The 132,110-nt window shown below is 47.4% G+C and overlaps 1 protein-coding gene across 3 annotated transcripts; it reads right to left on the reverse strand.

Moving 5' to 3' along the window:
- Positions 1-57,001: 57,001 nt before the first annotated feature.
- Positions 57,002-120,152, reverse strand: DYNC1H1 (dynein cytoplasmic 1 heavy chain 1). 3 transcript variants are annotated; one of them, XM_069738019.1, is made up of 77 exons: positions 119,830-120,152; positions 118,010-118,097; positions 117,736-117,909; positions 117,340-117,595; positions 116,685-116,871; positions 116,327-116,598; positions 115,072-115,299; positions 113,510-114,586; positions 113,252-113,431; positions 109,732-109,881; positions 109,506-109,652; positions 109,277-109,417; positions 108,659-108,946; positions 108,438-108,557; positions 108,082-108,321; positions 107,642-107,797; positions 107,421-107,534; positions 107,207-107,317; positions 106,914-107,123; positions 106,571-106,717; positions 106,245-106,411; positions 105,861-106,034; positions 105,397-105,562; positions 105,104-105,292; positions 103,404-103,601; positions 103,041-103,323; positions 102,851-102,951; positions 102,607-102,766; positions 102,291-102,531; positions 87,357-87,540; positions 87,057-87,269; positions 85,725-85,963; positions 85,469-85,625; positions 84,815-85,042; positions 84,329-84,559; positions 84,106-84,246; positions 83,792-84,025; positions 83,487-83,693; positions 83,245-83,366; positions 83,006-83,171; positions 82,763-82,926; positions 82,541-82,670; positions 82,311-82,444; positions 81,986-82,100; positions 81,519-81,680; positions 81,223-81,437; positions 80,926-81,130; positions 80,168-80,341; positions 79,902-80,021; positions 79,657-79,777; positions 77,951-78,146; positions 76,325-76,442; positions 75,982-76,197; positions 75,694-75,906; positions 75,486-75,613; positions 75,256-75,409; positions 75,023-75,169; positions 74,485-74,635; positions 74,145-74,398; positions 73,927-74,061; positions 73,679-73,773; positions 73,337-73,511; positions 73,178-73,253; positions 72,448-72,608; positions 72,248-72,359; positions 72,089-72,149; positions 61,583-61,706; positions 61,384-61,497; positions 61,126-61,296; positions 60,264-60,481; positions 60,030-60,133; positions 58,690-58,901; positions 58,449-58,602; positions 58,130-58,272; positions 57,885-58,053; positions 57,532-57,659; positions 57,002-57,405 (listed from the first exon to the last, which is right to left on the reverse strand). In XM_069738019.1, the coding sequence occupies exons 1-77, from the start codon at positions 120,080-120,082 to the stop codon at positions 57,277-57,279; spliced, it is 13,938 nt and encodes a 4,645-aa protein (XP_069594120.1). In that variant the 5' UTR covers positions 120,083-120,152; the 3' UTR covers positions 57,002-57,276. The 3 variants fall into 3 exon arrangements, with proteins under 3 accessions (XP_069594120.1, XP_069594128.1, XP_069594111.1); XM_069738027.1 differs by lacking the exon at positions 77,951-78,146 and adding an exon at positions 78,489-78,684 and having other exon boundaries at positions 73,178-73,250; XM_069738010.1 differs by lacking the exon at positions 77,951-78,146 and adding an exon at positions 78,489-78,684.
- Positions 120,153-132,110: the final 11,958 nt, after the last annotated feature.

Raw genomic sequence — 132,110 nt, forward strand, 5'->3', positions numbered from 1 at the left:
GCATTATAAACTTCTGTGAAGCCCTTGGTGGGTCAAAGTGCTCACCACACATCCAGATAAGTTCCTTAGGGGGTCTACTTTCCAAAATGGTGTCACTTGTGGGGGGTTTCAATGTTTAGGCACATCAGTGGCTCTCCAAACGCAACATGGCGTCCCATCTCAATTCCTGTCAATTTTGCATTGAAAAGTCAAACGGCGCTCCTTCCCTTCCGAGCTCTCCCATGCGCCCAAACAGTGGTTTACTGCCACATATGGGGTATCAGCGTACTCGGGACAAATTGGACAACAACTTTTGAGGTCCAATTTCTTCTCTTACCCTTGGAAAAATAAAAAATTGGGGGCAAAAATATAATTTTTGTGAAAAAATATGATTTTTTATTTTTACGGTTCTGCATTATAAACTTCTGTGAAGCACTTGGTGGGTCAAAGTGCTCACCACACCTCTAGATAAGTTCCTTAGGGGGTCTACTTTCCAAAATGGTGTCACTTGTGGGGGGTTTCAATGTTTAGGCACATCAGTGGCTCTCCAAACGCAACATGGCGTCCCATCTCAATTTCTGTCAATTTGGCATTGAAAAGTCAAACTGCGCTCCTTCCCTTCCGAGCTCTCCCATGCGCCCAAACAGTGGTTTACTGCCACATATGGGGTATCAGCGTACTCAGGACAAATTGGACAACAACTTTTTGGGTCCAATTTCTCCTGTTACCCTTGGTAAAATAAAACAAATTGGAGCTGAAGTAAATTTTTTGTGTAAAAAAGTTAAATGTTCATTTTTATTTAAACATTCCAAAAATTTCTATTAAACACCTGAAGGGTTAATAAACTTCTTGAATGTGGTTTTGAGCACCTTGAGGGGTGCAGTTTTTAGAATGGTGTCACACTTGGGCATTTTCTATTATATAGACCCCTCAAAATGACTTCAAATGAGACGTGGTCCCTAAAAAAAAAATGGTGTTGTAAAAATGAGAAATTGCTGGTCAACTTTTAACCCTTATAACTCCCTAACAAAAAAAAAAATTGGTTCCAAAATTATGCTGATGTAAAGGAGACATGTGGGAAATGTTACTTATTAAGTATTTTGTGTGACATATCTCTGTGATTTAATTGCATAAAAATTCAAAGTTTGAAAATTGCGAAATTTTCAAAATTTTCGCCAAATTTCCGTTTTTTTCACAAATAAACGCAGGTACTATCAAAGAAATTTTACCACTATCATGAAGTACAATATGTCACGAGAAAACAAAGTCAGAATCACCAGGATCCGTTGAAGCGTTTCGGAGTTATAACCTCATAAAGGGACAGTGGTCAGAATTGTAAAAATTGGCCTGGTCATTAACGTGCAAACCACCCTTGGGGGTAAAGGGGTTAAGCAATGTATCTAGTATTCAGTCCTTCTGGTTGGTCTGATGTCATATGATGGATCCTCCTTCCTCCACGTCACTTTAAGTTTCCATTTCTCCAGAAACGATACTTTAGCTTCAGAAACGAAAGTAGATTCTTGGCAAGAACAAAAACTAAGGCAAAGGTGAATACTGGCAGCCATCTTAAATACAATTACATATGCATTAGCAAGCATGAAGGAAAAACTTATTGTTTCACAGCATAAGAATATATAAAAGTACAAAAGTGTATAAAGAAAATATATTTTTACCTTGACAGTTTAACCCCTTAGCGACCGCCGATACGCCTTTTAACGGCGGCCGCTAAGGGTACTTAAACCACAGCGCCGTTAATTAACGGCGCTGTGGAAAAAGTGAATAGCGCCCCCCAGAGTCGGATTTTCTCCGGGGTCTCGGCTGCCAGGGGTAGCCGAGACCCCAGAGAACATGATTCGGGGGGGTTTTTACCGACCCCACATTTGCGATCGCCGGTAATTAACCGTTTACCGATCGCAAAAAAAAAAAAGCGATCTCTTTAATTTCTCTGTCCTCCGATGTGATCGCACATCAGAGGACAGAGAAAGGGGGTCCCAGATAGCCCCCCGATACTCACCTATCTCCCCCGGTGCTCCTCGTGGCTCCCGGTGGGCGCCGCCATCTTCAAAATGATCGCACATCAGAGGACAGAGAAATAGGGGGATTCGGGGACCCTATTATACTTACCGGTGTCCCTGGGTCCTCCTGCTGCTCCTCCTGGCCGCCGGCATCTTCTGGGCAAAAGAAAATGGCGGGCGCATGCGCAGTGCGCCCGCCATCTGTCTCCATCTGCCGGCCGGCAGGAGAAGAGCAGTTGGGGCTAAAATTAGGGTTAGGGCTAGGGCTAAATTTAGGGTTAGGGTTGGGGCTAAATTTAGGGTTAGGGTTGGGGCTAAATTTAGGGTTAGGCTTCTTTCACACTTACGTCGGTACAGGGCCGTCGCAATGCGTCGGCCTGACATACCGACGCACGTTGTGAAAATTATGCACAACGTGGGCAGCGGATGTAGTTTTTCAATGCATCCGCTGCCCAATCTATGTCCTGGGGAGGAGGGGGCGGAGTTACAGCCACGCATGCGCGGTCAGAAATGGCGGATGCGACGTACAAAAAAACGTTACATTGAACGTTTTGTGCTGACGGTCCGCCAAATCACTGATCCAGTGCACGACGGACGCGACGTGTGGCCATTCGTCACGATCCGTCGGCAATACAAGTCTATGGGCAAAAAACGCATCCCGCGGGCACATTTGCAGGATCCGTTTCTTGTCCAAAACGACGGATTGCGACGGATGCCAAACGACGCAAGTGTGAAAGTAGCCTTAGGGTTGGGGCTAAAGTTAGGGCTGGGGTTGGGGCTAAGGTTAGGGTTAGAGTTGGGGTTAGGGTTTGGATTAGGGTTGGTATTAGGGTTAGGTTTGGCATTAGGGTTACGCTTGGGATTAGGGTTAGGTTTGGGATTAGGGTTAAGGTTAGGGTTGGGATTAGGGGTGTATTGGGATTAGGGTTAGGTTTGATGTTAGGGTTGAGATTAGGATTAGGGGTGTGTTGGATTTAGGGTTTTGATTAGGGTTATGGTTAGGGTTGACATTAGGGTTGTTTTGGGGTAAGGGTTGTGATTATCATTAGGGTTAGTGATTAGGATTATGGATCGGGTTGGGATTAGGGTTAGGGGTGTGTTGGGGTTAGGGTTGGAGCTAGAATTGGGGGGTTTCCACTGTTTAGGTACATCAGGGGGTCTCCAAACACGACAGCCAATTTTGCGCTCAAAAAGTCAAATGGTGCTCCCTCCCTTCTGAGCTCTGCCGTGCGCCCAAACAGTGGGTTACCCCCACATATGGGGCATCAGCGTACTCGGGATAAATTGGACAACAACTTCTGGGGTCCAATTTCTCCTGTTACCCTTGTGAAAATAAAAACTTGGGGGCTACAAAATCTTTTTTGTGGAAAAAAAAATATTTTTTATTTTTATGACTCTGCATTATAAACTTCTGTGAAGCACTTGGGCATTCAAAGTTCTCACCACACATCTATATAAGTTCCTTGGGTCTAGTTTCCAAAATGGGGTCACTTGTGGGGGGTTACTACTGTTTAGGTACATCAGGGGCTCTGCAAACGCAACATAACGCCCACAGGCCATTCTATCAAAGTCTGCATTCCAAAACGGCACTCCTTCCCTTCCGAGCTCTGCCGTGCGCCCAAACAGTGGTTTACCCCCACATATGGGGTACCAGCATACTCAGGACAAATTGGACAACCACTTTTGGGGTCCAATTTCTCTTGTTACCCTTGTGAAAATAAAAACTTGGGTGCTAAAAAATCTTTTTTGTGGAAAAAAAAAAGCACTTGGGCATTCAAAGTTCTCACCACACATCTAGATAAGTTCCATGGGGGGTCTAGTTTCCAAAATGGTGTCACTTGTGGGGGGGTTTCCACTGTTTAGGCACACCAGGGGCTCTGCAAACGCAACATGGCGTCCAATCTCAATTCCAGACAATTCTACATTGAAAAAGTAAAACGGCACTCCTTCCCTTCCAAGCTCTGCGGTGCGCCCAAACAGTGGTTTACCCTCACATATGGGGTATCGACGTATTCAGGAGAAATCGCACAACATCTTTTGTGGTCTAATTTCTCCTCTTACCCTTGTGAAAATAAGAATTTGTGGGCGAAAAGATCATTTTTGTGTAAACAAAAGCGATTTTTTATTTTCACGGCTCTACGTTATAAACTTCCGTGAAGCACTTGGGGGTTCAAAGTGCTCACCACACATCTATATAAGTTCCTTAAGGGGTCTAGTTTCCAAAATGGTGTCACTTGTGGGGAGTTTCCACTGTTTAGGTACATCAGGGGCTCTCTAAACGTGACATGGCGTCCAATCTCAATTCCAGCCAATTCTGCATTGAAAAAGTCAAACGGCGCTCCTTCACTTCCAAGTTCTGCGGTGCGCCCAAACAGTGGTTTACCCCCACATATGGGGTATTGGCGTATTCAGGAGAAATTGCATAACAAAATTTATGGTTACATTTCTGTTTTTACACATGTGAAAATAAAAAAAAGGTTCTGAATTAAGATGTTTGCAAAAAAAAGTTAAATGTTCATTTTTTCCTTCCACATTGTTTCAGTTCCTGTGAAGCACGTAAAGGGTTAATAAACTTCTTGAATGTGGTTTTGAGAACCTTGAGGGGTGTAGTTTTTAGAATTGTGTCACACTTCGTTATTTTCTATCATATAGACCCCTCAAAATGACTTCAAATGTGATGTGGTCCCTAAAAAAAAAAAATGGTTTTGTAAAAATGAGAAATTGCTGGTCAACTTTTAACCCTTATAACTCGCTAACAAAAAAAAATTTTGGTTCCAAAATTGTGCTGATGTAAAAGACATGTGGGAAATGTTATTTATTAACTATTTTTTGTGACATATCTCTCTGATTTAAGGGCATAAAAATACAAAGTTTGAAAATTGCAAAATTTTAATTTTCACCATATTTCCGTTTTTTTCATAAATAATCGCAAGTAATATCGAAGAAATGTTACCACTAACATGAAGTACAATATGTCACGAAAAAACAGTCTCAGAATCAGCGGGATCCGTTGAAGCGTTCCAGAGTTATAACCTCATAAAGTGACAGTGGTCAGAATTGTAAAAATTGGCTCGGTCATTAAGTACCAAATTGGCTCTGTCACTAAGGGGTTAAACACTTCTCAATAAAATAAAAGGAACACTTAAACAACAGAATATAACTTCAAGTAAATCAAACTTCTGTGAAATCACTGTCCACTTAGGAAGCAACACTGACAATCAATTTCACATGCTGTTCTACAAATGGAATAGACAACAGATGGAAATTATTGGCAGTTATCAAGACACACTCAATAAAGGAGTTGTTCTGCAGATGGGGACCACAGACCACATCTCAGTACCAATGCTTTCTGGCTGATGATTTGGTCACTTTTGAATGTTGGTTGTGCTTTCACACTGGTGGTAGCATGAGACGGACTCTACAAACCACACAAGTTGCTCAGGTAGTGCAGCTCATCCAGGATGGCACATCAATGCGAGCTGTGGCAAGAAGGTTCTCTGTGTTTGTCAGCGTAGTGTCCAGAGGCTGGAGGCGCAACCAGGAGACAGGCCAGTACACCAGGAGACGTGGAGGGGGCTGTAGGAGGGCAACAATCCAGCAGCAGAACCGCTGCCTCAGCCTTTGTGTGAGGAGCACTGCTAGAGCCCTGCAAAATGACCTCCAGCAGGCCACAAATGTGCATGTGTCTGCACAAATGGTTAGAAACCGACTCCATGAGGATGGTCTGAGTGCCTGACGTCCACAGATGGGGGTTGTGCTCACAGCCCAACACCGTGCAGGATGCTTGATGTTTGCCACAGAACACCAGCATTGGCAAATTCGCCACTGGCGCCTTGTGCTCTTCACAGGTGATCACATGTGACAGAGTCTAGAGACGCTGTGGAGAGCGATCTGCCTGCAACATCCTTTAGCATGACCGGTTTGGCAGTAGGTCCGTAGTGGTGTGGGGTTGCATTTCTTTGGAGGGCCACACAGCCCTCCATGTGCTTGCCAGACCAGAGGTAGCCTGATTGCCATTAGGTACCGAGTTGAGATCCTCAGACCCCTTGTGAGACCATATGCTGGTGCGTTTGGCCCTGGGTTACTCCTAATGCAGGACAATGCCAGACCTCATGTGGCTGGAGTGTGTCAGCAGTTCCTGCAAGTTGAAGGCATTGAAGCTATGGACTTGCCCGCCTGCTCCCCAGACCTGAATCTGATTGAACACATCTGTGATATCATGTTTCGCACCATCTACCAACATCACGTTGCACCACAGACTGTCCAGGAGTTGGCGGATGCTTTAGTCCAGGTCTGGGATGAGATCCCTCAGGAGACCATCTGCCGCCTCATCAGGAGCATGCTCAGGCGTTGTAGGGAGGTCATCCCTTTGCCCTTCCCCAGTTTATCTCCCGGAAAGGTCTCTCCACAAACTTGATCTTATCAGAGTTCTTCATTACTTATTTCCGGGACTCGTCGCCTGTGATTCGGTGAGGCGGCAGCGAGTATGAGTGGGTGTGTGGCCTGGGTCGGTGTGTGATTTATGCTCCCATTACAGCATAGGACAGAGGTTGAATGCTGGACTGAGAGTGGAGAGATGGATTAACCCTTGCAGGCGCAACCCCAAGTCACGTGCTGAGAGCGGGTACGTGATGAATTAGTGACAGCGCGGAGAGGGATCCGTGACAATTTGTGGCAGAGTGGTGGGATAGAATTATTTCTATTACAGCATTACTGCATGGTTTAAGCAATTATTCCCTGTACTAAAGAATTGGTATCCTTGCGGTTACAGTTTCCCCTCCCTTTTTTATTTTCTATCTTTTATTTGGCAAAGGATATTCATGTTAATGGATATGGTAGCCCAGTACAAGAAGCAGAGCAAAGAGGCTCTGACCGACCTCTGTGAGCAGAGAGGAATAGAGACGGCCGACAGATCCAGGGAGCTGCTGATACGCGCCTTGGTCGAGCAGGACATAGAACAAAGTGGTGAAGCATCTGGCCAAGGAGAGAGTCCACCTCAGAGAGACCCAGCAATGCCAGCTCTTGCACCGGAGATACCTGATGGAAATGCCAGTGCTGAGGAGCCTATGGACTGTACTTTACAAATGGACTTGCGCAGATTGGGATCACTTGTTCCCAGCCGTTGTATGTAGCTTATTCTACAGTACCGACAGGCTGAGAGAGAGGCTGCAGAATGCTGGGAGGACAGAGCTTTCCAGCTTCAGATGGCTCAAATAGAGAGGGGTATCAGTCCTCAGTTAACCCCCTCCCAGGACATAAATCCAAGGAGACCACGTCTGGAAAACTTCCCTGTGATGGAGAAGGATATGGACTTAGATACTTTCCTTCGGGGGTTTGAAAAAAAAAAACTGCAGGCAATACCATCTACCCCATGAGCAGTGGGCCCAGTATCTAACCCCAGGGTTGAGAGGCAAAGCCCTGGAAGTTTTTGCTGGCCTCCCACCAGAACTAGATGGGGACTATGAGGCCATAAAAGAGGGCCCAGATCAGGAAATACAACCTAACACCAGAAGTGTATCGGAGAAAGTTCCTGAACCTACAACGTGGATCAACTGACAGCTATGCGGATGTTGTGAGCACCTTGAGGACCACGTTCCACCAGTGGATCAGGGGATTTTCTGTTAACAGTTTTGAGGACTTAACGGATCTTATGGTCAAGGATCAATTTCTTCACATGTGCCCCACGCATGTAAGACAATTTGTGTGATCGGGAGCCACAAACTGCGGATCAGGCTGCAAAGATTGCGGACTGCTATGTGGCTAACAGGATGCCTGAGGTGCGGAAGCCATTGGGATTCAGCTGGAAGGGAGGTAAGCCAAACGGGAACCCTTCTCCCTCTGCCGGCCGATCACCAGTGCTGTCCAAGCCCACCTCCTATAAGATCCGGGGAGTAGACATTCTTTAGGTGATGCACGCCGGTGGTTCTCCTGCAACAAAGTGGGACATGTTAGCGTTGTCTGCCCTGATAGGGAGAAACGCCCAACTACAACCACAAAGCTGTCTGTGTCCCCGCCGTCTGTCCTCTTTGTGGCAGAATTTGATGCGAGGGCTAATGAGAACTGTCAATCTGTCACTGTTGGCAATAAAGTCACCATTGGTCTCAGAGACACTGGGGCAGAGGTGACCCTGGTGCATCCAGCCATGATAACCCCTGCTGATATCATACCAGGAAAGACTATGTCTATAACCGGGATTGGAGGTGTCAGCCCTGCCGTGCCCATGGCCCGTGTGTACCTGGACTGGGGAGCAGGGAAAGGATTGAGAGAAGTGGGAGTATCAGAGGCTATTCCCACCAATGTGTTGCTAGGCATGGACCTGGGGAGGATGGCGTCCCACTGTGTTCCTCCCTTGCAAGTTAATGTTACAGAGAAGGTGGAAGCAAGTGACCCACCTGAGATCCCATGCGAGGAGGGAAAATGTCCCAATGCACAGGACTGTACATATGTGGCAGCTGTGACCCGGAGTTAGGCTGTGACTCAGGCCCAGAGATTAGAGGATGAGTCTCAGACAGAACTGCCAGAACAGGAGGCCCATACTGTGGCACCGGAGCCTCCTCACATGGCAGACCCAACAAGGTCCCTGATAAGACACTGAAGACTCCGCTTCAGACCAGGGTCTGGCAGTCACACTAGGCTAGGGCCTGCAGACTGACAGAGCTTACAGGAGGCCCTGCGGACAGATGTCAGTCTTGGGGAGATCAGATGTCTTGCAGACGGACCCCCTGCTGCTTCTGACAAAGAGAGAGTATACTGGGACCAGGGCAGACTGTATAAAGAGAAAAGAGACACTCCCCACAGATACTACAGAATCTTGGGACTGAAAAACGGCTGGTCGGACACATTGGAATGCAAAAGACTAAAGCTCGCCTGACATAACTTCTATTGGCCCAAGATGGGGACAGATATTGCCAATTACTGTCGATCATGTGTAGTTTGTCAGAGAGTTGGAAAGTCCGGGAATATACAGAAACCTCCATTGATACCACTGTCTGTGATCGATGAGCCTTTCCAGCGAGTGGCTGTGGATATCATAGGGCCACTTGCAATCCCTAGCAGCTCTGGTAAAAAGTACATCCTCACAGTGGTGGACTATGCTACACGATACCCGGAAGCTGTGGCACTGTCCTCCATCCGAGCAGACAAAGTGGCGGATGCTTTACGGACTGTGTTCTCTCATGTGGGTTTCCCCAGGGAAATGTTGACCGATCAGGGAGCCCAGTTCATGTCCGATCTGATGGAAAGCCTCTGCGAGAAAATACAAGTGCAGCATGATGTGGCTAGCGCCTATCATCCCCAAACCAACGGACTCCACGAGCGTTTTAACGGAACATTAAAACAAATGCTGAAAATGCTGGTAGAGACTGAAGGGAGAGACTTTGAGCGGTACCTCCCCCATCTGTTGTTTGCCTACTGAGAGGTACCAGAGGCGTCTACAGGAGTCTACTCCTTTGAACTGGTTAATGGGAGGAGGGTCAGAGGGCCACTTGATTTGATTAAGGACTGTTGTGAGGACGACCCCAAAACTACGGGAGTCTCCGTGGTTGAATATGTACTGCGGCTCAGGGAGAGAATGCAAAAACTGAGCAACTGGCCCATGAGAACGTGACGCAGGCCCAAATCAACCAGAAGGTCTGGTATGACCGTAATGCCAGACTGAGGGCCTACAAGAAGGGACACAAGGTGTCACGATTCCCCTGACCGCTGTCACCAATTGGTCAGGATTCACACCGTGACCGTCACCCCTACGTCACGGATTGAGGTGACTTTAGGCCAACAGACGGCTATCACATGTGCAGGGGGCTTATCTTAGTTATCCCTCCACTCCACGATGTGATGGTTACAGCAGGGGCTTATTCTAGGTATCCCACTGCTTTTCTATATACCACGAACTGCAGGGATTTATGTATATCCCGCTTACAGTTCCACTTAACACTTGCAGCTCTCTGGCGCCCCCTTACTCTCAGGTCAGATTAGGTACTGCACCCTGGGTAATTAGTCGCCAGACAGACTGCCTGCTATGTACTGGCTATTGGGCACGCTGCAGCGACGCGATAACTACTCCCACTCAGTCAGGAACAATAATTATTAACGCCGCAGTCACTACAGCATCCCTCAACAGTCGGCACACATATCGCTGCCACCAGCTTCGATTAAATGGGTCCGAAGCTAACCCAACACAACAGTAACAGTAGCGTATTTCCCTTCAGAAGACAGGGTAAGGTTTAGAACAGGAGAACGGACTAATATATAATAGTATATCCCATTGAAATTAATTAGGCAGTGCTTTATCAAAAATATTTTATAAAGAAGTTACAAATGAGACAATTGCAAATATGTACATGGGTAATTATAACATAAAGGGAATAAAAGAGAAAAGATAACACTCACATGTTAAAAGCATTGCAGGCAATCAGGCTAGTGCAGTTTCCATATATCCCAGTCCATGGGATGCTGCTGGCTTCAGGAGAAGACAAGAAGTCAGGAAGAAATCTAGCAGAGACTCAGCTGGGGATGTGTGCAGCCAGTTATACTTTCAAGGCTGTGACATCACAGAAAGGCTGGCTTATCCAGACCCTCCTCTCTCTACATTCTGAGTACTTCAATCTTAAATTTATCTACTTGCTATAACTTTGCTACAAAACATGACAGAGTCAGACTCAACCTATCATTCATCTCGGATTAACGTGAGCATTCTAATGAGATCAAATATGTCCTATCTGGGATACATATTTACAGAGAAATCCCTACTTCTTTACCAGATGGAGTTAGAAGCCCAAGTCTCATGGGATGTGTAGATACACCGAGTGAGACTAAGAATATATATTTTCGTATTTCTAGCTTAAATCGTTTGCCTAATATCTAACAAAAACTAAACAAAGAATCTTTCATGAATTTTTGGAGCCACTTTTCCTTATAGCTGAACAAGAGCTTACACAGGAAATGCCAGTCGTAAATTCCATTCGGCAATAAAACCTCTCTTCCCCCATACTCTCAGAGAAGGAAAGCCAGGAATTTGCAGCTACAAACTGTTACTCCAAGAAGGGGGGGCTTAGCCCACGCAGGCTAGCAAGCGAACTAGTTATGATATTTCATACCATATCGTGACAGAAGGTTTGGGTGTTGGTCCCTGTGTTACAGAACAAATTATATGCCTTGTGGGAGGGACCATACTCTGTACACAAGCGGCTAAATGATGTTAATCATGTGGTGACACTAGATGAGCATGCAAAGCGACAAAGTATTTCATGTGAATATGATGAAGGCTCATCATATATTCAACTAATCCCACGTAAATCCACATGGGAAGAACGAAGAGATCCCAAAATAAAAACCAAATGTTTATTAATACAATAATTAAAAAATACAATAAAAAAGCAAAATAACCGTAGGGGACCCCACAGGACAAGGTACAAAATCAGAAAACCATACTCAAAAGTATTTAAATATAGGTGGTAGCTGTAAGATTACGAGTAAATATTAAGGCATACATGCTAAGTGTGTCTAATATAGATTAGTTACAGAAGCTCCAAATATCTACTAAAGAGACATAATACTGATAACCGGCACAGTGGCTGGATATGAGCTAATTAGCCATAATAATATATGTAAAATTGGACATATTGGAGTATCCTATAATGATCTCAGATTCCCACTCCGCATAGAAGAGCTCAATACAAATCAAAGAGACCAATGGTAATATCCCAGGGAAGTAATAGTAATGGTAAAAATAGTGGGAATCCAGGATCACTCACACAAGCGCCCACCACAGACCACAGCCAAGAATAAGAAAGACGATGAAGAGATGGTATTACCTTGCACTCAGTGGCGTCCCCTCACCCCGACGCATGTTTCGCCTCCTGCTTTTTCCGGGGGCGTGCCGAGGTGAGGGGTGATCGTGCTTAAATGTGAGAGGTGATTGTCCGGAGAGCACCGGCAGCTGGCGGCGCATTGCGCGCGGCTCCGCCCCCTTGATGACGCGCTTCCCCTCGCCGCTCAGTGACACGCAAGCCACAGCTATGCGTGTCAGTGTCAGAGCGTCTAAGGGAGCGACGGAGGGCTAGAGTTACTGCGCATGCGCACCTGCCTGGTGTGAAGCGCTGAGAAGAGTCAATCAATCGGACCGGTGGAAAAAGAAGGAGGAGGGGACAAGAGGAAAAAATTGTGCGTTTACCGTGAAAATAAACGGGGGGGGGGGGGGGGAAGAATACTGGAAATAAAGTTGAAACAGAAAAGACCAGTGATGAATAAATAAAGAAATAATAAATACGAAAAAGTGCTAGTGACTGTGCAATAATGAGAAGTGAATAAAATATTCATTGAACTAAAGTATTTATTTAAATCATTTTAACACATGTAAATATATAAATGATTGAAAGTGAACCTTATGAAAACCTCTACCTTATTTCCTTTTATGGGGCAATATGGCCCTTATAACTACAGTATATCTAGAATTATTGAAAGGTGAACCGTGCGAGTGATGAGCAAAATAAAAAGTGCCTGAATATACTGCATGTAACCGGAGGGCAAAAACCAAACATCCAAAGGAAAAAAAGGGGGGGGGGGGGAGGGAAGGGAAGAAGGAGGGAACAAGAAGGGAGGGGAAGGAATATATACCTCCCACAGCCTATCCTATATATACAAAGGAATGAGTAAAACCCATACCCACAAAAGTAACCACAACACAACAGGAGGGTCCCTATCCCTATGGCACCAAACTGTCCAGGACCGTTAGTAAGTACTCCCTATATACAGACACCATACGAGATATCTCAAGACTATAGAAATATACATAAAAGATGCATATAATAATATATCAAACGGTTCTGTGTAGAATAAAATATTAATAGTATGATACATTGGGAAAATGTTGTGAACAATAAATACCCCTGAAAAATGGGGATACATAAAACTCCCACAGGACTGCCACATACAATAATACGAAATGCTGTGAAGAACCCCCCACATTAAAAATGTGTAGCGAGACATAACAAATAGAACACTAAAAGGGCCGATGAACGATTCTTCCTGAATATTCCCGAGATCTTTATCTTCTCTCCACTGGATATCCCAAACCGCTTACTCCATAAGGCCATGTTCACACAGTGCGTTTTTTACTGCGGAACCGCAGCGGTATTCCATGCAGGGTACATAACAATGTAACCCTATGGAAAACAGTCACTGCTGTGCACATGGTCCGTAAATTCGTTTAAAAAGCCGCGCAGAATAGCTGCGGCAAAAAAGAAGGAGCATGTCACTTCTTTTTCCTGAACCGCAGCGGTTCTGCACCCATAGACCTCCATTGTGAGGTCAAAATCGCAGTAAAACCCGCAGATCAAAAATATATCTGCGGGTTTTACTGCGATTTGATGTGCAGAACCGCTGCAGCAGGAAGTGCGGGGGAGCGGGCGGAAGTGCGTGGGCGGAGTGTGGCTGCCCCCCCGTGCTCCGATCCCGCCCCCCCGTGCTCCTAAACCCCCCCCCAGTGCTCCGATGCCCCCCCCGTGCCCTAATCTCCCCCCCTTATACTTACCCGGCGTCCCGGTGTCCGTCCGGCCGTCTTCTCCCTGGGCGCCGCCATCTTGCAAAATGGCGGGCGCATGCGCAGTGCGCCCGCCGAATCTGCCGGCCGGCAGATTCGCTCCAAAGTGCATTTTGATCACTGAGATATAACCTATCTCAGTGATCAAAATAAAAAAATAGTAAATGACACCCCCCCCACTTTGTCACCCCCATTGGTAGGGACAATAAAAAAAATTAAGAATTTATTTTTTTTTTTTTCACTAAGGTTAGAATAGGGGTAGGGTTAGGGGTAGGGTTAGGGTTAGGGGTAGGGTTAGGGTATTTTCAGCCATTTTAGCCCTAAAAAGCTTCCTAGGAAACACACAGTCTCTGCATAGAAAACTGCATAAAAAAAGGATAAAAAAACGCATCAAAAAACGCATCAAAAAAGGACCAAAAAAAGGACCTGCGTTTTCTGCCAAGAGTTGCAGTTTTTTAAAAAAAAACTGTCCTGAAAAAAAAAGGATGGAAATCCTGAACGTGTGAACATACCCTAAGAAAGAAAGATAGGTTTCATAGACATATCAACAAATAAAGGACCTCTCACATACTAAAAGAGACACAAAAAAGATAACAATTAGAAGTTAAAAAATGACAACACGTATATTGATAACAAACAATATAAAGCAACTCAACCCCTAAAAAGATGCCAATTACAGGAAAGCAGAGAATCCCATATTCTCATTCAGGCCTACAGGGCTCATAGCACTTAGACGAAAAATCCAGCGGCATTCCAATTGTGCCAACATCCTACTGGTATCGCCTTCTCTGACTCCTAAATCTAATTGATCAATGGCTTTAAATCTTAGGCCCCGAGATTTGCAGTTATGATATCTTCTGAAATGTCGTGGTAGCGTTTTCAGCAATGTGTCGTCCCCAACACTTGCCGCCTTCTCAATGTCCAGGATATGCTCTCTCACCCTTAACTTAAATTCTCTGGTGGTTAGGCCAATATATATTTTCCCACACGGGCACGTTGCCTGGTAGATAACTTCCATAGACGAGCAAGTGAGATGTTTACGAATATCGTATCTTCGTGTACCATCTGCATTAAAGAAGTGTTTAGATTTATCCAAGTTTAAACAGGCTTTGCATCGCCCACATGGAAAAAAGCCAGGGGATAAGTCACTGCCCGAAGTGGGTCGTTTTGGGTTATAGTGGCTGTGTACCAACAAATCCTTCACATTAGCCGAACGTCGGGCCACACATTGTGGGGCCTGAGGTAACACCTGTTTAAGGACAGGGTCTGTTAGCAGAACTTTCCAATGTTTGCAGATCAAATCCTTCAAATTGTTCCATTGTCCATTATACGTGGAAATGAAACGGACCTGATTCTCATCCTTCCTCTCTTTAATCTTATTGGTATACAGGAGCTCGTTCCTTGTGGTGGACTTGGCCCGTCTATAGCCTCTCCTAATCATTCGCCGACTATACCCTCTGTCCTCAAACCTTCTAGTCAGTTCCTCGCACTGTTTTTCAAACAAGATGTCATTAGAACATATCCGTTTGATGCGAAGGAACTGACCTATAGGGATGCCTCTGATTGTGCTCACTGGATGAGACAATCACCTCTCACATTTAAGCACGATCACCCCTCACCTCGGCACGCCCCCGGAAGAAGCAGGAGGCGAAACGCGCGTCGGGGTGAGGGGATGCCACTGAGTGCAAGGTAATACCATCTCTACATCGTCTTTCTTATTCTTGGCTGTGGTCTGTGGGTGGGTGCTTGTGTGAGTGATCCTGGATTCCCACTATTTTTACCATTACTATTACTTCCCTGGGATATTACCATTGGTCTCTTTGATTTGTATTGAGCTCTTATATGGGGAGTGGGAATCTGAGATCATTATAGGATACTCCAATATGTCCAATTTTACATATATTATTATGGCTAATTAGCTCATATCCAGCCACTGTGCCGGTTATTAGTATTATGTATCTTTAGTAGATATTTGGAGCTTCTGTAACTAATATATATTAGACACACTTAGCATGTATGCCTTAATATTTACTCGTAATCTTACAGCTACCACCTATATTTAAATACTTTTGAGTATGGTTTTCTGATTTTGTACCTTGTCCTGTGGGGTCCCCTATGGTTATTTTGCTTTTTTATTGTATTTTTTAATTATTGTATTAATAAACATTTGGTTTTTATTTTGGGATCTCTTCGTTCTTCCCATGTGGATTTACGTGGGATTAGTTGAATATAGTATTGTGAAGTGCCCTACTAGATAGTGTCTCAGACATAGGTTGTACTGAAGGCTCATCATGACAGGGAGACCTGTGTCTTACCTGTCTGTAGCCTGCCTGAAGAGGGGGAGGCTGATCTGTTGCTAGATCTGGGGGCTGGGACTCAGTACATGGAGTCAGCAGAGCTTAACCCTGAGCTATCCTACTCTGGTGGTGTGTGTATGTATGTGTGTATATATATATATATATAGAGAGAGAGAGAGACCTTATGTATAGGTATTGTGTGACTAGGAGCATCTGTCCTGAAGGCTGCAGGTTCGCACCCACGTGTTAATATGTATTTCCTGGGACAAGTAGAATTCTGTCTCCAATCTCACCAAGGGGGAAGCCAGGAAGAAAGGTAACATTTGACACCTCCTAGCTTTTGGAAGAGAGATGTTAATTACGGCCCGATGGTATCTCTGTGAGAACGTTTACACAAAGGATCACAAAAGAAAATAATATATTAATTGGGGGGCGCGGCCGTGGTCCAATCAAAAAACAAGTAATTATATTAACCTAAGGGGCTGGTCTAGAAACCTGACCTCCAGACCAAAGTTATAAATTAGACCTGTATACAGAGAAACGTGTTCACATAATGGGGGCGGCCGAGCTGGTGTGATCCAATCTACATTCAACCTACCCTTATGAAGCAGAAAGCAGACTGCCAAGTTAGATGATTTCTGTAAGTTTTTCTCCTGTTATTTTATACTGTTTTGCATAAGTTATATGTATTTTTATTATAACGTTTCTTACTGTAAGCACTGAACCTTTTTGTATTAAAGTATAAAACTTTAACAAGTTGAATCTTGAATGTTCTAAAAGAATCAGTAGCCTAAGGTGTGTGAGCCTTATAAGTGGTAGACATTATTAGTATTAATATTTCCGGGACTCGTCGCCCGTGTATTCGGTGAGTGGTGGCAGCGTGTATGTGCGGGTGTGTGGCCTGGGTCAGTGTGTGATTTATGCTCCCATTACAGCATAGGACAGAGGTTGAATGCTGGACTGAGAGAGGGGAGATAGATTTACCCTTGCAAGCACAACCCAAGTTACATGCTGAGAGCGGGTACATGATGAATTAGTTACACCACGGAGTAGGGATCCGTGACACCAACAGTCAGAGGTCTGAGCTGATGGGGTCGCTCAGCGAGTTCACCGAAGTCTTCACAGGGGAGCCTGGGAGGATGCACTTAGCTACTCACCATGTGGACAATGGTACTTATCCCCCAGTATGGCAGTCTGCATATCGGGTCGCAGCAGTGGTGAAGGCACACATGAGGGAACAGGTAGAGGAAATGCGGAATATGGTATATATATATTGGTATATTTGGACAGACATTTTTCTAATTTTGGTTATAGACATTACCACAATGAATTTTAAACAAAACAATTCAGATGCAGTTGAAGTTCAGACTTTCAGCTTTCATTTGAGGGTATCCACATTAAAATTGGATGAAGGGTTTAGTCTAAGAGGTTTCATAGGTACCCATTCAGATAAAGACGTTGATTCTCAGCGAGGAAAGGAAAGTTTGCCCTAATGTGGCTACCAGGTAAACATGAATTGGCCAATTTATGCGCTAAACGCTCTCTCATTTTTTCATATTTCTAGTGCAGTAATGCAGTTCAATTTTCATGTTTGCGTGTTTTAGCGCTGCAGTGTGCTGCCTTATTTATTTGACTGTATATGAGTTGGTGACTCTAGGTTCAGCACCTGTTCACACTTAGTCTATGTTTGGATGTGACGGTCAGTTTTTTTAAATTTGAGATCAGGGGACTCACCTGGCCATTCAAGAATATTCCACTTCTTTGCTTTAATAAACTCCTGGGTTGCTTTGGCTTTATGTTTTGGGTCATTGTCCATCTGTAGTATGAAATGACGACCAATCAGTTTGGCTGCACTTGGCTGGATCTGAGCACACAGTATGGCTCTGAATACCTCAGAATTCATTCGGCTGCTTCTGTCCTGTGTCACATCCATAAACACTAGTGACCCAGTGCCACTGGCAGCCATGCTTGCCCAAGCCATCACACTGCCTCCGCCGTGTTTTACGGATGATGTCGTATGCTTTGGATCATGAGTTGTACCACGCCTTTGCCATACTTTTCTCTTTCCATCATTCTGGTAGAGGTTGTCCTTGGTTTCATCTGTCCAAAGAATGTTCTTCCAGAACTGTGCTGGCTTTTTTAGATGTTTTTTAGCAAAGTCCAGTCTAGCCTTTTTATTCTTGATGCTTATGAGTGGCTTGCACCGTGCAGTGAACCCTCTGTATTTATTTACTTTCATGCAGTCTTCTCTTTATGGTAGATTTGGATATTGATACGCCTACCTCCTGGAGAGTGTTGTTCACTTGGTAGGCTGTTGTGAAGGGGTTTCTCTTCACCATGGAGATTATTCTGCAATCATCCACCACTGTTTGTTTTCCGTGGGCGCCCAGATCTTTTTGCATTGATGAGTTCACCAGTGCTCTCTTTCTTTCTCTGGATTTACCAAACTGTAGATTTTGCCACTCCTAATATTGTAGCAATTTCTCGGATGGGTTTTTTCTGTTTTCGCAGCTCAAGTATGGCTTGTTTCATCTGCATAGAAAGCTCCTTTGACCACATGTTTACTTCACAGCAAAACCTTCCAAATGCAAGCAGCACACCCCAAATCAACTCCAGGCCTTTTATATGCTTAATTGAGAATGATATAACGAAGGGATTGCCCACACCTGTCCATGAAATAGCCTCGGAGTTAATTGTCCAATTACTTGTGGTCCCTTTAAAAATAGGGTGGCACATGTTAAGGAGCTGAAACTTCTAAACCCTTCATCCAATTTTAATGTGGATACCCTCAAATGAAAGCTGAAAGTCTGAACTTCAACTGCATCTGAATTGTTTTGTTTAAAATTCATTGTGGTAATGTCTATAACCAAAATGAGAAAAAATGTCTCTGTCCAAATATATTTGGACCTAACTGTAACGCTATTCGGGCTGTTTGAGTTTCTGGTGATGCCATTTGGTATGAAGAATGCCCCTGCCACCTTCCAGAGGTTGGTCAATCACTTATTGGAAGGATGTGATGGTTTTGCCGTTGCTCATCTCGATGATATAGCCATTTTTAGTAATTCTTAGGAGAAACACCTCGTACTTGTTTTGCAGGTGTTGCAATGGCTTAAAAGTGCAGGTCTTACTGTTAAGCCAGGGAAGTGTCAGGTAGCCATGCGGGAAGTAGAGTACCTAGGACAGGGTGGGGGGAGGACTGCTAAAACCTGAGCAAGGGAAGGTAGAAGCCATTACGGCTTGGCACACCCCACGAACCATGAAGCAGGTACTGTCCTTCCTGGGTACGGCTGGCTACTATAGGAGGTTTGTAGCAAACTACAGTGCTCTGGCCAAACCATTAACTGATCTGACCAGGAAGAAACTTCCCAAAATTGTCTCCTGGAGTCCTCAGTGTGAGGAATCATTTTCTGCCTTAAAGTCGGCATTGGTTAGTTCACCCGCCAGCACCTATGGGCTCAGTGCGGTTCTCAGCCAGGTGAACCAACAAGGAGAGGAGCACCCAATTCTGTATCTAAGCAGGAAACTCCTGCCCAGAGAAATGGCTTATGCCACAATTGAGAAGGAATGTTTGGCAATTGTGTGGGCTCTGTAGAAGCTGCAACCATACCTCTATGGGTGCAACTTCACCTTAATCACAGATCATAACCCATTGAGTTGGCTCAACAGTTGCTGGGGACAACGGGAAATTGCTTAGATGGGGGTCGTGCTGGGAACCAAGAAGAAAGGGAATATTTGACACCTCCTAGCTCTTTGAAGAGAGATGTCAATTACAGCCTTACACTATCGATCTGTGGGAAGCTTTACACAAAGAATCTCGGAGAAAATAATATATTCATGGGGGGCACGGCTGTGGTCCAATCGAAACAATCAATTAGAATATCAACTTGAGGGGCAGGTCTTGAAATCTGACCTCCAGGGTGACTATAAATTTGGCTTGTATACATTCAAAATTGTTCACATGTGAGGGCAGCCTGGGAAGCTGATGTGTTCCAGTCTATATTCATCCTACCCTCAGGGAGCAGAAGCACACTACAAGTTAGCAGTTTCTGTAAGTTTTCTCTTGTTTATTTTATACTGTTTTGCATACCTGTGTCTTTTTATTACCTTATTTTTGTATCTTTCTTTACTGTAAGTACTGTACTTTTTGTATTAAAGCATAAACTTTAACAGTTGAACCTTTAATGTTCTAAAGAATCCATAGCTTAAGGTGTGTGAGCCTTATGAGTGGTAGACAGTATTAATAGTATTTCTGGGACTCATTGCCCGTGATTTGGTGAGTGGTGGAAGAGAGTATGAGCGGGTGTGTGGCCTGGGTTTGTGTTTTTGATTTATGCTCCCATTACAGCATAGGACAGAGGATGAATGCTGGACTGAGAGTGGGGAGATAGATTAACCCTTGCAGGTGCAACCCCAAGTCTCGAGCGGGTACATGACGAATTAGTGACAGCACGGAGAGGGATCAGTGACACCATTGCTTTGGCTACCCACATCAGGCGAAAGGGGGAGAGTGCTGAGCCCGAGGCTTCAAAAACCAAACGGGTCAGGTTCTCTATCAGACAGTCCGTGGGATCTTTAATCGAGGATCCGTCTGGTAAGGATAGGAGTGTTTTGGAAGCTAGACGGGATACAGGTGGATCTGCTTACGCAGATCCGGTGAGAAAGGGTATCTCTCCTCAAGTGGCTTCTGACCTTAGAAGCATTTGTTCGGCCTCTCTCTATGCCGTACCACTATGTCCTGAAACTCGGGTTAATTGGCAAACACCCTATGAGAACGTTTGGTCCTTTTGAAGGACACCGCGTGATCCGGGGTGGAGGTAGCGTCGTTCTCAAACTTCAAAGTCTGGTTGACGGCCTCTATGAGACTAACGATCATCGCCTGATACTCTGGAGAATCAATGTAGAAGGACTTGTCAGACTCATATTCAGAGTCCTTATGGCTGTGAACCCCTGGTGAGGGGAAGCGAGAAATAGAGCTCACAGATGCCGAGGCGCAAGAGGGCCCGGGAGATGAGCTATGGGTCCATTTTCTAGATGCCTGTATATCTTTTGACTGAGGCTGACTGTTCCCGTGTGGTGGGGGAGCTCTCTAAGACAGGCAGACGAATGCCCCGATCTGATGAGGGGTCTTGGAGGGACTCAATTGCTTTAGCTAATGAAGCCAGGTACTGCGACAGTGACAAAGCCCATTCAAGGGAACTAGGTATACTGGGTTCGGTAGTGGTGGGGGGCTCCTGGACACATTCAGGATCACAGGCCTTGCAGAGTCGTGTACTCTGTCCCCGTGGCAACGACGTGTGGCACATGAAGTAAAAACACTGTGTTTGGTGGCCCTCTTAGATGTCTTGGGAGGATGAAATTATGTACCCTAGTCGGTCCTGACTCAATGCCCCAATAGTTTGGTGTGTAATCACCGGTGAAATACTGCAGGAAAAGGGACCAGTGGGTGTCACCGCACAGCTCTTACCCAGGTCCTGTGAGATCCTCCCGGTGTTATAATTCTGGCCGGTGATAGCTGCTGGGATGTTGAATCTGTGATACTCTGTCCCTGTGGCAGTGTGCTGAAAGGTGGACAGTAAGGGAAAATATGGCCACTGGGAGCAGGAAAGGCAGTTTTGATCTGAGCGAGAAGAGCCAAGAGGGTGGGCGGAGTCACTAGTCACATGCGAAAGGGTGGAGCTTCCAGGTTGTGACCTAGCAGACGCCAAAGCCAGGGACTAAATTTCCGGCGCCAGCCGCGAAGCACCCAGGGGAAAACTGGAAAAACCCACTCGTGCTCCAGGAGCCCCCCCTTGCTGAGTCCGACCCAGGCACTTACCCATCCTGTTTGGAGACCCTTTGAAGAAATGCAGAGCTCAACTGCTCTGCCTGCAGGTCAGGGGCTGCAGCGTGGATGGTGCAAGAACCCTCCATCCACCATCCCTTTGATAGGGATGTGGAGAGGGACCATCCGCCTCCTTCCATCAGTGTTCAATCAGTGTTGATGCAATGGCAGCCGCACGGAAGCCTCTACATCCTAGAAGTTAACTCCCTCCGGATGGGTCAGTGCTGTTGGTCCGGCCATAAAGAGCCTGGCTACAGCAGGGGGTACCTGGAGGCAACACTCCATGTTCCTATCTGTTGGTGTGGGGAGAGCGGTGCCCTGAAGGTATGTATTCACTTAGGACCATGGGTGTATGCTGCTGACACTGTGTCCCCAATGAGGTGAAGGAGACACCGGGATTTTTGGTTACTCACCGTAAAATCTGTTTCTCGGAGCCTTCATTGGGGGACCATATTGTTATGGTTTGAGTTGTTAGTTTCTTTTTCTTGTTGCTTCTCCTACTGCTTTCTCACTAACTGATTAACCTAGTGCCTGTCAGTGGGTTGTACACTGCAGAGGAGGAGCTAACTATTTTGTGCAGTGTCAGCCTCCTAGTAGTAGCATACACCCATGGCTTCCTGTGTCCCGAATGAAGGCTCCGAGAAACAGATTTTACGGTGAGTAACCAAAACTCCTGTTTTATTCTGGCTGTGTCTTTATTTACCATATAACTATAGGATTAGTAATGGATAGACTTCATATAGACGCGTCTCCATTACTAATCCGTGGGCTTGATGTCACTGGACAATATAAAGGTGCCATCAACCCCACAAATACTACTCCACTTGCCACAGGGCAAGTGAGAAGAGTTGAGCAAAGCGCCAGAATTGGCACATCTAATGGATGTGCCTTTTCTGGGCGGCTGCAAGCTGCTATTTTTTTATTTTTTTTTTAGGGGGGGGGGGGGCAATATCCATGGACCCTTACCAGCCTGAAAATACCAGCCCCCAGCAATCTGCTTTAGCTTGGATGGTTGTCAAAAATGGAGGGACCCCACATTGTTTTTTAAGCTATTTGGTTAGCGTGTGGACCCCTCTATGTTTGATAGCCAGGTGCCTTGCTGAAGCCGGCTGCTGAGGGTTGCAGCCCACAGCTTTCAGTTTTGTTGTCTGTTATCAAAAATACCAGCAAACCATGCCTTTTTCTTTTTATACCGTAGGTTGCAGCTGATGAATACTCCTATCAGCGCAACGACTGCTCTCGCTTTTCAGTTAAGTATAACTCAACATTTTCCCCTGATCACGCTGATTGCTGGCAGAGGAGAATGATGCTAGCGCTGTTCTGCACGTGACACGGAGGAACAACTCTTACTGTACTGCTGCTTCCCAGGCGCCAGTATGCATCACATGGACGTCATCCATGTGCGGGACATTTTTGTGGTCCGTGCTGTGTATTTTGGCCACGGCCGCACAGCCTGTGGAAAAACATGGACATGTGTACAGACCCATTTGCTTAAATGGGGCTATGCGTGCAGATGTCTCCGGTACATGTGAAAACTATCACCACACGTACCGGAAACACTGACATGTGAAAGATAATTCCTTCAGGAGAGACACCAGAAAAAACTGATTTAGGCTACTTTCACACCAGTCCGTCGCAAACCGTCGGCCCGACGGACAGTGTGTTAATGTAGCACAATGTGGGCAGCAGATGCAGTTTTACAACGCATCTGCTGCCCATTGAGTTCCGGGGAGGAGGGGGCGGAGTTTCGGCTCGCGCATGCGCGGTCGGAAATGGCGGACTCGACGCACAAAAAAGCGTTACATGGAACTTTTTTTGTGCCGAGTGTCTGCCAAAACACGTCACAATGCGTCGGCTAATGCAAGTCTATGGAGAAAAAAACGCATCCTGCGGGCACATTTGCAGTATGCGTTTTTTATTCAGTCGCCATGACAGCACAACGAGAGAGGGGATCCGCCCTTCAGGGACAGGAAACCTACAGACATAAAAGGGCGGTACCTCTCTCCCACGTCAGCTGGTTTCCTGTCTCTGACAGCGGAACCTCTTCAGACAGGCCTGTGAAGAAGGTCGAAGGTATGACACGTCCCCACCCCTGGCAGGCCGATACTGGTAGCGGGGGCCCCCTACCTCGGCCTGATCAGGGGGCAGGAAGCACCACACGGCAGGGGGACTGTTGGTGTAGGTGGTAGCAGGAGGAAGCAGCCTCAGACATATAGGCTGGCTTCTGTGGTGTCCGCAGCAAAGGGGTACCTGTGGAGGATCTGGAGGCGGGAGTCTACGCTTGGTGCGGCTGCTGGGTCCTCGGAGTCCGTCTGTGCCTGACGGGGGTCGGTATCGGTCCGGTGAGGTGTCTGCTGCCGTCCTGGCCCGCGTGTCTGCTTGGCGCCGCTGCCGCGTCCGGAAGGGGCGTGTCCGGATGACGCGGCGAGCGGCGCGGCCGAATGACGTGGCCAGGCATGCGCAGTAGCGCTGTTTTTTCCGGCCAATGGCGGCGCCCAGCTGGGGGCAGTCCGGGCTTCGGGGATGGTCTGACGGAGGTTTTTCTGTCTGGCGGGGGCGGCGCAGCACGGAGCGGTGGCGGTCCCTCATCGATTAAGGCGGCACCTAGGATTCCCTGCTAACCCCCATCGGGGGCGGTACCCTGGGGGCCTTTTTTAAACGCTGCACACATGGTGGCTGGTGTTCCTGTTCCATTCCGTAATGGAGTCGCCAGAAGGAACACAGAGCAGCCAGCAGCAGCAGCACCAGCAGCAGCAGCAGGAGCTTCAGCAGTCAGAGAAGCCTCGGAGGAGCTCCCAGCGTCGGTCTAGTTGCAGTAGCCGCGCTGGTGGAGCTAAGGAGGCTCAAATTTTAAGACCAAAGTCCTCAGGCCGTAAGGAATTGCCGGCTGCGAAGGACCCCCCATCTACGGTACCACTCATTACTGGCGGGGTAAGTGATCTTCGTGAAAGTTCACTTAGTGATTATTTGTTCCCCTTATTTTCCCTCTCTCCTTATTAGGGGAGGAAAAGTTTAACTAAGGCCAAACATAGGCAGTGTGCCGAATGTGCAGAGCCACTTCCAGACGGGCATTTAAGGAAATTGTGCAAAACATGTATACAACGGTTGCTGGAGGAAGAGGCTCCTGATCTGACCTCCACAATTAGAGAGATGGTTAGACACGAAGTAAGAAGTTCTGTAAAGTCCAAGTCTCGGGTGACGGAAGTTGAAAGGTCATCCCCTTTATCTGATGTAAATTCGGACTCGGGTGAGCTGAGCTCTGGGTCCCTCCCGTCTTCCTCCTCCTCTGAAGATCTGGAGTCTAGTCGGGCCTGTTTGTCCTTGGATAGGGTTAACCATCTTGTTAAAGCAGTTAACAGTACAATGGGGATAGAGGACGCCCAATCAGAATGCTCCATTCAGGATGTTATGTTCAAAGGTATTGAGCGGAAGTCCCGTAGAGCCTTTCCAGTGGTTGAAAAGATTAAATCACTAATTTCAAAAGAATGGAAGAAACCCGAGAGAAAGGGGTCACTTCCGCCTGCATTTAAAAGAAGATATCCCTTTGAGGAGGAGGCTTCATCCTCATGGGATAAAGTTCCGAAGCTGGATGCGGCAGTCGCCAAAGCATGCAAGAAAACATCTCTCCCCTTTGACGACTTGGGGAACCTAAAGGACCCATTAGACAGGAAAGCTGATACTTTTCTTAAAGGAGCCTGGGAGACTTCGGCTGGGTCCTTGAGACCAGCTATAGCAGCCACCTGTACAGCCCGGTCCTTGATGGTATGGTTAGGACACCTCGAAGATCAGCTCAAGGATAAGGTTCCCAGAACTGAAGTATTATCCTCTATGCCTATAATCCAGGATGCGGCAGCTTTCCTTTCGGACGCATCAGCAGACTCGGTCAGGTTGGCCGCCAGGTCCTCAGTGTTATCTAACGCAGCCCGGAGAGCGCTATGGATAAAATGCTGGCCAGGGGACTTACAGGCCAGAACAAAGTTATGTAGCATCCCCTGTGAAGGAGCTCACTTATTCGGACCGGTCCTAGATGAATTATTGGAAAAGGCAGGGGATAATAAAAAACGCTTCCCTTTCCTAGGAAGACCCTTTTACAGACGGGACTACAATAGAGGATGGTCTAGCCGTAGAAGGCCATATAGAGATTCTAACAGGGAATCTACCAGATACGACAGCAACAGAAGAAGGGGTAAAGGATTTATGTTTAATCCTTCACGAGAATTTAAGAAGCCGCAATGACTGGCGGACCAGGTGGGGGGGTAGGCTTTCGGCCTTCTACCCGGCCTGGGTACGGATCACGAGTAGCCCATGGATTCTAGGCATCGTGGAAAAAGGCCTAAAGTTTGACTTCCACCATATTCCTCGGGACAAGTTTATGTTGACACCTGTTCGTTCCTCCTCTACAGAGCAGTTGGCGCTGGAGTCTGAGGTCCGGGAACTTCAACAAAAGAAAGTTTTGGTCAGAGTCCCTACGGGAGAGGAAGGTAGGGGTTTTTATTCCCCTCTATTCCTGATCAAAAAACCTGACGGTTCATATCGCACTATTATTAATTTGAAAGGCCTGAACAATTTTTTGTTGGTTCCCTCCTTCAAGATGGAGTCGGTTAAAACGGCAATAAAGTTACTCTTTAACCATTGTTTTATGGTTGTCTTAGATCTCAAAGACGCCTACTACCATGTTCCAATACATGTAGTTCATCAAAAGTTTCTTAGGGTGGCGGTTTCACTAGCTGGCACGATAGAACATTTTCAATATCAGGCACTTCCCTTCGGAGTCGCAGTTGCACCCAGGGTGTTCACAAAAATCATGGTGGAGGTTATGGCACACTTACATGAACAAGACATATTAGTAATCCCATACCTAGATGATTTACTAATTGTGGGTCAATCAGAATCACATTGCAAGGACCAGCTAGAAAAAGTGATGAGAGCTTTGAACGGCTTGGGCTGGATAATCAATCTCAAAAAGTCACGTCTTCAGCCCCTAAAAATACAAGAGTTTCTGGGATTTATTGTAGACTCTAGTCGGCAGGAGTGTCGCCTGCCGGACACAAAGGTAGCTAAGATTCAACGGCTGGTCACCAGGGCGATTGGCAATCCCTTAGTGTCGGTTAGAAGTGCGATGTCTCTCTTGGGCACTCTTACGTCTTGCATCCCGGCGGTCCTCTGGGCCCAGTTCCACACAAGGACACTACAATGGGACGTTTTACACAATTCCCGTCGTCTAGGGGCTCACCTTGATAGTAAATTTACACTTTCTGCGGAGACTACACATTCACTTGTTTGGTGGACTCACACTTCAAATCTACATAGGGGGGTCCCTTGGATAAATCATGTTTCTAGAGTTTTGACTACGGATGCTAGCCCTAAGGGATGGGGGGCTCACTTAGGGGAGGATTGGGTTCAGGGGCTATGGCCTCAGTCTGAAGAGGACTCCTCCTCCAATCTAAAAGAGCTGTTGGCTGTAAAACATGCCTTAAATAAATTCCTTGTACCCCTACAGGGTCGACACGTCAGACTATTATCGGACAATCGGGTAACTGTGGCCTACATTAATCGTCAAGGTGGTACACGATCCAGTTCATTGATGAAGGTCGCAAATCATATTTTTCAGGTGGCCGAAGAACATCTTCTCTCTCTGACGGCACTTCATATAAGAGGAAGTATCAATACCAAAGCCGACTACTTAAGCCGCAACAGACTCAGACAGGGAGAGTGGTCGGTAATTCCAGCCGTCTTCAAGCAGATCATTCAGTTATGGGGTTGTCCAGAGATAGACCTTTTTGCCAGCAGGGGGAACAAAAAATTGCACCAGTTCTGCTCCCTAAATCCAAAAGACAACCCATATGCGGTGGACGCTCTACTAATATCTTGGCGCTTCAGTCTCGCATATGCCTTTCCCCCTCTAAACCTAATACCATTAGTTCTGAGGAAGATTCGGGAGGACAGGGCCCAGGTAATCTTGATAGCCCCATTCTGGCCCAAGAGGCCATGGTTTCCTTGGCTGAGGAAGATGTCTGCCAACCATGGATTCTCCCTGAACTGCCAGATCTACTCTCCCAAGGCCCAATCCTCCATCCACGAGTAGCCAACTTACACCTAGCGGCATGGAACTTGAAAGGTCTTTACTGAGGGGGAAGGGATTCTCTCAGAATTTAGTAAATACACTCCTTAAAAGTAGGAAACCCTCTACAACGAGCATCTATGTTAGAGTGTGGAGAAAATTTCTATCATGTTCAGGGGCTCAAATTGACCAGAAACCATGTATAAACCAGATTCTTGTGTCGGCTCTGGGGGCACTATACAATCTTAACTTAGCCAGTAATCACTGGATATCCAGATTTTTCAAAGCAGTCACTAGGTCCAGACCAATCATCAAACAAAGGTTAGTCCCATGGGATCTGAATCTGGTTCTCTCAGCCCTAACGCAAGCCCCATTCGAGCCTATCGATACCATTCCTATAAAAATCCTTTCAATCAAAACAGCCCTCTTGGTTGCACTCACATCTGCTAGAAGGGTTAGTGATCTGCAGGCACTTTCCAGACATCCACCATACATACAGTTCAGGGAGGATAGAGTAATCTTGAAACCCGATCCCCTCTATCTTCCAAAAGTTGCGTCAAAATTCCACAGGGTACAGGAGGTAGTCCTACCCTCATTTTGCTCCAACCCTGCTAACGATAAAGAACGTAAATATCATTGCTTAGATGTAAGAAGATGTCTCCTTAGATATATTGCAGTTTCAGATGCCTGGAAAAAAGATAACTCTCTGTTATCGATGGTGCAGACAACAAGGATTCGGATTCCTGGACCACGGTGTGAATTACTTGTACGATGGACTCCTCGCCAGAGACGGACTACACCTCAACAAACCTGGGAAACACACATTCGCCAGAAGACTCGCTACACTCATCAGGAGGGCGTTAAACTAGAAGAAGAGGGGACGGGAAGAAAAACATTAGACTTGAACAAAGAAGATCCAGGAAAACATACTCAGAAGGGAGGTAAGAACATTTCTAAAACAATCCACAGCGAGGAGATTGGAACAAAACAAAATCCTCTAAACTGCATGCTCGCAAACGCCAGAAGCCTGACAAACAAGATGGAAGAACTAGAAGCAGAAATATCTACAGGTAACTTTGACATAGTGGGAATTACCGAGACATGGTTAGATGAAAGCTATGACTGGGCAGTTAACTTACAGGGTTACAGTCTGTTTAGAAAGGATCGTAAAAATCGGAGAGGAGGAGGGGTTTGTCTCTATGTAAAGTCTTGTCTAAAGTCCACTTTAAGGGAGGATATTAGCGAAGGAAATGAGGATGTCGAGTCCATATGGGTCGAAATTCATGGAGGGAAAAATGGTAACAAAATTCTCATTGGGGTCTGTTACAAACCCCCAAATATAACAGAAACCATGGAAAGTCTACTTCTAAAGCAGATAGATGAAGCTGCAACCCATAATGAGGTCCTGGTTATGGGGGACTTTAACTACCCGGATATTAACTGGGAAACAGAAACCTGTGAAACCCATAAAGGCAACAGGTTTCTGCTAATAACCAAGAAAAATTATCTTTCACAATTGGTGCAGAATCCAACCAGAGGAGCAGCACTTTTAGACCTAATACTATCTAATAGACCTGACAGAATAACAAATCTGCAGGTGGTCGGGCATCTAGGAAATAGCGACCACAATATTGTACAGTTTCACCTGTCTTTCACTAGGGGGACTTGTCAGGGAGTCACAAAAACACTGAACTTTAGGAAGGCAAAGTTTGACCAGCTTAGAGATGCCCTTAATCTGGTAGACTCGGACAATATCCTCAGAAATAAGAATACAGATAATAAATGGGAAATGTTTAAGAACATCCTAAATAGGCAGTGTAAGCGGTTTATACCTTGTGGGAATAAAAGGACTAGAAATAGGAAAAACCCAATGTGGCTAAACAAAGAAGTAAGACAGGCAATTAACAGTAAAAAGAAAGCATTTGCACTACTAAAGCAGGATGGCACCATTGAAGCTCTAAAAAACTATAGGGAGAAAAATACTTTATCTAAAAAACTAATTAAAGCTGCCAAAAAGGAAACAGAGAAGCACATTGCTAAGGAGAGTAAAACTAATCCCAAACTGTTCTTCAACTATATCAATAGTAAAAGAATAAAAACTGAAAATGTAGGCCCCTTAAAAAATAGTGAGGAAAGAATGGTTGTAGATGACGAGGAAAAAGCTAACATATTAAACACCTTCTTCTCCACGGTATTCACGGTGGAAAATGAAATGCTAGGTGAAATCCCAAGAAACAATGAAAACCCTATATTAAGGGTCACCAATCTAACCCAAGAAGAGGTGCGAAACCGGCTAAATAAGATTAAAATAGATAAATCTCCGGGTCCGGATGGCAAACACCCACGAGTACTAAGAGAACTAAGTAATGTAATAGATAAACCATTATTTCTTATTTTTAGGGACTCTATAGCGACGGGGTCTGTTCCGCAGGATTGGCGCATAGCAAATGTGGTGCCAATATTCAAAAAGGGCTCTAAAAGTGAACCTGGAAATTATAGGCCAGTAAGTCTAACCTCTATTGTTGGTAAAATATTTGAAGGGTTTCTGAGGGATGTTATTCTGGATTATCTCAATGAGAATAACTGTTTAACTACATATCAGCATGGGTTTATGAGAAATCGCTCCTGTCAAACCAATCTAATCAGTTTTTATGAAGAGGTAAGCTATAGGCTGGACCACGGTGAGTCATTGGACGTGGTATATCTCTATTTTTCCAAAGCGTTTGATACCGTGCTGCACAAGAGGTTGGTACACAAAATAAGAATGCTTGGTCTGGGGGAAAATGTGTGTAAATGGGTTAGTAACTGGCTTAGTGATAGAAAGCAGAGGGTGGTTATAAATGGTATAGTCTCTAACTGGGTCGCTGTGACCAGTGGGGTACCGCAGGGGTCAGTATTGGGACCTGTTCTCTTCAACATATTCATTAATGATCTGGTAGAAGGTTTACACAGTAAAATATCGATATTTGCAGATGATACAAAACTATGTAAAGCAGTTAATACAAGAGAAGATAGTATTCTGCTACAGATGGATCTGGATAAGTTGGAAACTTGGGCTGAAAGGTGGCAGATGAGGTTTAACAATGATAAATGTAAGGTTATACACATGGGAAGAAGGAATCAATGTCACCATTACACACTGAATGGGAAACCACTGGGTAAATCTGACAGGGAGAAGGACTTGGGGATCCTAGTTAATGATAAACTTACCTGGAGCAGCCAGTGCCAGGCAGCAGCTGCCAAGGCAAACGGGATCATGGGGTGCATTAAAAGAGGTCTGGATACACATGATGAGAGCATTATACTGCCTCTGTACAAATCCCTAGTTAGACCGCACATGGAGTACTGTGTCCAGTTTTGGGCACCGGTGCTCAGGAAGGATATAATGGAACTAGAGAAAGTACAAAGGAGGGCAACAAAATTAATAAAGGGGATGGGAGAACTACAATACCCAGATAGATTAGCGAAATTAGGATTATTTAGTCTAGAAAAAAGACGACTGAGGGGCGATCTAATAACCATGTATAAGTATATAAGGGGACAATACAAATATCTCGCTGAGGATCTGTTTATACCAAGGAAGGTGACGGGCACAAGGGGGCATTCTTTGCGTCTGGAGGAGAGAAGGTTTTTCCACCAACATAGAAGAGGATTCTTTACTGTTAGGGCAGTGAGAATCTGGAATTGCTTGCCTGAGGAGGTGGTGATGGCGAACTCAGTCGAGGGGTTCAAGAGAGGCCTGGATGTCTTCCTGGAGCAGAACAATATTGTATCATACAATTAGGTTCTGTAGAAGGACGTAGATCTGGGGATTTATTATGATGGAATATAGGCTGAACTGGATGGACAAATGTCTTTTTTCGGCCTTACTAACTATGTTACTATGTTACTATGTTACTATGTTTGTAGCCTATCAAGGGGTGAGGAAAGGTCTTAGAGTATCTAAAAACTCTCTAGCCAGATGGATCAGGGAGGCGATCTCTCTCGCTTATACAGCAGGTGGCAACGAAGTTCCAGATGGTATAAAGGCACACTCTACGCGGGCTGTAGCATCTTCCTGGGCAGAGAGGTCAGAAGTATCGATCGAAGATATATGTAAGGCGGCCACATGGTCTTCTCCTTCTACCTTTCTTAAACACTACAGATTAGATCTGGGTAGTTCCTCAGACCTTACGTTTGGGAGAAGGGAGCTGGAGGCTATTATTCCCCCCCTAGTCTTCCTTGTTTTCTCTGAAAGTCTCTCGTTGTGCTGTCATGGCGACTGAATAAATACGTACGCTACTCACCTGGTAGCAGTGTTTTTTCAGGAGCCATGACAGCACCCTTAGATTCCCTACCCTATTTTTTGGATGATTCAACACCCTTTCGGTTTTCCTTTAAAATTACTTGTTCACTTACATAATAAAATGTATTTGTTTATATGCTGCATCTGTGTAATTAAACTTGGTGGTCCTCTCATGCTCTGGAATCAACTGACGTGGGAGAGAGGTGCCGCCCTTTTATGTCTGTAGGTTTCCTGTCCCTGAAGGGCGGATCCCCTCTCTCGTTGTGCTGTCATGGCTCCTGAAAAAACACTGCTACCAGGTGAGTAGCGTACGTATTTCTCCAAAACGACGCATTGCGACGTACAGCAAACACTAGTGTGAAAGTAGCCTTAGGGTATGTGCACACGTGGATTTTTCTCGTTTTTTTTTCGCTATAAAAATGCATACATATCATTTAGAATGCATTCTGCAATTTTTGTGCAAATGTTGTTTTTTTTTCCGTAAAAAAAACGCAACGCGGTAAAAAACGCAGCATGTTCATTAATTTTGTGGATTTCCCACTATTATTGCATTTGGAACCTCCGGAAAAATCCGCAAAAAAATGCACACAAAAAACGCGCAAAATACGCATGCGGATTTCTTGCAAAAAATGTCCGGTTTTGGTCAGGAAATTTTTTTTTAATTCAAATTTTTATTAAGAATAACAAGATAATTGACATGTTACATTCTCATTTTCAATACAAAGTTTTTCCCCTTCAAACAACCCCCTTCAATCCCAACACCCCCCGCCCCCCACCCAACAAAACAGCTCACCTTGCTTAGCACCTCCATCATTAAAACAATAGAGTAACTAATCCCTCAGCCAATAATGTAAGCCACATTTTACATTGCCGTTAATTTGGGACCTTAATTCACTCAATTTCTAGAATACCCCTATCCCATGGCAATCCACGGAGACCATAGTTTATTGAACAATTCAATTTTCCATCTCTTCTTATAAATCCCCTTTTCCAGTATCAGGCCTTGCTTCACATACTGGAGGAATTCTCCTCTTGAAGGCGGTTCTTCCCTGATCCAATTTCGAGCTATTACCTTCCTAGCCATGTATAACAATCTGGCAATAGCTATCCTTAGGTTGTTATTCACTCCAATCTCATCCACGCATCCCAACAAGCACACAGTTGGATCCCTTGGCACCGTGCATCCATACGCACCTTCCATACGACTCAAAACTACCAACTAAAAGGCAGCCAGTCTCGGACACGTCCACATCATCTATAATATAACGCTGGGAGCGTCACTCTGTCCGAAGCCTTTATAGACTGCGCAGGCGCAAGCGCCGGCGCAGTCTGGGCCTCACAGAGTTACGCTCCCGGGAGATCGCGGTGTGCGTTCACACTGAACGCACACCGCGATCTCCAACAGAGAAGCAGGGACCGCCAGGAGGGTGAGTATCGGCCATATTCACCTGTCCCCGTTCCACCGCTGAGCGCCGCCATCTTCTCGGTCTTCGGTCTGTGACCTTCAGTTCAGAGGGCGCGGTGACGCGCTTAATGCGCGCCGGCGCCGCCCTCTGACTGAACAGTCACAGCCAGGAGACCGGGAAGATGGCGGCGCGCAGCGCTGGAACGGGACAGACAGGTGAGTATAGGAAGTGCTGGGGGGCCTGAGCTGGCGGCGATACCGGCACCTGACCCCCACAGCGTGCCGGTGTCCCCGCCTGCTCAGGCCCCCCAGCACTCGGCGCCGAGCGGGTCAGAGGCAGTATGGCGACGCAGGATGGAGCAGCACATAAGGATGGGGACGCAGGATGGGGACGCAGGATGCAGCAGCACATAAGGATGGGGACGCAGGATGGAGCAGCACATAAGGATGGGGACGCAGGATGGGGACGCAGGATGCAGCAGCACATAAGGATGGGGACGCAGGATGGAGCAGCACATAAGGATGGGGACACAGGATGGGAGCAGCACATAAGGATGGGGACGCAGGATGGAGCAGCACATAAGGATGGGGACGCAGGATGGGGACGCAGGATGGAGCAGCGCATGACAGGATGGGGACGCAGGATGAGAGCAGCGCATGACCGGATGGGGACGCAGGATGGAGCAGCGCATGACAGGATGGGGACGCAGGATGGGAGCAGCACATGACAGGATGGGGACGCAGGATGGAGCAGCACATGACAGGATGGGGACGCAGGATGGAGCAGCGCATGACAGGATGGGGACGCAGGATGGAGCAGCGCATGACAGGATGGGGACGCAGGATGGAGCAGCCCATGACAGGATGGGGACGCAGGATGGAGCAGCACATGACAGGATGGGGACGCAGGATGGGAGCAGCGCATCACAGGATGGGAGCAGCGCATGACAGGATGGGGACGCAGGATGGGAGCAGCGCATGACAGGATGGGGACGCAGGATGGGAGCAGCGCATGACAGGATGGGGACGCAGGATGGGAGCAGCACATGACAGGATGGGGACGCAGGATGGAGCAGCGCATGACAGGATGGGGACGCAGGATGGAGCAGCACATGACAGGATGGGGACGCAGGATGGAGCAGCGCATGACAGGATGGGGACGCAGGATGGAGCAGCACATACCAGGATGGAGACCATATACCAAGATAAATGCTCGCCACCCGGGCGTAGAACGGGTTCAATAGCTAGTATGAAATATATCAGCATCTGTAGATTTACACCTCGGGCATTCAGAATCATCACGCAAACCTGCCTTATATAGTACTATCGGAGACTTATAGACCCTGTGTATTACATAAAGCTGTGACAGCCTATACGGTTCGCTCAGTGACAGTCGTGGGACCCATTCTAGCACCGACTCCCAAGTCTCATTCTCCATTGGACCCAGATCCCTCTCCCACTTAGCTCTCGCCATTATCGGAAACCCCAACAGGAAGGTGTATAGCAGGTCTTTTTACAAAGTAGATATAACCCCCCAGTAGTCCCTTCATTACACACATACTCTAGCACTATATCCCTTTGAATTCGAATACCTCCGTCCCTATTCTGAGCTCCAAAAGCATGCCTCATCTGCAAATACGGATATTCCCCTGCAGGCCCAAGACCAAATTCCGCCTGTAATTGGGAAAAGGATTTCAACTCATCTCGCTCAATTATTTGATACACATACTGAATCCCTTTGACCTGCCATTCTGTCAGTACCCCCAGTGCCTCAAACTCCTGTAAATTATTGTTATGCCATAGCGGTGAGAATCTAGTCAAGCCCGTGATCCCACGTGCTGTATATGTCTCAGCCTACCACACAGCCTACATATCAACAATACAGTCGAGTATAATTTCCCCAGAGCCCCCAGGGATCAATCCTCCAAACATTGTACTACTGGCCTTCTTTTTGTCACCACTTCCATCAACCGCTGCACCGCTCCAGATGACCCTTCAAGTGGCCAGCCCTTTAGATGCTGACTTTGGGCTGCAAGAAAATATATTTCAGGGTTAGGCAGTGCCAAGCCCCTATCTTCCTTGGGTCGCTGAAGTGTCTCCAGTTTGATACACGGATGTTGTCTCCCCCATATTAATTTCCCGCGCGGTATCCAAACTGGCGCATTATCGATAATATACAGTATTTTCGGCATCAGAATCATTTTGATAAAATTCACCCTATCTACCACAGATAAATGCAGCTTAAGCCAAGCATCCACTTTTGCCTTAAGAACGCCTAAGATTGGAGTCAGATTCCTATGTATATAATCAGTAACAGGCATAGATACCCATATTCCAAGGTACTTAAATTGGCTAGTCACCTCCAGTAGCCCATCCTCCATTGGCTCCCCACCAGCGTCGTCCACCTTAACCTCTTTCTGACCTCGGACGGGATAGTACGTCCGAGGCCAGATCCCCTGCTTTGATGCAGGGCTCCGCGGTGAGCCCGCATCAAAGCCGGGACATGTCAGCTGTTTTGAACAGCTGACATGTGCCCGTAATAGGCGCGGGCAGAATCGCGATCTGCCCGCACCTATTAACTAGTTAAATGCCGCTGTCAAACGCAGACAGCGGCATTTAACTACCGCTTCCGGCCGGGCGGCCGGAAATGACGTCATCACCGACCCCCGTCACATGATCGGGGGTCGGCGATGCGTCAGGATGGTAACCATAGAGGTCCTAGAGACCTCTATGGTTACTGATCACCGGTGGCTGTGAGCGCCACCCTGTGGTCGGCGCTCACAGCACACCTCCATTTCTGCTACATAGCAGCGATCAGCAGATCGCTGCTATGTAGCAGAGGCGATCGAGTTGTGCCTGCTTCTAGCCTCCCATGGAGGCTATTGAAGCATGGCAAAAGTAAAAAAAAAAAAAAAGTTAAAAAAATGTGAAAAAAATAAAAAAAATATAAAAGTTTAAATCACCCCCCTTTCGCCCCAATCAAAATAAATAAAAAAAAAATAATCAAATCTACACATATTTAGTATCGCCGCGCTCAGAATCGCCCGATCTATCAATTAAAAAAAAAGCATTAACCTGATCGCTAAACGGCGTAGCGAGAAAAAAATTAGAAACGCCAGAATTACGTTTTTTAGGTCGCCGCGACATTGCATTAAAATGCAATAACGGGCGATCAAAAGAATGTATCTGCTCCAAAATGCTATCATTAAAAACGTCATCTCGGCACGCAAAAAATAAGCCCTCAACCGACCCCAGATCACGAAAAATGGAGACGCTACGAGTATCGGAAAATGGCGCAATTTTTTTTTTTTTTTTTTAGCAAAGTTTGGAATTTTTTTTTCACCACTTAGATAAAAAATAACCTAGTCATGTTAGGTGTCTATGAACTCGTACTGACCTGGAGAATCATAATGGCAGGTCAGTTTTAGCATTTAGTGAACCTAGCAAAAAAAGCCAAACAAAAAACAAGTGTGGGATTTCACTTTTTTTGCAATTTCACCGCACTTGGAATTTTTTCCCCGTTTTCTAGTACACGACATGCTAAAAGCAATGATGTCGTTCAAAAGTACAACTCGTCCCGCAAAAAATAAGCCCTCACATGGCCAAATTGACGGAAAAATAAAAAAGTTATGGCTCTGGGAAGGAGGGGAGTGAAAAACGAACACGGAAAAACGAAAAATCCCAAGGTCATTAAGGGGTTAAACAAGATAGACTTACTCCAGTTTACTTTAAGTCCCGACACCGATCCGAATCGTTCAATAATCCCAATGGCTCCCTCCGAGGACACAACCGGGTCAGCCAGAAATAGCAGAATGTCATCCGCATACAACACCACCCTTTCTTCAATCATCCCATATTTAAAGCCAGACACCTCATCAGACCGTCGAAGCTTAGCAGCCAGTGGTTCCACAGCCAGAGCAAACAGAAGAGGAGAGAGCGGACACCCCTGCCTCGTCCCTCTAGCCAATTGTATGGTCCGTGATAACTCCCCATTCACCCTGACCCTGGCCATCGGCATAGAGTACATCAGCCGAATCCAAGATATGAACTGCGGGCCAAACCCCATGCTCCGCAACACCTGCCAGAGATACCCCCACTCCACACTATCGAACGCTTTATGGGCGTCTAAAGATGCAATAACTCTCTGGCCACAGTTATCGGATCTGAGTTGCAAATTCATATACAGCCTTCGTAAGTTGATCACAGTGGACCTATCAGGCATAAAGCCAGACTGGTCTGAGTGCACCAGGCCGGAAATGACACTTGTCAACCTCATCACCAACACCTCAGCCAGGAGTTTAACATCTATAGTGAGCAAGGAGATTGGCCGATATGAATCCGGCTGTTTCGAGTCTTTCCCCTCCTTAGGAATCACCACTATTATGGCCTCTCGCATAGATGCCGGCAGACTTCCTCTACTCCTAGCCTCCTCCAGGACCGCCTTTAATATAGGGATCAGCACTTCCCAAGTTTTTATAAATTTCGGCAGGAAATCCATCTACGCCAGGCGCCTTTCCATTAGCCATAGATTGCAATGCCCGACCCAACTCCTCCTCCGTGATCGGAGCCTCCAAATCCTCTCTATGTCACTCAGCCTTGGGAGCTCCAATTCCTCAAGGAACGCCACCGTGCCCTCCATCGACCCATCCACCCGAGAGGAATATAAGTCCGCATAAAAATCCGCAAAAACCTCTAAAATCTCTGAAGTCTGAGACAGCCACACCACTCCCCGACACCAGAGAATGGACAAAGGAAGTATTTCTCTGGGCAGAAGCCACCAGCGACAGCAAATGACCCACAGATTCGCCCTCCTAGTAATAAGCCAGGTTCATGAATTCCCTCTTCCTTTCAGCCTTACCCAACAAAACATCTTCCAGCTGACTCTGAGCTGCCTTTAACCTCCTCCCAGCCTCCGGAGTACCCATTATTACCATCTAGTCTTCAGCTATCCTCAGCCCATCAATTGCCGACGTCTCTGCCTCTCTCAATTTCCGCTTACACCTGCTAATATCCCTAAACAGCAGCCCTCTTAAGTACGTATTCATGGCTTCCCACACAGTAAGAGCGTCTACACTTCCCTCATTTATCTCAAAAAATTCCACCAACTCCTGCTTTATCTTTTCCAAATCTATACTGTGCAGCCAGTTAAGGTGAATTTTCCACTCCCTCCTGCTCCCGGTCCGTGTCCCCACCGGTCGAAACTCCACTTCAACTGGACTATGGTCTGAGAGAGCCCTAGGCAAATATCTCACATCCCCTACCATCGTATCCATGAAACTGTTACCCAGCGCCAAATCAATCCTGGACAAAGTACCATGAGCTGGTGAATAACATGAATACCCCCTTTCCCCAATATGTCTAACGCTCCATAAATCAATCATACCTACTTCCCGGACATAGGTCCCAAACGTAGTGATATGTCCCACTGTCCTATTCTGGGGTTTTTTATTTTTATCCCAAAAGTCATCATATATATTATTAAGATCACCAATAATTAGAAATGGTAACGGACCCCAACGCTCCACCCTCTCCAGCACCTCTCTTATTTTCTTGCTTGAGTATGGGGGCGGAATATACATTGCCGCTGTACACATCAACACTCCATTTATTTTACATTTCACCACCACATACTGACCATCCACATCCTCCTTTACCATTACCTCTTCATACTGCACCCCCGCAGGTATTAACACAGACCCACCCCTAGAGTACGTAGAGAAGGTAGAATGATACGCCCTCTTTATCCAGCGCCTATTCAATATATCCACCCTCTCCTGCACTAAATGTGTCTCCAGCAGGCATATCATTGAGACCTTCTGTTCTCGAACATACTGCAGACCTGCCGCCCGCCGTGCTTTATCCGCCAGACCTCTCACATTCCAACTCTATATTTTAATACGATCCCCCATCATGTGGCTCATCATCCCTCATAGTATCCAATTTCCCAAGTATGAGCTGTCCCAACCCTCCCGCCCCCCCTGCCCCCACCCAACTTACCCCCCTAACCCCCCAATGTAACACATTCTTCCTCTAATCAAGAGTGGGGCTCCACTGCCCACTGCGAACACTCTCCCTTACTTAACCCTCTCCATTCGCGTCCCGCTGCCATAACAATCAGAATTTCCCCCAACTTTTCATTTTATTGTATCTTAACATTCCAACTTATATGAACATCTAGAAAAAGTACCAAACCAATTTACAGTACCCGGCATAGCCCTCCTCCCCCATACTTAGTAGACGGTACTGTCCCCTCTGGCCAGTCACTCAATATGGCCCAGCAAACCCCTCAGCAGTTGCTCAACTCTTTAACCAATGCTAACAAGAGCAAAACCCTCTGCCAGCGACAGAGAAAACAATTCCCAACCGGATCTTGCCGAAATGTCAGTCGCCCATTCCCTTAAAGGGACACTGTCACCTGAATTTGGAGGGAACAATCTTCAGCCATGGAGGCGGGGTTTTTGGGTGTTTGATTCACCCTTTCCTTACCCGCTGGCTGCAATATTGGATTGAAGTTCATTCTCTGTCCTCCATAGGACACGCCTGTGCAAGGCAAGATTGCACTGTGCAGGCATGTACTACGGAGGACAGAGAATGAACTTCAATCCAATATTGCAGCCAGCATGCAGCCAGCGGGTAAGGAAAGGGTGAATCAAACACCCAAAAACCCCGCCTCCATGGCTGAAGATTGTTCCCTCCAAATTCAGGTGACAGTTTCCCTTTAAGCTTTTTCTCATTAGGATCAAGCCACTGGGTAGCGTCCTCCGGTATCAGGAAAAAGTGGGTCTTATTAAAAGCCACCAGTCTCAGCTTTGCGGGAAACATCACTGAATACTGCACTCCCAGCTCCCTCAGTCGTCGCTTGACCCCAGTAAACTTCATCCGCTGCTTCTGAACCGCAGCGGAATAATCCGGGTAAATGGCGCTTTTTTTTTTTTTCTATTTACCTCCAGCCGTCAGATCCTCTATCTCTCTAGCCTTTCTGAGGATAATGTCTGTCCCTGTAGTTCAGTATTTTGGCAAGCATGGTACGGGGATTCGCTCCTGGGGCAGGGGGCTGCGGCGGGACCCTATGAGCCCTTTCAACAGCAAAAACTTTTGTCAACACTGTGCTCCCAATTTTCTCCAGCAGCCAGTTTTCAACAAATTCTGTGGGATTTCTCCCCTCAGTCTTTTCAGGCAGCCCCACTATACGTATGTTATTCCTTCTGGATCTATTTTCCAGATCTTCATTTTTGGCCGCGAGCTCGGCTATTGCTTGGCCGAACTTCTTCTCAGCTTTTTGTAATTTAACTGTGATCTTCTGCCGCGCTCACCCTCTCTTCCACCACTCCCATACGTTTGTCCATCTTTTGCAGAGCTGCATTAATCTGTGCAGTGTCCCCTTTAACCTCCTGCATCTGTTGGGCTAGGGAGTTCAGGGATTGCTGGCATGAAGAGATCAGTGTGATAACATCTCTGAGGGTCGGCTCCTCTTCCTGCGATATGCCTTCAGGTCCCCCACTAGCCCCTGCCATGCTGCCTCTCTCCTTCCCCCTCTGTACCTCATGCTTCTCAGCCATGCCTGTTTCCTCCTCCTCCTTGTCAGCTCCAGCTCCGGATCCTTGTTCTGCCTCGTCCGCAGTCTCCACCCTGGCATACTGCTGCAGCTTCGCCGCCACCTCCATGCACCGCTGACATGCTGCATTCTCCCGGTCAGCGTCTTCTCTGACCTCGGCGCCATCTTGACCGGCTCTTGCATCGCCGGTTCCTGCGTCTTTCTGCCGCCTCCCGGTCATTGTCGCCGAAGCCGGTACCGTCGCTCAACACCGCTGTGCTCCCCGGACCTTCAGCCAGCCGGAATATGATAAGTATACCCGAAAATCGGGGTTAAAGCAGGATTTTTTGTCCTTCTGGCAGCGGCAGCGCTCTTCCCTGCGTCCGCTCACATGGCCAGCTAGGACACGCCCCCCTTGGTCAGGAAATTTCTGCAAGAAATCTTGACGTGTGCACATAGCCTTAAGCTTAATACTTTGAAAGATTTCTCTGCCATCGCTTTTGCGAATGAAAAGTTTTCATGACAACGACTAATTAAGATTTTTCAAGGCAGTGAAAAAACAGGATTTTTGGTTGCTTACCGTAAAATCTGTTTCTCGGAGCCTCCATTGGGGGACACAGGAACCATGGGTGTATGCTGCTGCCACTAGGAGGCTGACACTGAACAAAAAAGTTAGCTCCTCCTCTGCAGTGTACACCCCACCGACTGGCATTATGCACTTCAGTTAGTGAGAAAGCAGTAGGAGAAAATAAGGTTGAAACATAACCACAAACATGAGAACTGTAAACATGAGAACAGTCATAGAACACAGAACAACAGAAACTGAATAATATGGAAGGGTGCTGTGTCCCCCAATGGGGGCTCCGAGAAACAGATTTTACGGTAAGCAACCAAAAATCCTGTTTTCTCTATCGCCTCTCATTCGGGGACACTGGAACCATGGGATGTCCCAAAGCAGTCCCTGGGATGGGAAAAACAGACTTCTATCAGGTCAGAGGACTCACCACTGCCGCCTGCAAGATCCTTCTGCCTAGGCCGGCGTCCGCCGAAGCATAGGTATGGACTTTGTAAAATTTGGCGAACGTATGGATGGAAGACCAGGTTGCCGCTTTGCAAAGCTGTAGAGCGGAAGTCCTGTGGTGTACTGCCCAGGAAGCGCCGACTGCCCGGGTAGAGTGAGCCTTTATCCCAGGAGGGGGAACTCTGTTTTTGACCCGGTAAGCCTCCAAAATTGCCGTTCTGATCCAGCGAGCAATTGTCACCTTGGAAGCCGGCAGGCCTCTACGCGTGCCATCTGGAATGATGAAAAGGGAATCAGTCTTCCGGAAAGCGGCCGTTGTAGCCAGGTAGATCCTCACTGCCCTGACAAGGTCCAGCTTGTTCAACGATCGCTCCAGAGGATGAGTCGGAGCTGGACAAAAGGAAAGTAGAACGATATCCTTGTTGAGGTGGAAACCACCGAAGGAAGGCGGAGGCCTGAGGACCACCTTTTCCTGGTGGATAACCAAGAAAGGAGGTCAGCAAGAAAGGGCCGCCAACTCTGAAACGCGGCGGATCGAAAAACCACCTTCCAAGATTGAGCCTCTCGGGGAGGTTTCCCTGTCAGTTCTAAGGGGGAACCCCTAAGAACGTCCAGCACAAGATTTAAATCCCATGAATCCACAGGGGCCCTATACAGAGGGACAGCGTGGGCTACTCCTTGAAGGAAGGTCTTAACCTGTGGCCGACAAGATAACGTCTTCTGAAAAAGGATGGAGAGCACAGAAACCTGGCCCTTTAGGGAACTAAGAGCAAGGCCCGAATCCAGTCCTGCCTGAAGGAAAGCCAAAATTGAAGGCAGGGAAAAGGACATAGGTGAAACGCGGTTGGACTCGCACCAACGGAAGTAAGTCTTCCAGGTATGATAGTAGATCCTGGAAGATCCTAGCCTGGATCATAGTGTGAATCACCTGGTCCAAAAGGCCGGATGCTCTTAGAACTGCGGTCTCAACAGCCACGCCGTTAAACTGAGCGACCGAGAATTCAGGTGGCAGATCGCCAGGGGGCATCCGCGAGAAGATGATCTCCGCAAACAAAGATCTCCTGGGCCAATCCGGGGTGATCAGAAGGACCGGCACCCCTTCCGCCTTGATCTTTATCAACAGCTTGGGAAGCAAGGGAAGGGGTGGGAACGGATAGGGGAGCGCGAACTGCGACCAAGGAATGGCCAGAGCGTTAACGCCCACTGTCAGAGGGTCGCGAGACCTGGAAACGAACTGAGGAACTTTCCTGTTAATTCGGGACGCCGTGAGGTCCACGTTTGGAGTCCCCCATCAAAGACAAATCTGATGGAAGACCTCCTGATGCAAGGACCATTCCCCTGCCACGAGACCCTCGCAGCTGAGGAAGTCGGCGGCCCAATTGTCCACGCCGGGGATATGCACCGCGGATATCACTGGAACCGTTGCCTCTGCCCAGAGGAGGATCTTGGATACCTCGGCCAAGGAGCTCCGAGTCCCCCTGATGGTTGACATATGCCACCGCCGTGGCATTGTCAATCTGGATTCGGATAGGTAGACCCCTGAGAATCTTTTCCCAGTGACGAAGGGAAAGATGGCCCAAATCTCGAGGACGTTGATTGGCAGAGAAGACTCCTGTGCCGACCAATGACCCTAAACAGTCAGGTGGCGAAACACCGCACCCCAGCCGAGCAGGCTGGCGTCCGTCGTCACCACCTGCCAGTCAACTGGAAGGAAGGACCTGCCCTGGGAGATGAGAGGTGACGTTAGCCACCAGTTGAGGGGCCACTTGACCCGGGAAGAGAGTCGGATCGGACGATCCAGGGAGAAGACAGACTTGTCCCACTGCGACAGGATGGCCTGCTGAAGAGATCAAGAGTGAAATTGGGCAAAGGAAATCGCTTCCAATGTTGCTACCATCCTCCCCAGAACCTTCATGGCCGATCGGAAGGAGGGAAGCTGAGGACCCTGGAGCAAGCGTACATCCCAACGAAGGATGGATCTCTTGTCTTCGGGAAGGAAGACTTTGGTCTGACGAGTGTTGAAGAGCATGCCCAGAAAAATGAGACGCTGGGAAGGAACAAGACAGGATTTCTTCCTGTTGACAAGCCACCCAAAATGGTCTAGAGCAGGGGTGTCAAACTGCATTCCTCAAGGGCTGCAAACAGGTCATGTTTTCAGGATTTCCTTGTACTGCACAGGTGATAATTTAATCACCTACACACATAATGATTACAGCACCTTGTGCAAAGCTAAGGAAATCTTGAAAACACGCATGGTTTGTGGTCCTCGTGGAATGCAGTTTGACACCCCTGCTCTAGAGTGTCGAGGACGATGGACAGGCTCTCGTGAGCCTGAGAAAAAGACGGAGCCTTGATGAGGATGTCGTCGAGGTATGGAAAAAGTACAAGTCCCCTGACCTTCAAGATGGCTATCAGCTCCGCCATGATCTTCATGAAAACCCTGGAAGTGGTTGCGAGAACGAATGGCAGGGCGATGAACTGAAAATGGTCCTGGAGCACCGCAAAGAGCAGGAATCTGTGATGTCCCTGGAATATCGGGACGTGGAGGTAGGCGTCTTGAATATCTATGGAACACAGAAATTCCTGAGCCTCCATAGAAGCAATTACTGAACGAAGGGATTCCATCCTGAAGTGTCTCAGACAAACTCTTGTTCAGCAATTTGAGATCCAGAATGAGATGAACCTTGCCGTTTTTATTCAGTACCACAAAAAGATTTGAATAGAAACCTGTGAACCGTTCTTTTTCTGGGAAAGGAACGATTACCCCGGCTTTGAGGAGAGAAGCGATGACTGCGAAGAAACCCCGAAGTAGAGCGGGGTCTCTTGGTGGTCTGTATTCAAAGAAACGATCCCGGGGTCGTGAAATGAACTCTATTTTGTATCCTGAGGATACAACTTCCCTGACCCATGCATCCCTCTACTGAGGAGATCCAGACGTCTCTGAAGAAGAGGAGACGGCCGCCCAGCCTGGGAAGTGGGCTGGGGTCTTGCCGTGAGTCATGCCGAGGTGGATCTTCCAGTCCTAGACCTGGAGGATCTACCCTGGGAGTAGCGAGAACGCCAGGAAGGAGTGGGTCTAAAGGATACCATCTTCTCTTGACGTGCCTGTGGCCTCTGTTGCTGCTGGGAAAAGGAGTTGGGCGCCGCGAAGAGGCCGAAAGGACCGAAATTGCCGTCTAGGAGGAGGGCGACGAGGTTTAGACTGGGGAAGAAGAGAACTTGTGCCCCCGGTGGTGTCCTTAATGATTTGGTCCAGCTTAGAACCAAAGAGACGTGAACCTTGAAAAGGCAGACTTTTTTTGAAGACGAATCCGCCTGCCAGGCCTTGAGCCAAACGGTCCGGCGGATGGTAACAGCATTGCTGGACGCATGAGCTGCACAAGACGTGGCAGCCAGAGAGGCGGAGACCAGGTACTCACCTGCGTGAGAAATCTGGTTGGCAAGCTCCGCCAGTTGTCTGGGTGGAGCCCCGTCCAGGATGCCCCGACGGAGTTGTTTGGCCCAATATGGATTTTGAAACCCAAGTGGAAGCAAAAGCCGGGCATAGAGTAGCTGCAGCCGCTTCAAAGGCTGACTTCGCAAAGGATTCTATGACTATTGTCACGGATCCCTACTCCGTGGTGTCACTAATTCGTCACGTGCCTGCTCTCACACGTGACTTGGGGTTGTGCCTGCAAGGGTTAATATCTCCCCACTCTTCAGTCCAGCATTCAACCTCTGTCCTATGCTGTAATGGGAGCATAACTCACACACCGACCCAGGTCACACACCCGCTCATACGCGCTGCCACCACTCACCGAATACACGTGTGATGAGTCCCAGAAATAATAATACTAATAAAAATATGTCCATCACTCATAAGGCCGGCGTCACACTAGCGAGTTTTACGGACGTATGAGCGCATAAAATACGTCCGTAACACACGCATTACACATGGCCCAATGATTCTCTATGCCCCAGCTCCTATCAGCCGTATTTTACTGATCCGTATTATACGGCTTTCAACGGCCGTAGAAAATCGCAGCATGCTGCGTTTGTCACCGTATTGCGCAAAAAATACGCCAATGAAAGTCTATGGGGGCTAGAAAAATACGGATTACACGGACCAGCAGTGTGACTTGCGAGAAATACACAGCGGTGTTAGCGAGAAAAGCCGGCAATTCAGTGCGGTGTACAGTAAAACACATATGTATATATATTAATATATCATACAACGCTAGATAGCAAAAGCCGGTAATTCAATTGCCGGCTTTTGCTATCTCCTTCCCAAACCCGACATGATATGAGACATGGTTTACATACAGTAAACCATCTCATATCCCCATTTTTTTTGCATATTCCACACTACTGTTAGTAGTGTGTATGTGCAAAATTTTGACGCTCTAGCTATTAAAGGGTTAAATGGCAGAAAAAATTGGCGTGGGCTCCCGCGCAATTTTCTCCGCCATAGTAGTAAAGCCAGTGACTGAGGTCAGATATTAATAGCCTGGAGAGGGTCCATGGTTTTTGGCCCCCCCCCCCCCTGGCTAAAAACATTTACCCCCAGCCACCCCAGAAAAGGCACATCTGGCACTTGGCCACTCTTGCCATTCCCGTGTAGCGGTGGGATATGGGGTAATGAAGTTTTAATGTCACCTTGCTATTGTAAAGTGACATTAAGCCAGATTAATAATGGAGAGGTGTCAATTCCGACACCTATCCATTAATCCAATTGTATGAAAGGGTTAAAAACCACACATTATTAAAAAGTATTTTAATGAAAAACACACGTTTTAATATTTTATTGCTCTCTCAATCCACCTGAAGACCCTCGTTCTGTAACAAATTAAAAATAAACCAACAATATACATACCTTCCGATGATCTGTCACGTCCCATGATGTAAATCCATCTGAAGGGGTTAAAATATTTTACAGGCAGGAGCTCTGCTATAATGCAGTTGTGCTCGTGCCTGTAAAACCCTGGGGAATGAAGGTAATGTAGGTCAATGACCTGTAGTTACCTTCATTCGCGGTGATGCGCCCTCTGCTGGATGTCCTCATATAACCTCGATCCTGGGAACTTTTCTGAATATTTTCCCACGCTCGAGGGACATCCAGCAGAGGGCGCCTCACCGCGAATGAAGGTAACTACAGGTCATTGACCTACATTACCTTCATTCGCTGGGGTTTTACAGCCACGAGCACAGCTGCATTAGCAGAACTCCTGGGTGTAAAATTATTTAACCCCTTCAGATGGATTTACAGCGTGGGACGTGACAGATCATCGGAAGGTATGTATATTTTTGGTTTATTATTTTTAATTTGTTACTGAACGAGGGTCTTCAGGTGGATTGAGAGAGCAATAAAATATTAAAACAACCTGTGTGTTTTTCATTAAAATACTTTTTAATAATGTGGTTTTTTTAACCCTTTCATACAATTGGATTAACCCTCCGTCACATACAACTGATCTGACAGGCGCTTCTCTTTTACTTTCATTTCTCCTTCCTCACCAGATTGTGAGGAAACCCCCTCCCTCCAGGTAGTCTCCTGTCTCTTGAAGGTCTGTGAAACCTGATATCACAGTTGGATTTCAGAGCTTCAAGGGAGAGGATATAGCTGCACAGATCTCTTAGGCTCATTGTATGTGAATACGTCACATTCAGTAAGGTTGGTATTTTATGTTTTTATTCATCACAATAGTTTATTTAGCTTGTTTTATGAATGTATAGCACAAAATGTGAGGATATTTCATAGAAATAAGGGAGATTTTATAAAAGAAAGTGTGCTGCTCAGGCATATACAGTAGTTCCCTAACATATTCCTTCTCTTGCTTCAGATTATCTGCTGAAATGGAGAGGAAAATGTACAATTTATCCAAACAACTTGATGTTGAGGAAGTAACAAACATGCTGTTAGATGATAGAGACCTCACACTGAATGAGGATTTAGGAGAGGAAAGTGAGATTGATTCTCATGATGAGGTGGAAGAATGTGTCCTGGATTCTGAAACAGAGCAAGATGGTGACAGTGGTGAGGATGAAGAAGTTGGATAATATTATATTGGAAAAGATAAAAATACTAAATGGAACAAGAAGCCATTCCAGAAAAAACGTAGGGAACCTTTAAACATTATTACTCACCTTCCTGCAGTAATAGGAACTGCACGTAATGCAAAAACTGCAGTTGAATGCTGGAACAGTATATTTACAGATGACATTCTGGACTCTATTGTCACATATACCAACCAATATATAGACATTATAAAGGACAAGTACATCTGCAACAGAACCATCAAGCCCACAGATGAAATAGAACTGCGTGCTTTTTTTGGATTACTGTACCTTGCAGGAGCTTATAGGGCAAATAGACAAAGTTTGGAGGAACTTTGGGGTAAAGATGGGGATGGAGTTGAAAAATTTAGCCTTGTTATGTCCATAAACAGATTCAAGATTCTAATTCGTTGCCTTCGGTTTGACGACAGAACTACCCGAACCGAACGCAAAACACATGACCGACTTGCTCCAATTCGTGATATATTTCAAAGATTTGTTGTAAACTGTAAACAAAGTTATTACCCTGGAGAGAATCTCACTATTGACGAAATGCTCCCTGGTTTTCGTGGTAGATGTGCCTTTCGTCAATATATTCCATCAAAGCCAAACAAATATGGAATAAAAATGTATGCCCTTGTTGACGCCAGTAAGACCTACACTTACAACCTGGAAGTTTATGCAGGAAAACAACCAGAAGGTCCTTACTGTGTGAGCAACAAACCCATTGATGTTGTAAAAAGACTGGCTGAACCCTTATTTGGATCGGGTCGCAATATTACAGCTGACAATTGGTTTACAAGTTGTGATCTGATTGATTATCTGAAAATTCAGAAGCTGTCATATGTGGGAACTGTTAAGAAAAAACAAAAGGGAATTGCCGCCACAGTTTGTAAGTGTGAAAGAGAGACAACAGTACAGCAGTATGTTTGCATTCCATAATGGAAAGGCTTTAGTTTCCTATGTACCACATGCCAAAAAAATCGTACTTCTTCTATCAACACTTCATGATGATGCTGCCATCGATCCTGGGACTGGGGCAGAAAAAAACCCGGAGATAATTACATTTTACAATGCCACCAAAGGGGGTGTGGATACAGCAGATCAGATGTGCTCCACTTTCAACGTCAGCAGAAACATCAAACGCTGGCCAATGGTCATATTTTTTGCTATGTTGAATTTGGGTGGTATAAATTCACAAGTAATTTATCTTTAAAACAAGCTTGAACCACTCCGTAGACGATTGTATCTGAAAAAATTGGCCCATGAACTAGTACTTGGAGAGCTACGCAGGAGAAGCGTGAAAACAATCGGTATCCCCTCTCGCCTTCAAGTTCAGCTCAAAAGGTTCCGCCCAGAAGATGATGGTGAAAAGTCACCATCTGCACCACCTCACAAAAGAAGGAGATGCACCACCTGCCAAACGGAAAGCAGAACCAGAAGGCTTTCAAATTATGAATGTCTCAAATGTCATAAAGCAATTTGCCTGACACATGCAAAAATGGTGTGTAATTCTTGCTATTTGCTCTGCAAGTGTGACTTTTCTGGGGAAACCTCAGCATCTACTTCTGATTGAATATGTTTTTAATAGTACTTAAGGTACCCTAAAATTAAGTTTGTGTTCAAAAATTTTCTTTGTACATTTTTTTGAGAGAGTCGAACTGGGGACTATTTGGCGGGAGTTTTGAAAAGTTTGTATTTCATAGTTATTAGTTTTATGTTAAGTAAATGTTTTTTTTTGCAACTGATTATGTGTAGTCTCTTTTATTACACCCCTATGAAGGTCACTAATCACTTTTAGAGCACTGAAATTGCAAACATTAGATATTATAGGTATTTTTCCAGCAGGCGCCTGACAGGCACATTGTATGTGAACTCGTTAGTCCGAATATTGTATGTGACGGAGGGTTAATAATGGATAGGTGTCAGAATTGACACCTGTCCATTATTAATCTGGCTTAATGTCACCTTACAATAGCAAGGTGACACTAACCCTTCATTACCCCATATCCCACCGCTACACGGGAATGGGAAGAGTGGCCAAGTGCCAGAATAGGCGCATCTTCCAGATGTGCCTTTTCTGGGGTGGCTGGGGGCAGATGTTTTTAGCCAGGGGGGGGGGGCACCAATAACCATGGACCCTCTCCAGGCTATTAATATTTGCCCTCAGTCACTGGCTTTACTACTCTGGCGGAGAAAATTGCGCGGGAGCCCACTCCAATTTTTTCCGCGATTTAACCCTTAAATATAATAGCTAGAGCGCCCAAATTTTGCACATACACACTACTAACATTAGTAGTGTGGAATATGCAAAAAAAAAAATGGGGATATGAAATGGTTTACTGTATGTAAACCATGTCTCATATGTTGGGTTTGGGAAGGAGATAGCTTTAAAGCTGGTAATTCAATTGCTGGCTTTTGCTATCTCGTGCTGGATGAAATATAAAAATGAAAAAAAAAAAAAACAAATTATATATATATATATATATATATATATATATGTTACGATTATTTGAGCCCATGGATCCATAGAGCAGCGGCCGTCCTAGCTCTGATGCCGGGTTCCGGTCTGCGCGGCCACCCTGTTACTGAATACCCGCCGCCCCGCACTGTGCATAATGCATAACACAGTGCGGGGCGGGGATTCAGTAACAGGGTGGCCGCACTGCCCGCACAGGTGCAGACCAGAACCCGGCATCAGAGCTAGGACGGCCGCTGCTCTATGCGCCTGCTCCAGGCAGAAGAGCAGAGCGCAGGCGCCGGATTTCGGACAATAACAGTGCTGAGGGGGCGGCGACAATCGCCCCAGAAGAGATGACGGGCGGCGATTGCCCCAGAAGAGATGACTGACGGCAGTTGGGCGCTTCAAAGAGGCTTTAGACCCGCCTCCAGGTACAAAGACAGGTATTTGAGCAAAATTATAAATACCTTTATTGTGGGAATATCAGCAACAAAAACTAAGAGTCACCTTGTTAGACTGCAGCATTACTGCTGCACAAGGTGGCTCTTTTAGTTTATAACGGCTGGAGGGGGTGACAGTGGCCCTTTATCATAATTGCGGTCTGTTTGATTGGCCATGGCCGCTCTACTAATGAATATATTATTTTCTCTTTTGAGACACTTGTGAAAAGGTTCTCAGGAATAGATCACCTCAGGCCGCTATTAGCATCTCCCCTCCAAGACCTAAGAGGTGACAAATGTTACCTTCTTCTTGGCTCTAGCTAGAACTCCTCGTGAGATATGGAGACGCAATTTCTACTAGTCCCAAGGAAGAATCTATTAACACCTAGGTGCGACTTGTCTTCAGGACAGATGTTACATTATCACTAGTCACACATATAACCCTAGACATATGTCACTACACACATATAGATATATATATATATATATATATACACATATGGCAACAGCATTGCTGGACACCTGAGCCGCACAAGACGCGGCATCCAGAGAGGCGGAGACCAGGTATTCACCCTTGTGAGAAATCTGGTTGGCAAGCTCCAGTATCCCCCGACGGAGTTGATTCGCCCATTTGGATATGGATTTTGAAACCCAAGTGGAAGCAAAAGCTGGGTATAGAGTAGTTGCAGCCGCTTCAAAGGCTGACTTCGCAAAGGATTCTATGACTATCATTAGAATCCTTCAGAGATGCTCCGCCGGACAGTGGAATGACTGTGTTGGTGGACAGCCTGGAAACTGGAGGATCCACCGAGGGAGAAAGTCCAATTGGCGGTAAGTTCTGGAGAAAAAGAATATAAAACGCCAAGGCGCTTTCCCCTCTGAAAACGTCTGGTCGGATTCTCTTTCTCTGGTCATGATGCCCTCAATGAAAAACTTGAAGGTGGTTTAGCCCGTCTAAACGAAACCGCCTGATCTGCGGGTTCCGTAGAAGTATCCTTGATGCCACAGGTCTGATTTATCGCTCCAATGAGATTCTGAACCATATCCCTTCATTGTAGTGACTCAGGGGAGGAGGACCGGGAGGAAGCCGACCGTAGAGAAGGACCGTGGGGCAAGATGGAGCGAGAAGAGGACTCCAGACCGGCATCTGGACCTTTTGCGGCTTATAATGGAGGGCTTGGACGGAGGCTCCTGCGACCCGCTGGCTACTGGGGGAGCCTGCAGGGGAAAACGATCAAGCATGGACACCAGAGTTTGAGACACCCGAGTTAGATCCGCTACTGATTGTGACAGAGAGGAAGCCCAGCTGGGGGTGGGGGCAATTGGGTTGCTGCAGGCCTGATAGAGTGGAGAGGACTGACCTGAGGGAAGTTTGCAGTGGCTGTGTGCACACGTTGCTGATTTTTTGCGTTTTTTTCGCTATAAACACTAAAACCGCAAAAAAAGCATACATTATGCATCCCATCATTTAGAATGAATTCTGCAATTTTTGTGCACATGATGTTTTTTTTTTTCCGTGAAAAAAAAACGCATCGCGGTAAAAAATGCAGCATGTTCATTAATTTTGCAGATTTCCCACTATAAAATGCATTGGGAAATGTCTGGAAAAATCCGCAAAAAAAAAAAAGCACCAAAAGCGCGCAAAAAACGCATGCAGATTTCTTGCAGAAAATTTCTGTTTTTTCTCAGGAAATTTCTGCAAGAAATCCTGAACGTGTGCACATAGCCTTACAAGACGAACATGCAAAGTATTTGACTAAGGCAAAAGAAGAAGTAGGAGGATGAGAGCGGCCTCCCTTAGAGGTAGACATTTTGAAGGGTCCCTGAAGAAAATGCCAGAGGGTTAGGGGGTCAGAGGGGAGTGTCAGTCTGCAGTGCAGAAGTAGTGGAGAAGTAGCCCTTTCGGCAGGAAGGCAATGTGAGCTCCTGCCGCAATCCAAGAAGTGGGAACACGCAGATTTGAAGGGTCCCTGTGGTGACCGCTGAGGATGCCAGAATGCGCGCTCTGCAAGGGGCGGAGCGGCAATGTGGGGAGGGCGGAGTTTGCTGTGCACCCAGGAGCACCAAGATGGCGCTGGTGGGCGGAGAATGCGGGGAGGAAGATTGTCGGGCGGGAGAAAAGCCCGCCCGAGTAAGACAAGTGGGCGGAGTCACACCACCGGAAGTAGGCCCGGGCAGAAGCCAGGGCCTAAATTAGAGGCCGGTGACCACCGGAGGGAAAAAAAACGCGGCGCCGGAGCAGTGCACCGCAGGTAAGAAGCGGCACGGCAGCCTGCCAAGGCTGTCACGCTGGAACAGAAGGCATTGCCGCTGCTGTGAAAACCGTGGAGTGCAGCCGCAGGGGGAAGAAGCGGCGCGGCAGCCTGCAAAGGCCGCTGCGCCGCAATAGAAGGCAGAGCGCCGTAGTCACCAGGGAAGTGGCGCCGCAGCCAGGAAGCAGCGCGGCTGCCTCAAGGGCCGCCATGCGATAGTGATTCTGGCCCGTGCGGCTGCCTGCATGCAATGGGCGAAGACCAGGTATCCTGGGATCCCCTAATAAAATAAAAATTGAGCAGCGCAGCTCCAGAGGGACCCCTTATGCAAAGGCCGCCGCTGACAAAATCCCCTACATCTGTGCCCTCCTGAAATAATCTGGGATGGGGAAAATACTCACTTCAAACATCCCACGCCATTACTAACTTGAAGAGGAATGAGACGTCCAGGGAGCTGTGATGGACGTCCTTGTCTCCGCAACCGAGAGGCTCTGGTGGGTGAGTGGGTGGGGGACGGGGCTAGGACCAGACTTCTGAGCACGCTTGTGTGCTAGGAGCATGGTCCTGCTGAGGGATCTACAAGGATACAGGGTGGCAGTACACGCCGTACTCATAGTCCGTATTGTGGGACTACAGGTGTGACTGTTCACCCTGTATCCCTCCAGAAAACCTGAAAGAAAGCAACGCACATTGAGGTAGATTAAGGTACCTTCACACAACGATATTGTTAACGATATCGTTGCTTTTTGTGACGTAGCAACGATATCGTTAATAAAATCGTTATGTGTGACAGCGACCAACGATCAGGCCCCTGCTGGGAGATCGTTGGTCGCTGAAGAAAGTCCAGAACTTTATTTCGTCGCTGGATCTCCCGTGGACATCGCTGGATCGGCGTGTGTGACACCGATCCAGCGATGTCTTCACTGGTAACCAGGGTAAACATCGGGTAACTAAGCGCAGGGCCGCGCTTAGTAACCCGATGTTTACCCTGGTTACCTTCCTAAAAGTAAAAAAAAACAAACACTACATACTTACCTACAGCTGTCTGTCTCCGGAGCTGTGCTCTGCTCTCCTCCTGTACTGGCTGTGAGCGTCGGTCAGCCGGAAAGCAGAGCGGTGACGTCACCGCTCTGCTTTCCGGCCGCTGTGCTCACACAGACAGTACAGGAGGAGTGCAGAGCACAGCGCTGGAGGACAGACGGCTGTAGGTAAGTATGTAGTGTTTGTTTTTTTTACTTTTAGGAAGGTAACCAGGGTAAACATCGGGTTACTAAGCGCGGCCCTGCGCTTAGTTACCCGATGTTTACCCTGGTTACCGGCATCGTTGGTCGCTGGAGAGCGGTCTGTGTGACAGCTCTCCAGCGACCAAACAGCGACGCTGCAGCGATCCGGATCGTTGTCGGTATCGCTGCAGCGTCGCTTAATGTGAAGGGGCCTTAAGAGTCTAATGAAAGACCCGTGTCCACCTCCTACTGACACTAAGGGTACCGTCACACTAAGCGACGCTGCAGCGATACCGACAACGATCCAGATCGCTGCAGCGTCGCTGTTTGGTCGCTGGAGAGCTGTCACACAGACAGCTCTCCAGTGACCAACGATCCCGAGGTCCCCGGGTAACCAGGGTAAACATCGGGTTACTAAGCGCAGGGCCGCACTTAGTAACCCGATGTTTACCCTGGTTACCATCGTTAAAGTAAAAAAAAAACAACCACTACATACCTACCGCTGTATGTCCCCGGCGCTGTGCTTCTCTGCTCTGGCTGTGAGCGCCGGCCAGCCGGAAAGCAGAGCGGTGACGTCACCGCTCTGCTTTCCGGCCGCTGTGCTCACAGCCAGTGCAGGAGGAGTGCAGAGAAGCTGAGCGCCGGGGACAGACAGCGGTAGGCAAGTATGTAGTGGTTGTTTTTTTTACTTTAACGATGGTAGCCAGGGTAAACATCGGGTTACTAAGCGCGGCCCTGCGCTTAGTAACTCGATGTTTACCCTGGTTACCAGCGAAGACATCGCTGAATCGGCGTCACACACGCCGATTCAGCGATGTCAGCGGGAGATCCAGCGATGAAACAAAGTTCTGGACTTTCTTCCCCGACCAGCGATATCACAGCAGGATCCTGATCGCTGCTGCCTGTCACACTGGACGATATCGCTAGCCAGGACGCTGCAACGTCACGGATCGCTAGCGATATCGTCTAGTGTGACGGTACCTTAAGCTAAACTGAAGAGTATAATGCCAGTCGGTGGGGTGTACACTGCAGAGGAGGTGCTAACTTTTTTTGTGCAGTGTCAGCCTCCTAGTGGCAGCAGCATACACCCATGGTTCCTGTGTCCCCCAGTGAGAGGCGATAGAGAAGTGTGAGTGACAGAAAGCCCTTAAGGCCACCGCACTTTGAGCCTCTTGATTAAATTCACGTTTGCGTTCTTGGTGGCCATCACAATGGCAATTTGCAAGCCTTGTCTTCCAGAGAAGTCATACTTTTATCACTCATGATTGTCATTTTAAGAACCATGGGAGGGCACCTTCCAAAAATCTCATCTGCAGATATCAACCAAGAAATTCTCCTACCGTCCTTTATGTCAGTCAGATACACTATGCTTATACACTATGCTTTTTTAATGAGCTGCAGTTAATCTTCAGAAATTTGGAAGCTCATTTTCTTTAGTACAAGGGCAAAAACGAAGGACATCAAGCCATGAACCATGCAAGTGTCCGTCGGGTAACTGGATCAGGTCAACCATTTTTCTTCTCACATTCAGGGCTTTGCTTCTCTGCTTCATTAAAGGGAACCCGTCACCCCCAAAATCGAGGGTGAGGTAAGCCCACCGGCTTCAGGGGCTTATCTACAGCATTCTGTAATGCTGTAGATAAGCCCCCGATGTATCCCAAAAGATGAGAAAAAGAGGTTAGATTATACTCTCCCAGGGGCGTTGCCGCTGCTGGTCCGGTCCAGCACCTCCTATCTTCATCAGATGACGTCCTCTTCTGGTCTTCACGCTGCGGCTCCGGAGTACTTTGTCTGCCCTGTTGACGGCAAAGTACTGCAGTGTGCAGGCACCGGGCCTCTCTGACCTTTCCCGGCGCCTGCGCACTGCAGTACTTTGCTCTGCCCTCAACAGGGCAAAGTACGCCTGCGCCGGAGTGTGAAGACCAGAAGACGTAATCATAAGAAGATGGGTGGCCCCTGGGACCCGGACGCCCATCGGATCGGACAGCCCGCCAGCGTGAGTATAATCTAACCTTTTTTCCTCATCCTTTAGGATACATCGGGGGCTTATCTACAGCATTACAGAATGCTGTAGATAAGCCCCTGATGCCAGTGGGATTACCTCACAGTTGATTTTGGGGGGTTACAGATTCCCTTTAAACCTCATTCTTCTGAGTCCAATGCAGCTTCTTGGGCAGATTCCTCTAGAACAGATGTCTAAAGCCGCAACATGGGCTTCATCTCAGGCATTACAGAATGGATGCGGGGGCCACAGCCTTTGGCATCAGCTGTTCCATGACTGATCCCTTGCATCGCTCATCCTTTCTCATGGCTTTGCCACCATGGGACAACTAGGAATCCAAATATTTACTTGAAATGGTTTCCTGATGTCCGTAGGCAGCACAATATCCCACCGTAATAAAGTCTGATTGCTGCATTGTACACGTCTGGTTTTCCATGTGATCCGGCTCTTGTTATATTATTGCTATTTATCTTGTGTGACTTCAGTGTTTGGGGCTGAAGCCTAAAAACTGCAGGAGTCAAAAATATCAAAATACTTTATGGTGCTGCCTCCAGTCCTCATGAACGAATCAGGACTGTGCATCGCCCGATAATCCATGAGCTGCAGCGCCCGATATAGAGAAGACACCGTGTGTAATGTAATGCATATATTTATTAGATTAAAAGTTGGAATTAACACATTAGACATATCTAAAATGTTTCACGTGCAGATCTCTTTCTGACCATAAACCTCCAGTAGATGCCACAAACCACCTTCCTCTCCCTTTAATAACATTCCCAGTCTCAATCTTTATTAATCCCCTCCTTGGCACCCATCGTGCCCCCGTTTTATCACATGACCTAGCTCCTTCATATCCTCCTGTACCCTCATAGCAAAACAAACACAAAACCACTATGACCAGTGAGTCGTTACTCGGTGCTCAGAATTGCCACCCCCCGCTCATAGAAGCTGTGAGGATCTTCTTTGGTGGCAATTTCAAAGTCTACGGTGAAGATCAAGTCAGCACGGGTGAAGTTCAGGTAGACTGGCAGCGTGACCTAGGAATGCAAAATTAAAAAAAAAAAAATCGTGAAAATGTTTTACAAGACTGAACCTTTCCCATAAAGTCGCTGATGAGACGTAGGAGATTTTACTGGTGGCTGGAGCCTCCGCAGACCACTCACCACATTGGCCTTCTTCTCGGCATTGGTCTGCTTGGTCCATCGCAGCTGTGTCAGGGGCAGCACAGTGGAGATGGCATTAGACAGGGACAGCTTGTTATTTGTACAGGTCGCTCCTTGAAGCTTCAGACCTAAAAAAAATCCATCTGTTATAATACAGCTGTTATATGGTTCCTGAACATGCTGGGAGTTATAGTTTTGCACCAGCTTTAGCGTTGCATGTTATAGACTCTAGGGTAACTACTGCTCACACCATGTCCTGATATCTGAAGCCTGGGAGATGTAATTCCCCTTTGCAGCAACAAATGACATGTAACTCTGCAGTAGATATTGAGCAGACAATAATCGTAAATTACCAGTTATCCCAAAGCTGTAGGCGTCCAGGACAGCATTCTGGGTGGTGGTTACGCTCACTTCTAGACACAGCTCCTCCAGGGACCAGCTGTTAGCCTGGGCGACGTACTGGCGGGTGGCGGTAATGTATGCCTCAGGTACGAACAAGCCGCCGAGCCACACATGGATGTTCTGCGAAGGAGAACAACAAGACATCAGCATCTGCCAGACACTGTGGCCTCTATTGCACAGCGTGGATCTTGCAAACCTTTAACTCCTTGGCTCCACTGGTGGCCGCCGCTTGAGAGATATTCTGCAGTTGCTTGATGCGGTCACTAAAATCTGCCACCCACTGGATGACAGTCATCCCTGCAGGAACTGTGAATCGAGACCAGCTCTGAGGCAAGATCCCTGGAGGAGGAGAAAGACAACATTGCACAGAGAAGAATCGAATATGGGCAGCTCTTTGGCACCAGAGTGGTGAACATGACCAGATGGAGACCAACAATCACTGGGATAATCCTGATGGGAGCTTCGGTTCTCATATCTGGACCCTAATAATCTACACCTCCCCCTATAAGCCATACCTTTCACCAGGTCATTGATCAAAGTGCGCAGGTAGTTTGTCTGCTTCTTCTTTCCTTCGCACACTTGGACGACATCGGTGAGATCTTGGCGCACGTCCTGCAGCAACTTTGCACCCATTTTTACTTCACGTTCGAAGAATCTGAACAGGGGATCCTGGAAGGCAAGTTTGTGTCTGAAGTTTAGGTGGGGGGATATGCCATTGCCAGGCCTGTGCATTGGGGTAATCTTCTGTGTCCTCACCTTTATGTTGTCCACGGTACGTTTCAGATGGTTCAGGGCTTGGGGGATGACGCTCAGCCAGTTGCAGGCAGTGGTGTGCAGTGTCCTCATCCAGGATGGGCGGCCGTCAGAGGTGGAATCAGTCCTCTGCTTTTTCTCGGTCTCGGCGTACGCCAAGTCGTCCTCATCCTCCAGCATTTGCATTTTCAGCATTTTACTGATCATATCAATGCCTGAACCACGAGGGGGATAAAAAAACAACGAAGGGCGACATAAAGCAAACTCAAAATAGGGAAGAAACGCAACAAAAAGCGCAACAATAAAGCCAGACTATGGAGTTATCCAGAGGGGAGACGTGCAGACTGTGGACTCCTCCAGTGAGCCGGGTACAAATCACTATGGAGGAGCGTGGCAATATAACTTAAACTAGGATAGTTTAAGTTATACCCCACAGGTGCGGAGACACAGTGACTGGCTAGACGGCAGCACCCAAAACCATTTCATGAAGTCAGATTAATAAATTATACCTCAAAATCATGTTTACACCAATCAATAAGGAAGAGTTCTGCGAGTCTTTGGACATTGTGATTTAAAAGCCTCTGCTTGCCTTCAGTGAATGGAAATCTTCAAAGTACAAACATTGGCTTTGGCACAGTTATCAGAGGTCTGCTGTAAAAAGCCGTGCGTTTGTGTGCGATCCATGCACAGAACGGATTTGTGAGCAATGACATTCAGGTCACTGACTGCAAGCAGAGAACTCTAGAACAATGAAGACACTTCTGCAATAAAAAAAAAAATGTGCAGAACTGTTCACACACAAGGCTGCGGTGTAAAATGCAATGAAGTACACTTGCCTTACCAAACCTCTGATCGTTCTAGCTGTACAATCACGTGACCGCTGCACCCTATCACTAACTGCCGGCAGTTTGCAACAAGTCACAACCGTGTCTGGTAATCGGCTGCAGTGGCCATCCAGCCGGAAGAACAGACCAGAGGAGGACCCCGACCCCCTGGGCATTGTTGGTATTAGCCTCTAAATGTGAAGTCTTAGTAGAGTGCAATTACTACATAGAGTAAAAAAAGAGGTTAAAAGAAATAAAAAGGTTTGTAAAATTAAGCAATGGAGGATACTGGACATGGCAGAGATGGTTCAGAGAAACACGGGGAAAATACAAGACTGTTGCAGGATGAGAACAGCCAGGACATGTCTGGTTGTGAGGAGACTGGAAAACCTCCTGGTCAATCACACACGCCCTGGGTCAGGACAGGTGAGAACATTGAGGACATGACAAGGGTTAATGCTGTAGATGACAGACAGAAGGTTAGAGATTAGTTGGAGATGAGAGCACAGTACGCGTTACCCTGTGTGGTCAGCAGGACGCGCTCCGCATTGTTCGGCAGCCCCAGCCAAGATGGCGTCTGAGCGTCCGGCAGCATCTCAACCCACTGCACAAACTCGTCTCTCCTACAGACACAAGGCAAGAGGGTAAGAGCAGCAAGGCTGGGCTCTCCATAAAAAAAAAGATAAAATTAGAAGACATCTTTACAGAAGCGCACATTCGTAAGGAGGAAGCGCGACCAGCACACGCCAGTACCTGATGCCGTCCGGCATTTGGATATCCTTGTGTCCATCCACCTTACAGGCCAGTTTGAAATCTCCATCGAAACTTGACGTGGTGAAGAGCCTCTCCAGGAAGGTGTTCAGCAGTCTCTGATCAAAGTCGTTATCGATTCGGCCCCCGTAGATGGACTGCGCCATGAGGGTCTTCAGCGCGGACCATGGGATCTTATCCGGGGAAATGTTCTGTCGGCCCTGAGAGAAAAACCCCATGCAATCAGTTTCCGATACAGCAACTTAGGGCTCCTTCTCACTTGCGAGAAATACGTCCGAGTCTCGCAGGTTAAAACCCTGCTCTGGCGCCAGCACTCCAGAGCGGAGCGTGCGGCCGCATAGCAATACATGGAGCTGCACGCTCCGCTCTGGAGTGCCGGTGCCAGAGCAGGGTTTTAACCTGCGAGACTCGGATGTATTTCTCGCAAGTGAGAAGGAGCCCTTATTGACAGACTTCAGGCATCAAGTCTACCATTAGTCTTAAGGTTCTAGTTCGCGGTCAGTGCATGGAAACACTTTGGTTTAATTTGTGTGATCTAAATGCAGATGTACAAATGCCGCTCCTATCCTATGCTCCAGCACAATAGTAAAAACTGATACATTGTAACAAACCCATTGCACAAGCTCAGGACCACTTCCATTCAGTGACAATAGCAAGGGATAGAAATTTGCAGAACTTTTCAGAGACCTTGATTAATCCTCTTTCACTTGGGGAGGGGAGTTTTGTGACTTTTCATCAAGTTTCTTCATTGGGGAAATAGGGAACCCTGTACACGTCCACCATGCCCAGGGGGTGAAAGCATTGCACCAACTGCATGGTCCGAGACTTTCACTTTCTCACTTACCTTTGCGGTGTCATCCAGCCAAGTGTCCACAGTGTCACACGCCGACCGCAGATCGGATTCCCCAAATTCGTATTTTTTGGACCAGCCCAGAGGAGCGTAACGCAGACGTTCCTGGATGATGGCGTGGAACCAAGCCAGCAGGAAATACAGGCGAGCACGCTCATTCGGAGACTACAGAGATGGGGAGAGGAGGATGAGGATCCTTACAGCACAGGCAGGCACCAGTCACTAGATCATAGCCCCCACGTGACAACCCACCTTACAGATCCTGGACACCGGGATGCTACTGAATGTCCGCAGCATGTTGGCCTTCACGCCAGGAGGTGGTTCAAAGACGAAAATCCGTCCGGCTCGGAGCAGGTTCACCGGCACCTGGATCAGGACAGAATGTACGGTTACTCCAGGTCCAGACAGAACCGAGGTGTGGAGTGATTCAGAGCAAAGACTTTGCTCTGACCTTTGGATTAATCTCCATCGTTAGGAAGAGGCGGAAGGACGAGTGCGGCTGCAGGGAATGAAGTTTCTTCTCCAGCTGCATGAGCCACCCAGGAGCCAAGTGCACGTTCTTCAGCATCACCCACCTGGAGGGACGGAGTAACGGTCAGATCGCCTATAGGTCAGACAGGACCAGCACGCACTAACTATTATACTATTATATAGTGTGTGTGTGTGTGTGTGTGTGTGTGTGTGTGTGTGTGTGTGTGTGTGTGTGTGTGTGTGTGTGTGTGTGTGTGTGTGTGTGTGTGTGTGTATATATATATATATATATATATATATATATATATATATATATACACACACTATATAATTGTCTAAGGGTCACTTCCGTCTTTCTGTCCTGTCACGGATATTCATTGGTCACGGCCTCTGTCATGGAGATCCAAGTCGCTGATTTGCCGCGACCAATCAGCGACGGGCACAGTCCGGAAGAAAAAGGCCGCTCCTTACTCCCCGCAGTCAGTGCCCGGCGCCCGCATACTCACCGCTCACACAGGGTTAATGCCGGCGGTAACGGACCGCGTTATGCCGCGGGTAACGCACTTCGTTACCGCTGCTATTAACCCTGTGTGTGACCAAGTTTTTACTATTGATGCTGCCTATGCAGCATCAATAGTAAAAAGATCTAATGTTAAAAATAATAAAAAAAAACAAAAAACCTGCTATTCTCACCTTCCGTAGTGCAACGATGTGCTCGCGCCTGCCGCCATCTTCCGTTCCCAGAGATGCATTGCGAAATTACCCAGAAGTCTTAGCGGTCTCGCGAGACCGCTAAGTCATCTGTGTAATTTCGCAATGCATCCTGGGAACGGAAGATGGCGGCAGCCGCGCGCCTATCGCCGGAGCTCCGCTGGATCCTAGAGGGTGAGTATATAACTTTTTTATTTTAATTATTTTTTTAAACAGGGATATGGTGCCCACACTGCTGTATACTACATGGGCTGTGTTAGATACCGCGTGGCTGCTATATACTGCGTGGCTGCTATATACTACATGGACAGTGTGATATACTCCGTGGGCTGTGCTAGATATTACGTGGCCACTGTTATGTACTGTGTGGGAAGTGTTATATACTACGTGACTGGACAATATACTACGTGGCTCTGTGCTGTATACTACGTCGCTGGGCAATATACTACGTGGCTCTGTGCTGTATACTACGTCGCTGGGCAATATGCTATGTAGCTGGCCAATATACTACGTGGACATGCATATTCTAGAATACCCGATGCGTTAGAATCGGGCCACCATCTAATATATATTCTTTATAGTGTGAGTGTAGTGTGAGTGTGTGCATATAGTGTGTGTGTGTGTGTGTGTGTGTGTGTATAGTGTGTGTGTGTGAGTGTGTGTGTGTGTACACACACACACACACTAGCTGAAGAGCCCGGCGTTGCCTGGGCATAGTAAATATCTGTGGTTAGTTATAGCACCTCACGTCTCTTATTTTCTCATCACGCCTCTCATTTTCCCCCTCACATCTCTCATTTTCTCCCTCACTCCTCTCATTCCCCCCTAACACTTGTCATTTCGACCTCACATCTGTCATTTTCTGATCACTCCACTATTGTCCCTCACTCCTCTCATTTTGTACTCACACCTTTTCATTTTCACCTCACACCTCTCATTTTCACCTCAGTATATACAGGTCCTTCTCAAAAAATTAGCATATAGTGTTAAATTTCATTATTTACCATAATGTAATGATTACAATTAAACTTTCATATATTATAGATTCATTATCCACCAACTGAAATTTGTCAGGTCTTTTATTGTTTTAATACTGATGATTTTGGCATACAACTCCTGATAACCCAAAAAACCTGTCTCAATAAATTAGCATATTTCACCCATCCAATCAAATAAAAGTGTTTTTTAATAACAAACAAAAAAACCATCAAATAATAATGTTCAGTTATGCACTCAATACTTGGTCGGGAATCCTTTGGCAGAAATGACTGCTTCAATGCGGCGTGGCATGGAGGCAATCAGCCTGTGACACTGCTGAGATGTTATGGAGGCCCAGGATGCTTCAATAGCGGCCTTAAGCTCATCCAGAGTGTTGGGTCTTGCGTCTCTCAACTTTCTCTTCACAATATCCCACAGATTCTCTATGGGGTTCAGGTCAGGAGAGTTGGCAGGCCAATTGAGCACAGTAATACCATGGTCAGTAAACCATTTACCAGTGGTTTTGGCACTGTGAGCAGGTGCCAGGTCGTGCTGAAAAATGAAATCTTCATCTCCATAAAGCATTTCAGCCGATGGAAGCATGAAGTGCTCCAAAATCTCCTGATAGCTAGCTGCATTGACCCTGCCCTTGATGAAACACAGTGGACCAACACCAGCAGCTGACATGGCACCCCACACCATCACTGACTGTGGGTACTTGACACTGGACTTCAGGCATTTTGGCATTTCCTTCTCCCCAGTCTTCCTCCAGACTCTGGCACCTTGATTTCCGAATGACATGCAAAATTTGCTTTCATCAGAAAAAAGTACTTGGGACCACTTAGCAACAGTCCAGTGCTGCTTCTCTGTAGCCCAGGTCAGGCGCCTCTGCCGCTGTTTATGGTTCAAAAGTGGCTTTACCTGGGGAATGCGGCACCTGTAGCCCATTTCCTGCACACGCCTGTGCACGGTGGCTCTGGATGTTTCCACACCAGACTCCGTCCACTGCTTCCTCAGGTTCCCCAAGGTCTGGAATCGGTCCTTCTCCACAATCTTCCTCAGGGTCCGGTCTCCTCTTCTCGTTGTACAGCGTTTTCTGCCACATTGTTTCCTTCCAACAGACTTACCATTGAGGTGCCTTGATACAGCACTCTGGGAACAGCCTATTTGTTGAGAAATTTCTTTCTGGGTCTTACCCTCTTGCTTGAGGGTGTCAATGGTGGCCTTCTTGACATCTGTCAGGTCGCTAGTCTTACCCATGATGGGGGTTTTGAGTAATGAACCAGGCAGAGAGTTTATAAAAGCCTCAGGTATCTTTTGCATGTGTTTAGAGTTAATTAGTTGATTCAGAAGATTAGGGTAATAGGTCGTTTAGAGAACCTTTTCTTGATATGCTAATTTATTGAGACAGGTTTTTTGGGTTATCAGGAGTTGTATGCCAAAATCATCAGTATTAAAACAATAAAAGACCTGACAAATTTCAGTTGGTGGATAATGAATCTATAATATATGAAAGTTTAATTGTAATCATTACATTATGGTAAATAATGAAATTTAACACTATATGCTAATTTTTTGAGAAGGACCTGTACATGTTTGTCATCTGCCTTATATATATTATACACCTGTATGTCATCTCCTGTATATAGTATATACCTGTATGTCATCTCCCCTGTATATAGTATATACCTGCTGTGTGTCATCTCCCCTGTATATAGTATAAACCTGTATGTCATCTCCTTCTATATATAGTATATACCTGTATGTCATCTCCTTCTATATATAGTATATACCTGTGTCATCTCCTCTTATATATAGTATATACCTGTATGTCATCTCCTTCTATATATAGTATATACCTGTATGTCATCTCCTCCTGTATATAGTATATACCTGTATGTCATCTATATATATAGCATATACCTGTATGTCATCTCCTCCTGTATATAGTATATACCTGTGTGTCATCTCCTCTTGTATATAGTATATACCTGTATGTCATCTCCTCCTGTATATATATGTACCTGTATGTCATCTCCTCCTCTATATAGTATATACCTGTGTGTCATCTCTCCTGTATATAGTATATATCTGTGTGTCATCTCCCCTGTATATAGTATATACCTGTGTGTCATCTACTCCTGTATTAGACCTCGTTCACACGTTATTTGCTCAGTATTTTTACCTCAGTATTTGTAAGCTAAATTGGCAGCCTGATAAATCCCCAGCCAACAGGAAGCCCTCCTCCTGGCAGTATATATTAGCTCACACATACACATAATAGACAGGTCATATGACTGACAGCTGCCGTATTTCCTATATAGTACATTTGTTGCTCTTACAGTTTGTCTGCTTATTAATCAGATTTTTATTTTTGAAGGATACCAGACTTGTGTGTGTTTTAGGGTGAGTTTCGTTTGTCAAGTTGTGTGTGTTGAGTTGCATGTGGCAACATGCGTGTAGCAACTTTTTGTGTGTCGAGTTGCATGTGACATGTTAGTGTAGCAAGTTGTGTGCAGCAAGTTTTGCGCATGGCGAGTTTTGCGCGTGGCGAGTTTTATGTGTGGTGCCTTTTGAGTATGTGCAAGTTTTGTGTGAGGCAACTTTTGCACGTGTTGCAACTTTTGTGCATGTGGCAAGTTTTCCGCGTGTGCAAGTTTTGCGTGTGGCGAGTTTTCCATGAGGTGAGTTTTGCACTTGTGTCGAGTTTTGCGTGAGCCTAGTTTTTGCATGTGGCGAGTTCTGCGCGAGGTGAGTTTTGAGTGGCGACTTTTGTGTTTCGACTTTTATGTGGCGAGGTTGGTGTATGTGTGGTGAAATGTGTGCTGAGGGTAATGTGTTCATGCACGTGGTAGTGTGTGGCGCATTTTGTGTGTGTTCATATCCCCATGTGTGGTGAGTATCCCATGTCGGGGCCCCACCTTAGCAACTGTACGGTATATACTCTTTGGCGCCATCGCTCTCACTCTTTAAGTCCCCCTTGTTCACATCTGGCAGCTGTCAATTTGCCTCCAACACTTTTCCTTTCACTTTTCCCCATTATGTAGATAGGGCCAAAATTGTTTGGTGAATTGGAAAGCCCGGGGTTAAAATTTCACCTCACAACATAGCCTATGATGCTCTCGGGGTCCAGACGTGTGACTGTGCAAAATTTTGTGGCTGTAGCTGCGACGGTGCAGATGCCAATCCCGGACATACATACACACACACACATACAGCTTTATATATTAGATATATAGATATAGGTGTGTGTGTGTGTGTGTGTGTGTGTGTGTGTGTGTGTGTGTGTGTGTGTGTGTGTGTGTGTATATATGTGTATGTGTATGTGTATATATATATATATATATATGTTCCGTAGTATATAACACAGCCTATACAGCCACGTAGTATGTAACATAGCCACATAGTGTATTGCACTGCTATGTAGTGTATTGCACAGGCATGTAGTATATACCAGAGCCACGTAGTATATAACATAGCCACGTAGTATATAACATCGCCCGTCGTATATTGCACTGCCACGTTATATATAACAGAGCCACGTAGTATATTGCACAGTCGACGTAGTATATAACAGAACCGACACAGCCACATAGTATATTGCACAGCTACGTAGTATATACCACAGAGCATGTAGTATATTGGACAGTCACGTAGTATATATGTCGCTGGGCAATATACAACATCTCTATGCTACATACTAACAGAGCCCACGCAGTATGTAACACAGCCCATGTAGTATATAGCAATGTGGGCACTATATGCGTGGTTAAAAAAGACTGAAAATAAAAAATAAACATATACTCACCTTCCGAGGGCCCCTTGTAGTCCTGGCGCCTGTGTGCGGTGCACGCGGTAGCTTCCGGTCCCAGGGTTGGTATGAGCGCAGGACCTGTGATGACGTCGCGGTCACATGACTGTGACATCATGGCAGGTCCTTCTCGCATAGCATCCTTGGCACCGGAACCTGCCGCTTGCACTGCTGAGGACAGTGCGTGACCTCGGAGGGTGAGAATAACCTTTTTTTGTATTATTTTTACGCAGCATCAATAGTAAAAAGTTGGTCACACAGGGTTAATAGCAGCGTTAATGGAGTGCGTTACACCGCGGTCCATTAACACTGGCACTAACCCTGTGTGAGCGCTCAGCGCTGATTGCAGGGCAGTAAAGCAGCAGCCATTTCGCTGCCATACTCTGGCCGTCGCTGATTTGTCGTGGCAATGGTCGTGGGCGTTTTGCCACGACCAATCAGCGACTTGAATTTCCATGACAGACATAGGCCACGACCAATCAATATCCGTGACAGACCCTTAGACAATTATATAGTAGATATATCATGACCAGCAGAATTAACATATGTCCTGACACTGCAGGTCACAGCATATGTAATCCTGAGAAGGCAGTCTCCTTTCTCCAATCTCGCCAGGGGGCTTTACTGAGAACCACAAAGTGGAAACATTTCACACCTTCTGGCTCTTTTGAAGAGAGGTGCCAATTACAGCCTAACACCATCTATGTTTACACAAACCATTTCAGAGAAAATAATGTATTCATTGGTGGAGTGGCCATGGTCCAGTCACAAACCAGCAATTGGAGTGTTAACATGAGAGGCTGGTTTAGCAATCTGCTCTCTAGAGTAAGTCTATAAATTAGGCCTACACACAAAAAAAAAAAAGATGTTCACATGTGGGGGCAGCCTGGAAAGCTGATGTGAGCTATTCCATATTTCTCCATCTCCCTCGGGGACAGAGTACCAGACTGCAAAGTTCGATATTTCTGTAAGTTTTCTCCCTTTATTTTAGCACTGTTTTTGCATATTTTTAAACCTTTTTATTTCCATTTTTATATCCTTTTTATTGTAAGCACAGTACCTTTTATATTAAAGCTTAAAACTTTATTAAGTCTAAACCTTGTATGCTCTACAGCAGTGTTCCCCAACTCCGGTCCTTAAGAGCCACCAACAGGTCATGTTTTCAGGATTTCCTTAGTATTGCACAGGTAATTGAATGCTTGCCTGTCCAGGTGATGCAATTCTCACCTGCGCAATACTAAGGAAATCCTGAAAACATGACCTGTTGGTAGCTCTTGAGGACCAGAGTTGGGGAGCACTGCTCTACAGAATCCATAGCCTTACAGTGTGTGCTCCTGGTGATTGGCACATAGTAGCAGTAATATTTCCGAGACTCATCACCCGTGTGTTCGGTGAGTGGTGGCAGCGTGTACGAGTGGGGTGTGTGGACTGTCGGGGTGCGATTTATGCTTCCATTACAGCACAGGACAGAGGTTTAATGCTGGACAGAGAGGAGATAGAGAGGAGACAGATTAACCCTTGCAGGCGCAACCCCAAGTCACATGCTGAGAAGTGGGTACGTAACAGTAATATTAATCCAATGTAGATGAAACAAACCTAGTCCTGCTCACACAGCTGAGGGTTCGTTACAATTAAAGCTAAGCCAGAGTCCTCTGACCTTACAGATACAGGAGGTTAAGGGAGACACAGACCAGATAAACGCAGCCATGCAGAAGATTGACAAACGTGTGGGGGAGGTAGAGGAGAGAGTGAGCACTGCAGAAGACCATATAGTGCAGCTGCAAAAAGCAGAGAAAAAGTTCACTCAAGCAATAGCTGAATTGGCGGCGAAAAATGAGGACCTTGAGAACAGGTCCAGAAGAAACAATATTCGCATAGTGGGCATCCCTGAAAAAGCTGAAGGGAGGAATCCAACGGAATATATTGAAAACTGGCTGTTAGAGACTTTTGGAGATATGGCGCTAACAAAAGTGTTCGCGGTAGAGAGAGCGCATAGGGTCCCACCGAAACCACCTGTCCCTGGAGCGAATCCCCGTACCATGCTAGCCAAAATTCTAAATTATAGAGAGAGACATTATCCTGAGGAAGGCCAGAGACATGACGGATCTGACAGTTGAAGGCCAAAAGATTGCTATCTACCCGGACTATTCTACTTTGGTGCAGAGACAACGGATGATGTTCACGGGTATCAAGAGACGGCTGAGGGAGCTGGGAGTGCAATACTCCATGATGTTTCCAGCAAGACTGAGGGTGGTGGCGTTTGATAAAATTCATTTTTTTCAGAAGCCGGAGGAAGCTACCCAGTGGATCGATATCAATGCTAAAAAGCTTAAAGGAAAAGGAGACAAACTGTGGGAAGAGTCTGATTTTGGTTACCTATTTGTCAGTGGGCATAGAGTCATGTGATTGACAAACTAGGGGGTATGGGTGGTGAAGAAGGGAGCTGGATTATACTCAGTTAAAGTTAAAGGGAGAGTGTAATGGCTGCTGGGAAGGAGGGAGGAAGGGTAAGCGGCATATTTCAAGTGTATGCAGGTTTCTTGCGTGTGTAAATAATTCTACGTTAAAATACTTTGAGACACGTTATTTTTCAAAATGTCTGAAATCCTGTTATGTACAGTGGTGGGAGGAGGGTTGGGAAGGTAATGCCAAACGGAGTGTTCGCTATGGGCGATGATGCCCCACTCTTGAAAAGAGGTGGAATGGTTAGATGTGAGGGGTTAAGGGTGGGAGGGGGGAGTTGGGAGGGGGGGGGGAGATTAGTTAGACAGCTCGTGCTCAAAAAAGATGATACTTTGAGTGAAGATGAGCCAAGTGATGGGGACCCGTTTTAAGATTTTGTGCTGGAATGTGAGAGGCCTAGGCGAGAAATCCAGACGTGCCGCGTGTTTGCAACATGTAAGAGACCAACGGGCCTCAATGATTTGCTTGCTGGAGACGCATTTGGTAAGGGAAAAGGTGGATGTCCTGAATAGACGGTGGATCCAGAGGGGATATCATTCTACCTTCTCCACGTATGCAAGAGGAGTCTCAATCTTGGTTCCAGCGGGAGTTCAGTATGAGGAGGTGAAGGTATGTGTGGATGTGGATGGGCAGTACGTACTAATATGGTGTATACTGTATGGAGTGATGCTGTGTGTTGCAGCGATGTATATTCCGCCTCCCTACTCTAGCAGGAAAATTAGAGAAGTAATGGAGCGAGTGGAAAGATGGGGACCGACACCGTTAATAATTATCGGGGATCTAAATAACATCTGTGATGAATATTGGGACAAAAATAAAAATACTCAGAATAGGTTGGAGGGACACATAACAACATTTGGCACCTATATACAGGAGATCGGTATGATTGATCTTTGGAGGGTCAGACATATTGGGGAGAGAGGGTACTCATGTTATTCACCAGCGCATGCCACGCTCTCTAGGATTGATATGGCTCTGGGTAACAGGATTTTGGACACATTGGTTGGGGAGGTGAGATATCTGCCAAGGGCCCTGTCAGACCATAGTCCAATTGAAGTAGAGGTTAGATTGGAGGGGGCACGTTCGACAAGTGGGAGAGAATGGAAGATTCATCCCAATTGGTTACAAAGTATTGAGTTGGAAAGTATAGGACGGGAGGTGGCGGAATTCTTTCTCTTAAATGATGGAAGCACTGACGCTCTTACAATTTGGGATGCAATGAAGGCGTATCTGAGGGGACTACTGTTTAGGGACATTAGTAGGTGTAAGCGGAGGACGAGGGAGGCAGAAAAAGCGGCAATTGAGGAGTTGAAGGAAGCAGAAGACGGGATGTCACACTGGGAACCCCTGAGGCAGAGAAAAGGATGAAAAACGCACAAAATCATTTGGAAAAAATTCTGTTAGGCAAAGCTGAGAGGAAACGGGATTTCCAAAGGGTATTGTTTTATCAGGAGGGAGAAACAGTGGGACATATGCTATCGGTAGTGGTTGCTGCTCAGAGAGGTTCTTCATATATACACTATTTGGAATCTGCAAGTGGAGGTAGAATAACGGAAACGCCTGAAATCTTGAGGGCCTTCGTGGACTTCTATGCAGATTTGTATTCCTCCCGGTTGGGTGAATCGGTCGAGGATACATTGACCTTCTTGGAGGGTCTGGATCTGCCGAGACTGAATGAGGCAGATAGGGAGAGCCTTGAGGCCCCTATCACTGAGGAGGAATTGAGTCGGGCATTGATGTCTATGACTAATGGGAAGGCGCCTGGGGTTGATGGGCTACCCGCTGAGATCTATAAAGGTTTGGCAGAAGTGTTGATTCCTAGATTAAAAATGGTACTGGAGGAAGCTAGGTCCTGTGGGTGCTTGCCAGCCTCTATGAGAGAGGCCATAATAGTGGTTATTCCAAAGGAGGATAAGGACTTGGGGAAACCGGAGTCATACCGCCAAATTTCTTTACCAACTATTGATGTCAAGCTTCTGGCCAAGGTGTTGGCTCTCCGCCTCTCTAGTGTTATTGCGAGTCTGGTGCACTCGGACCAATCTGGCTTTATGCCTGATAGATCAACGGCGATCAATTTGCGGAGATTATATGTAAATTTGCAGGTAGAGTCTGACAACTGTGGTCGAAGAGTGATTGCATCGCTAGATGCGCATAAGGCGTTTTAACAGTGTTGAATGGGGATACCTCTGGCAGGTGCTGGAACGTATGGGGTTTGGTCCGCAGTTTGTGGCCTGGATACAGCTGTTGTATTCATTACCGTCGGCTAGAATTAGAGTAAACGGGGAGCTGTCTCGACCTAAAGCTAAGCCAGAGTCGCCAGATGTTAAAATTCTCAAATTGGCAGATTATTAGGGAAATCACATCACAGCCGCCATTACATTAATAGGGGATGCTGCAGCGTCCCTGGTTACACCATTCTGTAGACATAGTGGTCTTATCATTCACAAGATGAATTTGGGAGGTCTCACAGAGGTGAAACCACTGATCATGACTTCAATTAAGGACCCCCCAGAATGTCCTCACCTTCCGGACCGTACCGCTGTATTAATAGCTTTCTCCGCTTGACTGAAACCTTCAGCAGAACCTGAAAGGGCAAAAGTTCTAGATTTAGTTCAAGACAAACCCAACCAGGTGAGATCAAAAATCAATAAATAACCCCCCTCCCCAAGAAGGAACACAGACCAATAGCGATGGACGTGATCTGACTGTTCTGTTCGGCTGCCAGATCCTCCACACGGCCGCTAGCATCATAGCCGGGGACGGAGCACATCAGCACTGGAGTGTTTGGCTTTACCTGCAGCGAAAGGAAACCCAAGGGGATCACACACACGGCAACTTCCGTAATGCTGGCAAGTCCCAGTGTGAACATGGCACAGCGTTACCTCTGTGTCCACGATATGCGCCAGGTCCAAGGGCTGATCGATTACCGACATGAAGCTATCTCCGAGGATGGTGGAGACAAAGATGTGCGCCATGGCCAGCAGGCGGTCAGGACGGAAGGCTTGGATCAGGAGTAGGCGGTGCACAGCTTGCCCAATGGGCGCTAAAAAGCAGCAGAAATTAGAGAACGCATTCAGGCAGAGTAATTCTCTAGACACTGCATGCAAATGAACACTACACTCCTGTATATGGAAAAGAGAAGAAAATCCCCAATATTTACCAAGATCACCGCTGGCAATCAGTGATTAATAAAATACAAAAACTAATTTGTCTCAGAGATCAAGTTTAGCTACAATGAAGCATTGGAACAAAAGCACAAAACACTCAGCCATCCGCTGCAATGTATCAGCGCAGGAAAAAGGTATCAGCCTGTGGTCGCACTCAGGACTGGTCATGTCCTAGGTCAAGGATCAGACACCTAACTACAACGCCAAATGTGTGGGAATGCTGGGAGTTGTAGTATCACGATATATTGATGATCCCTAGCCCAGGTGTTGCTCGCACAGTGTTAGAGAGGCAATTTAACAATGAATACAACTGCAACAGATGCTCAGCTGTGAAATGTTAGTCAAGTTGCATCTTTTTTTCTATGCATAGCCCATGCCCTCATTATTAAAGATGGAGCCCCCATCTTTAGCTTCCAGGCGTGCATCCTCCTCCTCCGCTACGTACTTGCAGGTCTCTCCTCGTTCCATATATATGGGACCGTCTGTTCGGGAGAGCTGCTCTCCAGCCAAATACAGAACTGCTGCAAAGAGATAAAGTCCATTGAGATCCGGACTCGCGAGGTCCAGGACGAGACCACAGTCATCCATACCCCAAAACGCTTACATCATCAGCTTCAACCTTGGACATGACGTCCCTGAAGGCATTCAGATTAGCGAGCCTCATCATGGCCTCCACCTGCTCCTCAGTCAGACCGTTTATCTTGGGCACGGAGGAAGAGCCGAGGACAATCTCTTTGCCTCTGAGGAAATGCTGGAACTCGTGATCATAGGTCGGCTCCCTGCAAATGGTAAAAAAAGTGGACACCATCAACCAGTGCAATACAATGAGGAGAGAATACCAGCTGCTCACTGACCCCTAGGACCAGATCATGTGTCTGCCCTATCGCCATCCTGTGCGACTCCTGCAATAAGGGACACACCGATTCCCTATTGAAGTGATAGTTACCCAATAGTCCCCTTCAGCTTGATCCTCGCCAGCAGCATGGCGAATGTTATGTGGTCCTGATGGAGCATTCCTCGAGCCACGCGGTTAAAAGCAACCTACAAAAAAAAAAAAAAAAAGGTTAGAAGGTTGTAATCCGCATTATGAAGACACCAGGATGACACATGGTCAGAAAGCAAGACCGTAATCAGATGTGATGTGAGAATTTGCGGGGGCGGTCGTCTCTCATTTACTCAAAGATGTCCGCATACCTGGAATAGGTCCTTAGTAATGACTGAGAGCCGCTGAGTGTGGTCTGTGGTGTTCTTCAGGTTGCCGTTCTCGTACAACACTGTATGGTAAATATCGAGGAAGAACTGCAGAGAGTACTGGTACAGGAAGTGAATCTGAACAGGAGCAAATACATATGTCATGAGAATGGATCCGTCTGTCCGCACAATAACTTCTACCTTTGCCATTGTTCTATTACTTGTTTCAGGGACTCCATAGTGAAGTAGATGCTGCTACATGCTGTGGACAGGGGCAGATACTGCTGAGACACAGTCTCCACCTCCTGCATGACGATATCAGTTTCCTCCACTTTTCGGGTGACCTCGGCAGCTTCTTTTTTCAGGTTTTCCAATGTTGTGATGATGGTGTCGTCATCCAGGATGCGACCTTTCACTTCATTCAGGGCCTGAAGCAGAGACTTCTCCAGCTGACGCAAGCGGAGCTGGAACTCCCCTACAAAAGCATAGAAGAGGGTCAGTCTCATGGACTCCGAGCACATCATAGACCGCGAGTTGGACGTGGGCTCCACGGACACCTACCCTGCAGTTTCAGGAGGTCCGATCGTTTCTCGTCCACATCGGGCCTTTCTGCCTTTAGGACTTCATTCAGACACTGGCTCTGCAGGCTGCTGCGAGTCACCGTGAAGTTTACAAATGTCACTCGAGAGCAAATATCTGGCGGGAACTCGACCTAAGACGAAAGAAACAGTCACTGTCACGCAGGTAAAGAGGAAGATTTACTACAACGTCTATTGCACACCAAACTAAAAGTGCTAAACTTATTGTCGTGACTCGCGCCGTTTCGGTGTGTTTTAGTACGTCTGGTCTATTGATGGAGGACATCATTTGTCGGTATCTGCTTGAGGTTGGCATAAAAACGTAGTTTAATGTCTTTGTGCCAACCTCAAATAGGTGAATACAGCCGAAAATGTCCAACATCACAAGGTGACTCCGTCTGCATCAATCAAGTCTGTGGCGCCATCAGGGCAACAGCGATCCCTTTTTCCAGGGCTTCAGACAAAATCTTTGATAAATGCAGTGGTAAATGCCCCCGGGACATCAAAGTGACGGCACCTACCGTTGGGTCTCTGGTAGAAAGGAAGATGACAAACGACGGCGACAAGTCAATGTCCTGATCCCCGAGTGTGATGAGCACTCTTCCTCCGGTTCTGCGGACCTCACGATTCAGCACAGGGTTCAGGATGGGATCGTAGCTTTCCACGTCCTGAGAAGAAACCACAATGCTATTATATCTAATCTCTCTGTGATCCCAAGTTGACCCCTGATCTCCCGTGCACTGCACCGTCTCACCTGGACAAGCAGAGGATTACCAAACCGGAGAGCACTCTCCAAGTTCTTCCTAAAGGCATCATCCAAGAAGCTGGTGCGGGTGATCTTTCGATCCTTGTACTCGTTCATGATGAACTCTGTGGCTTGTCCGGAGGGATCAATGATCAGAGGATACCTACAAAGGAGCAGTGGTCACGTCTGCACCCAGACCCTCTTCTAATGCCATCAGGCTTATTCACATGTGCACTCACCTATTGAACCGTTTCAGCATGATGGCGTTTTCAGTGCACAGGTCATCCGCAGGTAATGAGCTGGCCTGCCAGCGGAGCCGCTCGTCGGCATTGGATAAGTATTCAGTCCTGGCGATGTCCGTGCGGAACTGGACAGACAACAATTGTGTTACCGGAGACAACCGAGGATCTGATAATGGGGGAAGGAGAGAAGGAATCGGACGTCTACCTGGACATTGGCTTGCTGCAAGTGATGGGACCATGTGGTGAACAAATTCTGCCGCATCTGCTGATCGAAGTACCCGGCGTAGGCAATGAAAGCTGCAGACAGCAAGCAGTCACCGGCAATGGTGGACATCTGGTTCTTGAAGGTCTCACTGGTCTTCTCCCAGCGATCTCGCTCTGCTGATAAACTCTTCAGAAGAGCCGTGCTGCGGTTCACCTACAATGACAATACTGTCAGGCACTACAAATCCCAGCATACCCCAGCAGCCTTACAAGCCATTTATTTTTGAACCTTTGCTTCCACTGCCGCTAAGTCGGCCTTGATGGCCTGAGCCTCGGAGATGAGCACGGCATACTCCTCCTTATAGCGGGCGATGCTGGCCTCCAGGTCTCGGATCATTTGCTCCACTTCATTGGCTTTTTGCTGGTTATCTTTGGCATCGTCTTCCAGTTTCTGCAGCTCATTTCTCAGAGGCTCCACGCGTTTCAGCATGTCAGCATAGTTTAGCTGGTAAATGGAGGGGAAAAAAAGTATTCAGGGATGTGGAAAAGTGAGTGGGTCTGACTGCAGGGGCAGCAAGGAGGTGCTACCAGTGATACAATCCCTGTACAGGACACAGACAGCTTCCGTTTACCTGAGCGATTGCCCACTTCACCATAGGCCCGCAGGCCAGGGAAGCGCGGTTCACGATCTCATAATTGTAACTGGGATTTGATAAATAATTCTTCTTCATCTTCTCCCGGATGGCATCACTGGAGGAGCAGAAGATTGGATCAGATACAAGAAATGCAGCACATACAAAAGTTCAGACAATACAAATTCTGCACCTATTAATTCTGTCCCAGCACCTCCGATTACCTGCAACTACCACTAGGGAGAGTATTAGAAAAAGGGATAAATAGAGCTCCCCTAGTGGTGGCTGCAGACAGGATCTTATGTATCTGTATACAGGGAGCTCCCCCTAGTGGTGGCTGCAGACAGGATCTTATGTATCTGTATACAGGGAGCTCTCCCTAGTGGTGGCTGCAGACAGGATCTTATGTATCTCTGTATACACGGAGCTCCCCCCCCTAGTGGTGGCTGCAGACAGGATCTTATCATGTATCTCTGTATACAAGGAGCTCCCCCTAGTGGTGACTGCGGACAGGATCTTATGTATCTCTGTATACACGGAGCTCCCCCCCTAGTGGTGGCTGCAGACAGGATCTTATGTATCTGTATACAGGGAACTCTCCCTAGTGTTGGCTGCAGAGAGGATCTTATGTATCTCTGTATACAGGGAGCTCCCCCTAGTGGTGGCTGCAGACAGGATCCTGTGTATATCTCTGTATACAGGGAGTTCCCCCTAGTGGTGACTGCAGACAGGATCCTGTGTATATCTCTGTATACAGGGAGCTCCCCCTAATAGTGGATGCAGACAGGATCTTGTCTATATCTGTATACAGGGAGCTCCCTCTAGTGGTGACTGCAGACAGAACCTTATACATATCTATATACAGGGAGCTCCCCCTGGTGGCTGCAGACAGGACCTTATGTATCTCTGTATACAGGGAGCTCCCCCTAGTGGTGACTGCAGACAGGATCTTATGTAGCTCTGTATACAGGGAGCTCCCCCTAGTGGTGGCTGCAGACAGGATCTTATGTATCTCTGCATACAAGGTGATCCCCCTAGTGGTGACTGCAGACAGGATCTTATGTAGCTCTGTATACAGGGAGCTCCCCCTAGTGGTGGCTTAAGACAATCTTCGGTAGGACAACTGATTTCAAGTAGAACTTTGCAGCAGCCTCAACAAATCTAGGCTAGTATCTGTAGTGGTGACTCCCGAGTACATCACATCTACTGTGTCCAAAGAAAGTTTCTACAAATTATGGGGACTTAAGGGTTGTATTAAGAAGGATGAGAAAGCCGCTCCAATCTACCAATACGGCAAGTTAGGGCGCAGCAGACCCAGATTGGTGCTGTAGGGGCAAAGGCTATAATCTCACTAACCCCATGGTCTAAACCCCATGAAACCTAATCAGCATCTTCAGACGATCTGGCCAGCATGACCACGTGCAGCCACGTCCATCGGGGATGACCGAGGATAGTTCTTCAGTACAGCAGGAATGCAATGGGATTTAAAGTGACAGCACAAAAAAAAAAAGAGATGGAGAACAGAGGCATCTGCTGTTGCTGTAGTAGATAGGCGGAGACAGAAGCTGGAGCTTTAGAGAGCGAGCGGGATCCCGCTGTCCAGGACAGAGCGCGCAGGAGAAATACCTGAGATCTTCGGGGTTTAGGTTGATAATGTTGCCGATGAAATTATCCCTGAGAAAAACTGTTCTGATCTTTTTCCAATCAGTCGTCTCCTCTCCCAGAAGGAGACAGATAGACTCTAGGGCCAGTTTTACTGCGGCTGGTGGGTTGCCCATTGCCTTTACTTCAACAAGGTGCTGCCTCTTTATAGAGCTCACCGCTATTAGGAGGGTGAAAACAGGGTTAACGCTCGTGCAGGGTTAGTACGGAGAACGGCCGCTGCGGAGGACTGAAAGAAATCCGCGTCCTGGGGAAGACGACCTGTCAGGGACAATATAAACTACCCTATAACTAAACGATTACAACTCCTATGGAGTACAGGAAAGATGCCCAACTGCCTAGGAGTTGTTGTTTGACCGAGTCCATGAACTAGACCATGCGTGCTGGGAGTTGTAGTCCCACCACTGTATAGGCATTTTTCACATTTTCTGTATCCTGCGACCTCTATGACAGATTTCTTTCTCCATCCTCGGCAGCGGCGGTTCTGAACTTATCTATTCACCTGATCTCTTCAGCGGAAAAGTTTACAATAGTTGGAATGAAGTTTTCCCTCATTATGATGGATCGAATCTGCTTCCAGTCCGTTGTACTTTCGCCCAGCAGCAGACAGATGGACTCTAGGGCCAGCTTCACTGCTGCTGGAGGATTAGCCATAGAACGGACTTCGACCAGATGCTGCTTCTTTATAGATTTTACAGCTACGCCGGGATCAAAGACGATCAAAATGGACAGAAAAGAGACGGAAAAAAAGAAAAAAGTGGAGACAAAACACACACAGAGGGGGGGAAACAAAGTGAGGAAATCTGATTAGAAAAGTCATTTCGGTCACATCATAAAACATTCATTGATTTTCTGGCATTTCTTAGACTCCGTCTGTGAGTTCAGGTAACAGCAATGTTCTGTACCTGCACTTACAGCCGGTTTAAAAAGGCCCGAGCGATGGCGTCCCACAACCCCAGGGGCATTCATGGGTGTTTCCGGACATGCGGCCCCAGATAATAGCTGAGTATTAAGAATATGAGGGTGTAGGAAGGCAACGCTCGGGGTCAGGAAGCCCCTTTAATAGCTGCTAGGAACCACCTTCACACATACAGTAGCTCATACCTATAAAGTTCTGCAAAGGATGAGCTCTTTTTGCAGAATATTTGCATTCAATAAAGGATCCCCCTGGCATCGGGAGGAGAGCAGTGCTGATGACATTGCATCTGCCATGATCATATTGAACTGCAGGACCTTGGCCAGAAACCCTGCGCATCTCCTCCTGCCTGCATCTCCCTGCGATCTCATGCGAGCATTCGGCTACAATGGCAGTGCACTGGGCAAGAATCAGGAAGGAGGCGGTAAGCAGGGCTTCCATCCAGCGACCATTGAGTACTGACACTGCCGCTAAATTAGGGTGAATCGATCCAATCAACTCCCCAAAATGTGGCTCCAGAGGACCCCTGTGACGCTGTAGCAGCAGATAGTGTAGGGGTGCAGCACCTCTTTCCTGAGCAATATCCCTCCCATTTACCTACTACAGGAAGCATTAGCGTCACCAGATATTTAAGGTCCGCACGTTCCTGCCTATTCTGCAGGGTCTGGGCTGCTGCGTTGCTTTCATGCTTCTGGTCTAGTTTATGCACAGGATGAGTGTGATTAGGCCGAGCTCATGTATGGAGGCCACGTACCGTTCTGAGCCTCGATGACGGCCGGCTCTACCTGATCCAGATCCTCCTTCACGCTCATCTGCTTGTCGGCAATTACAGCTTGTTGCTTGTGAAGCTGCTCCTGGATTTCTTGACTCATAACCTGAAGAGACGCAGAGAGTCATTTTATTTTGAACTCATAACACAGATCCATTCGGGGCCCCCCAAATCCACATTTGTATGTACCATAAAACTTCCATGTTACGTGACATTAATAAGCTCCTTACCTTTTTCTTTTCGGCCTCTTGCTGATCCTTCACCATTTTCTTTAACTTGTCATTAGCGGCAGCGTTTTTCACTTCTAGTTCCTGACTTTTAATCCTCAAGTCACGACGCAGTTCTTCCACCTGTGGACAGGAAAGGGGATTTATCATACATCAGCGGCTAGACCGGCTTCATTATGCGAGTTCTGTACAAGATCTGGCTTCCAAATGTTAAAACCAACCACGGCTTCCCCTTCCCCCACCAGGAGGACAGGCTTGGTTTTTCTTACCTGGTCGACGGTTTCTTTGATTTTTCGCAGGCCGACGTTCAGGTGCATCTGCTGCTCCTCCAGTTCGCTGCGCTTCTCATTGAACAGATCGGCGTAGTGGTTGATGAAATCCAGGTAATGACGAGGCGTGATCGCCATGGTTCTGCCGCCTCTCTTGGCAAGGCGAGTATTGGCCTGCGGGTAAAGCCTCAGTCAGTGCACACAACATGTCACATTCGGCTGAATGATCCGTGGCCTCATTCCTGGATGTATGTGGAGAGGACTGTACTTTAGATAAGGAGCGACTCTGGTTTGGGACCCAAATGAGGAGCTGTAAGGGACGACCTGACTGGTGGGGTGCACACAAGCTGCACATGGCAGGGCAACCTCATGAGAGGTGGGCACACGAGCTGGACACAGCAGTGCGACCTCACAAGAGGTGGGCACACAAGCTGCACACAGCAAGGCGACCTCACTAGAGGTGAGCACACAAGCGGCACACAGCAAGGCGACCTTACTAGAGGTGGGCACACAAGCTGCACACAGCAGGGTGACCTCACTAGGGGTGGAAACACAAGCTGCACATGGAAGGGCAACCTCACTAGCGGGGGCACACGAGCTGCACACGGCAGGGCAACCTCACTAGCGCATGTCACACGAGCTGGACTGTAGGGGCGTTGTCAGCTAAGACTAAGGGTAACAGCATGTCCCCTTTAAGCTGACATTACTAAGATTCTATGGTCCCTATAACATGTACAACAGCAGAGAAGTTGAATTACCTGGTGAAGGGTCTGGTGTACAAACACGCAACCGTTGACGATGGCTTCCCTGTGAGTCGGAGGCTGGGGAAGCTTGTCGTAGACCACAGGCATGTAGTCAGGTACAATGTAGTTTGGTTTCTCAAGATCCATTTTGCTTGTAAACTCCTTTCCGACCTGGTAGAGCGCCTCTGTCGACCAATCACCAAACCAATTCAGCACGCACCTAAAAATGTATGGAGAGGTGGTGGATCAACGTTTGCCTGAGAAGTGGGTCCAATCTTCGCACCTTGGGATCATCGTTCACAGCAAACAGACCTGTTAAACAGAGCAGGGGAGGTGGCTGCTCGGTCCTTCAGACCTTCTGACGACGGGTTCATGGTGAAGACAACGTGGAGGTTGCGGATGACCTGGCTGGTGAACCACTTGTACAGCTCTTCGTGAGAATCCAGCATGAGTCCTTCCTTCTGCGCTCCCTCCTTACATTGTGTCATCAGTGTGGAATATTCGTCACCTTCAAACAAGCCAGGAACCTACAGAAATGAGAAGCGCAGGCGGTGAGCACCACGTGTCCCGAACTTCCCAGCCACACACACACACACACAGGACTTTACCTCTCCGTTGGCCAACAAGGTGTTCATCCGCTCCAGGAACCCGGAATCAAGGACGTTGGACTCATCCATGATGAAGGCGATCTTCTCATTTTTGCAGCCCGAGCGTCTCAGCACAGTCCGAAGATCTTCATCAAAGTCCTCACCCGTGTATTTTCTGTGCACCTACATCGACGGAAGGAGAACAGATAACAGTTAGTAAGTAAGGCCGAAAAAAGACATTTGTCCATCCAGTTCAGCCTATATTCCATCAGAATAAATTCCCAGATCTACGTCCTTCTACAGAACCTAATAATTGTATGTTACAATATTGTTCTGCTCCAGGAAGACATCCAGGCCTCTCTTGAACCCCTCGACTGAGTTCGCCATCACCACCTCCTCAGGTAAGCAAATCTAGATTCTCACTGCGAATGGAAACTATGGGAAGAGCCACCGGTACATGGCCATCCGATCAAGAGACTGGTACAGACCTTAATCTGGTAGACGCTCAGACCGTTCATCCAGGCAACAAAACGTGACAGTGTGGTCTTCCCTGCTCCACTCACTCCGATGAGAAGCAAGTGACCCTGAGGCTGGCGGAAAATTCTGAAACAGAAGAAAAAGAGTGCGATCTGTAATTGGGCATGCCCAAATTCCCTGGCGGGTGGGCAACAGAAGTCACATCAGCATTTTTAACTTCCAAATGACGAAGTCTGAAGTGCCATAATCCCGATGGGTGTGCTCGAAATCTGACATGCGATTGATGGACGCCATATCAGCAGCGCCTCCAACCTCCGGATGTTGGAGTGACATTACCTGTCAATCCTGAGGACATGGTCCAGGACTTCATTGAACAGTACGAGAGGAACATCCAATTCTTCCTCGTAGAAAACTTTCAGGCGAGCCTTGACATAGTCTCTCAGCTCTTCCTGGTCCACTGGGATGTAATCCTGAAAGAATGACGGAGATTTAGCGTGTGGATGACCGCTACAAGATTGAAGGCATGTAACTAGCTCCGTCCAGTGCGATGCATCATCTGGGAATACCTTGGACAACCAGTTGCTGTACAGGATGGGCCGGTTTAATGCCTTCTCTTTCTCCACATTGGGGAAGTGTTTCAGGGCGACCATGTCAATGTTCTCATCGGTCCAGCGTCGCTCTTCATCTTCCACGAGTCTGGCGTAATAAAGACGAGGGCAAAGATAGATAAAGACTTGCACCGAATGCAGAGAGCGCTCACATTGCCAGCAGATATAGTGCAAATTCACCTGTCCTGGAAGAGGCGAAGAGCTTCATGGGCCCAAATTCTGATCAGTCCTTCCACAGGCAGGGTTTCGAGAGGCCGCAAGGCTTCAAAAATGCCCCTCACCCACCGCGTCATTTCACGGGGGGAGTAGATGTAGTGGGGCTGTGTGTCCTGAGTAAATCGCTCCTGCAATCACAAATAATGAGGCTGAGCGACTACACGAAAGTATATGGCGAAAAGACCCCGATTATTATACATCACTTACCTGTGACATGGTGTAAAACTCAACCATGGCAGCGGTCAGCGGCTCTGCGTATGTGCGCAGCGATGGAATGAGCCGCAGCATTGCACGGTTGAAGGTGCCATAGATCTGGGTCAAGGATGCTGGTCCTGGATAGTCAACATACACCACAGGGACGTGACGCAAGAACCTAGATGGAAGGTAATTCTGGTGATGCCAGTGTCCAAACTGATAAATAAGAAAATGGCAATTTTGCCCCCTACCTGTGAGACAGGGGCTTTCTTCCGGGATCAGTAGGAGGATTGCAAGCTCCTACGAACTGAATTCTTTCCAGTTTGACCCAGGTTTGATCCGAGGTCCTGTAGAAACCTCCATGTTCCACCATCTGTTTAAATAAGACGCCATATAAGAAGTCAGATCATTATGGCTAGTGCAGTCAATATAGAAATCTCCGCCCTAGCAGAAGATTAGGAACGATATATGGAGCATGGCACGATATGCACACCTGACGGATGAAAGAGATGACCCTCTGGGTGCCGTATTTGTCCATATCCGGCAAGTTTATTTCATCGCAGAACAGTACCAGCCATTTCCCAAGCTGAACGGGGGCAAGGACGACGCCATTCGGTGTCCGTCGGTATTCGCAGTAGTGATCGAAGGTTTTCAAAAGCAGTTCTGGGGTGGTGGCACTAGAGAAGTTCAAGCCAACAACCTGCAAAGCAAAAAAAAAACAAAAAACACAGAGGTAAAGCATTGCTGAATTAACAGGAAATTCAAAACCCTCAAGAGCGCAAAATATTTCAGTTTTACCTCCATGTCGGGCAGAGCCCTTAAAGCACTGAAGAGCGTCATGGTCTTTCCTGAACCAGGAGGACCGCACAGGACGAGAGGTTTGTGTTCGGCCAACCACGTGTAGAGGAGGGCCTCGTGCCGCACCGTATCCAGCGTAGGCACAACCACATCTGGTGCCGCCACTTTGTGAGTTTCAACTTCGATCTGAGGAACCTTGGATTGCCAAGGAAGCCACTCGCCACTGATAGACACCTGGAGTATGGCATTGAAAGGATAACATTTATGGCCATATAGAAAACGATAATCAACCATGATTGGAAGCTGCCACGTACTTCATAGTCAATGATCGGAATGTTAGGGGTAGTCGGCAGCGGAATAGTGGTGATCCTCCTGATATACTCGCCAAGCTCTGCCCTCATTTTCAGACGGCCATCGCCGGAGAACGACCACAATACAGCATAGATCAGATACCGCTGTGGAAAACACATATTGATACCAAAGGGGAATATCACCTAAATCGAAGCTAAAAGTTAACCTTTTGCTCCAGCCTCTTACCTGTATGTAGCGTTCTAACTGGTCAATTGGCATGGGGAAGTCTGGATGATTGGCATTGTACTGGGCGATGTTACGACAGGCCTGGTGCAGCATTGAGAAGAGCGATCCCAGGCATCGCAGGCGGGTCAGGTCCATGATGTGCTCCAGTTTGAAGGCATACTCCAGGGCCTTGATCACCAGCCCACTGGATGTGAAGTACGGCTGCAGAACAGTCGCTGCATCCCGCTGGATCTATGGAGGGATGTATGTATGAAAACTGATAAAACGGGATGACACAGCAATATCCTGTAAGTGTTGTCCAGCGCAGGTCACTTCCGCACGGCTGATGAAGTTGTGCACCAATGTTATTACTGTAGTTGGGATTATTTGTGCACGAGTCATCAGGTGTAGTAGCGAGAGGTGCTGGACAACCCCTTTAATGCTACAGGGATGTGCTTTAAACTAGTGGTGACCATCAAGCAGATGACGGCTGTGCCGAGCTTATACCTGCAGCATGGGAGACGCGGACTCTTCTCCTTCATCTTCTTTGCCCTTTCTCATCCGCTGAGCTTCATCTTCGCCTTCATCCAGTGGGATACTGCGTATCCTGGCCAGGAAGTTGTTGAAGATCATGTCTGTGCTCAGAACATCCTCACTGAACCAGACCATGCCGCATCGGGACACCGTGGCCAGCGTGGCATACTTCAGGTCCTGGACTTCGAACATGATGCGGACCTGTGGTGAGAGAAGTCGGTCCCGATTAGATGCCTAAAGTATATGGATCTTAAATGGTTTCAGGGAAAGGGATCTTAGGAGGCAGAAATGTCAACACACCCTCCTACACCAAAAAATGGGCTCAGTGCACCTCAACTCTGCAATTGTGACACCATAGCGCATCACTCTGGTAACAAGTTTGAAAAATATGTCCGCCTTTTTCCCCATACACAGTGCTGTCCCCATCTGCAGCTGGTGTGCGGGACCACAGATCAGCCCCATTCACGTTAATGGAACCGAGCTGCAGTATCAGACACAAACCATAAACAAGTGCGGTTTTTGAAGTCATGTTTTTTCTAATACTGGACAATCTCTAAGATACTTTCAAAAAAATATTATGGCCATTATGGTGAAGTAAAACATAATAGTACTATCATCAGACGTTACATTTGGGGGCAGGCTCAGACGCTCTCCATTCGGAAGTGTGAGGAGTTTGTTATCATCCAAGACGGAGTTCAGGTTCTCGACCCATTCAGGATCCACATCACCATCGAAGATGATCCACTGGCGCTTCTGCAGCTCCCCACGGACATTGTCGATGATCCTGCAGAAATAAAACATTTAAAGGAACAGGTTTTAGTTTGATAGAGAAGCTACAGCTGCCCGTGCGAGCGACTCGTGTGGAGTTTGCAGGTAGACTCACTTCCTGAGGACGTGGGTGAACAACCCGTCGGTCCATTCTCGGGTGTTTGGATCCAAGGTACCGTACAGATGGTCTTTGCTGATGGCTTTAGGATCAATGATGTGAGCGACTCCTTCCACTCCCTCCAGTCTCTCCAAAGCCTTCAGCAGCACTCTCCATGCCAAGGTCTTTCCACTGCCTGAGGGTCCGACCATCATCAGGCCGTGATTGATTTGGGTGATCTGGTAAAGCTGAAGGACCTGTTTAAAGGTAAGGTACCGCGTTTGTAGGTCATTAATAAATCACTGTAATGTAGCATAACATGCTGCTATAAGCAAGTTTGAAATGCATGTGAACAGATTTCATGTGTTATATGAGTTTAAAGAATGCACTGGGGGCTGACATCTTGGTTTTGCAGCAGTAGCAGGGCACTATCAGTGTCAGATTACGGCACCCCATGGACATAGGAGATAATAGACTGGTGCTGACCCTATCTGTAACATTGCAGCAGCATTAGCAGTGAGCTGGGCACGCCTCTGTGGGCTGCACAACTCACTGCTGTAGGTGTGACTAGCTGACATTTTATTATAGCCCTGTGCTCTCTATCGCAGGACAGAAGAAGCCCTCACTGCTCCTCTGTACTCCAAGCAGGCACATCCTCTGCTCCTCACACGCTGCCCTGTGTGCTTCTCCTGCCGTGTCTTCCCCTCCCCCTCACACACAGTCCCTGTGACCTCTGGTAAGCTGCACTCACAGCCTGCAGAGAGGGAGGTGACACCTGGAGAAAGAGCAGGGCAGCTGACAGGACAGGGATTAAGGTGGGGGAAGGCAAGAATGTTATTCACAAAAAATGCTGCTGAGCCCACTGTGTTCTGCTCCTCTGCAAACAAGCTGTGCCTCTAATGCAGTAACTGCTGGCGATAGCAGGTCACAGGGCAGTCACACACAAAATGGTGCTGCCCTGTGATGCTGCTCTTCATTCTTACTGTTAGCAGCAAAATTGGGGCAGTAACTGCTGACATCACCATTTCCCTCCCCTTTTGGGTGGTCTAATATCCCTGGGGCAGAGCTGCTAAATCTTACTATAGCTGCTTGAGGTCTAAAACGGAAAATGCTCCCCCTAGTGGTAAATATGTATATTTGTAGAAAAATATATAATATTTTTCATATAGAAATGTTTGCAAACACTGCAAACATTGCATTAATACATTTTAATTACTATTTTAAGCTTAATTTCACAAAAAAAAACAAATACAAGAAAACTGGTGGCACCTTCCCTTTAAAATGTAGACATGGGTTAATAGGAATGTTCAGTCCCACTGCAGGTTGACAGTCATTTATTAGACATCGTACCTTTTCCACCCACATTCCACCAACTTCTTCTCCATCTCCGTATGTCAGGTACATCTCCTGGCACACCTTCTTCAGCTCCTCTCGGAGTGCGGTCATTTCACCGCGGTGGTACTGAACTCCAGGGAACACGTCTGACAACAGAGAGAAGAGCAGAGGGATGTCTTCTGCAACAAGCTTGGGCACCATGGTCTCACAGACACTTTGGATCAGGATCTGCCAGAAACAAGAGTGAGTCCAATACTACATAACTGCACAAGATATACGCTGACGGGCAGTGGTTGTGCGAGAACACCATCTCACTTCTTGCTCAGGCAGATTCTCCGCCACTTCTCCTTCGTCGGTAGATTCTCCGCGTTCTTCCTTCTCTTTCTTGATCTTCTGAATGCGCTCTCTCTTCACATTGCCTGCGCTCACCAAGACGCTTTTCAGGGCTCGAAGGCCAAAGTCATAGTGGCTCTGAGATGACAGTTGTTCATCACACAATCTGCAGGCGGAAAAAGAAAAAATACCGATTGTGGTTTTTATTTTATTGAGGGCTTGGACTAACACCAGGGTTACACGAAAACAATTAATGATGTATAATGAGGATACAAGATGTGGTTTTACCCCTTCATGACATGGCGATTTTCAAATTTTTCTCCTCTCCTACCAAGAGCCATAACTTATTTATTAGTGAGAAGCGAGTATACTTGTTGCTGAGGTTTTTCCGAACATGCTCGGGTGGTCTCCAACTATCTGTGAGTGCTCCGAGATTTAGTTTTTGTCAACAACGCAGTTGCATGATTTACGGCTGCTAGCCAGCCCAAGTACACGTGGGGGTTGCCTGGTTGCTAGGGAATCCTCACATGTATTCAAGCTGTCTAGCAGCTGCAAAGCATGCAGCGGTGTCACCAAACACAATTTCAGAGCACTCACAAATACTCGGAGATCACCCGAGAAACGAGTATACTCGCTTATCACTATTCTTTATCGCTTCATTGGTGGACACGTAAGCATGGTATATGCTGCTGTCGCTAGGAGGCTGACACTAAGCAAAAAGGAAAAATAGCTTCTCCTCAGCAGGGTACACCCACCGACTGGCACAAAGCTCATCAGTTTTAGCTTGGTGTCAGTAGGAGGCAGACCTGGATCTGATCCTAGATACAGCTTTTCCTTTTCAGGTCACCTGTTGTGTTTATTAATCTTTTCACCTTTTTCTTTCAGGTTCTCCTTGTACTAGGTAACAGGGAGTAATAGGTAAAAGAGTAATTTCTCACCCAGTTTTCCCAAATTTGTGCAACCGAGAGAACAGTGTGGTATCACCCACTCTTGAACCCGCAGGCCAGGACCCATTCCAGTCACCTCGCGGTGCTTCAGAGCAATTCCTGGTGGCAGGCCCTAGCCCGGAGGGGAGGAAGTCACTTGCCTGTGGCCTTCCCCCTCTTTAGGGGTTGACACCATCTTCTGCACTGTCAGGGACCAGGACGGTGTGGGAAGGAGGATGCTTTATTCCAGTGGCCCCATTCCTTGGGGCATCCCGACACCATCCTCACAAGCAGGAAGGAACCGGGACCAACTTCAAGGTATGTCCCGTATTCTTTCCCAGGTCTCCAATCCTGTCACAGCTGGCGCCACAGCTAAATCCAGGCCCCTCTTAATTTAGCCCCAGATTTGGGCCTTCTTCCGAGCTCTGTGTAGCCCCGCCCCTTATCGGTACCCCGACCAACCAGTGGTAGCCTTCTAGTGAGCACGCTTTTTGCCCAATGAGTTTGTTTCTCCCTCCCTGACACCAGAGACATGCCCCCTGCATTGTGTGTCTGTCTGCGTGATTCTTTGTGCGCTTTTGCAGTCCATCACCTCTCCTTCTGGTTCCAAAGGACACAGCAGGCGTCCACCTTCTAACCTGCACTGGATCTGAGGGACATAGCAGCCTGAGTAGCGTCATCTTATTGGGTAGGATCAGCCCAGACTGGTTATTTCTTCTGTTAGGAGGAGCTTAGCCCTCAGCAGTACTCCTAGACCCTCACTTATGCCTTCTTTCAAGGAAGCCCATTCCTGTCCCGCTATAATCCACTACGCCTGTGCCATCTGTAAAAAGAAGTGGCCCTCAGGCCAGTCATCGCTTTCTGCCAGTCTTGCAGCCCTTCCACCATGTCTGCATCACAGGAGTCTCCCACTGCCTCGGAGGAGAGCACACCCCTTGATTCGGAGTGGGCTGTTGTGATGTCCCAATCGGTCTCTGATCTGATCAAGGTGTCACAGTCCCTGGTCCGGGTCTGCAGCCACCAGTGGTCCAAACGCCTCCCACAGTGATTTGCAGGCACCCGAACGCCACCCCCAGAAGGGAAGATCTAGGACTAAATCCAGGAAACAGGCTCACTCCAGTTACCCTTCTAGCTCTCCAGATCCATCTACATCCTCCAGGATGCCCTCCATGTCCCATGCCTCCTCCCCTGAGGTGGTTGGTTCCAGGGTCTGATACGGAATCCCAGTCCGATTCGGACCCCAGCTCGGACCAGAATTCCAGACTGTAAGATACAGTTGACAGCCTCATTATGTTAATCAGACCCTTCACATTAAAAATGACAAAATCCCCCCCCCCACCCCACCGGATCAATCTGTCTCCTTTAAAAAGGGTAAAAAGTCCTCGGTTGTTCTTCTAATCACAGGGAGTTTGACGCAATCTTCACTAAGCAGTGGGGACATCCGGAGAAGCGGTTTCCTGGTAGGAAACTGGATATTCTGTACCCCTTCAGTCCAGACCTCATCAAGAAATGGTCAGGGTTGTCAACTGTTAATCCTCCCGTCTGTCCTCCCAAGACGGTTGTCTCTTCAAGACTGTTCCTCCCTTAAAAAGACTTCACTGACAGGAAGATAGAGTCCCTGACTGTCAGCCTTTGAAGCCGCAGGTGCCTCCCTATGTCCAGTCTTTGCTTCCACCTGGGTAGCCAAGACATCTCCGCCTGGGCAAAACTTCTGACAGGGGATTTTATTGGCCGCCTCTCCAGATGAGCTAGCTGTCCTTGCTGATGAGATCGCGCAACGCAGGGAAATATCTACTGACCGCATTACTGGACGCTGCCAGTAGTTCAGCTCGGGTCTCGAGAAATATCGTTGCTATTTGGAGGATTCTTTGGTTGAAGGCTTGGAACACGGACCCTCCCTCCAAAAAGTCTCTTACCAACATCCCTTTCCAGGGTCCTAGGCTCTTACGTTATTTCACCAGGAGGCGTCCTCTCCAGTTTTCTTTCCTTTCGTCCCCTCTTTCCCTCCGGGACCTCCTTCCATCAGGACTGTTCTCCTGTCCAGCGGGAGAGAAGGAAGCTGTCCTTCAAGCCTGCCCCTCACTGGCGGCCAAAGGGTTGCTCCTCAAAACCCTTCGGGACTCGCTCCAACAGATTTTCGTCTATGTAATGGGTCACTCCCACCCGGGAATCCTTCCAGGGTGGGTAGATTCATTTCCAGGACACTTTATTTTCGTTGGTGAACGAAGCCTGTTTCAGAGGGGTCATGACTTCAGGCTACAAGATCAAATTTTCTTCTCCCCCTGGAAGACTCTTTCCAGTCCGTCCACCAAAGCTCCCGGCTTAGGTCCCAGGCTTCTTTCAAGCCATTTCCTTCGGACTGGGGTAATCGTACCCGATACCTTTTATCAATGCTTTTCAGGGCTTTACTCCAATCTCTTCGCGGTTCCAAAGAAGGACGGTGCCCTTTGTGATATTCTGGATCTCAAATGGTTAAACTGATGGAGTCTCTACACTTGGTAATCGCCTCTATGGAACTGGAGGAGTTTTTCTGCTCTGTTCATGTTCAGGATACCTACTTACACATCCTTATTTGTGTCCCACATCAGATATTTCTCTGGGTCATGATCCAGGAGGAGCGCTAAAAATTCACAGCCCTTGGGGCGTGGCCTGAACGTTCATGTGAGCGGACGCGTGACAGAGCGCTCCCGCTGCCAAAGTTAATATTATCCTTATAAGCCGCAGCTGAGCGGCGATTCACAGCGCTTACCGGCTGCAGGAGAGTCCCGGGAGTGCGGCGGTGTATAGCGGCGGCCCCGAGGTCAATGAGTATGACCAGGAGGAGACAAAGAGACGCCGGAGCCGGCGAGGCAGGGACCGGCCAAGATGGCGCCGACGCCAGGGAGAAGGCGGAGAAGGACAACGCGGCATGCCAGAAGAGAATGTCGGCGGCGACAAAGCTCCAGCAGTTTGCTAGAGTGGAAGCCGCAGGGAACACAGGAAAAGCAGAGGAGGACGCCGGAGTGGACACAGACACAGAAGGAGAGGAGGAAAGCCCAGCAGAGGAGCAGGAGGTACAACAGGGGAGCAGGGATGGTGACATGGCGGTGGTAGTAGGGGGACCTGAAGATAAGGAGTCAGGAGCAGAGCCCACCCTTAGAGATGTCTTTGCACTGGTATCATCCTGCAAACAATCCCTGACCCAGCAGATACAGGAGGTTAAAGGGGATACAGCCCAGATAAATGCAGCCCTGCAGAAGATTGACAAACGTGTGGGGGCTGTGGAGGAAAGGGTGAGCACGGCAGAAGACCATATAGTGCAGCTGCAGAAAGCGGAGAGGAAGTTTGCTCAAACAATATCGGAGCTAGCTGCAAAAAATGAGGATCTGGAGAATAGGTCCAGAAGAAATAACATTCGCATAGTGGGTGTCCCTGAAAAAACTGAGGGGAGGAATCCCACGGAGTATATTGAAAGCTGGCTCCTTGAGACTTTTGGTGATGCAGCACTGACAAAAGTATTTGCGGTAGAAAGAGCCCACAGGGTCCCACCGAAACCACCTGTCCCTGGAGCAAGTCCCCGTACCATGCTTGCCAAAATCCTAAACTACAGAGACAGAGACATTATCCTGAGGAAGGCTAGAGACATGACGGATCTGACAATTGGAGGTCAAAGAATCGCTATTTACCCCGACTATTCCGCCCTGGTACAGAAACAACGGATGATGTTCACGGGTATCAAGAGACGGCTGAGAGAACTGGGAGTGCAATACTCCATGATGTTTCCGGCACGACTGAGAGTGGTAGCGATGGATAAGATTCACTTTTTCCAGACGCCGGAGGACGCTACCCAGTGGATAGATCTTAACGCTAAAAAACTTAAAGGGAAAGGAGATTGAAAATGTGGGGCGGGTTGGTCGGGAGGTATCTTAATTCTTTCAAAAAGGGGAAAAAAAAGAGATTGACTGACAGTACACTGGTAATTGAAATGTGAAGGTTGAAGGGTGGAGTTGGGTATTACTCAGGGAACGCACGGGGAGAGCTGGTGCGGCGGTGAAATATGAGGGAGGAAGGGTGTGCAGCGTACTAAAAAGTTTATTTAGTTCTTGCAGTTGTAATATAATACAGGTTTAATTATACTGTTCTTCTAAGAATTGCGCCGAATTCTGTTATAAACGGTAGCGGGAGGCGGAAAGAGAAGGTTTAGCAAGAGTGTTTGCAACGGGTGATGGTGCCCCACTCTTGATAAGAGGCAGAATGTATAATATTGGGGGGTGTGGGGGAGGGGGGGGAGGGGTAAGGGTGGGGAGGGAAGTTAGACAGCTCAGAACCGGGAGTATTGACATAACTAAGGATGATGAGTCACATAATAGGGGACCGCTTTAAGATATTGAGCTGGAATGTGAGAGGCCTGGCGGATAAGTCTAGGAGAGCTGCGAGCTTGCAGTATGCGAAGGATCAACGGGCTTCTATGATATGCTTGCTAGAGACGCACTTGATACAGGAGAAAGTGGACGTACTAAATAGACGTTGGATACAGAAAGGGTATCACTCTACCTTCTCGACGTACTCAAGAGGTGTGTCAGTGTTGGTGCCGGTGGGAGTGCAGTATGAAGAGGTGAAAGTATGCGTGGATGCTGAGGGTCAGTATGTGGTGATACAATGTATATTGTATGGAGTGAGATTGTGTGTTGCGGCAATGTATATTCCACCTCCATATTCAAGTAAGAAGATCAGGGAGGTATTGGAGAGGGTGGAACGATGGGAACCACTGCCACTCTTAATTATTGGGGATTTGAACAATATATGCGATGACTTTTGGGATAAAAATAAGAACGCCCAGAATAGGTCGGAGGGGCACACTACAACATTTGGAACCTATGTGCGTGAATTAGGCATGATTGATCTATGGAGAGTCAGACATGTTGGGGAGAGAGGATACTCGTGCTATTCGCCGGCTCATGCTACGCTATCCAGAATTGATATGGCACTGGGTAACCGCCTGTTGGACACAATGGTGGGGGAGGTGCGTTATCTGCCGAGGGCCCTTTCGGATCATAGTCCAATTGAGGTGGAGATTAGGTTGTTGGGGACACGGACTACAAGCGGGAGAGAATGGAAGATCCACCCTAACTGGTTACAGAGTATTGACTTGGACGGTATAGGGAAGGAGGTGACGGAATTCTTTGCGTTAAATGATGGGAGTACTGATGCTCTGACTGTTTGGGATGCAATGAAAGCGTATCTGAGAGGGCTACTTTTTAGAGACATTAGTAGGTGTAAGAGGAGGACAAGGGAAGCGGAGAGAGTGGCATTGGAAGAGTTGAAAGCCGCGGAGGACGAGATGGTAGTACTGGGGACCTCCGAGGCAGAGAAAAGGTTGAGAACAGCGCAAAATTGTATGGAAAAGATTCTGCTGGGAAAAGCTGAAAGGAAGCGGGAGTTTCAGAGGGTGGCTTATTTTCAGGAGGGAGAAACAGTGGGACACATGCTATCGGTGGTAGCCGCGGCTCAGCGTAGTACCTCATATGTACACTCGTTGGTTTCGGATGGGGGGAGCAGGGTATCTGAAACACCTGATATTATAAAGGTCTTTGCGGACTTTTACGCGGACCTATATTCCTCCAGGGTCAATGAGTCAGCCGGAGATACGGAGACTTTCCTTGAGAGTCTGGGTCTTCCGAAATTGAGTGAGGAGGATAGGGTGAGCCTCGATGCCCCTATCACCGAGGAGGAACTGAGTCGGGCGCTGAAGTCTATGGCCAATGGGAAGGCACCTGGGGTTGATGGGTTACCAGCCGAAATCTATAAAAGTTTGGAGGAAGTGCTGATTCCCAGATTAAAGTTAGTACTGGAGGAGGCTGGATGTAAAGGGTATCTCCCAGCATCTATGAGGGAGGCTATTATAGTGGTTATTCCGAAGGAGGATAAGGATCTGGGGAAGCCTGAGTCATATCGGCCAATCTCTCTGTTAACCATCGATGTCAAGCTCTTGGCCAAGGTGTTAGCTACCCGTCTGTCTAGTGTCATTACTAACCTTGTGCATCCGGATCAGTCTGGTTTTATGCCTGACAGATCTACAGCGGTTAATCTGCGGAGGCTGCATATGAACCTGCAGCTGAAGTCTGACAATTGTGGCCGAAGGGTTATTGCATCCTTGGACGCCCATAAGGCGTTTGACAGTGTGGAGTGGGGATATCTCTGGCGGGTGTTGAAATGTATGGGTATTGGCCCGCAATTTGTGGCGTGGACTCAACTGTTATATTCACTACCAACAGCTAGAATTAGAGTGAATGGGGAACTTTCTCAGCCTATAAAGCTGGCCAGAGGTACGAGGCAGGGTTGCCCACTATCGCCCCTTCTGTTTGCCTTAGCTGTGGAGCCATTGGCCGCCAAGATCCGACAGTCGGATGAAGTCCCTGGGTTCAGTTATGGGAGTGTTGAGGAGAAGATTGCGTTATATGCAGACGACATCCTACTGTTCCTAGCGGACCCGGATGAAGCCTTGAATGGGGCTATCGAGATCGTTGGGAAATTTGGAGACTTATCGGGATTGAGGATAAACTGGGATAAATCGGTCCTCTTTGAGGTGGATGGGGTGGAGGAGAGCAGAAGTGAGCCATTGGGAGAGGGGCGGCTTAGGGTGGTATCCCTTTTCAGATACCTGGGAATATGGATCTCGATGCCAGTTAGAGTTTCTGTATAGGAATTTGACACCTCTCGTGGGCGCCCTTAAAGCAAAAGTGGATGCATGGAATAAATTGCACTTATCGGTGGTGGGGAGGGTTAATCTAATTAAAATGGTTCTGATGCCCAAATTACTCTACGTCCTACATAACGCGCCAGTTTGGATTCCACGTGGGAAATTCCGGCAGATTAATGCTCTATTTAGAAGTCTGATATGGGGGAGGCGGTACCCACGTATTCGCCTGGAGACGCTTCAGCGACCCAAGGAAGATGGAGGATTGGCTTTACCCAATCCTGAGTTATACTTTCTTGCAGCCCAGAGCCAGCATTTGAAGGGCTGGGCGCGGGAGGCGTCTGCCAGTGCGGTGCAGCACTTGATGGAGAGGGTGACAGACCGACGACCGGTAGCGCAGTGTCTGGAGGATGGTTCCTTGGGAGTATTGGGGAAATTATACCCAACTATGTTTTTGATATATAAATTATGGACCAGACTGCGACAGATTCGGGGGGTTACGGGGCTGACTAAATTTACACCGATATGGTTTAATAATAATTTGGTTGAGTTTGCGGCCCTTGGAGTGCTGACGGAGTGGAGGGCCAAAGGAATCCACTTGGTGGCTCAGATAGTTCAACAACGAGGATTAAAGTCCTTTTCGCAGCTGCAAGGGGAGTTTGGACTGAGACCGACTGGGGAGTATCAATATGCTCAGATGAAACATGCTTTTAAAGCTCAAAACAGGAGCGGTGGTGTTGAGATCCAAGAGGACATAGTTCTGGAATACGTGTGTGGGGAAGGGTCCACAAGGGGAGTCATTACCACCCTTTATAAGGACCTTCTACATGCATATTTGTTAGACTTCCCTTTAAAAGCGAGAGCGAAATGGGAAAGAGATTTAGGCCCAATGGAGGATGAAACCTGGGAATCGGTGTTGGAGTCGGTTCCACGAGTGTCGCTGAGCGAGCCGTATAGACTATCGCAGCTGTACATCTTGCACAGAGTCTATAAATCACCGGAAGTGTTGTGCAGAGCGGGGTTGCGTGCTGACTCTGAATGCCCGAGATGTAAGAATGGGAATGCAGGAATATACCACATGATGTGGACATGTCCAAGACTGGTTGCTTTCTGGTTGGTGGTAATGAGCCGTGTGGAAGGGGCGTATAAATGCAGAGTGCCGAGAGATCCGATAGTGTGTATACTAGGATATGTAGAGGAAATTAGAGTGGATAACATCTGGAAGATAGCAATAGCTAGGCTATTATACATGGCAAGGAAGGTAATAGCAAGGAACTGGATCAAGGAGGAACCGCCTACGAGGGGTGAATTCCTGAATTATGTTAAACATGGTCTCAATCTGGAAAAGGGGGTCTATAAAAGACGTGGGAAAATAGAAACGTTTGACAAAATGTGGTCTCCGTGGCTCGAGCTGGGATGAATAGTTATGGGAAATGGGAGAGTGAGAGCCTCTGAAAGGAAGAGAGTGCCAAAGGAACAAGCGAACATAAGTGAGTCAAATGGCTCAAGGAACCATCAATACTGGTAACAAAAGTATAACTGGGAAGGAGCTGTCAGGGGAGGGGGAGGTTTGGGTATGGTTGGGATTGTTGGGGGTTTGGAAAATGTTAAAATTTTTGTAAAATACTGGACAGTGCATAAATTGTATTGTGCATGTTTGCTTTCAATAAAAAAACTATTTAAACAAAAAAAAAAAAATTCACAGCCCTTCCCTTCGGCCTGGCCTCTGCCCCCAGGGTGTTTACGAAGGTTATGGCAGCGGTCATGACCGATATTCATCCCTTACCTGGACGATCTGCTGATCAAAGGCCCATCCTTCCGAGCCTGCCATCAGAGGCTTCAGATCACCCTGAACACTTCGCCTGTCTCGGCTGGATAGTCAATACAGAAAAGTCTTCCCTGTTCCCATCTCGGCGCCTGGTATTCTTGGGCATGCTGTTCAAGACACCTGGAGCCAAGATCTTCCTACAAGAAAAGTTCTCTTCTCTTTGCCTGGGAATCCGTGCTTTTGAGACAGCCTTCTCCTCATGCCCTAAGACTGTGCATGAGCGAACTGGGGAAGAATATTGCCGCCATGAAAGCCGTACCCTTTGCCCAGTTCCATACCTGTCCCCTTCAGCCGCAACTCCTGTCACCTTGGGCAAGAGGACCTCTTGCCTAGACCGGCCCATTCTACTGCTCCTCCAGGTGAGAAAATCTGACATGGTGGACCCTCTGCTCTGCAAGGGAAATCCTTCCTTCTGCTCCGCTGGCAAGTTGTCACCACAGACACCAGTCTCCTTGGATGGGGAGCGTTTTTTCTCAATCACATAATTCAGGGTCTCTGGAATTCTCAGGAGGCTGCTCTTCCCACTGTCAGGATCACCAAGTCCGTGTTCAGACAACGCCACTTCCGTGGCGCTTAGCAAGTTAGTCATGACGGAGGTAGCGAGAATCCTGCTTTGGGCAGTCACGTACCCGAAATATTAGCAGTCCACATCTCGGGGGTGGACAATTGGGCAGCAGATGACCTGAGTCGTCAGGGCCTTGCGCCAGGCGAGTGGTCTCTAAACACCGTCATATTCGATCAGATCTCTCAAAGATGGGGAACACCCAGACGTTGACCTAATGGAGTCTCGGATGAACCACAAGGTGCCTCGTTTCGTAACCAGGTCCTGCGACCATTTAGCCATTCTGTGGTCCCAATTCCAGCTGCCGTACCCATTTCCTCCTCGCCTGTTGATTCAGAGAGTCATAAAAAAGATCAAGGCAAACGGAATTTCGATAATTCTGGTAGCTCCGGACTGGCCCAGATTGGTCTGGTACTTCGAGTTAGTAAATATGCTCGCGGACGTGACAGAGGCTTCCAGACCTTCTCTCGCAGGGCCCCTCTCTTCCACCAGAGATCACGGTCTCTGAATTTAGCTGCATGGCTGTTGAGGCCGCCGTTCTTTCCCCCTCAGGCCATTCAGACCAGGTTTAATGCAAGAAAACCCGCATCCTTGCACATTTACCATAGATACTGGAAAGCCTTCATTCCTTGTAGTGAAGTCAATAGTTCCGCTTCCATGTCCTTTTCCCTTCCCTCAATACTAGCCTTTCTTCTGTCAGGTCTTGATTCCATACTCACACTCAATACCCTTAAGGGTCAAGTCTCCACGCTTTCAATCCTTTTTCAGCAAAATCTGGCCTCTCGTTGCCAGGTTAAAACTTTCCTTCAGGGAGTCGCTCGCCTGGCACCTTATCGTCCTCGGGAAGAGCCCTGGGATCTGAATCTTGTACTAGGCGCTCTTCAGCGGCCTCATTTCAAATCCATTCAGGATATTCAGTTCTCTCCTTTGATGGAAGGATGCTTTTCTGGTTGCCATCACTTCCATCAGGAGACTCTGAGCTGGCAGCACTATCTTGCCATTCCGTTTCTTGTTCTACATAAGGACAAGGTGGTCCTCAGACCCGTTCCTTCTTTTCTGCCTAAGGTAGTCTCTTCAATAATGAAGAGATTGTTCTTCCCTTCTCTATGTCCTTTTCCAGTTCATCCCCTGGAGAAGTCTCTCCACAACCTGGATCTAGTCAAGAGTTCTCCGCCTCTAGCTTTTAAGAACTGCTTCCTTTCGTCGTCACCGACGCAGTTTGTCATTCCTGAGTGTCGTCGTAAGGGGCTTATTGCCTGCTTGACTTGCTCGGCAATACTGGAAGCATAACGTGTTCAGGACAAACATCCCCCTCTGGGTGTAAGGGCTCATTCCACCCTGGCCGTGGGGGGTTACTGGGCTGTTCGTCACCAAACCACTGCTTCTCAGATTTGTAAGGCTGCGACCTAGTCATCTTGTCACATCTTTGCGAGGTTCTACAGGGTTCATACCCATGCCTTGTCCAATGCGGGACTGGAAAGAAAGGTGGAGCAGGCAGCGGTCGCCCACCATCCAACTTAATCCTTTTCTACTTGCTCCGTTTCCCACTCCTGTGACTGCTTTTATACATACTACGGTTACCTGTGTCCCCAAATTAAGCAATAAAAAGGGGGATTTTTGACACTCACCGTAAAATCTTTCTTGCGGCTTTCGTTAGGGGACACAGCACCCTCCCTGGCTTTGTGCCCACGTTGGGTCTACGTGCCTTTTCTTGGGCTTTTATATAGATGCGTATTGTTGCTTCTCCTACTGCTTGGACCCTAACTGACGAGCTTTGTGCCAATCAGTGAGTGTACACAACTGGGGAGCTACTTTTCCTTTTTTGCATAGCTTCAGCAGCATATACCCATATGTCCCCCAATGGAGGCTCCAAGAACGAATTTACGAGTACCAAAAATCCTTATTTTCCACCCAAGTAGCCATATAAGGGCTTGGTTTTTTTTGCGGGATGAATTGTACTTTTGAATTTCTCTAGTCTACCACATGTTGTAATGGAAGACGGGGAAAAAGTGAAATCCCACAATGTTTTTTTCTTAACCACGATCACCATTTGTAAAAGTGAGCTGTCATTATGATTCTCCAGGTCAGTACAAGTACACAGATACCGAATATGAATTAATCGACTTTATAATCTTACTATTTCGGATATTACTGAATGTAGAGACACCAAGTGTGTATTTGTTTTATTTTTAATAGGGCAAAAGGAGGGGGGATGGGGGATGTTTGAATTTTTTTTTTTCTTTAGTTTTTACAAATATGAAGAAAAAAAAACTCCCCCTCCCCCCATATTTCACTGTATTTGTTAGGGGGGACTTGAAGCTGCGATCTGATTGCTTGTCCTGAATGCTGCAGCCAGGATCATATTCCTCACCAACCGTTACACCGATGCCTCTACCCTGTGCCAGTCATTACACTGGCTACCCATCCACTCCAGAATCCAGTACAAAACTACTACCCTCATCCACAAAGCACTCCATGGCTCAGCACCACCCTACATCTCCTCCCTGGTATCAGTCTACCACCCTACCCGTGCCCTCCGCTAATGACCTCAGGTTAGCATCCTCAATAATCAGAACCTCCCACTCCCGTCTCCAAGACTTTACACGTGCTGCGCCGATTCTTTGGAATGCACTACCTAGGTTAATACGATTAATCCCCAATCCCCACAGTTTTAAGCGTGCCCTAAAAACTCATTTGTTCAGACTGGCCTACCGCCTCAATGCATTAACCTAACGATCCCTGTGTGGCCTATTTATAATAAAAAAAAAAAAAAAAAAAGGTTCCTCGCATCATGTTCTCATACACTTTATGCAGTATTAGCCCTCTGTGTCTGTACTGCTACATACTTAGGCAGGTAACTGGTTCATGCAGCTTTACATGAACACCTGAGCCTTACACTATAGCTGGTCCGAATAACTAAAGCAATTGTTACCATCCACCTCTCGTGTCTCCCCTTTTCCCCATAGTTTGTAAGCTTGCGAGCAGGGCCCTCATTCCTCCTGGTATCTGTTTTGAACTGTGATTTCTGTTATGCTGTAAAGTCTATTGTCTGTACAAGTCCCCTCTATAATTTGTAAAGCGCTGCGGAATATGTTGGCGCTATATAAATAAAAATTATTATTATTACTATATATAGCTGTGGACCAGCATTGCTATTTACAAAGTAAATCATGATCTATGAACACCGTCTGCAGGCCGACTTTCACAGGAGTATCGGAATATGACAGGCAAGGGAGTCTTCAGCAGACCCTCAACTTTCAAGACAACCCATCGGCTCCATGTGATCACGTCACAGGCATGCCAGTAGGAGCGTGGAACAACATGTCCACCTACTGATGCGTATTAAATGTTGCTGTCAGAGATTGACATCTGCATTCAACAGGACTAAATTGTAGCAGACAGCACTTCAACGCAGGAATGCACATTCCAATCCAATGGCCCAATTGGAGACAAGTCACAGTCCAGTACAAAAAAGGAACAGCATCCCATCCAGGTGATGAAAGATTAAAAGAGCTTTATTCTGCCATCATGCAACGTTTCGACTTGACGCTGCATGATGGCAGAATAAAGCTCTTAATTTTTCATCACCTGGATGGGATGCTGTTACTGTTTTGTACTGATCTGCATTTAACAGGTTGTTAGTCACCAGTGGAGCTCTGCTCCAACCGCAGCTCTTAAGAGCACATGATGCAGGATCGGCATGCGAGCTGGCATCCCACAACATATGACATAACTGTAGGTCATATGTCATGAAGTGGTTAAGAAAAACTAAAGCTCAACACTTGGTAGTCCACATGTTGTAACTTGTGACTAGTGATAATGTAACATCTGTCCTGAAGGCAAGTCGCACCTAGGTGTTAATAGGTACTTCCTTGGGACTAGTAGAAATTGTGTCTTCATATCTCACCAGGAGGTCTAGCTAGAGCCAAGAAGGTGGTAACATTTGGCACCTCTTAGGTCTTGGAGGGGAGATGCTAATTGCAGCCTGAGGTGATCTATTCCCGAGAACCTTTTCACAAGTGTCTCAAAAGAGAAAATAATATATTCATTAGTAGAGGGGCCGTGGCCAATCAAACAGACCGCAATTATGATATTAACCTGGGGGGCCGGTCTAGAAACCTGACCTCAGGCCAAAGTTATAAATTTAGGCTGCAGACAGAGAATTGTGTTCACATGATGGGGCAGCCTGAGAAGCTGGTGTGATCCAATCTACATTCTTCCTACCCTCAAGGAGCAGAAGCAACTACCAGTTAGATAATTTCTGTAAGTTTTCTCCTGTTTATTTTGATACTGTTTTGCATAAGTTGTATGTCTTTTTATTATCATATTTTTATACCTTTTCTTATTGTAAGCACTGACCCCTTTATAATTAAAATATAAAACTTTATCAAGTTGAACCTTGAATGTTCTAAAAGAATCCATAGCCTAAGGTGTGTGAGCCTTATGAGTGATAGACATATTTTTATTAGTATTGTTAGTTCTGGGACTCATCGCCCGTGTATTCGATGAGTGGTGGCAGCGTGTATGAGCGGGTGTGTGGCCTTGGTCGGTGTGTGATTTATGCTCCCATTACAGCATAGGACAGAGGTTGAATGCTGGACTGAGAGTGGGAAGATAGATTAACCCTTGCAGGCACAACCCCAAGTCACGTGTGAGACCAGGCACATGACAAATTAGTGACACCACGGAGTAGGGATCCGTGACACTGTTCCTTTTTTATAGTGATCTGCATTTAACAGGTTGACAGTCACCAGTTGAGCTCTGCTCCAACCGCAGCTCTTAAGAGCACATGATGCAGGATCGGCATGCGAGCTGGCATCCCACAACATATGACATAACCACTTCATGACATATGACCTACAGTTAAGAAAAACTAAAGCTCAACACTTGGTAGTCCACATGTTGTAACTTTGTGTTCACTTACTTGAAAAATGGCACAATTTTGTTGGCCAGGACTTCAGCGGTCCGGAAGCCTTGGGAGTACAACATGACCTGGGCAATGAGCTGGCGATCGGGTTTGGTCATGGCTAAACTGCGGAAAAGTTTCTTCAAGTTGTCTGGCAGGTTAGATCTACCGGCATAACCAGGGTTCATAGTGATGAAGATGGCCATATCGGGGCTGACTTTTACTTGCTTGTTCAGGAGTTCACAGGTGATTGTGAGAGCTGGAAAACAATAAGACACATTATGTTGCTTGTGATCTTATTTTGCTCCCAGCATTTAACTTTGTCATCATTTACTTCTGTCCCGGTTTGGATTGGAGTGCTCCCTCAGTGCCTCCTGGATGCACTGCACTTGCTGAGAAACTGCGGACAACATGCGTTCCTCCAACCTGTTGAACTCGTCAAAACATCCCCAAGCTCCGACCTGGCACAGACCCACAAAGATGCGGCCCATAGCCTGGAAGAGAAAAGTAGAAGGTCAAGTGGTGTCCATCACGAAGCCATGGAAGCGGACCGACTACAGCATCACATCATTACTTACCTGGAAGTCAAAGGTTTCGTCACAATTGAAGACCAGCACAAATCGGCCGAGTTGGTGTCCAAGGGCTTTGACGGATTCAGTCTTTCCAGTACCCGCAGGACCTGTGACAACACATGAATGATTAACAGTCACAGCCTATATACTGATACCAACTTCTAAAAGGTCGATGTTACAAGGGATGTAGACTTACCAAAAGGTGACCCTCCGAGCCTGGCCTCCAGAGCCTGGGTCATGGTCAGGTAGCAGCGGTCAGTCAGAGGAGTTTGCACAAGTTTATCCTGGACGCCCAGGTATTCAAAGCCATAGTTGAATTTTGCATTTGCCATCTGGATGGAGAGCTGCTGCAGAACATCGGTCTGTTTGGGATCAAAGTAGAACCTCATCTGGCTCAGCCACTCGAATGACTTGGCGTTGTCAACCCGGATCTTCATGAGGGATCTTGTGACATCTCTCTGATGCACAAGTTCTGTGATCTGTGGATCAGTACATTCATTAGCCAAACAAGTAGCAAGACAAGTGCCATCAGATCAAGCCGATAATAGCCGCTACTTACCAAGTGCTCCAGTTTCCTCCTTCGCAGAGGCGGCTGCTCCATCAACACTGAATCAGCCAGGACATTTAGTGTGGCCTCCACATTGGCCTGCACAATCTGCATGGGGCTAGAGTCACTGCCACCATTGGACATGCTGGTAAGAGCAGACTCCACGTTCTCAGACCAAGCGATCTGAGCCGAGAGGACCACAAGCTGAGCCTATAGGAAAGGAATCAAGTTATGTCAAGTGCTCTAAGATTTAATAAAGACAGGAGTGTGCGCCAGAACGTCTTCTTTAATACATTGCATATTCTGCTTCTGAATAGTACAGCAAAACAGCCATGATCCATACTTCGCTTCTGAATAGTAGAACGGAGCAGCCACAATCTACACTGTGCTTCTAAATAGCAGCACGGTGCAGCCACGATCCATACTGCGCTTCTAAATAGTAGCACTGAGCAGCCTCGATCCATACTGTGCTTCTGAATAGTAGCACAGAGCAGCCACCATCCATACATCAGCCTGCGCTTCTGAATAGTAGCACAGAGTAGTCACCCATCCATACATCAGGCTGCGCTTCTGAATAGTAGCACAGAGTAGTCACCCATCCATACTTCAGGCTGTGCTTCTGAATAGTAGCACAGAGCAGCCACCATCCATACTTCAGGCTGTGCTTCTGAATATTAGCACAGAGCAGCCACCATCCACACCGCTTCTGAATAGCAGCACGCGAAGCCATGGATCCATACTGCAGGCTGCCCTTCTGAATAGTAACACACCTTCGGCTCTCTGCCTATGACAGACCGGAATCTTCAGTATACAAAGGAAACGTAAAGACTTTAAACGCACAAATTTTATACTGTTTAATAATTATAGGCTACTTGTGAGCATACAATGACTTTACGTACAGCCATTGCCCTTCTTGATCTGCATCTTAATTAACCTTCCTCAAACCCACCATATAATCAGCAGATTATAGTACCTTATACAGGTACTACACAGATGATCAGGTTTTTAAATACATCAGATAGGGATTATATACATTAGTTAGGACTGCTCTATATGGGTATACCTTGACGATTGGTGGAGCAGCTTAGTATACATTTTTTGCAAAAAAAACGTATCAACTAAATACCCTGTTTTTCCATCTTTTGACTAGAACTTGCTTATTACTGTGATTTTTTTACAGCAGAGTATTTTTGACCTCACTGTGCTCTTGTGTCTTCAAGTTTCTTGGTGGCGTGTGTGAACATGTTCTTACAGACTTGTTCAATGTGCAAGTAGCCCATGTGTTTCTGGTTCTATAATCAGCAGATTCTAGTAGCCATGCTTTGTCTGATACCCTCTTATTAATTACGATTTAAGAGCTGCATATTGATACTCAGCTTCTGAATATTATCACAGAGCTGCCACCATCCATACTGCGGGATGCTCATGTATATATACCAGGACAAAGAGCGTTCCTGCTGTGTCCTCTCGGCTTCTGTATGGCAAACAGCACAGACATGAACACTTACAGCACTGGCTCACATACTGAATACCGGCACTTTGACACAATGGATTGCACGGTCTTCCTAGTTTATAGACCTGAGTAGTTACCGGCATAGCCCCCGTCCCTATCGCTATATAGAAGCACAATTTGTTAAGAAATCTTTTCAGAAAAGCGATTATTGTGCATACTCCTGTCTAAAGCAAGTGAGAACTTGGTCCGAGTCACTTACCTGATATTTGTCAATCCAGGAGATGTAGGTAGCAGGATCGATGGCTGAGGATTTTCCAAAGATCTCAATTTCAGTCACCGACTCCGCCAACAACTTGGCCAGAGTGACCCTCATTTCTTTCTCCACAAGAGTCAGCCACTCATTGATCTTCGGATGCTCGATGATTGACACGGGAGTCTTGAAGATCACCTGCAAGGATGCACAATCCAGAGTATTACTGTAAAACTCACCATGCGGAGCAGATGCCGCTGCCTCCATTAGTGTACATCCCAGATATTAGGGTACATCCTTACCTCCTCTCCTTCCCGCGAAGAGATTCCAAGCACGACAGAACTGTCTTCGTTCAGAATGATGCTGGAAACGCCAGCAAACATTTTCTTGAAGTGTTTCTGTAGCTTGGCCACGTTTTTACTGTTGCCGATGATTTCCAGAAGATCTTCATCACCAACGAAGTAGAATCTAAAATTTGGGTTAAAGAGTGAAAAAAAAAAAAAAGTCAGCTCCTGAGATGTGTAACCAGTCCTGCTCTCAGTAGAGAAGTGACCACAGACGAGCTGTCACTGTCAGCGTCTCTCGCAGAAAAGGAGGAAAAAGAAAATATGGCAACCTTTCCAGAAGATGGAATAGGGGGACTATGCAACTTGCCTATTTTGTGTCTGAGCACTGAGATCGCCCTCCGCAGATACACAGGATTACACATTTATGGGATGTAATATCTAAAATGGGCCGATAAGTTAAAAACAGACTCAAGACTCACCGTGGAAATGAGGAACGCTCCCTTTCTAAATATTCTCCAAGAGCTTTCTGGATCTTGCCCAATAAGTCAGCCAGTCTCTCCAGAGATCTCTGCACTCCTTGGATGTTCAGAACGTCCATGACCAGAGGAGACTTTGTGACCTTCTTCATCAGTGACACAAACTCTGTACTGATGCTGCAAGGACAGGACATCATATCATTCAGAGACACGTGGAGGCTTTTTCACACGGTCAGGATTTTGGTGCCAAAATCTCTGAAACCCAATAACTAATATCACATCTTAGACAAGTAATAAAGTCATTTTTTTAACTGGATCTTCTTGTAAAATAACGTTCGATCCCGTGTGTGGACACATTCAAATAAGAGGAGGATTGGTGGCAGGTACCTCTGGAAACGCTGCGTCTCAACAGGAAGCAGATGTTTGATGTCCGCGCTGCCGGTGAAGATCCCCTCTAGGTAAACCCAGCGCCTCTGGACATCGATCCACACATCAAAAAGGGACATGATCCTGTTGAGTTTATCTTCCCAGCTTAAGGCATCTTCTTCAAATACCTTATAAAGAGTATAACTTATAAATGCAAGAGCAACTACATGGAGGTGGCAATAGGCTATGTGACATGTAACTGTATGGCCGCGCTGGTGTGGCTACATGTCATGTAACTGTACAGTACAGAAGTCTTATAGAGAAGTCATCCTCATGGAGGACTTTACCTTGTAGTAAGGAGAAAGCTTCATGGCAGAAACGCTGTTGATGTGCTCCTTGACTTTATTGAACAGGTCATCCCAGCCGCGGATCAGACGACATTTGTTCTGGTAGTTGACCAGATCTAGCTCGTATGCATTCCACACTTCTCGGATCTGGGGACAAGCAGAGGATTACTGATTTGTTTACCCACCGTCTATTCTGCAGTGGCAAAGCAGTGCAATGCCATGCAACCTGCTGGAGGGCGCACAGCATAACCACATGTCTGTGCAGACACCAGAGCCAGAGACTTTGTAGTAGCGTTGGTCTTCACTTGCAGCCGTGTACATTAGTCACCACCAGTCTTATTACCTGCTTCAAGAACTCTTCCAGTGCCATTTCTCCTTGAGCGACCAGAAGAACGTCCTTGACAATCGCCTCATTCCTCTGCAGGTCGACGTCCCAGATTTGGCCCAGGGTGAGCTCGGACACCACCCAGTTGACGTGCAGTCTCCTCATGAGCTGCTTCCAGTGCCGATCTTTCAGGGCTTCCGACTTCAGCTCGATGACAAGCATGTTCACCTGTGGGTAGGCAGCAGATGGCACCTTGGTACATGCGACATCCATAGAACAACTACACTTAGCAACAGAGACAACATTTTCACCTTCATGTAACCCTTCAGGAGTCTCTGGACGTATTCGTAGGACGCATACTGCCGTAAACGGGCGGGGAAGTTCTTCAGCTGGTTCAGGAGCCCGTCCAAGCTTTGCCGAAGCTGTAAAGAGAAGAAATCTATGTAATCCAGCCCTTGCCTCTATGGGGGGGGGGGGGGGGGGGGGAGAATGTTCCTTCCAAGGTGAGGTGGGGGATACATATACCTTGCGTGGTTGGACAGACACCCATGGCTGCTCCTTCATCTGGTCAATCTGTTCCCAAACTTTGGAGAGTTCGGACCAGACGCCTTTGAGATCTTGCAATTCTTCCAAGGCGACCTAGATGTCAGAACAGTATTTGATGCCATGCCATCACCACATCAGTTTAGGATTTGCTTGTATTAAAAAAAAAAAGAAAAAAGGAGAACACCGAAAAAGAAAATTACCTGAACGCGGTCTTCACTGCCGCTCAGCAACCCTGTGTCCGTAAGCTCTAAAGCTTCTTTGGCTTTGGCACATTTTTCACGGTCATCTTTTAGCCTGCCGAACTTTCCTTCATATATAGTGAGAGCCTGAAGGGCCTCCTCGGGTCGCAGGCTTCCCTGAGGGGTAAAACAACAAGATAGAAGGTCCATGAAACAGGAGGTGCAGCAACAGATTTAAGAATCACCCTTAATGCATAGAAGTGAGTGGTTTCTATTGTACTTCATTTTTTAGAGAAATGCCAAGGGCAAGCCTTGTACAGGCAACCGTGAAGGCTGCACACACGGCATGGAGTGCCTAATATTCTGCACTACCTCTGCCCCCATAACGGGCATTGTAGGACACCGCAATACCCTTCTGTCTGGTTCATAACTAGAGCAAACACCATAGACCATGATCTTACAGTCACAGGCTTAGTCTTCTCCCAGTCGGTCAGTAGATCGATGGTGCGGCTCTCCACAGCTCGGTCCTCCTGGACAATCTTCATCTGCAGATTTGCCACTTGCTGCTGTATGGCAGAATCTTTGCGTTTCATGATGTCATTAAACGCGCCCCATTCGCCCTCGATGTTGTCAATGTAGAGCCAGGAAGAGGGAAACTGGAAGCGCTGTTTCTCCAGCAGGCGCTGTCCATTCCTATAGAGCTGGAGGAGAGAAGGGCACAGTTAACTCTCTGCAAAGCTCAAGAAAGGAACAAAAGAAGGGAGTAGATAAAAATAAATAAAAAAAAGGACAGTGCCACAAAGTAGATGAGACTCACGTCAACTTGTTTCTCAAACTGCTTGATCTTCCTCTTCAGAGACTGCACATAAGTGATGAAGGTCACAGCATCGGATGTGCTGGCCGTGTCCACCGAATGCTGCTCCAGCTCTTGGCGAGACTGCGAGGAACAAGGGAAGGTTAAATTAAAAGAGGACTCCAAGCCTTGCACCGATTTTTCAGGACCAGTCGGACATCACAATACGCCATAAACGTCTATACCTTGGAAATCTGAGAATGGAATTCAGTCATGTTCTGACCAAGCATCTGTCCAAATTTGCTGAGCACCTCTTTGTGCCAAGAGTCATATTTCAGGTTCACTTTTGATTGCACTTTTCCGTAGTCAATGATGACCGGACCGAACTCCTTTCTGGTCTCGGCGTTGTCAAATGTCCCTCTGGCCTTTCGGATCTGAACCAGCAGCGCCTGCCATTTGTTGAGATCTTCTTCCAGACGATTGTAGATGTTCTCCGCCTGCATGTCCCACAAGCATTGGTACTGCAGCCACACCTGCGACAGAAGGACAGAGTGAGGGAGGGAATGTTGTTTATGGAGCAAATTAAATTAAAAAAACAAAGTTGCAAAATTAATTTGCTGTATCCAAGAATTTGACTGCTGGAATATTACAAAGAGTAGAAAGGTCATATACATGTGAGGGCACCTGTGCACATTGATATCCAATATGGAGGCTCAAAGAAGGTTCTGACTCTTCAGTGCCAGATGATCAGGTTGCGTCCCTGACAATCTGGCATGGTCCATTTTTGGTGTGTGCATGACTAGTAGGTTGCAGATTAATACAATGTCACAAGAGGCCCAATATATCCCATGGCCTTCTCTCACCTTGACATACTGCTCCACTTCCGTGACAATGTCCATAATTGCAGCGTATGCTTCATCTAAAACAGCAGGTCCATCCGGCAATCGGGTCAACGCGTTGCGATAATATTTCTCCTCCTCCATCAGCTCATAGTGGATGCCCACCTATAACATGGCAAAGAGACAGCTCGCTACATCTAATTAAGACAGTGAGGAAGGCGGGGGTGAGCATTACCTGCAGACAGGAACGTACCTGGTATCTCTGGCTCTGAATTCGTGGCAAGGCCAAGACTACCATTTTCCAGGAGAACAGCTCTTGAAAGAGTTTGTATCTGCAGTCCTCAATGGGAGGATTCAGGTAAATGACCTGATTGGTGATGCGCAGCTCGTGGACCACATTCTGCAAGAAGAAGGTAAAAGATTCAAGTGGAAAATCTGAGCAATCAACCAAGATTAAAGGAAGCGCGGATGTCACGTACCTTGATCTTGGGTTCACCGCCTGGTTTATGGCTGACCTGGGGGGCATCAGTGTCCATGTCAACTTCTGCTTTGTCATCAGCCTGACCCATCAAGACCAGGGTCCAAGTCTTCAAACCTGCTTGTACACGGACTCCCAAGATCCTTTCAATCTACAAGGTGAAGGATGAAGCATTAAATGCAAAAGCTCAAACCCAATATCGCAATATAAAAACTATACAGCATTAACTACACAAAAAACAAACAAACCTAGCCAACCGTTTAGTGACTATTGGCTTATATGCTGATGATACGATTTTATTCATGGATAGGGCAGAAGAGACACTCCCACATGCGGTTACTATTATAGACAAATTTAGTAAATGCTCCAATTATATATTAACTGGGATAAATCCGCCCTATTGCCCCTCTCTCTAGCCCAATGACTCACCTTGATACTTTGTCATCGCTACCTATGGTGTCTTATTTTAAATATCTAGGTATTAACATATCCAAAGACAGTGAGCTTGATATACAACTTATTATTCCTCTACTGGAATTAGTCAAAATTAAATTTGCCTCGTGGGGTAAACTTCCGCTATCTGTAGCTGGCCGTATAAATTAATTAAAATGGTTTTACTTCCTAAACTCAACTACTCTCTCCAACATAGTGCGGTGTTGATTCCTAAATCCTTCTTCACAAATCTAAATTCCTTGACCACGTCTTTCATATGGGGGAAGGCAGACCCAAACTTAAACTTTCTACTCTACAGAGGTCCAAACAGATGGGGGGAGCGCATTGCCGGAGTTCTATTTATATAACCTAGCCAGACAAATGAAGGCTTTGAGTAAAGGTACCTTCACACTAAACGATATCGCTAGCGATCCGTGACGTTGCAGCGTCCTGGCTAGCGATATCGTTCAGTGTGACACGCAGCAGCGATCAGGATCCTGCTGTGATGTCGTTGGTCGGGGCTAGAAGGCCAGAACTTTATTTGGTCGCTGGCTCTCCCGCTGACATCGCTGAATCGGCGTGTGTGACGCCGATTCAGCGATGTCTTCGCTGGTAACCAGGGTAAACATCGGGTTACTAAGCGCAGGGCCGCGCTTAGTAACCCGATGTTTACCCTGGTTACCATCCTAAAAGTAAAAAAAACAAACACTACATACTTACCTACCGCTGTCTGTCCCCGGCGCTGTGCTTCTCTGTACTGACTGTGAGCACAGCGGCCGGAAAGCAGAGCGGTGACGTCACCGCTGCTTTCCGGCTGACCGGCGCTCACAGCCAGTGCAGGAAAGCACAGCGCCGGGGACAGACAGCGGAAGGTGAGTATGTAGTGTTTGTTTTTTTTAATTTTAGGATGGTAACCAGGGTAAACATCGGGTTACTAAACGCGGCCCTGCGCTTAGTAACCCGATGTTTACTCTGGTTACCAGCATCGTTGGTCGCTGGAGAACTGTCTGTGTGACAGCTCTCCAGCGACCAAACAGCGACGCTGCAGCGATCCGGATCGTTGTCTGGATCGCTGCAGCGTCGTTTAGTGTGAAGGTACCTTAAGTGGATGTCCGACAATCAGCTACCCAACTCAGAAAGTCACTTAATGTATGCTGCAAAGGTGGACTTGCCCATTAGGTTTCTTAGGTTACTTTCACACTTCTGTCTGCTGGGCTCCGTCGCAATCCGTCGTTATGGGCAAAAAACATGCGTTTTTTGCCCATAGACTTGTATTAGCGACGGATGGGCACACGTCGCATTCGTCGTGTTTTGGCGGACGCGACGCACAAAAAAAGTTCAATGTAACTTTTTGTGCGACGTGTCCGAGATTTCCAATCGCGCATGCACGGCCGCAACTCCACCCCCTCCTCTCCGCTCATCACAATGGGCAGCAGATGCGTTGATAGACGGTCCCGTACCGACGGATGTGTGAAAGTAGCCTTAGAAACAAATAAACCTGGTGTCCCTCAATTACTACCTCTACTTAAATTAGCACAGTCAGTTTGGAGACAAATTTAAAAAAAGTCATCCACTTTGAGGATATCATAGCAGAGATGCCACTGTGGAACAATTCTTATTTTCCAGTGTTGTTGGGTCACCCATCTGCTAATTTTTGAATTTCACATGTTTTCTCGATTAAAGATTTGTATGATAATGGAGTATTGATTTCCTTTTGAGCAAATTCAGTCTAATTACCGTATAATGTCCCGAGGTCCCAGTTCCTTCATTTTCTTCAGCTCAGATCAGCTATCCAGTCACATCTACGTTCTGTGAGTTTGACTCAAATTATCTCATCTTTCCCTTTGATAGGAATTCTTAAAAATCGCACGGTCCCCAGGGTCTCATCTCAGCTTTATACACATATATGTTATCGGTGGGAACCAATTCTGCTATTGTGTCAATTAAGGGAAGGTGGGAAGCTCTCATTCCTGATGCTCAAGATGAGGATTGGGAGAATATTCTTGAATCTCCGATTGGAGTGTCCCCATCAGTCAATAATAGAATGACCCAATTATATATCATACATCAGTCATATTTAACTCCATTGTGGCTCTTTAAGATGGGTTGGTTTCAAACATCGGAATGTTTGAGATGTCATTCGCTGGAAGCAAACTTTATACACATGGTATGGGGTTGCCCCATTATTCAGTCTTACTGGAGCCAGGTAACGTCGCTGCTGACTTCTCTAGTACAATCCCCTGTTCCTCTCAATCCCTTAGTTTGCTTATTTGGAGTGCTAGATGATGAAGCCTAGAGACACTATGCTAAGATTTTTCTACGTGAGGCAATCTTTCTGGCTAGGAAGGTGTTGGCATTGCGTTGGATGGGTAGTGTACACCCCTCTCTCGGGACGTGGATAGAATTGGTAAACTCGATCATACTGTATTAGCGGACATTTTATCAAAACAGGGGCCGCTTAAAAGAAGTTTGATAAGATTTGGGACAGATGGAACTCTTCTTGTCTTACTGTATCAGGACATGGTGGCCTGGCACCACCAGGAGTGTCATGGTTGAAACACATTAATGCATACTCTACGTCATCACATAGATATATATACATACATACACATAACATACATACATATATCTATCTATATATAGTTATGTACACAGTGACAACATGTACATATTTGTGCATCCAAGCCAGCATAGGTACACTTGTCAAGGTAATTACGAATGGACAACAAATTTGTGCATTATTATTCATACACTTTCAGTACTATAAATATAAATATATATATATATATATATATATATATATATATATATATATATATATATATATATATATATATATATATATATATATATATATATATATATATATGGACTTATAGTACTGAGAGTGTATGAATAATAATGCACAAATTTGTTGTCCATTCGTAATTGCCTTGACAAGTGTACCTATGCTGGCTTGGATGCACAAATATGTACATGTTGTCACTGTTTTGGTTAATAAACAAATTTAAAAAAAAAGGCAAAACAAACCACGCCACATCATTCCACAGGAGGTCTGCGAGACTGCAGTGTACACCAATGATCATTACCTCCAAATCAAGTTTGTTGACCCAGATGGGAAGGTTGGAATAAGAATGGAGATTCAAGTCGTCCACAGCCTTCTGGACTCTGTTGAGGATCTCAGAGAAGGTTTTGTGCTCGTACATGCAAGTTTCCAGAGATCGGACTTCCAAGTCAATTTTCTCTTCGATAATGAGGAGGTCGTCCACCTGAGATAAGAACAATAATTATAAAAAAACAAAAAAAACAAAGAACACATGACTGGCTGATACGGCAACCGGCCCTACCTTTTCTTGGAAGTTGAAGACAGTCTCTGCTAACCGCTGCACATAAGGATCGAGCTTGTAGGATTCCCACACCAGTGCAATACCCTCAGCGATCAGAGCCTGGACTTCTTTCTTAAGACCTGCAACCAGCAAGCTGATACTGTTGCGTTCTTCCACCTTCTCACATGTTCGCTCATACGTTCGAACACTTTCGATGAGCGAGATGGCAAATGGATACAACTGGTTCGCCTGATGGGCCTTGTTGACGATGGCCAATGGGACACGAAAGCCAAGCCACTTCAGATTGCGGACCTCTTTGGACAGGGTTATGATTTCCGGCAGGAAGTTAACCTTCAGCTTCAGGACATTACCAGTCCTTCCCCTGGCGCGGGTGCTTTCAATTGCGAAGATGCGCCCTGCCACCCCGAGGTTGCGCTGTTGAACTTTCCTCGCCCAGTCGTCAAAGATCTCTTGGGTATTGAGCTTCATTCGGAAGCTGTCTCCATCTTGCTTCAGCTTCTGTCCTTCTACGTGGTTTTCCCACCCTTTGCCGAGGACATCTTCCACCCGTTTCATGTAAGCAGTCAGCTGACGGTCAATCTGTTTGGCCCAGATAATGGAGCCGGACACCGGTGGGAGGTCCCGGGCGTGACTCATTTTGCAGGCTTGACTTTGAGGGTACTGAACCTTGAATTTGTCATGAAGGGACTCGATGTCGTCTTTTACCCGCTGGATGAGCTGAGTCTGATACTCTCGGATGGCTCCTCTGATGTGAGGTCGGACGAAGAGGGCATTGAATCGGGAAAAAATCCTGAACATCTCGTTGGCATTCTTTGCTGTGCCAAGCTGATCCCGGAGACGGGCGGTGATCCTGGTTTCCACCCTGTCGATTCTTTCATCGTACCTCTTTAGTGCAGCCTCCCAAGCCTCAGTGCCTTCCTTAGAAACATCCAAACCATCCACTTCCTTCACGTTCTCATAAGCAAGATTTACTTCCTCGATGGCGTTGGCATCTGCGGCATCAAAGAGGACCTCTGCCACCTTCATGTCCTGAGGCTCCGGGACGTCCCCCTGGTTCTGCTGCGCAACAGCGGTCACCTAAAACCGGAGACATGGTGGCGTTAGAAGCCTGGTACATGCAGATGGGGTCAAATTGTCTCGCGTGGCCAAATGGTCAGTCTCGCTAATTACAATCATCACCCACTGACCCCAAGGGAGCGGTGTTGTGCATGCTCAATTATCTCTCTAACCACCATTTCTGTCAGCCCCATAAAAGTGATCGGAGCGGTGGTCCAGCATGTGCATTAGCACTCCAGTCACACAGGGACATGCAAGAACCTTGGTATCTAGGAATTAGCAGGGGTCCCAATGATCACTTATCTACAGGATAGGTGGTACCTTGCTGATTGGTAAAGCGTGGCTGATGTGGTGCCACACTGGATTGGGATGCAGGCCACATAGGAGTGATCCATTAGATTCCCACCTCTGTTCTTAGGATCATGGGGGTCGTAGTAGTCGGCCCATTAAAAATCAGCGCATTATCACCCAGTCTACGTGGTCAGAGTTGTCAGGTAAGGTTGTACCTGTGGTCTCAGCACCCGGACAATGACTGCCCTCAGCTGCTCATGTTGACGCCTGAACTTCCGCATCTGGTCCAGCCGGGACTGCAGCTTCCTGTGAGCCGGATTTATCCTCCAAACCATTTTTAGGTTTTCCTCTCGTTTCCGCTTTACGATATCTCTCAGAAGAACTTGAAGTTTCTCGTACTCGTCGTCCCAAGTTTGGAAAACTTCAAAACAGGTGACCATGACCTGAGGAAGAAAAAGAATTGCGTGTGTATAATTTCAAAAGGAGTCTAAAAATTCAGCAATAGAAAAACAGGGCTGCCTTAATTCAGAGACAGCGCCCCTCTTGTCTATAGGCTGTGCCTGGTATTGCAGCACAGGCCCATGAGACGAATACTAGAAGCAGCTGATGGACAAGATGGTCGCCATTTTTTTTTTTTTTTTTTATTTTTTTTTTTTTTAAACATAAATTTTTATTTACAAATTGTGTTGAGCATTACATCTTATTGACATTAAATTCTTAATAATTAACACAACGTTATGGGGATTAGGGAAGGGAAGAGGATAGGGGAAATGGTGACATTACAATAACTATCCAATCACATTCTCTATATGCAAATCTGCAAAGTCATTTAAGAACGGTATTTAAACGGAAAGATAACCAATTGTTCCATTTTTTCTGAAATTGAGCTATATTATTATTAGATGTAGCGATTATTTTTTCTGATAGGCAATTTTCGTTGATCAGTGATACGACCTCGGGCAGTGAGGGGCACCTGGAGTTTTTCCAGTAACTAGCAATTTTGAGTCTTGTTGCTACAATAATATGTACAATCACTGTACGGAACTCATAGGGAAACAAGTCCAAATCAATAGCGAGTAACGCCTGCTGTGCATTAAGATTCACCGGTATACCACAAATCTGGAACATCAGATGATCTATGGCTGCCCACAGACGTCTAATTCTGTCACAACTCCACCATATATGTAGCATGTCTGCACAGGGGTCTCCACACCTCCAGCACGTGTCTGGGGAACTGCAGAACATCCTGGACAATCTACTGGGAGTGAAATACCACCGATATAACAATTTCCTGAAGATGGTCGCCATTTTTAAAATAGAGCCATGTTCTTTGGTGTCATACAGCCATTTACTGACATCCCATCTGATATCCTATTGAAGCAAACAGTCATTGAGTAAAATAGCTGACACCAGAGAACAATAGAGAAGCTTTCCTTACTCGAGATACCGAACATATAAAAGGTGTTGTACCTTCTCAAACTCTTCGTAGGCCACGTGCATAAGCTTTCTTGTCCCCAGGACTTTCAGTAGCTGAGAGCTGAGGTCCCTGGATATGGCCTCCACCAGCCTCAGCGCCCTCAGAATTGGGTACTTAGTGTTCCTGATTTTTCGAAGGTGAGTGAAAATGGCGACCAGAGCCTGGCGGATTTTGTCCAGCTCAGTGGCGGACAGCAGGTCGTTCAAAGGAAAGTCCTTCATGAGAGGGTTGTAGTCGTTCACCGTTTCCAGGGCTTGTTTCAGGCCTTAGAGGAATAAAAAGGATTAATTGTGGCTTTAAGAAGGAATTGTCCTTCATTCAGGGGCCAGAGAGGAGCGGAGCGAGCATTACCTGTATCCGTGTCAAAGCTGACGGTGGCATGAAAACGCTTTCCGTGCTTCAGGATGTCCAGAGTCAGGAGAACCTCCGGGCTCTCGCGTTTCTCTTGAATGCGGTACAGCGCCCTCTCCAGGTTCAGCCAGAAACTGATTTCTTGCAAAGCGGTTCCAGAAGCTGGATCGCGATCAAGTTTTGTCACCTGCAAAATAAAAACTAATTTAGTTCAAAGTTAGAAATCAATCCACATACACCTCGCATCACTAATCCTGTATTATACTTCCAGAGCTGCACTCACTATTCTGCTGATGCAGTCACTGTGCAGATACTTTACTGATCCTGAGTTACATCCTGTATTATACTCCAGAGCTGCACTCACTACTCTGCGGGTGCAGTCACTGTGTACATACATTACATTACTGATCCTGAGTTGCATCCTGTTATTATACTCCAGAGCTGGATTCACTATTCTGCTGGTGCAGTCACTATGTACATACATTACATTACTGATCCTGAGTTACCTCCTGTATTATACCCCAGAGCTGCACTCACTATTCTGCGGGTGCAGTCACTGTGTATATACATTACATTACTGATCCTGAGTTACATCCTGTATTATTCTCCAGAGCTGCACTCACTATTCTGCTGGTGCAGTCACTGTACTATATACCTTTTGTATTTCTCGTATCCAGCGGTTGACACCGGACTGCAGCTGGTTGAGGAACGTGGGGTCCTCCACCTTGTCTCCAAAGTCTGTGACCTTCGGCTTCTCGCTCCGCTCGTAGCACTGCTTGGCCACGTTGATGATGTTCGGGTGGATCATCAGACTGATCTCGGGGATCTCGATGTTCTGCTGCAGATGTAGAAGTCCCATCTCCAGCTCCGCAATCTTCTTTTCCACAGAGGGAGCCATCTTGTCACCATCTCTGAAGACAAAGATATCACAAATTGAATCATTACGACTACTTGATAAGTGGGCACCAACTACACCCCCAAAAATTACCAGGTCCATCGTGTGATCGCCAGGTTAATGACAGCCACGTGTTTGGACTTGGAAGCCTCTCACCTGTCCGCTTTGCCAGATTCACGGATGTAGGACTTGAAGAAAGGGGCGACAGCGTTGCTGATGAAGGAGTGCAGCGTTTCATAGGGGGAATCCTCGCTGAGCGTCAGAACCCGCAGTTGGTTAGAGATGGGTTTGTCGGCGTCTATGACGGGCGTCCTCTTAATGAAGGCCAGGCTGGAGAACAGAATAACCGTCAAACACATGACCTGTACACAAGCTGGTGTACCCGCGCCACAGTCGCCCATGCTGGGCACAGTCCGCTCCACTGTGTTACCTGTTGGACTTCAGTCCGTAGTGGATGTCGATGTTCAGTTTATAGGAGATGAATTCTCGCTCCTCTTCTCCTTCGTCACCAACGTCCTCTGCAGAGAAAGGCAAACAGAAAAGCAGATGAGCTTGTAACGGAGGATGGCGCACTGAGACTAGAGCCACATTACGAGCACCCGGTTCCAGAGCTGTCAATCATGCCGCAGCAGCCTCGCCATGTTGGCAGTTTTCGGCAACATTGCAGATGCACTACAGCCACCATGTCGCACTGTGGACACCGAGGTTCGCACCATAAATGAACTCCTATCAGATGGGGCTCACAAGACATTTAGGTCACGTGAACAGGAGGTCGAATTGTCCTAAGTTAGACTGGGGTCTGGAAATACACAACCCTCTGGGTCTATTATAACCCCTCCCTGAGGTGTGATGTACAGCTCAAATCACTGTCGGCAGCGGTCCGGCAGGTGCAGTGCGCGCAGCGCTCCGGCAGGTGCAGTGCGCGCAGCGCTCCGGCAGGTGCAGTGCGCGCAGCGCTCCGGCAGGTGCAGTGCGCGCAGCGCTCCGGCAGGTGCAGTGCGCGCAGCGCTCCGGCAGGTGCAGTGCGCGCAGCGCTCCGGCAGGTGCAGTGCGCGCAGCGCTCCGGCAGGTGCAGTGCGCGCAGCGCTCCGGCCGCCTGCAGTGCGCGCAGCGGTCCGGCAGGTGCAGTGCGCGCAGCAGTCCAGCAGGTGGCGCTGTGACGGCCGATGCAGTACGGGGAGCGATCCAGCAGGTGGCGCTGTGACGGCCGATGCAGTACGGGGAGCGATCCAGCAGGTGGCGCTGTGACGGCCGATGCAGTGCGGGGAGCGATCCAGCAGGTGGCGCTGTGACGGCCGATGCAGTACGGGGAGCGATCCAGCAGGTGGCGCTGTGACGGCCGATGCAGTACGGGGAGCGATCCAGCAGGTGGCGCTGTGACGGCCGATGCAGTGCGGGGAGCGATCCGGCAGGTGGCGCTGTGACGGCCGATGCAGTGCGGGGAGCGATCCGGCAGGTGGCGCTGTGACGGCCGGTGCAGTGCGGGCAGCGATCCGGCAGGTGGCGCTGTGACGGCCGGTGCAGTGCGGGCAGCGATCCGGCAGGTGGCGCTGTGACGGCCGGTGCAGTGCGGGCAGCGATCCGGCAGGTGGCGCTGTGACGGCCGGTGTAGTGCGGGCAGCGATCCGGCAGGTGGCGCTGTGACGGCCGGTGTAGTGCGCGCAGCGGTCCGGCAGGTGGCGCTGTGACGGCCGGTTGAGTGCGCGCAGCGATCCGGCAGGTGGCGCTGAGACGGCCGGTGCAGTGCGGGCAGCGATCCGGCAGGTGGCGCTGTGACGGCCGGTGCAGTGCGGGCAGCGATCCGGCAGGTGGCGCTGTGACGGCCGGTGTAGTGCGGGCAGCGATCCGGCAGGTGGCGCTGTGACGGCCGGTGTAGTGCGGGCAGCGATCCGGCAGGTGGCGCTGTGACGGCCGGTGTAGTGCGGGCAGCGGTCCGGCAGGTGGCGCTGTGACGGCCGGTGTAGTGCGCGCAGCGGTCCGGCAGGTGGCGCTGTGACGGCCGGTGTAGTGCGCGCAGCGATCCGGCAGGTGGCGCTGAGACGGCCGGTGCAGTGCGGGCAGCGATCCGGCAGGTGGCGCTGTGACGGCCGGTGCAGTGCGGGCAGCGATCCGGCAGGTGGCGCTGTGACGGCCGGTGCAGTGCGGGCAGCGATCCGGCAGGTGGCGCTGTGACGGCCGGTGCAGTGCTGCAGCGATCCGGTCGGTGGCGCTGTGCAGAGGCTCTGCTGCTCACGGTTACAGCGGCCTCACCTTTCAGCGTCGTCCTCTCCACCAGGACGGTGTGAATTTGCGGGTCTGACAGGAATTTCCTCATCTGTTCCAGGGCGCTCTTCTCCTCCAGCGCAGCCTCCAGTGCGGCCGGGGCGTCTCCGCCATCCTCCAGCAGCAGCGGCACAAGCTTCCTGATGTGTTTCTGCAGCACCGAGGTGTCCGCCACGTTCTGCACCGCCACCGATACCTCCAGGTTACCGGGGCCGTCATCCCCGCCGGCCGTGTCCGTCATGTCTGCTGCTCTACTGTGCGGTGTCTCTGCACCACAGCCGGGAACGGAGTGACAGGGACTGGGAGAGGCTGAGGCGTAGATCCGCCACACAACAGGGGGAGGGGTCGTCTTTGCGAGGCGGGGAGAGGCGCGGGGGTTTATGGGAAGTGAAGTCCAATTCGCCGCACTGATTAGTGTCTGCGAATGACGAGAACTATAATTCCCAGGAAGCACCGCGCGGAGTTTAGACAGGGTGGGAACCGCAGCATTACACGGCGCTTTTCTCTGCTGCATGAAAAAGATGCTCACACGGCTCCACCTATCCCCATCCTCATTGATCCAACCCAGCCTGACGGATCCATGCAGTCTCTCTGATTAACCCCAGCCTCACTGATCCAGACATCTATCCCCAGCCTCATTGATCCAACCCAGCCAGACAGATCCATGCAGTCTCTCTGATTAACCCCAGCCTCACTGATCCAGACATCTATCCCCGTCCTCATTGATCCAACACAGCCTGACGGATCCATGCAGTCTCTCTGATTAACCCCCAGCCTCACTGATCCAGACATCTATCCCCATCCTCATTGATCAATCCCAGCCTGACGGATCCATGCAGTCTCTCTGATTAACCCCAGCCTCACTGATCCAGACATCTATCCCCATCCTCATTGATCAATCCCAGCCTGACGGATCCATGCAGTCTCTCTGATTAACCCCAGCCTCACTGATCCAGACATCTATCCCCATCCTCATTGATCCAACCCAGCCTGACGGATCCATGCAGTCTCTCTGATTAACCCCCAGCCTCACTGATCCAGACATCTATCCCCATCCTCATTGATCAATCCCAGCCTGACGGATCCATGCAGTCTCTCTGATTAACCCCAGCCTCACTGATCCAGACATCTATCCCCATCCTCATTGATCAATCCCAGCCTGACGGATCCATGCAGTCTCTCTGATTAACCCCAGCCTCACTGATCCAGACATCTATCCCCATCCTCATTGATCAATCCCAGCCTGACGGATCCATGCAGTCTCTCTGATTAACCCCAGCCTCACTGATCCAGACATCTATCCCCATCCTCATTGATCCATCCCAGCCTGACGGATCCATGCAGTCTCTCTGATTAACCCCAGCCTCACTGATCCAGACATCTATCCCCATCCTCATTGATCAATCCCAGCCTGACGGATCCATGCAGTCTCTCTGATTAACCCCAGCCTCACTGATCCAGACATCTATCCCCATCCTCATTGATCCATCCCAGCCTGACGGATCCATGCAGTCTCTCTGATTAACCCCAGCCTCACTGATCCAGACATCTATCCCCATCCTCATTGATCAATCCCAGCCTGACGGATCCATGCAGTCTCTCTGATTAACCCCAGCCTCACTGATCCAGACATCTATCCCCATCCTCATTGATCCATCCCAGCCTGACGGATCCATGCAGTCTCTCTGATTAACCCCAGCCTCACTGATCCAGACATCTATCCCCGTCCTCATTGATCCAACCCAGCCTGACGGATCCATGCAGTCTCTCTGATTAACCCCCAGCCTCACTGATCCAGACATCTATCCCCATCCTCATTGATCAATCCCAGCCTGACGGATCCATGCAGTCTCTCTGATTAAACCCCAGCCTCACTTATCCAGACATCTATCTCCAGCCTCATTGTTCCATCCAGTTCATCCTCACTGATCCATCCTCAGATTCACTGACCCCCTTGCACCTCTCCAGTCCATCCTTAAAGGGACTCTGTCACCTGAATTTGGAGGGAACAATTTTCAGCCATAGAGGCGGGGTTTTGGGGTGTTTGATTCACCCTTTCCTTACCCGCTGGCTGCATGCTGGCTGCAATATTGGATTGAAGTTCATTCTCTGTCCCTCATAGTACACGCCTGCACAAGGCAATTGCCAAGTCTATGACAAGTCTACAGGTACACATGCGGCGCCGCTTCTCCCCTCTCTGCCGGTCGTCCCCGGTTACCATTTACTGACCCACTTGCTTCTACCTGATTTACAGGCCTATTGTGAACGCTATGGCCGTCCTCAAACAGGTTTCATTCACTCGGGACACAGCAGCCCTTACTGGCCCTACAATAAGGTATTTTCTTTGATTATGACCTAAACACATGAGGGGATCTTTTTGCCACTATCTGCTGTTATCCATACCTAAAACTACTGTGGTCACCTGGCCTGGGACCTCTATACATTGCCTTATTACTCCAGTACTTCCAGATATATCTTGGTCACAACATATCCCTCATGTTGACAATGCCATTAACCATTTAGGGCACCCCTCAGGGGATTTATACCGATCATCTTATTACCCCATTATGCCCATGACATAATTTTTCACTACCAGTACTGTGCTATCATATATTCCATAGAACTGCATGTGTCTGGAACTCCTCCTTTACCAATATGACTCTTTTACATACTCTGTCTCGCTACATATTTTGTAACATTGGAATCTTGTCAGTATGACAGGTTATGCTCTAAAAGGGATCGTTTGTTCACCTTCTACTACTGCCACCTTTATGCATATGTATCAAAGGACTAGAGGTAAACACTGTATAGTTTATTATCATGTTTTCTAATTTTTACCACATCGCAATACTTTTTCGCCGCTCCTGATTGCATGTCCTTCGCTATGTACATAATTTTTGTCTATTTTGTTCTTGTTGGTGATTTGTGATGTTTGTTGATCCTTGTTATTGTTGTTTCTATTATGTTGCTATATGACAAACAGTTATTTATACTGTCTCTTTGCTTTTCTAGTAACCCCATGAATAAGACCCGGGAGGGTCGAAACGTCGGGTTTCTGTCTACTTAAATCAATGTGGCAACCGTTTTTTGTTTCTTTAAATAAAATTGGAATATACCTTTTTGCACTATACCTGTATTGAGTGTGCGGTAATTTTTCTCTATGATTGACTTGACCACACGGTCAGTTTACCAGCACCTCCTTGTCGCCGACCTGAGTGCACACCATTATCCCTATCTATGCTCTCGGACCCTGACACGAAGTTCACGGGAGGTGAGGCCCACGTAGATCAAATTACAAGTGCAAGTAGCATAATATAGTACATACGCAGTGCTGCATGAGATATAACTCGTGATCCGATATTCCCTACCCCCACCCGCCGCCAAAAAAGTAGTGGCCCGTACAATGTTCCTACACACTTTGCAGGAGCCGCATGGAAAACAACACCACCTCGGTGGTCCTGATCCAAAAATTCTAGGGGGGATTGGGCTGTAGTGACTCCTTACCAATTGGTCTTTGATACTCCTTCCCCTTCTCGCCGTGAGGAGGGGTCGGTCGGGCAGAATTTTGTTGGGTGGGTTCTGTTTTTAACACCGACCAGTGTCTCTGCAGAACCTCCCTAATGTCATCCCATTTATTGTTAAATGTAGAAATAAATCTAAGTGGTTGGTCTTTCTCAGTGGGAACAGACAAGGGAGGCCCGCAGAGCAACTGATCTCTAGGAGTACTCCTAGCGTGAAGATATCCCTTTTTAATGGCTCTCCTACTGTACCCCCGATCCTGGAAGCGACTGGAAATGTCCCGAGCCTGACACTCGAAGACCCCATCCGTGGAGAAAATCCGTTTAATTCTAAGAAACTGGCCTGTCGGTATAGCACGTATTGTAGATCTCGTGTGTGCTGAGGTGGAGTGTAACGGGGGCATTGACTGATGTATCTTTTCTGAACACGTCAGTCTGTATCGCCCCAACCTTGCATCTACAGATCTAACAATGTAGCAGACAAGGTGGCCCACGACCAGACAGGCCCTTCTGGTATTTGCCAGAATTGGCCAGTCCGACCCTGCCCAACACTTCCGAAGATCAACCACATTCGGATCCCTCAGACGGAACCTGAAAACCCACCTCTTCAGGAAAGCCTACAGCCTGCACTGACCCTGCTGCCTCCTCACCACTACCGAAGCTATCGCGTTACCAACACCGGAGCTGCTGCAACAATCAACCTATAGTCTCTTTCCCCACCATCCTGTACAATATAAGCTTGCAAGGGCAGGGTCCTCGCCCCTCTGTGTCATTCTGTCATTGTTAGTTTGCGTACTGTAAGTGATATCTGTAATTTGTATATAACCCCTTCTCATGTACAGCACCATGGAATCAATGGTGCTATATAAATAAATGTCAAGGATCCCACTCCGTGCTGCCACTATTTTGTCATGTACCGGCTCTCAGCACGTGACTTGGGCTTGCGCCTGCAAGAGTTAATCTATCTCCCCTCTCTCAATCCAGCATTCAATCTCTGTCCTATGCTGCAATTGGAGCATAAATCACACACCGACCCAGGCCATACACACGCTCAAACACGCTGCCACCACTCACCAAACACACGGGCGATGAGTCCCAGAAATTTACTACTGTCTGCCACTCATAAGGCTATCACACAGTTTAAGGCTATGGATTCTTTAGAACATACGAGGTTCAACTTGTTAAAGTTTTATGCTTTAATACAAAAAAGGTTCAGTGCTTACAGTAAAGAAAAGGCATAAAAATATGGTAATAAAAATACATACAACTATGCAAAACAGTATAAAATAATCAGGAGAAAACTTACAGAAAATAGCTAATTTTGTAGACTGCTTTCTGCTCCCTGAGGGTAGGATGAATATAGACTGGATCACATCAGCTCGGCTGCCCCCATCATGTGAACCATTTTGAATGTATACAAACCAAATTTATAGATTCACCCTGAAGGTCAGATTTCTAGACCAGCCCCTCAAGTTGATATTCTAATTGCTTGTTTTTTATTGGACCACGGCCGCGCCCCCAATGAATATATTATTTTCTCTGAGATTCTTTGTGTAAAGCTTCCCACAGATAGATAGTGTCAGGCTGTAATTGACATCTCTCTTCCAAAGAGCCGAAGGTGTGAAGCGCTTCCTCTCCTTCCTGGTGCTACCTAGGCCCCCTGGCGAGTTTGGAGACAGAAGTCTGCTGTCTCAGGATAATACATATTAACACCTGGGTGAGACCTGCAGCATTCAGGACAGATGTTAAATTATTACTAGTCATACAAAAAACCTATACATAGTTCACTGCACACATATACAGTACAGACCAAAAGTTTGGAAACACCTCATTTAAAGATTTTTCTGTATTTTCATAACTATGAAAATTGTACATTCACACTGAAGGCATCAAAACTATGAATTAACACGTGGAATTATATACTTAAGAAAAAGTGTGAAACAACTGAAATCATATCTTATATTCTAGGTTCTTCAAAGTAGCCACCCTTTGCTTTGATGACTGCTTTGCGCACTCTTGGCATTCTCTTGATGAGCTTCAAGAGGTAGTCACCGGGAATGGTTTTCAATTCACAGGTGTGCCCTGTCAGGTTTAATAAGTGGGATTTCTTGCCTTATAAATGGGATTGGGACCATCAGTTGTGTTGAGCAGAAGTCTGGTGGATACACAGTACAGCTCCCAGTCTCTCCCTTCAGTCTCCACCAGTATTTTGAGCTTTTACTTTAATGTTCTGTTAAAACACTCGCAGAGTCCGTTGGTTTGGGGATGATAGGCGCTGGCCACAAAATTCTGCAGTAGTATTTTCTTGCAGAGGCTTTCCACTAGATCGGACATGAACTGGGTTCCCTGATCGGTTATCATTTCCCTGGGGAAACCCACACGAGAGAACAGTCAGTAAAGCCTCCGCCACTTTGCTCAGATGGAGGACAGTGCCACTGCTTCCGGGTATCGTGTAGCATAGTCCACCACTGTGAGGATGTACTTTTTGCCCGAGCTGCTAGGGATTGCAAGTGGCCCTATGATATTCACAGCCACTCGCTGGAAAGGCTCATTGATCACAGGCAGTGTTATCAATGGAGCTTTCTGTATATTCCTGGACTCTCCAACTCTCTGACAAACTACACATGATCGACAGTAATTGGCAATATCTGTCCCCATCTTGGGCCAATAGAAGTTATGTGTCAGGCGGGCTTTAGTCTTTTGTATTCCAAGGTGTCCGGACAGAGGAATTTCATGGGCAATTCTCAATAATTGTTCCCTAAATGGATAAGGGACGATCAGCCGCCGTGCATAGTCCCAAGATTCTGTAGTATCCGTGGGGATAGTCTCTGTATACAGTCTGCCCTGGTCCCAGTATACTCTCTGTCAGAAGCTGCAGGGGGCTGGTCTGCAAGACATCTGAGCTTCTCCAGACTGACATCTGTCCTCAGGGCCTCCTGGAAGCTCTGACTGTCACTCTGCAGGCCCTGGCCTAGTGTGACTGCCAGGCACTGGTCTGAAGCGGAGTTTTCAGTGTCTGTTATCAGGGACCTTAGTGGGTCTGCCATGTGAGGAGGCTCTGGGGCCACAGCATGGGCCTCCTGTTCTGGCAGTTCTGTCTGAGACTTATCCTCTAATCTCTGGGGTTGAGTCTGAGCTGCAGCCTGACTCTGGGTCACAGCTGCCACATATGTACAGTGGCATTGGGACATTCTCCCTCCTCGCACGGGATCTCAGGTGGGTCACTTGCTTCCACCTTCTCTGTAGCATTTACTTGCAGGGGAGAAATATAGTGGGACACCATCCTCCTCAGGTCCGTGCCTAGCAACACATTGGTGGGGATAGCGTCTAATACTCCAACTTCTCTCAGTCCTTTCCCTGCTCCTCAGTCCAGGTACACATGGGCCATGAGCAAGGCAGGGCTGACCCCTCCAATCCCGGTTATAGACATAGTCTTTCCTGATATGATATCGGCAGGGTTTATCATGGCTGGACGCACCAGGGTCACCTCTGCCCCAGTGTCCCTGAGACCAATGGTGACTTTATTGCCAACAGTGGCAGATTGACAGTTCTCATTAGCTCTCACATCAGAGCCAGCCAGGAAGAAGACAATGGGGACACAGACGGCTTTGTGGTTGTGGTTGGGTGTTTCTCTGTTGTGAATTCTGTTGTTAAGCTCCCTCCTGTGGTCATGAATGGTACTTCGGCTGGTTCTGTCCATGGGCTTCCTCTGGTGGTTGTGAGTGGAGCTGCGGCTTCTGAGGTTCCTTCCACAGGTGACGAGGTTAATTCGTTAGCTGGCTGCTCTATTTAACTCCACCTAGATCATTGCTCCATGCCACCTGTCAATGTTCCAGTATTGGTCTAGTTCGCCCCTGGATCGTTCTTGTGACCTGTCTTCCCAGCAGAAGCTAAGTTCCTGCTTGTTTTTCTCTGTTTGCTATTTTTTCTGTCCAGCTTGCTATTTTGATTTTTGTCTTGCTTGCTGGAAGCTCTGGGACGCAGAGGGAGCGCCTCCGCACCGTGAGTCGGTGCGGAGGGTCTTTTTGCACCCTCTGTGTGGTCTTTTTGTAGTTTTTTGTGCTGACCGCAAAGTTACCTTTCCTATCCTCTGTCTGTTCAGTAAGTCGGGCCTCACTTTGCTAAATCTATTTAATCTCTTTGTTTGTAATTTTCATCTTAACTCACAGTCATTATATGTGGGGGGCTGCCTGTTCCTTTGGGGAATTTATCTGAGGGAAGGTAGGCTTTATTTTTCTATCTTTAGGGCTAGCTAGTTCCTTAGGCTGTGACGAGGCGCCTAGGGAGCGTCAGGAGCACTCCACGGCTATTTCTAGTGTGTGTGATAGGTTTAGGGATTGCGGTCAGCAGAGTTCCTACGTCTCAGAGCTTGTCCTGTATTATTAGTAACTATCAGGTCATTCCGTGTGCTCTTAACCACCAGGTCCATTATTGTCCTCACCACCAGGTCATAACATTTCTCCTTATCAGGGCATTCAGCGTTAATGTGTCCCACTTAGTTGCAGAAGCACCGGCGTGCATCACCTAGAGAATGTCTATTCCCCGGGATCCCATAGGAGGTGGGCTTGGACAGCACTGGTGATCAGCCGGCAGAGGGAGAAGGTTCCCCGTTTGGCTTACCTCCCTTCCAGCTGAATCCCGATGGCTTCCGCACCTCAGGCATCCTGTTAGCCACATAGCAGTCCGCAATCCTTGCAGCCTGATCTGCAGTTTGTGGCTCCCGATCACAAACAAATTGTCGTACATCCGTGGGGCACATGTGAAGAAATTGATCTTTGACCGTAAGATCCGTTGAGTCCTCAAAACTGTTAACAGAAAGTCCCCTGATCCATTGGTGGAATGTGGTTCTCATGGTGCTGACAACATCTGCATAGCTGTCAGTTGATCCACGTAGGTTCTGGAACTTTCTCCGATACACTTCTGGTGTTAGATTGTATTTCCTGATCAGGGCCTCTTTTATGGCCTCATAGTTTCCCATCTAGCTCTGGTGGGAGGCCAGCAAAAACTTAACTTCCAGGGCTTTGCCTCTCAACCCTGGGGTTAGAAACTGCGCCCACTGCTCACGGGATAGATGGTGTTGCCTGCAGGTTTTTTCAAACCACCGAAGGAAAGTATCTAAGTCCGTATCCTTCTCCATTACAGGTAAGTTTTCCAGACGTGGTCTCCTCGGATTTATGTCCTGGGAGGGGGTTAACTGAGGACTGATACCCCTATTTGAGCAATCTAAAGGTGGAAAGCTCTCTCCTCCCGGCGTTCTGCAGCCTCTCTCAGCCCGCTCCCGGCGTTCTACAGCAGCAGCCTGTCAGTGCTGTAGAATAAGCTACATGCGCAGATTTGGATCACTTGTTCCCAGCTGTTGTAAGTCAATTTGTAAAGCAGAGTCCATATGCTCCTCAGCACTAGCACTTCCATCAAATATCTCCGGTGCAAGAGCTGGCATTGCTCGGTCTCTCTGAGATGAACTCTCTCCTTGCCCATTTGTTCCAGCACTTTGCTCCATGTCCTGCTCGACCAAGGCGTGTATCAGCAGCTCCCTGGATCTGTCTATTCCTCTCTGCTCAGAGAGGTCGGTCAGAGCCTCTTTGCTCTGCTTCTTGTACTGGGCTGCCATATCAATGAACAGCCTTTGCCAAATAAAAGATGGGAGGGGAAACTGTTTGCAAGTATGTCTAAGTAAGCACTGAGTTGAACCTTGTAGAACTGGTGCACTCCTCGCAAGGATACCAATTCTTTAGTACAGGGAATAATTGCTTAAACCATGCACTAATGCTCTAATAGAAATAATTCTATCCCACCGCTACCAATTGTCACGGATCCCACTCCGTGCTGCCACTATTTTGTCACGTACCCGCTCTCAGCACATGACTTGGGCTTGCGCCTGCAAGGGTTAATCTATCTCCCCTCTCTCAGTCCAGCATTCAATCTCTGTCCTATGCTGTAATGGGAGCATAAATCACACACCGACCCAGGCCACACACCCGTTCATGCACGCTGCCACCACTCACCAAACACATGGGCAAGGAGTCCCAGATATTTACTACTACTGTCTGACACTCAAAAGGCTCACAAAGTTTAAGGCTATGGATTCATTAGAACATACGAGGTTCAACTTGTTAAAGTTTTATGCTTTAATACAAAAAAGGTTCAGTGCTTACAGTAAAGAAAAGGTATAAAAATATGCTAATAAAAAGACATACAACTATGCAAAACAGTATAAAATAAACAGGAGAAAACTTACAGAAAATAGCTAACTTTGTAGTTTGCTTTCTGCTCCCTGAGGGTAGGATGAATATAGACTGGATCACATCAGCTTGGCTGCCCCCATTATGTGAACCATATTGAATGTATACAAGCCAAATTTATAGTCACCCTGGAGGTCAGATTTCTAGACAAGCCCCTCAAGTTGATATTCTAATTACGTGTTTTTGATTGGACCATGGCCACGCCCCCAATGATTATTTTCTCTGAGATTCTTTGTGTAAAGCTTCCCACAGATAGATAGTGTCAGGCTGTAATTGACATCTCTCTTCCAAAGAGCCGAAGGTGTGAAGCGCTTCCTCTCCTTCCTGGTCCTAGCTAGGCCCCTGGCGAGATTGGAGACAGAAGTCTGCTGTCTCAGGATAATACATATTAACACCTGGGTGAGACCTGCAGCCTTCAGGACAGATGTTAAATTATTACTAGTCACACAATAAACCTATATAGTTCACTGCACACATTATATATATATACATACATACACATATATACACAGACACACACATTTCACCATAATACTCATTGACCCCCTCATCCACTGACCCATTAATCTCTATACTCACTAATGATCCTATACTCAGCCCCCTGCTTAGGCCGGAGTCATATTTGCGAGAAACTCACACGAGTCTCGCATCAATACCCGGCACTGCCAACAGCACTCGGGACTGGAACGTGCGGCTGCATGTATTTCTATGCAGCTGAATGCTCCGGTCCAAGTGCCGGCAGCAGTGCCAGGCATTGAGATGCGAGACTCGTGCGAGTTTCTCGCAAGTGTGATCCGCATACCCAATGTTAAAGATAGGTACGCAGGACGCATGCAGACGTAAGCGGAGCTGAATGGAAGAGGTGCAGCAGTGGGAGGGGCTTAACAGAGGAAGTACGCAGCCATCCGCAGCTCTGCCCAACACAAATGTGAACTTAGCCTTTGCCACACATCACCTGATACTGTCATTGCCATGTACTGACACTAGGTGGCGCCCTCTGTTCAATATCCTTTTATTTTACAAATATAGAAAGACGCCAGAAAAAGAGAATGCCGCTTTTCTGCAGCGCTCAGTTTTAAACATTTAGGTAGATTTTTAGAATGTGCCATGTTTGTACATGGTCTAATATCTGCTTTGTAATCCCTTATAGGGGCAGTGATTGTGGCCATGTTTTTTTTTTTTTGCTAAGTTTTTATACAAATAAGTAGCTCAGTGCTCCCTGGTCTAAGATCGCCACCATGTCATTTTGCCCGAGACGCCCTTTAAATTTATTTGAAAGCTGAGTGACCCGAATATGAGCTTTGTATGTGATGTGCACAGTTTGGCTTCGCAATTTGTATTAAAAACAGATCTGGCAGCAGAAGACAATAATGAAACATCGGCCGATTACTCAAGAGTCTGGACAATTTATAGCAAGATGTTTCTAATTTATTTTCTCCTGACGCCAAAGTTTTAGTCCTGGGTGAGGACAGTTGGAACGTGGGCGTAAGTCTGTTATTCTCATGTGGCAGAATAATCCTCATCCTTCTTTATCAGCAGCATATTTTATTGACAACGAATGTGATGGAAAACAACAAAAGTAACTGCGGCAGATGTACAGTGGTCCTCCTCCCCTGCGTGCAGCCACTTCCCATAATCCACACCTTTTTTTGGGAAGCACAGCGATGCGCCGCCATATGTTGGCATGTCATATATGAAGCTTCGTTTGGGACTTGATATAACCAGAGCAAAAAGCATCTCTACCCGGAAGACCCAAAGTGCCCATCACATTCAACAAACTGTAATTACTTCTTCTATCCTCTAGGGGTGCTGCAGAAGAATCAAACACTTGTTGCCCTGGTTGAATCTTCTGATTGGTGAAATTTCTAGTATCCAAACTCCCTGTGATCAGGGATAAGTTGATGTCAAGGAACTAAGTGTTCAATCCCTGTAAGGAGGACGATCTGATCAAGGCATCTATATGATTTAAGAAGGCAAGAACTGACCCGTCACCCATCTACCTTTCTCTGGATCAACACAAGTGAGTAATCACAAATCTGTTGACTGTGACAGAATTGTAAATTTATTGACACCTTACAACTCACAAGGTGACAGCCGCCATATTGAAAGTCAGATTATTGACTTCAAATAATACACCAGGAGCACAGGAGGTTGTAAGTGCGGGGCAGACTGTCTAGGGGCAGACTGTCTAGGGGCAGACTGTCTAGGGGCAGACTGTCTAGGGGCAGACTGTCTAGGGGCAGACTGTCTAGGGGCAGACTGTCTAGGGGCAGACTGTCTAGGGGCAGACTGTCTAGGGGCAGACTGTCTAGGGGCAGACTGTCTAGGGGCAGACTGTCTAGGGGCAGACTGTCTAGGGGCAGACTGTCTAGGGGCAGACTGTCTAGGGGCAGACTGTCTAGGGGCAGACTGTCCCACCTCACTATTAAAAGAAAATGTTAAGATAGAGGCAATGGTGGCAATCTAGGTACAAATTTAGAAGTGTGCAAAAACAAAACAAAAAAAAATC

Source organism: Ranitomeya imitator, chromosome 1, assembly GCF_032444005.1.
Source record: "Ranitomeya imitator isolate aRanImi1 chromosome 1, aRanImi1.pri, whole genome shotgun sequence".
In the NCBI taxonomy this organism is placed as follows: domain Eukaryota; kingdom Metazoa; phylum Chordata; class Amphibia; order Anura; family Dendrobatidae; genus Ranitomeya; species Ranitomeya imitator.

Coding starts and splice junctions, on each gene's coding strand:
- DYNC1H1 (XM_069738019.1), bottom strand. CDS start 120,082: ATGACGGACACGGCCGGCGGGGATGACGGCCCCGGTAACCTGGAGGTA. Junction 102,767..102,850: donor ACGAAACCTTTGACTTCCAG/GTAAGTAATGAT, acceptor TTTCTCTTCCAG/GCTATGGGCCGCATCTTTGT. Junction 102,532..102,606: donor CAATCCAAACCGGGACAGAA/GTAAATGATGAC, acceptor ATTGTTTTCCAG/CTCTCACAATCACCTGTGAA.